The sequence below is a fragment of the Oncorhynchus masou genome, chromosome 23, assembly GCF_036934945.1.
Source record: "Oncorhynchus masou masou isolate Uvic2021 chromosome 23, UVic_Omas_1.1, whole genome shotgun sequence".
Classification (NCBI taxonomy): domain Eukaryota; kingdom Metazoa; phylum Chordata; class Actinopteri; order Salmoniformes; family Salmonidae; genus Oncorhynchus; species Oncorhynchus masou.
In genome coordinates, this window is record NC_088234.1 from 27,624,343 (window position 1) to 27,764,593 (window position 140,251).

Consider the following 140,251-nt stretch of genomic DNA (forward strand, 5'->3'; position numbering starts at 1 on the left):
AGGAACCTTTTTTTATTTTTTTAGATTGAATAGAAAATGCGATGGAAACTCATTAAACTTGTCTTTTTTATTCAGAACATGGGAAAATAATAACCGCATAAAAATGTATTTTTATGTGCACTTTGTCATCACACACAGCGTTTTATCTGAGACAAGTCAATTTGATGGAAACATCCTGGTGAGAAAATGCGCATATTGGTTTTAATGCAGATTTTAGAATATTCGCATGAAAATCTGTCCAATTGGATGGAAACCTAGCTAGTGACACTGTTTTTTGCCTCCTTCCTGCATTCAGTCAGTATAACTTCCGCACGATTCTCAAAAACAGTACATACAGTATTGTTTAGAAACTGCGCTGTCATGATGTAAATGTATCCCAGTTACGATTTGATTTGGAACATTTCGCGCAAAAATACAAAAAAAAAACACACCCCGATAGGCGCGCCACTGATTGGAGGCCTGTGAACTCTGCGTGGCCCTCCCTTCCTCTAATCTGGTTTTCTGGAAATCCCCGAAGTGCACGCTTTTCACTGGAAAACATTTTGCTTTCTCGCTGCTGTTTCTTTTACACCTTTGCATTTACAGAGAACCTTGGTGCTGCAAGAAAATATTCATCACCGGGAGGCGAGGTATACAATTAAATTATTTCTGACAGCGTAGGATAGTATTTTTTTAGTGAATAAAAGTTTGTGAATCGCCTCGGGGATTCCGAAGCAGTCTGCCAAGCTCACAGTTGAGCTAGCGAGAGTAACGTTACATTTAGCTAGTTGAAGTTGGTGGCTAAATTTTGCATCTTGTATTGGTGTATAAATATGTAACTACATATTATGTAACTACATATTGTAGATAGTTATGACATGGGATTTAGATGTCGCTTACTTTTTCGACTGATTTGAGTGGCTACTGTAACGCTAACGTCTAACTTACCCAACTAACGTTAGCTAATTTAGGGCAACATGCTAGACCGGCACTTGACATGTACAATATTTTATTTAACGTGTTAGTCCCTCGTAAAATATTTAAGACGACTAGGTAGCAGGCTGTTGATAAACTTATGTCACTTTTAATTCAGAATTGAATGTAAATCGTTCAGCAACCAACTTGCTAACGTTATCTAGGTGATGCAATGTTACACTATAAGGTTAGCTAGCGAACGTTAGCTATACAACGTCAAATTTGTTTTTGAAACCCCAACTAGTCAACATTTGTAAAGGCATCACTAGTCGAGGGTAGCGTTAGTTTGTTAAATATGCAAAACTGTCCATTACCTTTTGAGTTAGATTTTAGAGGAAGTATTTATTGATTAAACATAGGATAGGCATTGTGATCAACAAAGATTAGCCTAATACCGTGACATAATTTCTCACCTCACCTTCTCAACTACTAGCCTACACAACTCTTACTGAAATACTATATCTTATATAATTGCTAACCTTGTCAATGTCATTACCAGAGCAGTCTGATCCAATTCTTGTCTATGTGAACCAGACCCTCCCGCTGCATTCTATGTTCTGCTTTCTTCTCCACATCTTCAGGGCTGCATTTCAACGGCACATGTCTGCTTTCCTTTTAAAGCCACTGGTCCCCCTTTCACCCCACTTTCCCACTGGTCCCCCTTTTGTCTTCCCATTGACTAATTGTTTTGAAGACGCATGGCTACAACAATTAGTATTATTTGGTTTAATCACATGGGTGTTCTCTCTCCTAGATCGGATCGCCTTTCTTCATCTCCTGCCTAGAGTCCCTGTGTCCAGTCCTCTCCTCCCATCGGTCCAGTGAGCAGTCGAGAGAATCAAAAGATACAGGATGGAAGAGCAGGAGTTGAGCTTCCCCATGAGCCAGGGGTCTTTCCAGCAGCTTTGGGAGACCAAGTAAGTTTTGAACAACCTTTAAAACCCAGATATGTGTGTGTATGTATGTATGTATGTATATATATATGTGTGTTTAGGACTACCAATGTAGCTACTTAAGAATGGACAGAGATGGTTGCGTGTGAGTGGAAGCCTAGAGACTTCATATAATGTATTACAGTACCTCTTCTACTTTTAGGTAATACTTACTTGTACTGTGATTTGTATCTCCTTTCTTTAGCATGTCTACTCAGGGGTCCAATATTCCACCGTTTGGGACTGGAAACTGGTCTGACCTGGATGTCTCGGTAAGTTTGTCTACATCCTGATGTAAAGGAAATCTTTTTATGATACCACACCTTTTAGAATGGACTAGATGGTTTCTCCCCCTTAGTAGTGTAGTGATTGTTTGGCTTTGAATAGATCTTTTTGGTTGTGCTTTTGTCGGACAATTTGATATCCATACATGGTTAGCCTGGACACTCATCTTAAGTATTCAGACAGAAATCCAAAAAGCAACTGCTAACTTAATAAATGGCATGCGTATACATCCTTTACAGCTTGCTCCCGTACTTCCCGAGGCCACCTTCCACGAGGACTTTGACGAGGGGCTGTTTGAGCTGCCTGAGCCCCTGGCGGTGGAGCCCACGATGTCGCCCCTGGACAGCGTGCCTCCCCCCGCCTCCACCGTCCCCTCCACCATCGACTACCCGGGGGAGCATGGCTTCCAGCTGCGCTTCCACAAGTCTGGCACCGCCAAGTCTGTCACCTCCACTGTGAGTGTCATGCATATGGCTTACTGCACATGCCTAAATACACAGATGTAAAAACACTAATATTGTATGCTGCAAGTAGGCTACTTGTAAGCTGTAAGCAAAGTCTTGAGCTGTCAAGTGACTACTAGTAGGCCTTACAGGGGTATTGGGGCCACATTTCACCCCCCCATGCTTTTTTAGAATTCTTCTTCTTTTTGTTTGTTTTCTATGTTGCTGTTGATCTTCTGTAACCCACCTAAAGCATAAGATAATGTGTTTTCAATGTAATTTTCTTTTGACCCTCAAGATGAACAGGACCTGTTTCCTGTTACAGCTGAGTCTTAACCCTTTACACTAGTACCCATATATCGATGGAAAATCTGGGCACTAATAAACACTTGAAGTGGAGTGCTGTGGCTGTACAGTAACGGCGCTGTATGGGTTTTGACTGACATACGTTCTGAACTTGAGCGCCGCATGCAACAAGACGTTGCCCCCATCCCTCCCACTAATTGGTCAACTTTAGCACATTTTTTTTGTCTTGAGGGAAATTTTGTAAATTAAGAGGACTCGATGTGTTTTGAAAGCTGAGACGTTGAGGATTATTTTAAATGTCCCTTTGATGTCATACAAACAAGCAAAACACCTGCAAGTCCAAATGTGCACTTCACAGTTACGTGTCATAAAACTCCGGGCATATACAGTGTCAACATTTATGATCACTGTTTGATATAGTTAGAAGATGACATGGCGTCATACCCTGGGTTTTTCTCAAGTTTGTCTATTTTGAATTAAATTCACAGCGGAACGCGCTGAAATTACGATCTGTTTCTACGAATGTCCTTGTGAAAGGCTAACACTAAGATCATATTTGAACTTTTCTTCTGTAGGAAACATTTCAATGTTGCCCAATCCATTTAGAGCAGTTCCCACGAGTGTAAAGGATTAAACAGCACTGCAATAAGAATGAGACACCATACCCTTAGAAGCTCACTGTACATTCACTGATATATATATTCTCCTTCAATTTGATGAACATAACTTTTGGAATTACTTTTAAATGTTTTATGCTGCCTTTTCGCCTGGATGAAAAAAATATTTTATGAATGGCTTTATCACAACGATAATTAATAACTAAGATTGTGTAAAACCTGTTTCAATTAATGGTCTCCAATCAATTACAGTAAATTGTGGTTACCATACCTCAGACGGAGACAAGTCCATTAATTCTGATTCTCCGTGGTTGCATTCAAGTGGAATCCAGTTTGTGACAATTTGCTAAAACTTTTGTTTTGGCTGAAGTTTTTGGATAAAAACAGCCAATAGCACAATGGTTTCCATGTCGACTCACATGCCAGCGTGCTATGATAGGTCTATTAGTCTTGCGGTTAGGCTGCTCTGCCTTCAAATGAACGCCCCCTGCAACTCATTCATTGGAACCATCGACAGACAAACTGAATTGGTCCACCCACACAGACAGCATCGTGAAGAAGGCGCAGCAGTGCCTCTTCAACCTCAGGAGGCTGAAGAAATTCGGCTTGTCACCAAAAGCACTCACAAACTTCTACAGATGCACAATCGAGAGCATCCTATCTGGTTGTATCACCGCCTGGTACGGCAACTGCTCCGCCCACAACCGTAAGGCTCTCCAGAGGGTAGTGAGGTCTGCACAACGCATCACCAGTGGCAAACTACCTGCCCTCCAGGACACCTACACCACTCGATGTCACAGGAAGGCCATAAAGATCATCAAGGACATCAACCATCCGAGCCACTACCTGTTCACCCCGCTATCATCCAGAAGGCGAGGTCAGTACAGGTGTATCAAAGCAGGGACCGAGAGACTGAAAAACAGCTTCTATCTTAAGGCCATCACTGTTAAACAGCCACCACTAAAATTGAGTGGCTGCTGCCAACACACTGACTCAATTCCAGCCACTTTAATAATGGGAATGGATGGAAATTGATGTAAAATATATCACTAGCCACTTTAAACAATGCTACTTAATATAATGTTTAGATACCCTAAATTACTCATCTCATATGTATATACTGTACTCTATCATCTACTGCATCTTTATGTAATACATGTATCACTAGCCACTTTAAACTATGCCACTTTGTTTACATACCCTACATTACTCATCTCATATGTATATACTGTACTCGATACCATCTACTGCATCTTGCCTATGCCGTTCTGTACCATCACTCATTCATATATCTTGATGTACATATTCTTTATCCCTTTACACTTGTGTTTATAAGGTAGTAGTTTTGGAATTGTTAGGTTAGATTACTCGTTGGTTATTACTGCATTGTCGGAACTCGAAGCACAAGCATTTCACTACACTCGTATTAACATCTGCTAACCATGTGTATGTGACAAATAAATTAGATTTGATTTGGGTAGGCCGTCGTTGTAAATAAGAATTTATTCTTAACTCACTTGCCTAGTTAAAATGAATAAGATTCTATTTTTATTTGTCTGTCCCATTATTGTGTCTGTGAAAGCACAGACAGTGCCATTGAGGCCATCTCCATTTTTAAAGTAGTACATTTTCTTCTACTTCTATTTGGCAAACTAACTGAAAGAGTGCGCACTGCCACCTAGAGTGTGTTGTTAGGACGGGTATAAAGCCAAGGTTGGCGGTTTACTGCCACCTGCCGTTATGGAATGTTTCCTCACAAGTATACGATCCTTCCTTAACCTATAGGACAGGGGTCAACTAGATTCAGCTGCGGGCTGATTATATATATTTATTGTTTCGTCTTCGGCGGATGGTCAGTGGGCTGTGACGTTAAATTAATTTGTAGGCTGAAAATTGACTGCAAGAAGCCCAAACCAGATATTTGACTAAAACATAATTATTTCAAACCTTGCTTACATTTGTATATGATCACGTGTCTCTTATGCATGGGAATATAGTTTTCTGGCTCAGAACTTGGGGGTCAAATAAAATCATTTGACCTGTGGCCTGCCAGTTGGGGAACCCTGCCATAGGAAGTCCCACGCAGTTGTCTGTTGAAATGCTGAACATCCTCAATGGTACTGCCCATGCTAAAATGGGCTTTTGGGCACTAGAGTCCTCTCTCTATGATTGTAACTGAGGAGTTGCAGGCTGGTTGCAATAAAGCATGGGTCTGACATGACCGGGCATGTTTCAAACAAGGGTTAAAATGCATCTTTTTCCTTAAGGTATTTATGATTTATTTAGAATATAATTGTAAAGCAATATTTTGTTCCTATTAATTCCTATGGTTTTTTTCCACACTTGTATTTGTATGAGCTTTGATAGTGACTACCTGTGAAGTAATTAAGCGTCTATTTTTTTTGTCTTCATAAATACAATTCACATCTTTATTCTTTCACAAAGGGAAATTCCTCTGGGACAAAATACTGATTGTTCGATATTTCCCTCCCTCCCCAGTATTCTGTGCAGCTGATCAAGCTGTACTGCCAGCGGGCTAAGACCTGCCCGGTGGAGGTGCTGATGACCAAGGAGCCCCCGCCAGGAGCCATCCTCCGTGCCACCGCCATCTACAAGAAGTCAGAGCACGTGTCCGAAGTGGTCAGCCGCTGCCCCCACCACCAGAGCACGTCTGACGGCTATGAAGGTGTGTGTTTTAGTCTTGAGGTAAAAATTCCAAAGTGAGTTAGTAAGTAATTTGCCCATGTTGAGAGTTAAGCAGACTGATACAATTTCTCACGAGGTTCATTAGGTTGTAATGAATGAACATGCAGTATTCAGCTGGAATCTGGTAGTCACCTGATTTGTCTAACTGTATGATGAACCTTGTTTTTCCCAAACTGATTGTGAACCCAAATGTGTGCCTGATTAGAGTTTGAGATCAATACATTGAAAGATCGTTTTGGGTTAGGTGTAGGGGCAGATTTAGGCTATGTCACCTCATCTGTTTAATTAATTTTTTCTTTGACAATAGCTAATGTAAGTAATTAGAACAATTCCTATCCCCTACAATGGGCTAAAATATAGACTAATTAGTGTGCTTATCTCATCAAGAACACTACTGTTATTCCCCATACTTTTATTATTTTACTTCTTACCAATTTTTCTGGTGTAATTAGGACATTTGACATCTGATATGTCAACTTGTCTTTGATTATTAAAAAAATTGAGGGCTATGCATTTATGGACAGTGTTGATTGTAGGCTAAATCATAAAATGAGAATAGGCACTCTTGAAATGCCCCTTGCCTCAAATATTCTGTTTTGTCATTTTAGTATTGTGCAGAAATGGTAGGCATGTATTAACAGATATTGCCTTTTTAGAGTAAGATGGCAAGGTTTTGCAAATCAGTCTCAACCACCTGAAGATGGGTGTTCATTTTGATTTGTCTTGAATGTGGGATAATATGTACAAATCAAATGTCATATGAACATATTCAAACTCCCAGTATTTGGGAAACGTAGATCAGGGGTGGCCAACCATCTTGGCGAGTTACCTCTAGGTACTATTAATAAGGATAGTTCACCCAAACTGATTAAATATTTACGTTATGGACTCACGATATATCGGTGAACATATCGGAATTGGCCGATATAGCTAAAAATGCCAACCTTGGTATCGGCCGGTCTAGTTTACCGTCAATATGCAAAACTGATCTCAAAGCTGACGTGCATACATATATAATGAATGTGCATGACGTAATGACGCCACCGAAAAATTTTGCGCTGTACGTGCAACATAGCATTCCTAAACTAACCCACAATGTCTGCTGTGTGGATCGAGCAATCAAGTCAAGCAGTCATTTGAAAGGGTAACAAAATTTCAGCGAGACACCTCAAATGCAAAATCCATTAATGCTAAGATAATGGAATTCATTGCCCTTGACAGTCAACCATTCTCTGTCGTGGGTGATGTTGGCTTTCGCCGACTGGTCGAGCACCGGTTAACACTACCAAGTGAGCTATTTCTTACGTTGCCCTACCGGAGTTACACAGTAATAGTGTCACTGCTATTAGCTTCACAACATGCATACAATGGAATGCCGTTTGGGTTTTTGCGTGTCAAAAAAGATACAGTAGCACTGTCAAAGCTGTACAAAACACCAGCCACGCATGATGCAAACACCGGCCACGAATCATGTTTACACAATACCGTGTTGGTAATAAAGCATCATTTGTTAGACCGCAACTTCTGGAGTAGCTATCTTTTAGCTTGGTACCTAGCTAGCACCAATACAACCAGCCTGAAACGACGACAAGTAAAAACTACAGTCATTTTCATTATACTTAGCAATGATTTAGGAATCATTGTAAGTATTAGCTTGGTAGCCACTTGTTGTTCGCCTATTGAAATTGAACTTTAGTTCATGAAAATAAATAGCAAGCCAGCTACTTAACCCTGTTGCCCAAAGCTAATGTTATAAGCAGCCAGCTATTTTCATCTGGCTATTGAGGCTCGACCCGACAGGACTGGGTTATGTGTTTAGAAGCTAGCCACAATAGGGATTAGGCACAATAGTGGAATTTGTGGTTTGCCTTCAAAGTAAAAGTATGTCATTGACAATGATGTAAATGAATACAAATAGTAGAATTATGCCATTATGACAGAATTATGCGTATTTTGAAGGGTAACCGCAAAGTCCACTATTGTGGCTAAACCTTATTGTGGCTAGCCTCACAGAGATGGGTCCGACCACCATTTATCAAATAAGAACTGTCTTATAAATTAGGGTTATTTTAGATGGCATCTAGCTATATAGTTAGCCAGCTAACTATAGCTACTGAAACAGATTGTTATTTTGTTTTTGGGGAAGAACATTGCTTGCATCCATGAGCTAGCAAGCTTGTTTTTTTATGACCAACACTGTAGGTGTGTGAGACAACTTCACCAGCATCATAGCATACGTTTCGATGAATCGTTGTGACATGAAATAAGAGTGATAGTGTAATCAATGTGTAATAACTACGTAAAAAAATGTATCAGCGCGTTAAATTATGACATGCAGTCATATTCAGGTCCTGATTGGTCAACAAGGTTATTTGACACGTTAAATAGTATATTTCTTTCACTTACTTGCTGTTTCAATGTTAATTTGTTCAGTCATTTCATTCTCAACCAGGATTTCTATGAACAACGAAACAGCACAGCAAGTAAGTGAAGGAAATAGGTTTTGATTATGTTTTACTGGTAATGGGGACATGCATAAATGCCAACAAAATAACTTTTTTGATTGTGTGTGTGTGTGTGTGTAACCTTAACTAGGCAAGTCAGTTACGAACAAATTCTTATTTACAATGAAGGCCTACCCCAGGCCAAACCCGGACGACGCTGGGCCAATTGTGTGCCACACTATGGGACTCCCAATCACGGCCGGATGTGGTACAGCCTGGATTTGAACCAGGGACTGTAGTCACGCCTCTTGCACTGAGATGCAGTGCCTTAGACCGCTGCGTCCATGTGTGTTAACTATTTAACTGCACTAGAATGCTTAAAAGGCTGTTAAAAGTTTAAATATCGGTTATCGGGTTTTGTTGGCAAGGAAATATTGGGTATCGGTCCCCTAAGACACGCTGGCGCTAATGATATTCACAATAGGAAATCTCATTGCAAGCTTTCTCCTAAAGTTGGCAGCCCTGCAAGGCATAACTTTCCCCTTGTGTAAAATATGGTCCCAGGAAGTTATGAGAGGACTCTTTACCCCCCCTCACTTTCGGTCTACTTCCTGTTTCCTGTCAGGTGTGACCCACCGCAGTCACCTGATCAGGGTGGAGGGGAGCCAGCGGGCTCAGTACCTGGAGGATGGTAACACCAAGCGTCAGAGCGTGCTGCTGCCTTATGAGCCTCCTCAGGTATACACCCTCTTCCTCTGGTCTCCTGTATTAGTTTTAATATAAAAGATGAATCGTCAGTTTGCTTGACACTTTCATCCGTCTATAATTAATTTAAAATGTACATATATGTTTAAGTGCATCTTCATTTTGTATAGCTGGGCTCTGAGGCAACTACTGTTCTCCTGAACTTCATGTGCAACTCCAGTTGTATGGGTGGTATGAATCGACGGCCCATCCTCACCATCCTGACGCTGGAGACCCAGGAGTAAGTCTCTCTCCTTATCCCTTCTCACTGTATTTGTTCATACTGGAAAATCTTTGACTGAGTCTCGTCCTTATTTGTGGGTATATACAGTGGGGCAAAAAAGTATTTAGTCAGCCACCAATTGTGTGTGCAAGTTCTCCCACTTAAAAGTATTTAAGTGGGAGATAAGTATTATAAGTATTTGGTCACCTACAAACAAGCAAGATTTCTGTCTCTCACAGACCTTTAAGAGGCTCCTCTGTCCTCCACTCGTTACCTGTATTAATGGCACCTGTTTGAACTTTGTTTGAACTATCAGTACAAAAGACACCTGTCCACAACCTCAAATAGTCACACTCCGAACTCCACTATGGCCAAGACCAAAGAGCTGTCAAAGGACACCAGAAAAAGAATTGTAGACCAGCACCAGGCTGGGAAGACTGAATCTGCAATAGGTAAGCAGCTTGGTTTGAAGAAATCAACTGCGGGAGCAATTATTAGGAAATGGAAGACATACAAGACCACTGATAATCTCCCTCGATCTGGGGCTCCACGCAAGATCTCACCACGTGGGGTCAAAATGATCACAAGAACGGTGAGCAAAAATCCCAGAACCACACGGGGGACCTAGTGAATGACCTGCCGAGAGCTGGGACCAAAGTAACAAAGCCTACCATCAGTAACACACTATGCTGCCAGGGACTCAAATCCTACAGTGCCCCCCTGCTTAAGCCAGTACATATTCAGGCCCATCTGAAGTTTGCTAGAGAGCATTTGGATGATCCAGAAGAAGATTGGGAGAATGTCATATGGTCAGATGAAACCAAAATACAACTTTTTGGTAAAAACTCAACTCGTCATGTTTGGAGGACAAAGAATGCTGAGTTGCATCCAAATAACACCATGCCTACTGTGAAGCATGGGGGTGGAAACATCATGCTTTGGGCTGTTTTTCTGCAAAGGGATCAGGACGACTCATCCGGGTAAAGGAAAGAATGAATGGGGCCATGTATCGGGAGATTTTGAGTGAAAACCTCCTTCCATCAGCAAGGGCATTGAAGATGAAACGTGGCTGGGTCTTTCAGCATGACAATGATCCCAAACACACCGCCTGGGCAACGAAGGAATGGCTTCGTAAGAAGCATTTCAAAGTCCTGGAGTGGCCTAGCCAGTCTCCAGATCTCAACCACTTAGAAAATCTTTGGAGGGAGTAGAAAGTCCGTGTTGCCCGGCAAAAGCCCCAAAACATCACTGCTCTAGAGGAGATCTGCATGGAGGAATGGGCCAAAATACCAGCAAAAGTGTGTGAAAACCTTGTGATGACTTACAGAAAATGTTTGACCTCTGTCATTGCCAACAAAGGGTATATAACAAAGTATTGAGAAACTTTTGTTATTGACCAAATACTTATTTTCCACCATCATTTGCAAATAAATTCCTAAAAAAATCCTACAATGTGATTTTCTGGATTTTTTTTTTTCTTCTCATTTTGTCTGTCATAGTTGAAGTGTACTTATGATGAAAATTACAGGCCTCATCTTTTTAAGTGGGAGAACTTGCACAATTGGTGGCTGACTAAATACTTTTTGCCCCACTGTATGTAAAGGGCTCCCTTTTCTGTGGGAGGGAAAATCTGTGATATCTGTGATAATGTGTTTGGGTCCCCTAGTTTGTCCCCCCTAACTCTCACTTCTCTACTCCTCTCCCCTCTCTAGTGGTCAGGTTTTGGGTCGCCGTTGTTTTGAGGTCCGAGTCTGTGCCTGCCCCGGCCGGGACCGCAAGACCGAGGAAGAGAACGCTAACAAAGCTCTGAACGGGACCAAGAACACCAACGGCACCAAGAGAAGTAAGACTGGGGCCATGTTCCAATAATATTAACTGGCATCCTTTCCTTGTCTCCTATGTCACTGTTGACCTTGTCTCCTTTCCCCTTAGAGTCCCAACAGGCCCTGCCGCCTCCGGGAACCAGTAAGAAGATCAAGAGCGGCTCCAGCACTGAGGATGACGACAAGGACAATGTATTCTTGTTGCAGGTAGGGGGGGACCTCACACACATGCAGGCCAACACACTTTTGGGTGGGAGAATTTGTATATCTCTATTTCATGGTTGTGATAAGGTGTGACGTGACTACCATTAATGTGATTACTGCTATTCATTGAATAACTACCTTCTACGTTGAATTATTACTCAATTAAATGAATCATGTAATAAATGATTAATTAGTAATTGGGCCCCCAGAGGAGAAGTTTATTTGAGTTAACGTTTCCCGAATTAACTCAAGAATATATTGATATCATACCAGTCATCAGTCAATCACTTCCTCATATCACTCTCATTCTGAACTCTAGCCTAAGTGATGAATCAGTGATACACAAATTGGCTTAATTATTTATTAACTAACTAAATAATCACACAGAATTACATAAACACACGCAGTATAGCTTATATTGATTACTAACATAATGCAATGAAAAGTCCCTAGTGGACTAACCCGACATGACTGCTTGTTACACAACGGTGGGGAAAGAGAGCGGGAGAGACAGAGTGAACTTAATTATACATACATGTGGAAGCTATGCTCATGGGAATATGAATACTTTGCACATGAACGTCCACTCATTCAAAAATAATTGCAATGTATATATTTTCACGTGTTGTCTCTGTTGAACTCGATCCGTCTATGGGACGTGGTTCGATGTAAGTCTCTGGTTGTCCACCAGAAGTCACAATGTCCTTAGTTGTAGGCATCTTTGTCTGGGAGTGTTCATTAGGATAGATACCTCAGAGGTATCTATGATGGTGAGGAATTTGTCCTTCCCTCTCGTCTTGGTCAGTTGTCCTCGACTACGTTACATGCAGAGCTGCAGGCGGTGCATGTCTTAGTCTTTACCTTCGTCACTCGTCGAGAGTTAGAGGGTCTTACCATTTTCTGGTCTTGTAGTTTTAACCATTTCCAGCCGTGTAGCCACTGCTCCACGCTGTCTGGACTAATATGTTAATTATTCAGCGAGTCCTTTTTAAGTACACTGGTCTGAAAGGTAGTTCCATCTTGTTGACACAATGTCTGTGCTCACGTGGGAATGGTTATTGACTTGGCCAAGGTTTATATGAAAAGCCATTACCTCATTTAGAAGGCTAAAATCACATTTCTGATTTAAAAAAATATTCTTATACTTAAAATAAATTAAACAACATTTCGATGCAAACCTGATCACTAGGACGTGTACATTTTCAGAATTATACTTCTTGTTATAGTCTTTCTAATTATTTTAATGACATCACAAAATATACATTAATTATCCATATTACATCTGTCAAAATTCCCAACATTTGGATATTGAAATATATTCTCCTAATGTTCATTGCCAAAACATCAAACAAAGTCTTTCTGTTGTAGCAAAGGGATTTTTAACTTCTCCATACTGCAGTGCAAGAGAAAGTTAACGACCGGTCGTTACGTCATAAAACTCGGCCAACTCCCCCTCTGGGAAAGAGGGGGTTTGGGCTATCTGTCATCCTGTAATCCTCACCAAAGAGATAGTCATGACAGGTGCCCATTTTAAAAATTCCCTCACTCTCTTTCTTTCAGGTTCGTGGAAGACAGCGCTATGAGTGGCTCAAGAAGATCAATGACAGTCTGGAGCTGATGGACCGCATTCCTCCCGCTGAGCAGGAGAAATACAAGAAGAAAGGGTAAGCCACTCAACGGCAGACAATTTGATGACGGGAACTTCTCCCTAAAATGCCTCTGTCCCACTTGTCTTAATCCGTCATTTCCTCCATCTATCCTCTCAATTCTAAAACTGTCTCACCTTCGATGTTTGTCCTGTATTTTCTTTCTCAGTTTCTCAAAGAGCCGCAAGCAAGAAGCGTTGGCCCCAAAGAGCGGAAAACGGATGCTTACAAAGGAGGGGAGGAGCGACTCAGACTAAGGCCAGGACACCTCAGCCCTTCCCTCCTGTCTATTCCAGACCAACATTAAATTGTGACTCCAAAGTAAATGCCCAATACCAAACCCTAGGCAATACATGTAGTCACTTCTTACAAGTCTGAAAGGATAGGTATTAGCAAGATGGTAATAGCTCCAGCTAGGCAGCTTTACTCAACAGGCTGACCGCGGTCCGAAACCCGGACCAAAACGTTGTCAATACGGACTTCGGGTTCCGCCCCAAAAATTATAATATCCCTTGGTATCATATGAACACACAAAGGCATGGCAAAATGTATAGAATTGTGGGAAATGAGCTTTAACACTACAAAAAATGTCTGCCAAGAAGAGGGGTGTGAATAGTTTGGGGTTGCAAGTTGGGGGTTCTTTACTACACTGATAAATGACAATATCTATCCGGACCTTTACCATCTAGGAAATTTGTGTTACCAGACCTTCTCATAGTACTTGGGTACAATGGTAGAATTTTAACCATATTTCAGATGCCAGTCACTTTCAGTACAATATTAAGTGTGTAAGTGTAGGACCTAGGGTTTGGATTGGGTAAATAGGCTGACCACCATGCCAGTCACTTTCGGTACAACACAAAGTGCCTAAGTGTAGGCCCCCCGCACTGCCTTAACCATCTAGTGTGACTTCCTCCTCACCTGCCCCCCAAAGAGCACTTTAGCTTGTGCTTTTATGATTTGGACCAATTAAAACTAGTCATATCTTGACCTGCCTAGAAACTATGCTTTGTTACCAGTTAATTGGCCAATTGCCTGTTAGTATTTTTGATACATGCTAAACATAACCACTGCCTTCATTCCTCCCCCTGAACCTTTGACCTGGTTCCCTGTTAATCATGGTCCTATTGAGGCATTGGTCTTTCTTTTTCCCCCATTTTTGTACTGCTGATCTAGGAACTTTTTTGTAAGTTCTTTTAGGAACTGTTATGATTTTGTCTTCTCAGAATGTTTTTTTCTTTGTTTTCAATAAATGTTTTTTTTTATTTTGTACTAATTCCTTCGTTTTGTCCAATGTCTTTTCTCTCTCCTATGCAGAGTTCTGATACTGTGCTTATGCTATACTTGATTAAGCACATTTTATGTTGGTTTACTTTATGGTTTTCTGATGGAAACTCTTTTTGCTGATGTCATTTGGTGCTGAGACATGATGCTCTTTTGTTTAGGGAAAAAGGAAACATTTCAGGGAACTTTAAAAAAAAATGAAATAAAAGCAATTTCCTAAATAGTACTGTAATCCTCAGTCTTTTATGTTGATTAAAAAAAATGTAAACAAGCTAACATGGGTGAGTGACGAGAGACCCATTTACATCTCGGAACCAGAACCAAAACTTGCTTGTCCTGGCTAGCTACTCTATTAGTTAAGGCTCTGTATTGAGACTATTTTTTTTATATCATCATATGGACCTGAACTTTGCTGGGCCCAAATATATTATTTTTCATATTGCTTCCATCATGGTTCCAACAACTATGGTGGATGTGTAACCAGACCAGCACAGTACTGCTCGGCTTGGCTTGGATCACAAAGGCAAATTTCAAGCGTCATTAGTACTGTCGTAAACTAGCTTTGCATTTCAGATGTACCTGACACTTGTCCATTCCTTTTATCTACTGCTGTGTGTACACATCAGCCAAGAATACATTGTCCAATGCTTTGCATGTCTGGAGGAATAATGCAAAACCAAGTATCTGTCTTGCATCCATGAAACATACATCTTTGTACTTCCATTTTATTTGCTTAAGGGAGCCAGTCTTAAATGGGAGGGATATACACTGTGTCCAGAACCCCCCCCCGCCTCCCCCCCTTTGGCTCCAGAACAGCCTGAATTCTTCAGGTCATGACATTTTTGCTCAATTGGTATCAAGGGACCTAACATGTCCCAGGAACACATTCCCCACACCAGTACACCACTGCCACCAGCCTGTACCATTGATACCAGGCAGGATGGGGCCATGGACTCATGCTTAATCCAAATCATGACTACCATCAGCATGATGCAACAGGAACTGAGATTTGTTTGGACCAGGCAACGTTTTTCCACTCAATTGTCCAGTGTTGGTGATCGCGTGCCCACTGGAGCCGTTTCTTGGTTTTAGCTCCAAGGAGTGGAACCCGGTGTGGTCAACTGCAATAGCCCATTCGAGACGAGGACTGACGACTTGTGCGTTCTGAGATGCTGTTCTGCACACCCGTGTTGAACTGTGCAGTTATTTGCCTGTTTGTGGCAATGTTTGCACAATGCTTGCCATTCTCCTTTGACCTCTCATCAACGAGCTGTCTCATCATCCTCGGTAAACCCTAGGGGCTGTCGTTTGTGAAAAGCCCAGGAGGCCGGCTGTTTCTGAGATACTAGAACTGGCACACCAGGCACCGACGATCATACCACGCTCAAAGTCGCTTAGGTCACTCGTTTTGCCCTTTCTAACGTTCAATCGAACAATAACTGAATGCCTGTCTGCCTGCTTCATATAGCAAGTCACAACTATGTGACTCTGCCTGTAGGAGCGACCCATTTTTGTGAATGGGGTGGTGTACCAAATAAATTGGCAACCGAGTGTAGAATACCGGTGAAAACTATCTCGATCAGTTTTTCTTAATCCTGGTCTTTGGTACCCAAAGGTGTGCAAACATTTTTTTTGCCTGTTGCTCTACACACCTGATTCCACTAATTGGACCTTTTGATTAGTGTAATCGGGTGTGAAATGCTAGTGTGAAAAAATGTGCGGGACCAGCATTAAGAAACACTGATCTAGATGATTGACATCTGTTTTGGAGTGGTTGTTGATTCGAGAGAAGCTGTGGTGATGGCACCTTAGCTTGTTGTGACACGATTCATTTAGCCGATTCTGAGGTAAAAACTTTTTTTTTTTTTTTACGGAACGTGGAGGGACCTATCTGAATTGATTCAATGGAAACTCTTGTTTTATTTGCAAATGTTCTGTTTGGGCAACTTGTTTGGACTAATGATTACATCCCATGTTGGGACAGAAGTTTAACCTGACCAGTTTTATAGCCATAGACAATAACTAGGGCACAATGTTTTTCCAGGTTAGGTCTCTGGAAAAAAACTCCTGGCCCTAATCACCTGTCATTTGTTTCTCTTGAGCTCTTCATATGTTTTTCGATAAGTACTCCCTCTGAGTCTTCTCCCTCCACCCTCCCATTCTGAATGTAGTCTGTGTACCTTATTCAAATTCCCATTTCCCTTAAATGACCTAACCTAACCATCACAATAGGTGAATTTATGTTCAGAAATAGAGAGTGAGGAAGGAGGTGTCTGCACAGTTCAGTAGATCAAACGCTGTGCCCGCATTTGGTTTGATTTTGTTCCGCTTGAGAGGGTTTGTGATACTGATTTCAATCTGTTTATGTTGGATACATTTTGTAGATTTCAACAGCCTCTTGTCTGATTTAAATGTATTCAAGTGTGAATATCCAAATAGGAACCCAGAACGAAGAAGTCTGAATCCCATCCGTTGAAGAATGGACAGGATTCAACATCTGTTATTATGGGGTGAGCTCCTGCTTTTGACAAATGCATTCATTCTCATGTGTAAATTTAATGTTTTAAAGGTGAACCTTGTAGGGTGTAAAGAAACAAGCAGTAAGTCAATTGTAGATCAGAGTACTATCTATGAAACAAATATTGTATTTGGCAGCTTAAACCACAAAGAATGACGCAAGAATGAGAGAGTTGCTTAATCATTCAAAATGCCAAGTGACATTTATAAGAGATATTTTGTTTGGGAGTAATGTATCCAAAACTTCCTTGAGTAGCTATCCGTCATATGAAAATGTCATGTAAAGACATCCCATAAATAAAAGGCATCCAATGGCGCCCAGTTGTGTTGATATGAAATACCAGTGGCATCAATTTACTAATCTAATCAATAACCCGTATTCATAAAGCGTCTATGATCTAAAAGGCAAAAATGATCCTCGATCAGCACTCCTATTTGGAGATGTTTTATGAATACAAGCCTGCATGTTAGGAGCTAAAATAAATAACATTTTAACATGTGTTTCAACCATAGGTCCTTAAATTGGCTGAATAGGGTCATTGATCAGCATACTGAAGAGGAAAATCCCTGTTAGCTGAATATGATCTTGAGTTTTCTCTCTCTCTCTCCCTCCTCCCAGCTTTGTTGGTGGTGTGCTGTTTAGCTGAGCGGCAGTACTTCCTCCAGTCGAACTCATCCACCTGGGAACAGGCCAGACTCCACTGCCAGGTAGAACACAAAGATATAGAGAGTAGAGGTCGACCGATTATGATTCCTCAACGCCGAAACCGATTATTGGAGGACCAAAAAAAACGGATACCGATTTTATATATATATTTGCAATAATGACAATTACAACAATACTGGATGAACAATTAAAACTTTTATTTAAATGTTTTATTCTGGGGGCTCCCTAAGTGTGTGCAGGTTTTTCTCCAACCTAGCTTTAAAATGCCTGGTTAAACCAGTGACTAGATTGATGATGATATCAAATATTAGTGCTGTACTGGAACAAAAGCCTGCACCCGTTCTGGCCCTCCAGGACCCAGTAATAGCCACCCCTGATATAACTCATAATAACTTTGTCATGTTAGGTGTGCTATAAAGAGCTGGTGAGCCTCACCCCTGACAACAACCTGCAACTCGTCCAGAACCTAAACTCTAGTTACTGGATCGGCCTCCGCAAGACTCTCCGCAATGACTCCTACCCCTGGTCCAGCTGGTCCAACGGAGACCCCCTCACCTTCCAGAACTGGTACCCTGGCCACCCCGTACTCTCCAAGCCCAAGGACCATGTGATGAAAGTTAACTACGGCTCCAGCCTCCCCAATGAATGTGGGTGTTCCTGCACCAATGAGAGCAAGCCAACCAATGTTACCCCGGCACCTACTGCTACCGGTAGCTACAATGATACTGGTTACGGTAATGATACAGATGACCCTTTCCCAGAGGATGAAAACAGGACAACGTTATCAACGATGGAAGCCATGGCAAAGATGAAACTAATAGAGATAGCTGAGAGGACAACAGTGGCAACAGAGGTGACAACGATGACATCTGAAATGACTACGGAACCAACGTTCTTTACAGGAGTTACTGGTGGCATCAGTGGGACGAATGAGACGGACACAGATGAGAACCAGTGCATAGCCCTATACAGTTTTGGACTTTGGTTTGATCAAATCTGCTCAAAGCCTACCCCCTATATCTGCTATGAAGGTAGGGGGGTTTAATTTATTTATTTTTCTTCTTTAAAAAATGGAATTTAGTGTGATGTTGGCTTTCTGGGAAGTAGATTGAGATGTTGATGTTGGGGGGGGGGTGTAATACTTACTGGTAATCATATTGATATGTTTTCTATTTGACTCGCATCCTTTTCCCCCGTCTTTGTCACCTTCTCTTACCCCCTCACCCAACCCACCCCGATCAACAACCGCATCTCACCTGTGTATATAGACCGTTTCTACGGAAACGCCACCATGACCAACAAGACCCTACACAGCGGGACTCTGCACTGGACCCGCGGGCCTGGTGACATCAGCAGCTACAGGGTGGAGGTCAACTCCTCTGACTACAATCTGACCCTAAACCACAGCAACTTGAACCGGACTTACTTGAACTACGACCTTTCCAACCTCACCGCCGGCACCCAGTACAACGTCCAGGTGTTCCCCATTAAGTGTGGAAGGGACCTCAACCCACAGAACGTCTCCTTCTACACCAGTGAGTATGGGGAATAGCACTAGTATCAAATGTCACTGTTGAATAGGGCCACTACAACCACTATTACTGCTACTACTGCTACTGTACTACTACTACTAAAAATTGTAGTAGTGTAGATGCTAGATAGATAGAAATTACATGTACAGTGCCTTCAGAAAGTATTCATACCCCTTGACTAATTTCACATTTGGTTGTGTGAATGGCAGCCTGAATTCTAAATGGTTGAGAAAAATATATATTTAAACCATCTACACACAATACCCCATAATGACGAAGTGAAAACATGTTTTTAGAAATGTTTGCACATTTATTGAAAATGAAATACAGAAATATCTTATTTACATAAACATTCACACCCCTGAGTTAATACTTTGTAGAAGCACCTTTGGCAGCGATTACAGCATTGACCAGTCTTGGATAGGTCTGTATCAGCTTTGCACATCTGGATTTGGGGATTTTCTCCCATTCTTCCTTGTAGATTTTCTCAACATCTTAGATGGGGAGTGGCGGTGAACAGCAATCTTCAAGTCTTTCCACAGATTTTCAATGGGATTCAAGTCTGGGCATTGGCTGGGCCGCTCAAGGACTTTCACATTCTTGTTCTGGAGCCATTCCCACATTGCTTTGGCTGTATGCTTGGGGTCATTGCAATTTTGGCATGTAAATCGTTGCCCCCAGCCTAGGGTTGTTTGCACTCTGAAGCAGGTTATCATCAAGGATTTGTCTGTATTTGGCACCATTCATTGTTCCCTCTATCCTTACCAGTCTCCCAGGCCCTGCTGCTGAAAATCACCCTCATAGCATGATGCTGTCACCACCATGCTTCACTGTAGGGATAGTGTTAGACTGGTTTTCTCCAGACCACAGAATATTTTGCCTTAGGCTCTGAGTCTTTCAAATGTATTTTTGCAAACTCCATGCATGCTGTCATGTGCCTTTATCTAAGGCAGAGGTGGGCAACTCCAGTCCTTGAGGGCCTGATTGGTGTCATACTTTTTCTCCATCCCCAGCAAACACAGCTGATTAATCAAATTGCATTCTAAACTGAAGATCATGATTTGGTGATTATTGGAGTCAGGGGTGTTCGCTGGGGTTGGGGCAAAACTGTGACACCAATCAGGCCCTCGAGGACTGGAACTGCCCACCTCTGATCTAAGGAGTAGCTTCTGTTCTTGCCACCCAACCATAAAGCCCAGACTGGTGAAGTACTGTAGAGACTGTTGTCCTTCTGGCAGGTTCTCCCGTCTCAGCCAAGGAACTCTGTAGTTCTGTCAGAGTGGTCATTGGGTTCTAGGTCACCTCCATGACCAAGGTCCTTCTTGCCCGGTTGCTCAGTTGGGTCGGATGGCCAGCTCTAGGCAGAGTCTGGGTACTTCCATATTTCTTCCATTTCCCAATGATGGAGACCATGTGCTCTTGGAAACTTTCAACACTCTAGAAATTACAGATACAGTGCATTCGCACACCTAGACTTTTTCCAAATTTTGTTACGTTACATCCTTAAATTGTTTTTCCCCTCATCAATCTACATACAATACCCCATAATGACAAAGCAAAAATATTTTTTTTGTTTTTGTATTTAAAAAAAACTGACATCACATTTACATAAGTATTTAGATCCTTTACTCAGTACTTTGTTGAATCTCCTTTGGCAGCGATTACAGCCTTGAGTCTTCTTGGGTGTGACGTTACAAGCTTGGCACACCTGTATTTTGGGAGTTTCTCCCATTCTTCTCTGCAGATCCTCTCAAGCTCTGTCAGGTTGGACGGGGAGCGTTGCTGCACTATTTTCAGGTCTCTCCAGAGATGTTCGATTGGGTTCAAGTCCAGGCTCAGGCTAGGCCACTCAATGACATTCAGAGACTCGTCCCGAAGCCACTCCTGCGTTGTCTTGACTGTGTGCTTAGGGTCGTTGTCCTGTTGGAAGGTGAACCTTTGATCCAGTCTTGAGCGCTCTGTAGGTCCTGAGCGCTCTGGGGCAGGTTTTCATCAAGGATCTCTGCTCTGTTAATCTTTCCCTCAATCCTGACTATTCTCCCAGTCCCTGTTGCTGAAAAACATCCCCACAGCATGGTGCTGCCACCACCAGGCTTCACCGTAGGGATGGTGCCAGGTTTCCACCAGACGTGACGCCTGGCATTCTGTCCAAAGAATTCAATCTTGGTTTCATCAGACCAGAGAATCTTGTTTCTCATGGTCTGAACGTTCTTTTGGTGCCTTTTGGCGAACTCCAAGTGGGCTGTCATGTGCCTTTTACTGAGGAGTGGCTTCCATCTGGCCACTCTGCCATAAAGGCCTGATGGGTGGAGTGCTGTAGAGATGTTTGTCCTTCTGGAAGGTTCTCCCATCTCCACAGAAGAACATTAGAGCTCTGTCAGACTGACCATCGGGTTCTTGGTCATCTCCCTGACCAAGGCCCTTTGTCATTATGGGGTGTTGTGTGTAGATTGATGATTTTTTTTAATATCCATTTTAGAATAAGGCTGTAACGTAACAAAATGTGGGAAAAGGGAAGGGGTCTGAATACTTTCTGAATGCACTGTATATGCCTCATCACTGTATATGCCTCATCTACTGACAGTTCCTTGGACTTCATGGTATAGTTACTGCTCTGACATGCACTGTCAACTGTGGGACCTTATATACACTCACCGGCGAGTTTGAGGCACACCCGTCTTTCCCCCACTTGGCTTCCAGAACAGCCTGAATTCTTTAGGGCATGGATTCTACAAGGTGTCAGAAATGTTCCACAGGGATTTTGGTCCATGCTGACGCAATGGCATCCCGCAGTTGCAGCAGGTTGGACGGCGGTACATTCATGCTGCGAACAGTCCATCTCATCTCAAAGATCCTCTATTGGGTTTGGTGAGCAACAATGTTCAGATACACTGTGGCGTTCAATCGTTTCTCAATTTGTATCAAGGGACCTAACCCGTCCCAGAAAAACATTCCTCACACCAGTACACCACTGCCACCAGCCTGTACCACCAGGCAGGATGGGTCCATGGGACTCATGCTGCTTACGCCAAATCCTGAGTCTGCCATCAGCATGACGTAACAGGAACTGATATTCGTCGCACCAGGCAATATTTTTCACTCTTCAATAGTCCAGTGTTGGTGATCGTGTGCCCACCGGAGCCACTTCTTCTTGTTTTTAGCTGATCGGAGTGGAACCCGGTGTGGTTGTCTGCTGCAATAGGCCACCCGTGACAAGGATAGATTAATTGTGAACTGTTATTTGTCTGTTTGTGGCCCGCCTGTTTGCTTGCGTGATTCTCGCCCTTCTCCTTCAACCTCTCATCATCAAGCTGTTTGACACCCATAGGACTGCCGCTGACGGGATGTTTTTTCTGTGTCGCACCATTCTCGGTAAACCTTAGACAATGTCTTGCGTGAAAAGCCCAGGAGGGCGGCTGTTTCTGAGATACTAGATCCGGGGTGCTTGGCACCAAAGATCATACCACGCTCAAAGTCGCTTGGGGCACCTGTTTTGCCCATTCTAACGTTCAATCGAACAGTAACTGAATGCCTCTGCCTGCTTTATATAGCAAGCCACGGCCACACGACTCACTGTCTGTAGGAGCGATACATTTTTTTTGTGAACGGGGTGGTGTACCTAATAAACTGGCCCGATGAGTGTAGACAGGTGTTACTTTCTAAATCCTTTCCAAGCATTTGAACTGGCCACAGGTGGACTCCAATAAAGTTCTAGTGATATCTCGAGGATAAGCAAAGGAAATTGGATGCACCTAAACTCAATTTGGAGAGTCATAGCAAAGTATTGTGTATACTAATGTAAATTAGATGTCTGTATTTAATTTAATGCACTTGCTAACATTTCTAAAAACATGTTTTCACTTTGTCATTATGGGGAATTCTGTGTAGATGGGTGATAAAAATCCATTTAGTACATTTTGAGTTCCGGCTGTAACAACAAAATGTGGATTAAGTCGAGGGGTATGAATACTTTCTAATGGCACTATACGTGTAGATGGTTATTATAATGGTATAACAATGTTAAAGTATCGATATCAGTGGAGATGACGATTATGCTGACGACTGATCATTCATTCTCTCTCAGAGCCTGATGTGATCAAATACCTCAACGTCACCAAGGTCTCAGAAACCAACATCGCCCTGTCCTGGTCCGCTCCCGAGGGCAACCGTGACTTCTACTACATCCAGGTGAGGGGTCAACCTCATCTGAAAATGACCACACACACAGAGAGCGCTGTGGTGAAAGGCCTGATACCGGGGGGGTACTACACATTTGATGTCAACGCCAAAGTGGAGGACGAGTCCATCGAGGGAGACCCACTGAACATCTCCTCCTACACCAGTAAGTTACTGCAAACTGTTGTTTGTTGTTGATTTTTCCTTTGCAAATGTTTGACTGGTTTTCCTAGAGGGAAGTTTCTATAGGGGAAACAGTAAATAAGGCTTGCCACGTCAATTTCATTCCATTGAGAAAATTAATCTGACATGTAATTATAATTGAAAGGTTAGGATGCAACCGCACCCCAAATCATTTTCAGAGATTCAAATTTGTACATGACCCAGTGCAAATTACACACACACACACTGATCTCTTCTTTCCCCTTCAGAGCCAGGAAAGGTGTCAAACTTAAACGTGTCTGATCCTACTGCTGACTCTGTCCACCTCCGATGGGAGCAGCCCGCAGGGAATATCTCTGGGTTTAGAGTGGACGTCTTGCATGAAGAAAACGTCAATAACAAGTTTGTCGCCTACCATAGAACAGTAACAAGTACTGTATGTAGGCTGCTATTGTAACGGCTTTCGTCTGGTGAAGGAGAAGCGGACCAAAATGCAGCGTGGTGGTTATTCATGTTCTTTAATACAAAGGAACTAGACATGAAATAACTAACAAAATAATGAATGAACGAAAACCTAAACAGTCCTATCTGGTGTAGACACAGAGACAGGAACAATCACCCACAAACACACAGTGAAACCCAGGCTACCTAAATATGGTTCCCAATCAGAGACAATGACTAACACCTGCCTCTGATTGAGAACCATATCAGGCCAGACATAGAAATAGACAAACAAGACATCCAACATAGAATGCCCACTCAGATCACACCCTGACCAACCAAAACATAGAAACATACAAAGCAAACTATGGTCAGGGTGTGACAGTACCCCCCCAAGGTGCGGACTCCGGCCGCAAAACCTGAACCTATCGGGGAGGGTCTGGGTGGGCATCTATCCGAGGTGGCGGCTCTGGTGCTGGACGTGGCCCCCACTTCACCGTGGTCTTAGTCCCCCACCTTGTCCGCTTCCGTGGCCTCCTAGCCACGGCACCCCAACTTAATAACACTGGACAGAGGGGCAGCTCGGGACAGAGGGGCAGCTCGGGACAGAGGGGCAGCTCGGGACAGAGGGGCTCTTCAGACTCCGGCGGCAGCGCCGGACAGGCGGGAGACTCTGGCAGCGCCGGACAGGCGGGAGACTCTGGCAGCGCCGGACAGGCGGGAGACTCTGGCAGGTTCTGGCAGATCCTGGCTGGCTGGCGGATCTGGAAGAGTCTGGCAGACTGGCGGATCTGGAAGGGTCTGGCAGACTGGCGGATCTGGAAGAGTCTGGCAGACTGGCGGATCTGGAAGAGTCTGGCAGACTGGCGGATCTGGAAGAGTCTGGCAGACTGGCGGATCTGGAAGAGTCTGGCAGACTGGCGGATCTGGAAGAGTCTGGCAGACTGGCGGATCTGGAAGGGTCTGGCAGACTGGCGGATCTGGAAGGGTCTGGCAGACTGGCGGATCTGGAAGGGTCTGGCAGACTGGCGGATCTGGAAGGGTCTGGCAGACTGGCGGATCTGGAAGGGTCTGGCGGATCTGGAAGGGTCTGGCAGACTGGCGGATCTGGAAGGGTCTGGCAGACTGGCGGATCTGGAAGGGTCTGGCAGACTGGCGGATCTGGAAGGGTCTGGCAGACTGGCGGATCTGGAAGGGTCTGGCAGACTGGCGGATCTGGAAGGGTCTGGCAGACTGGCGGATCTGGAAGGGTCTGGAAGAGTCTGGCGGATCTGGAAGAGTCTGGCGGATCTGGAAGAGTCTGGCGGATCTGGAAGAGTCTGGCTGACTGGTGGATCCTGGCAGACTGATGGCTCTGGCTGCTCCATGCTGACTGGCGGCTCTGGCTGCTCCATGCTGACTGGCGGCTCTGGCTGCTCCATGCAGACTGGCGGCTCTGGCTGCTCCATGCAGACTGGCGGCTCTGGCTGCTCCATGCAGACTGGCGGCTCTGGCGGCTCCTTGCAGACTGGCGGCTCCTTGCAGACTGGCAGCTCTGGCTGCTCCATGCAGACTGGCAGCTCTGGCTGCTCCATGCAGACTGGCAGCTCTGGCTGCTCCGTGCAGACTGGCAACTCTGGCTGCTCCGTGCAGACTGGCAACTCTGGCTGCTCCGTGCAGACTGGCAGCTCTGGCTGCTCCATGCAGACTGGCAGCTCTGGCTGCTCTGAACAGGCAGGAGACTCCAGCAGCGCTGCAGAGGAGGAAGGCTCTGACAGCGCTAAACAGGCGGGAGACTCCATCAGCGCAGGAGAGGAGGAAGGCTCTGGCAGCGCTGGAGAGGTGAGGCGCACTGTAGGCTTGATGCGTGGTGCTGGCACTGGTGGTACTGGGCCGAGGACACGCACAGGAAGCCTGGTGCGGGGAGCTGCCACCGGAGGGCTGGTGTGTGGAGGTGGTACTGGGTAGACCGGACCGTGCAGGCGCACTGGAGCTCTTAAGCACCGAGCCTGCCCAACCTTACCTGGTTGAATACTCCCGGTCGCTCTGCCAGTGCGGCAAGGTGAAATAGCCCGCACTGGGCTATGCAGGCGAACCGGGGACACCGTGCGCAAGGCTGGTGCCATGTAAGCCGGCCCAAGGAGACGCACTGGGGACCAGATGCGTAGAGCCGGCCTCATGGCATTTGGCTCAACGCTCAATCTAGCCCGGCCGATACGCGGAGCTGGAATATACCGCACCGGGCTATGCACCCGCACTGGGGACACCGTGCGCCCCTCAGCATAACACGGTGCCTGCCCGGTCTCTCCAGCCCCCCGGTAACCACAGGAAGTTGGCGTAGGTCTCCTACCTAGCGTCGCCATACTCCCTGCGAGTTCCCCCCCCCCAATACATTTTTGGGGCTGACTCCCGGGCTTCATTGCCAACCGTGTTCCCTCAACGCCGGCTCCTCTCTCCGGCTGCCTCTGCTCTCCTAAGTGTCTCCACTTGTTCCCATGGGAGGCGGTCTCTTCCAGCCAGTATTTCCTCCCATGTGTAGCAACCCTTGCCATCCAAAACATCCTCCCATGTCCGTTCCTCATTGCGCCGCTGTTGCTGTTGCCTGTTGTCACGCCGCTTGGTCCTGTTGTGGTGGGTGATTCTGTAACGGCTTCCGTCTGGTGAAGGAGAAGCGGACCAAAATGCAGCGTGGTGGTTATTCATGTTCTTTAATAAAAAGGAACTAGACATGAAATGACTAACAAAATAATGAATGAACGAAAACCTAAACAGTCCTATCTGGTGTAGACACAGAGACAGGAACAATCACCCACAAACACACAGTGAAACCCAGGCTACCTAAATATGGTTCCCAATCAGAGACAATGACTAACACCTGCCTCTGATTGAGAACCATATCAGGCCAGATATAGAAATAGACAAACAAGACATCCAACATAGTATTCCCACTCAGATCACACCCTGACCAACCAAAACATAGAAACATACAAAGCAAACTATGGTCAGGGTTTGACAGCTATCAAGTATGTAGGCTATCATTGTTCACGTAGCCCAAACCAAACACATGCCATTTGACTATTTATCGCTAATGTTTTTATAAATCAAAAGACCCATATGTTCTTTTCCCCCATGGGATCATGGGAACCTTGAGAACAATCAGGAAATTGCCACTTTCAAAACAACTGGAATTATTTATTTTTCCAATTTCCCAGTCGTCTTGATAGCACCAAGAGCATTAAATGACCTGGGAATTCACATAGAAATGTAATGAATAGAACACACTCCATTCTCCAGCTATATGGAACAGAGAACAGTCTCTGATCTACAAGACAAGAGTGCGTGTGAACAGTATTGACACAAGGCTATTTCTTGTTTATTTATAGGACGCTGAACAGCATATACCTGAAAAATACAAGTCTAACGGTGCCGAACCTGCCGGCAGGCGCCAAGCTCTGGTTGAGCGTGGTAGCACTGGTGCCCGACGCATTTGTGAAAGGAGAGCCCAGCACCGTGATTGCCTTCACCAGTGAGTTTGGACAGATGATAATGGTGTTGGGAGAAGTTGCCCCTAGACAACTAATGGTTGAGGTTAGGATTTGGGGAGGGGCAGCTGATCCTAGATCTGTATCAAGGGGAAATTTTACCCAGGACAATGAGGCATTAGTTGATTGATTGGATGTTTGAGTGGTTGGTTGTTTGGGTGGTTCATTTGCTGAAGGGTTTCTTGATTGGTATGTTGGATAGTATCCTTGTGAATGATGTATAATACCTGTATATTATCGTAGGAATAGCCGATGCGCGCAATTTGTTACTGTAATGTATTTCCCCCTGTCTCACATGAATCTTTACCCCCCCCCCTCCGCTCTTCCCTCTCACCCCCATAGGTCCAGGTGACATTACTGACTTAGAGTTGGTCCCTGCTACGTACACCATCAAGGTGACCTGGACAGCTCCCAAGGGCAACTACGAGACTTTCAGCGTTCAGCTCAATCTAGCCGCCTTGGAACAGGAAGTCGAAAAAAGGAGCAAATCGCCAGTCCTCTCTCCTTCACGGGACTGAAGGCAGGAGCCGAATATACAGTGACAGTCACCACTCTGAATGGGTATCTCAAGAGCCAACCAAGGAGCAGAACAGTTTTCACTTGTGAGTTATTAGTTTAACTCCCTTTCTCTCTCTCTCTTTGAATAGATTAACACAGTCAAGTCCAAAATGATTGGCACCGTTGATAAAGATGAGCAAAAAAGACTACAAATACTGAGCTATAATTTATGCTCAACATTTTGGCGAAATTATATTATTTCCTACTATTTTTTGTTTTGTTTTACAAATAATATATATTTTTTCTTTAAAAGATGGGGGCCAAAATTATTGCCACCTGTTTTCAATACCTAATCTTGTGAGGATTATGGCACTGAGCCTTTTTCTAAAATGTTTTATGATATTGGAGAACACATTGGGAGGGATCTTAGACTATTCCTCCATACAGAAACCTTCCAGATCCTTGATATCCTTCATATGTGCCTATGGACTGCCCTCTTCAATTAAAACCACAGGTTTTCAATGGGGTTCAAGTCCGGAGACTGAGATGGTCATTGCAAAACATTGATTTTGTGGTCAATTAACAATTTCTTCGTGGATTTTAATGTGTGCATGGGGTTATTGTCTTGCTGAAAGAACCACCCGAGGCCAGGTTTCAGCCTCCTGGCAGAGGCAAACAAATTGTTGGCTAAAATGTCCTAGAACTGGGTAAAGCTAATGCCATTGACCTTAACAAGGGCCCTAGGACCTGTGGACGCAAAATATCCCCATAACATCAAAGATCCACCACCATATTAAAGTAGGAGTGTTTTTGTTATGCATATACAACTTTCTTTCACCGCGAAACCGACCACTGGTGTGCGTGGCCGAAGAGCTCTATTTCCATGTCATCCAACAAATGTAAACGCTTGGAGTTTCTTAAATGCCATGGGTACTTGGATTGGAACTGGTGCTATGGTCAGATGACGTGAAAATAGAGTTCCCTCCACCATGCACACAGTGGTGGGTTTTGCGTCGAAAGAAAGATGCATGTGCAGAAAAGAACCCCATTCCTATTTTAAAATGTGGTAGTGGATCTCTGATGTTATGGAGATATTTTGCTTCCACTGGCCTTGGGGCCCTTGTTAGCAGACACTCCTATCCAGGACCTAAGTGTATATACTGGTAGAATAAAAAAAAGACAAGGGGATAGAAATTTTGACTTTTTAATGTTGACGTCTAGTCAATATTTTTCTCACACGTGCACACAGTTCCTGTCCAACCGGAACCAGCCCAAATCGACTCGTTCAGTGAGAGTCATGTCACCCTGTCATGGGGAGCCCCAAAGGCATCCCAAGGCGTAGAACTGACATACCTGGTCAAATACACCACTGAATTCTGGAATTTGACAAAGAATGTCACTGTGAAAAATGCCACCACCTATATATTTCATGGGTTGCATGCTGGGACCAACTACGACTTCGAAGTACGAGTGAAGGCGGGAACCCAGGAAAGCAGTCCGGTCACAGTATCACAGATGACAAGTAAATGAAACAATATCTTGTTTACAAATGTAATAATAATAGTGACTATGTTTGTCTTTGTTTTTTGTTAATCATCAATCCCTTACATCTCAACTCCCTACATCTCTATATTGCCCTTTCTCTCTCCTCTCTCTACTCTCTCTCTCTCTCTCTCTCTCTCTGTCCCTCTCTGTATCTCTGCCTGCCTGCCTGTCTGTCACTGCCAGTTGCTAAGAAGAGGGTTCTGACTATTACCATGAAGTGTTCCTCCAGTGTACCCCTCCACTGTGAGGACATCCGCACACAGACAGAGGTCCTGTCAAAGGTGAGGTCATCATCATCAAATCCTCCAATCACATGGCATTCGTCACCAACCCTTTTAATCACATTACGTATGTACATTGTAGTCATTTTTATCAGACTCTCCTATCCAGAGCCACTTACAATGAATTGGTGGGACAACCGCATACTGTATCAGGGTCATAAAAAATAAATAAAATCAGCGCCAGGGATGCTAGTAACAGTAAATAGAAAAAAACTTGCTGAAGTTCAGTGTCATATGTGTTCCCCATCACATACACAATAAAAAGACTACAGAGTAAATAAAATGGAACGTTTTCCTATAACACATCGAAAACAAAACTGAGTCTGTCCTTATTTCTGTTACAGTTGCAGGAGCATTTCCGCAAGGAGTTCTACAAGAAGATAGATATTGTGTTCTGGGAACTGGACTGGAGAGAGGCATAATATCTCACACAAGCTTGACCAAATACTACTACTTTAATACACATTTAAGGGAATTTGCCGTATCACTTTTGATCCCTAAAATGGGGGTACTATATACAAAAACGCTGTAATTTCTGCACGGTTCACCCGATATAAATGAAAATACACTCAAATTAAAGAGTACAGAGTACATATCTACTTTAACCTCGTAGTCACTGTATCATTTCAAATCCAAAGTGCTGGATTACAGAGCCAAAACAAAAACAAAAAACTACTGTCCCAATACTTTGGGAGCTCACTGTATGTGTGTTGAATTCCTTGTCCTTGTTTTCAAAATGTCATGTTTTCTTTGCAAATGCATTTCAGTAACATATTGTCTCTTACCAATTGTCAAATGAATCAATGAAAATGTACTTCATCTGACTGTGGTGTGGATAAAACTACATTATGTAATCAACTTAGCTTTTCTAGTGTAAAACAAGTATTTTCTAGTAAGTCTCTGTGCATCTCAATCAAGAAGGCACCTGATGTTGTTGAAGATTGGTTTTTCGATTCAAACAATTTTTGCTTGTTTGACGCTATACTGTTTTTTGTTGTTGTTTTTTTACAACTTGGTCGGCCATGTTACGTGGGGTAGTGGATAACTATTGGACTATTTGTAGCAAATAGCAATCGATAACTACTGTATTGAACGAGGATGCAATGCCCCAAACGTGTAATTAATTGGTGCACTAACCGAAAATGTAGCAATGTAGCATTTTGCTCCATTCCAGTAGTTAAAAAACACAAGTGATAACTAAGTGCTTAGTGAGCGGAGACGATGCCTGTCCAACATTTCCATTCTCTGAAACCAACCACGAAGCACAGCAGTTGTTCAAAGTAACTAGATAGCTAGGGAGCTAAATGGCTTCTCATATCTGTGAAAACCAAGGCTATCTAATGAGTTATCTTGTTGACCTCAGAATGTAAGCACGGGTACTACTAGCTAGCTAGTTAAGGGGACATTCCACTCCAAAATCTAACGTTGTTAGATTATGTTTTAGACCTATGTCAAGATCCACATCCCATACCATCAATTCCAAATGAATGGAATTGAACATTTCCGAACAATCTCTCTTTGAAGATGCGTTGCAACTCCCCTGTTGCGAGAAGTTCTCCACTATAGCCTGCAAAAGCATATCCTTTCACCGGTAATTATGATACTCTTTTGTTTGGAGGATGAGCAATGATGAAAGACGTGTTTTTATCATCACAATTTCCTAAAACTAGAAACATTATGGGCCAGTTTCCTGGATACGTAAGCCTTTTCCTAGTCTAAAAAACATTCTCAATGGAGAATCTCCATATAAATATATTTTTTAGTCCTGATCAGGACTAATCTGTGTCCTGGGAAACTGTCCCTTAGTGTATAATCAGCATGCACAGTTATTCTCTAATTTCTTCATTGCATAGCATACTTGTCCCCTATACCAAAACCAACCCCTACCCCATGGCACTTATACCTTGTCCCCGGTGTCTTCTCCATAGGTTTCCTAGAAACACAGAGCGAAGGCTCCAGTGGTGTTCTGCCCCCATCTGACAATGTCCTGACCAGCAGTGGATCCCCAGCACCTAACGTTTGTTCTGCAGCAAACACTTCACCCACAACATGTTTGACCTCACAGGCCAGATGGTCAGACTGAGGGGCCAGATGGTCAGACTGAGGGACCACACCGTACCCTCAGTCTTCAACTTCCGCCAGAGGAGGAAGGTAGGTATACAATCCAAAAACATCCCCATGACACGAAACACTAGACGGTACAGAAACAATATAGCCTAGAGACACTTTCCTACCACAATGTAGTCCCTCGTCCATAGGGTAGAGTGGGATAAGTTGAGCCTTTTTTTAACACTCAACATCATTCCATTAATGGAATTATACTATTCTTTCTAACAAAGATATCTACATATATTTCAGGATGTTGTGCATCCCTGGATATACTCGGAATTCATGTAAACATTGCCGTTTTGAAAACATAGCTTGCTCACGGGAATGGGGTAAATTGAGCCGCAGGACATATACACATGTATATACTGAATGAAATAGTACTACTTCCTTTTTAAAACCACGTCTATCTTTATTTCCCAAACACTATTTGCGACAGGCATTTTGTCATTTAAGCTTCTTTTAAAACAGGCTTAACACCTAACAAACACTTTACTGTTTTTTTAAACACATATCCCAGCGATAATGCCTTGCATTATGCCTGGGAAGAAAACACTTTAATTTGCTCATCTTGCCATTGGCTCTATTAGCTCACACAGCCTCACGGATGCACTTTCATTCTATGTTTAGGACCTCATATTGAAGCATATATAGACCCCAACGTACCTATAGAACAATCTTAAAGCTGCAATATGTAACTTTTTGGGCAACCCGACCAAATTTACATAGAAATGTGAGTTATAGATCTGTTCTCATTAAAAGCATGTGGATCTGTTCTATGGTGTTATTTCTATGCTTTCGGTTTGGTACACCAGCTTCAGACAGCTGAAAATACAATATTTTGGGTTATGGAAAAGATATTTCACAGCGGTTTAGATGGTACAATGATTCTCTACACTATACTTGCTTGTTAGGGGAACTAATATAATTTGAGTAACTAGGAATTGGTGGAGCGATTTCAGCATAGTGCATCTTTGAAATTATCTACATTGGTTTAGAATTGTAATTGTCATTGTATTTTTACCTAACTTGCTTACCACTTTTCCATGTGGTTTCTTCCTTCACGGACTTCATGAAATGATGACCTCTTCCTAAATTCCAAATGTATACATTTTGTGTATGGTTTCCCAGAAACAAGGGTGGCTCAACTTACCCCACTCTCCCCTAATCAACCCTGAGTCCCTACCTCTAGAGCAGGGTATCTCTAACTAGGTCCTGGGCTCCCCCTTGGGTGTACGTCTTGGTGTTTGCCTAAGCACTACACAGCTGATTCAAATAAACAACTCATAATCAAGCTTTGGTTATTTGAATCAGCTCTGAAGTGCTCGGGCAAAAAACAAAATGTGCACCCAGGTGGAGCCCCAAGACCCAGTTGGGGAAACCCTGCTCTAGACAGTAGACACTTTTGGCTTAATACATATGAAAAAGACGTCAGTGCTTTAAAAATACTTTCTCATAACCGAAGTTGTTCAATAGGGTTTGTCAAATGGTAATAAAAAAAACTCTGGTGCATATATTTGTGTCTGCCCCGCCTCATAGAAGAAGAGAATGGGAGAGCAGGAGGCATTGAGTTGTAATGAATCACATTGCTGATAGTCAACCTGCTGTGTGCCTGCTGTAGCACAAAACTGCCACTAGATGTCACCCTATTTATTTACCTAGATTCACTTGTAAAGGATGGCAAAAAAAAAAAACATTTGTCGTGGTTGAAGTCAATGCAGTTTTCCATTCAGGAATCATGAAGTCCATATAGAAAGCAATGGGGAATTTTCAATGCATGAAGTGAATTTCAGTTCAGCACCTGAATTGCCTGGATTGAAAACTGAATTGACCCCATTCTGATTGTTACATCAATTGAGCACTTATTTTTGATACCCCGTTTCTCTCTCTTGTTTTCCATCCAGAACCCACCCTTCATCATCCAGGGCTTCCGCTTCAGGGTGTCAGAGTTCGTGTCCCACGTCTGGAGCACCTGGATGGAGCTTCTGCCGAGACGGATGAGACAGGGAGAGGGTTGAAAAGAGAGTATGCGGAGGGGAGAGTAGGGAGGGTAACCTCTTGGTGGAAGGAGGGGGGCATAGAGAGGTAGAGGTGTGGAGAGAGTGGGAGACAGAGTGAGACCAAAAATAAATACAAAAAAAGTTTGAATGAAACCTAGATAACGTCAGATGACATACTGTACTTGCCCCATAGCATGAACTTGACTCTTATCAGTAAATAAATATTAGAATGTCGGTAGAATCATGAGATAATGCTGGTTTTAGGTTGTACTTTGTAGTCCACCAAAACAAAGCCATTGTTTTGACTACTCAGGATCTGACTTAACGAACCACGTGATTGTTAGAGATAACCGTTATCGGTAGGAGTTTTATTTCTCCTGTGCTTTTCACCTATACTGTAATTGTAACCTATCAGCCTTGAGCACTCTGGTTCCCTCTCCCCACCAGATCCCCAGCCAGCGTTACATCACTCCTTTCCAGCCTCGCCTAGCCAACGGCCAATGGTTCCTCGGGTGTGCCGACATCCACTCCAGCCGCCGCAAGCGAGGGGACACACCCAACCCCTCCTACTAGGCCCTAACACTACCTCTGCAGCGAACGCGTTTGCTGTCTGATGGAGAAGGGGATGGCGTTCCGTTACCTGAGGGCGGTGCGCCCTACCCGGATCGGCGGTGTAGCTAGACAGGGCTTGGGAGGTGTGCTGCTTCCTGGCCTGCCTTCTTCACCTCCCTCAGGGAGTCAAATAGGTCCAAGACCAAGGGCCTCTGTTACAACTATCTCTGCGAGCAGGCCCAGACCAACTACCTCCACGAGGAGGCCCAAGCTACAACCTACATGTGAGGAGGCCCAGACTTCAACTAAAAGTTGCTTGGGCCTCCTGAAAGATGTTTTGAGTTTAAAAAAATGTTTTCTGAATTGTGTACAATTAATTGTTTATTACTACTGTTAAGACAAAATATAATTGACTTAATAACAAGACACCTTGTTCCAAAGTTCAAAATAAAACTTTTTGGGGGACAAAGACAATGTTGTTTTCATTCCTTTTCAATTTCCTAATGCCGACATAAATGAATACAATATTATTGATGAACAGTCTTCTAACAGGTAGATTTAAACAAACCTGATTTTATACCACTAATTGTATAATTAATTCTTAAATTGATTCCCTTAGAATCAGAGGAAGGGGAGGAGTGTACACTGAAAGCACTTGAGAGCTCAGACGTTTTTGAGACTATGAGTAAAAACAATGAAAAGACAGCCAGAGTTCCAATGGGTGGAATGGAAACTTCACTAAGAAGCCCAGAGAATGTCAGCATGACACACAAAATCAATCTGTAGAATACAAATATATGTTATAGCAAATATACACCCCCATAGTCTACATGTCAAACAACAGATGTATGGAGTGGGTCACAAGGTTAGAATTTGTATGAAAAATATTAATTATTCACAGCAGACAGCATCTGCTGTGAAGACTGTTTTCATTGTGTGGAAACTAGGGTCTGGCCCTCAAAAACAAGGTTCCCCTCATTATCCTTACCCAGGTCATCTCTCCCTAGTACCTCATAATACACAAACACCAACTCATGCTATGGAATGCAGTTTTTAGGTCTTTATTACCAAGCCATTCATAAATCAATTGTCAGCGTTGAGCCTCAAAGACTCCTCTCAGGGCACACAGACACAGATAAGCGTGTACTAATAGAACCCTATTCTATTGCATAAAACAATCGTTTGATGCAATAACAAGTATTATAACATAATCTTGTAATTTCTCTACCATACATGACAATGGTTTGGCTAAGCAGAAACTGCATCTAATTAAAATCCTCAACCAAACAAATGTTGTTGTTTTTGTAGTGTGGATATTAATGATGAATACTGTACTGAGATAAATTGGATGCCATAATGTTGGTCACGGTTCTTCTTGTCAAAGCATTTCTATTGGTTCTAGCCTATCTCAGTGTTCAGACAACTTACCCATGTATCTTTTACATAGCCTACCACACTACAGCCTAGACTACAACCTGTATATACACTTTAATACACTTTTAATGACTTCCCTATCTGTCATTAACTTCACTTGTTTTCATGCATCGATAATTACAACCCCAACAAAGATATTTAGTACAGTTGCTACTACGGTGCCTAAGTCAAAAAGCATTGTTTCGATGTTAAACTCCGATAATAACACAATTTCATCTTGTAATTTGTTTGTATTTCTAATATTCCCTCATTAGGTCTAAAAGCTATGGCACTCGGGACAGAGCCAGCGGAGCGACAGCATCAGCGCCAAGCGGACCTCCACAGAGTCACCACCATGCTTCCCATTGTCACTCACGGTGCCTATCACTATCGCTGACCCATTTTATGACTCTTCATGAGTAGGTCTCTTCATGTATGAGAACACTCATTATGTACTTTACAGGCCCACTCCACCCTAAACAAACAGATTCACATACACTCAATCTATTTCAGATGAGTCAGTTGACAATGTTATGATCTACTGACTCTTAAAGTCAAAGTACATTGAGAATATAGGAGTAGCCGACAGGTTTTTATGACTGCGACCTGTTGCTTCTTCTTCTAGTGATTCCTATGAACCTTTCAATCCTAAACCAACATGCTTCTGTGTGGCATCCTATGCGTTTAGCTATCTTGTCCCTGCCCTGTCTGCCTCACATACCATCCTCTCCCCCTATCGTGTGGACTCCATATGCAGGCTGTGTGCAGAGCGGTAGCTGCGGTGCTGGGGGCGTTGCTACTTCCTCTCTGTGCGCCTGGAGGAAAACAGGAAGTGGAGGGAGAGCTCCGAGTTATGTCAGCAGCACAACGCCAGCCTGGCTGCCATAGAGGAGCACACTGAGATGGTATAAAGAGGAGAGGGAGGGATGCAAAAAGAGAGTGTTTGTGTGAGAGAGCAAACGATGTAAGGTAGATTGAGGTATGTCTTTTTGTGATAACTCAATCTGAGGAGAGGAGAGTGGGAAAGAATAAGATGAGCCAACAGGGTTGTTGGACTCGGAGCGTAGGGTCTGTGCATACCCGAGGGGGGGCGGGAGTCTATTTGCTGTGGACTGTGAGGCCTATGGACCCTGGCTGTTTGTGAGAGAGACGTTGGCCTGGATGCCAGGTAATAAATAACCCCAGTATCTGTCCACCTGTGTGAAACCCATTCAAGATCATAAACCACTACTAAGGACTTCACAGTGAATAAAAATAAACATACTCTACTTATATCTCTTGTAGATATTGTAGGGTTGTATTACTGTATGCATAACAACATTAGGTTTTTGACCTCTCCTCTATATGTTATCATCTCTTTCAATCATTCGTCACATCTGATGCTTAGTGTTCTTCCTGTTCAGCATTTGTTTATTGGTATCCATGGTGTTGTTTTCAATGTTTGTCATTTCACATGAGCCTGGAGGGGTGGGTGATCACACCATCATTGCTATGGGTGGGGTTGTACAGGGATGCTGTAGGTGTCGGAGCACATCTACAACATCATAGAGCTGTTTGTGTGCAGTATTCTAACAACCACACTTGCGCTATGCAGAACTCTCACTTAGAGTTCACATATGCATAGTGATACTCGTCGAAAATGTCATGTGACCTTCATAAGCTCCTCAGACAATTATAAACTGAGTATTATTTTTGTCAAATGCAGAACTGTCAAGAAATGTGTGCTTCTTTCACAATCAGAGTTTTAGCACGTTAAAGAGGCTGCCTCTTATTTAGGAAGAATGATTCTTAATCATGAGGTTATGATGTCAATGTAATTCTATTAAATCATTTTCCCTCTTACAAGCAGTTAAATGCTGCTAATTTGATTATTTTCAAATAGATTGAAGTCAAAACTGTAACTCGACAACTCAGGAACATTCACTGTCTTCTTGCTAAGCAACTCCAGTGAAGATTTGACCTTGTGTTTTAGGTTACTGTCCTGCTAAAAGGTGAATTCATCTCCCAGTGTCTGGTGGAAAGCAGATTCAACCAGGTTTTCCTCTAGGATTTTGCCTGTGTTTAGCTCCCTTCTGTTGATGTTTTAAATCCTTTTTGTCCTTAACGATTACTAGCATACCCATACTATGATGCAGCCACAACTATGCTTGAAAATATGGAGAGTGGTACTCAGTAATGTATTGGATTTGCCCCAAACATAACACTTTGTATTCAGTGCAAAAGTTAATTGCTTTGCCACATTCCTTGCAGTATTGCTTCAGTGCCTTGTTGCAAAGAGAATGCATGTTTTGGAATATTTTTTATTCTGTACAGGCTTCCTTCTTTTTACTCTGTCAATTAAGTTACTATTATGAAGAAACTACAATGTTGTTGATCCATCCTCAGTTTTCTCCTATCACAGCAATTTAACTCTGTAACTGTTTTAAAGTAATCATTAGCCTCATGGGGAAATCCCTGAGCGGTTTCCTTCCTCTCTGGCAACTGAGTTAGGAAGGACGCCTGTATCTTTGAAGTGACTGGCTGTATTGATACACCATATAAAGTGTAATTAATAACTTCACCACGATCAAAGGGATATTCAATGTCTGCTTGTTTTTTTACCCATCTACCAATAGGTGCTCTTCATTGCTAGACATTGCAAAACCTCTCTGGTCTTTGTGGTTAAATCTGTTTGAAATTCACTGCTCGGCTGAGGGACCTGACAGATAATTGTGTGTGTGGGGTAGAGAGATGGGGTAGTCATTAAAAAAAAAACATTATTATTGCACACAGAGTCCATGCAACTTATGTGAGTTGTTAAGCAAATTCTTACTCCTGAACTTATTTAGGCTTGCCACAACAAAGGGGTTGAATACATATTGACTCAAGCGTTTAATTTTTTATTAATTTGTAAACATTTCTAAAAACATTATTCCATTTTGACATTGTGTTGTATTGTGAGTTGGCCAGTGACAAATTGAAATGTAATCATTTTAAATTCAGGCTATAACACAACAAAATGTGGAAAAAGTCAAGGGGTGTGAATACTTTCTGAAGGGACTGTATACATATTATGAAAGTGCATATATATATAAAGACATAAAGGTATAGATACTGTATATAGGTAAATAGATACACTGCAATATGTAGATATATTGTAGTTAGATTTCCTCAGTATACATTTCCCATCTTCCATTTAGCTAGCTGTTTCTGTATTATAATGCAATTTATATACAGTATTTAGATTTCTTTTAACGTATTAAAACGGGGGTGGGGGGGGGGGGGTCAGACATGTACTGTTTAAATCTAGCTTGTCAAATTTGTTTTATTTTAGGGTATGAAGTTGCCTATTTGCTTCTTCCCATATAACTCTTAAGATCCATACAGAAGTGTCTAGGCCAACTGTTGTCGAAACAGGGCAAATCCATCCTCAACCCAAGGCTTTGCGGGTCAAAGTGTCAACTGCTCAAACTCTTCTCCAATGGTTTTCTCTTATTCTTGGTACTTAATTGATCAATGAATCTTATTGATTAACCAGAGTCCACTCCACACACCTGGTTTTCCAAGTCCAAATAAGCCTGTGATTGAAAGGCGAAGGAAAACCAGATCTGGAGTCAGCTTATGTTGGGGAGAATCTCTTAACCAAAGACCCGTGATGTCTTCAAAGTGTAGAGACCTTGTGTGGCGAGATGATGGTGATGAGTGAGCGCCCGTCCAGCGGGGCAAACACCGGGTACAGCTTCTCCTTGAACTTGCCTGTGAATGTATAGATGTGGGTCTTGGTCTCTGCGTTGTAGAAGGAGATCTGTCCTTCCTCGTAGTCTAGATAGATCCCCATTCGGCGGGCCACCAGACCCAGGGGCAGGGGCGTCTCAGGCTTGGTACAGGCGTAGAACTGGTGCATACTGCGCCACAGGGTCCAATAGCCAGTCTGGGGGCTCATGGGGAAGCGGCCCTGGCGTTCGGCACTCGCCGTGGTCAGGCCGACCCGCCAGTAGCCGTTGTTGGCTATGTCGACTTCCCAGTAGTGCCGTCCAGAGGCGTATCCCTCCCAGCCCAGCACGCCAGGCCAGGCGTCGAAGCGCTGAGGACTGAAGGGCAGATTGGACTCAGATATGCCCTCCTGGACCTTGCGGTGGTCATCTGAGAGCTGGAGCCACAGGTGGTTGGTCATGGGGTCAAAGGTCACATCGGCTACAGGGCGGAGAGAGTTGACAACTTTTTGAAATGTGCTACACATGTTTTACTTTCACCATTTTAAATAATATTCTGTAATCCATGTTCCACTCTTCGTCTTTTCTATCCTAGCAGTACCAATATTTTGTTGTAAGTTTAAGGTTTGGGCAAAATGTATGAAAATGCTTTAAATGTATACTTTTATTCATTCTTCTTTTCTGTGATTCTTTTTTAAATGTATTAATAGTTCATATTAAAGCATGTGTCCAAATAGACAGATAGTTACCTGATGCACTGATCATCCAGTTCCACACTGAGTTAGGGATGTATCTTGGAGTGCCTGCCTTCCAGGTGCACTGCTTCGCTGACAGCCACAGCGGAGAAATGCCACCCTGAAAATAGGAACACAGACAAAGTGTATGAATGTAGGTAAAGAATTGTCTTTAATAGTTTCATTTCCACCATATTACTGTGAGCTGAAATGGTATACAGTGTATTCGAAAAGTATTCAGACCCCTTCCCTTTTCCCACATTTTGTTATGTTACAGCCTTATTCTAAAATAGATTAAATACATTTTTTCTCACGTTAATCTACACATACTAACCCATAATGACAAAGCGAAAACTCTTTTTTTGCTAATTAAAAAAGTATTCAGACCCTTTGCTATGAGACTTCAAATTGAGCTCCAGTGCATCGTGTTTCCATTGAACATCCTTCAGATGTTTCTACAACTTTACCTGTGGTAAATGTAATTAATTGGACATGATTTGGAAAGGCACATGCGTGTCTATATAATACCTACAGTTGACAGTGCATGTCAGAGCTAAAACCAAGCCATGAGGTCAAAGGAATTGTCCGTAGAGCTCTGAGACAGGATTGTGTCGAGGCACAGATCTGGGGAAGGGTAGCAAAACATTTCTGCAGCATTAAAGGTCCCAAAGAACACAGTGGCCTCCATCATTCTTAAATGGAAGAAATTTGAAACCACAAAGACTCTTCCTAGACATGGCCGCCCGGCCAAACTGAGCAATCAGGCAAGAAGGGCCTTGGTCAGGGATGTGACCAAGAACCCGGTGGTCACTCTGACAGAGCTCCAGAGTTTCTCTGTAGAGATGGGAGAACCTTCCAGAAGGACAACCATCTCACTCCACCAATCAGGCCTTTTATGGTAGAGTAGCCAGACAGAAGCCACTCTTCAGTAAAATGAACATGACAGCCCGATTGTCGTTTGCCAAATGGCACCAAAAGGACTCAGACCACGAGAAACAAGATTCTTTGGTCTGATGAAACCAAGATTGCACTCTTTGGCCTGAATGCCAAGTGCCACTTCTGGAGGAAACTGGGCACCATCTCTATGGTGAAGCATGGTGGTGGCAGCATCATGTTGTGGGGATGTTTTCAGCTTGCAGGCTCTTGAAGACTAATCAGGATCGAGGGAAAGATGAACGGAGTAAAGTACAGAGAGATCCTTGATGAAAACCTGCTCCTGAGCGCTCAGGACTTCAGACTGAGGCGAAGGTTCACCTTCCAACAGGACAACAACCCTAAGCACACAGCTAAGACAATGCAGGAGTGGCTTCGGGACAAGTTTCTGAATGTCCTTAAGTGTCACAGCCAGAGCCCGGACTTGAACCCGATCGAGCATCTCTGGAGAGACCTGAAAAACATTTCAAAACTTGCTTGTGTGTTTTTGTGTGTGGGCGTGTGTGTGTGTGTGTGTCGTCTCACCTTGCAGTCCTCCTTGAGCAGTGACCAAGTAATGAACTCCAGTAAGGGCAGGAGGTTGATCAGTCTCTTCTTCCTCAGACCCAGCAGACGCAGAACATTGCCTAGCTCATTGCTCTGCACCCCACAACGCTGTGTAGACAGACACATAGCCAGACAGACGTTAATACCAAGTAATCTCTATCAGTCCTATCACACTTTTTAGCCCTTATGCTAAATGGTATCTGTTTGGTAACAAATCTGCAGATAGCAGTTAACCAATGCTGTTTGAATGCTAGGTTATACAAATTGCTATCCGTTTGGAACACAGTTTTTCCCCCATTTCCATCCTCGGTAGTGTCCCCTTGTTTCTCATATACATTTGTATCCTTGACCTTGACCAGTCATCCCTGACCTCTCACCTCTGAGGCGCTCTGCAGCTCCTTGGCCCACTCCATGATCCTCTGCTGCACTTCCTCATCGGGGTCCATCTCGCCATCCTTGTTTTCTTCTTCCTCCTCCTCCTCACATCTCTCTTGCACCCAGGGCCTAGCCTTCGCCAGCTGAGGAGGCATAGAGGAATACAGTTGAAGGTTTTCAGTCACATTCAACGTCATTTATTTATGAATAAATGCTGTCTGAATTTAAGCATGCTCCCTCTTATTCTCTCTCTCTCCCTCTCTCTCCATCCCCTTCCGGAGGATCTGAGCCCTAGGACCATGCCTAAGGACTACCTGGCCTGATGACTCCTGGCTGCCTCCAGTCCACCTGGTTGTGCTGCTACTCCAATTTCAACTGTTCTGCCTGCGACTATGGAACCCTGACCTGTTCACTGGACATGCTACCTTGTCCCGGGACTGGTGATTATGACTCTCTCTCTCTCTGCTGTCTCGACCTCTGGATGACCCTGCTCGTCAGCTATGAACGTTTGGCTATGCACTATTTCCACCCGGCACAGCCAGAAGATGACTGGCCAGCCCTCAGAGCCTGGTTCCTTTTTAGGTTTCATCCTAGGATCCTACCTTTCTAGGGAGTTTCTCATAGCCACCGTGCTTCTACATCTGCATTGCTTGCTGTTTGGGGTTTTAGGCTGGGTTTCCGTACAGCACTTTGTGACATCCGCTGATGTCACAAGGGCTTTATAAATACATTTGATTAATTGATAGTTATGATACTTCAAGCGAACATTTGATAGAGTACACACAAAAAAAAAGTCAGTCTTCGTTTTTTTCTCGCCTTGTCGACGCTGTTGAGCTCATTGGCCCACAGCACAATGAGTTTCCTGCTCTCTTCCAGATTGCGTTCTGTTTTCAGCTCCACCGGGGTCTCTCCTTTACTGGTGCCCTTCCCCGCATCACTGCCACTCTGCAACAAGACAACACAGCAACCAGGTCAATACCATACTGTACATTCTCAATAGTGTGTATAGCGATCTCATCTCAATCCTCTTAATGTCAAAGCAATGTTGTAGAAATTCCTGCAAAAAGGCGAACACAACTAGGCATCAAGTAAATTACTAGATCAAATCAATTCAAAATGGGATCAAATCAATTCAAAATGGGATGGTTGAGAGTGTTTTTTGTTTACGTAACCCTGTTACTGCCTGGGAGGCCAGAAGCCAGGTCAGCACTCCCCGTCATATCTCCAACCCCATCTGGCCCCCCTTGCATTTCAACACGTTTTCATATCATATACTATGTGGGAGGCCCTCGCCGATCCCCCCCCCCTCAAAGTTTCCTAGTGACTGACAGAAGCCCCTCTAAGCCGGGCCTACTATTTTTCCTTCACCTCACATTTTGCATTAATACAAACAAAGGACAAAATAACACTCACTAATACTATCATACTAACATTGTACAAGTGTATATATCTGAACTCTCTCAGTTACTGCTTTTGTTCCCTCTTCCCTTGTTCTTTCTATAGATATATATCTTTCCCCCCCTCCCTCTCTCTCCCTTTCAGGGTCCTACTGTACCTTGCAGACTTGGGCCACCTGCTCCTTCCAATGGTTGATGAAGCGGACACATTCCTGCAGACTGCGCAGGTTCTTCATGCCATTCTGATGAGCGTGTTGCTACAAAGGACACACGCACACACATACAGTATGAACAGTGTGGTGGATGAATCAGAATAAGTTGGGTAACATAAATAAGATGTTTTATTTACATAATATGCTCATGTAAATACTTGTCATTAGAATGTTTCCCTTTGGACTATAGGGTTTGCAGTTGCACTTATCCCTTCTCAGCTAAGGCTCAGTCACTTGGGGCCCGGAGAGGTCAGGCTTGTCTTCATATGTGAATGTAATCTGTCAAACCATCTGGTGATATGCAGAATATCAGAAGGAGAGGAGGACAGAATGGAACATTGTCTTCTTATGTGAATGTGTCTTTACCTATTCCTAAACCATGTGAAGGGATGGCGTGATTAATGGGGAACCAATTAATTGTCTCCACAATGTCTGTACGCCAGTCACTCCCTCCTTATCCCGTTGGGAGGAGGAGTATGGCGGTGTCTGGAACCATTGTATGACCCCTCTGATGTTGCACTTGTCTTTCATAGTATATGACCTAGAGGCTCACTCCCCTCAGTGAGCTTGTCCAAGAGTGGGGTGTACTTGAGATGGGAGTATCTAGAGTTGACAATTGATATATGCCATTGGATGATTTGGGGTTCTTGTACTATGAAGTACCAGGAACGAGATTAGAACCTCGTCTTAGAGACCAAACTGAACGATAATTTATAGCTAATGCTATCTGGCTATGGGATACTCCTCTCTCAAGTAAAAGGCCCTGTGTGAACAGTTCCTAAGATCTGTGGTTCGTCATGTAAGTTGAGAGGGGTGTATCTTGGCTATAAAAGATCTTTGTATTCTTATGCAGGGACTCTCAGAATTCATTATAGACACTGAGCGTGCATGTGTGTAGCCTACCGATGAGCGATGTGTGGAGGGGGCACTGCTCTTGCGGAGGCTGGTAGGGGCTGAGCTGTGGGCCTGGAGGTCCTCTTCAGGAAGGTTCCAGCGCACCGCCCCAATGGATTGACTCTGGGTAGAGCTCTCCAACTTCAGCTGGGAGTTAAGCTCTGGAGGTGAAATAGTGATAAAATTAGATTAGAGTGGATGAGGGGTGGGGGACGCACATACATTTTAGAGTCAGATTTAACTAAGCGTATACATTTAACTTTACGTCAGATTTAATTAAATCAAATTAGTTATTGCTTAAAGGCCCAGTGCAGTCAAAACTTTGATTTCCTGTGATTTATATATATTTTCACACTATGAAGTTGGAATAATACTGTGAAATTGGGAAGATTGTGATAATTCCCTTTTAGTGTAAGAGCTGTTTGAAAAGACCGCCTGAAATTTCAGCCTGTTGTGGTGGGATGGAGTTTTGGCCTGCTGGCGACATCACCAGGCCGTAAATTAGTTAATAGACCAATAAGAAAGAGAGCTAGTTTTAACAGCTAGTTTTCAGTTTTCCCCTTCCCACAGACCCCTTCCAAACAGTCCTGTCAAAATTCTTGCTTGAGAAATTGCTCTTTGTTAACCCACTGAACACAGAAGTCCATTCAATGTCTATTCCATGTTGGATCAACGTAATTTCGTGAAAGGACGTGAAAAAAACATTGATTCGACTTATGTGTACCCGTTGGAAAGAAGCAATTGATACATTTTTTGGACAATTTTTAATGGAAAACAATCACAGTAATTGTTACCAGAAATTATTTTATATTGATCATTTTAAAAACCGTCTGCATTGGACATTCAAAAGATAAACAATTATAAAATAGTATCTATTTGCTCTATTGTTCATTGTTAATTATTACGAACTTCATTATTACGAACTTCATTGGAATCCACTTGTGGTAAATTCAATTGATTGGACATGATTTGGAAAGGCACACAGCTGTCTATATAAGGTCCCACAGTTGACAGTGCATGCCAGATCAAAAACCAAGCCATGAGGTTGAAGGACTCAGGATTGTGTCTAGGTACAGATCTGGGGAAGGGTACCAAAATATTTCTGCAGCATTGACAGTACCCAAGAACACAGGGACCTCCATCACTCTTAAATGGAAGAAGTTTGTAACCACCAAGACTCTTCCTAGAGCTGCCCCCCCCCCCCCCCCAGTCAAACTGAGCAATTGGGGGAGAAGGGCCTTGGTCAGGGAGGTGACCAAGTACCCGCTGGTCCTCTGGGGAGATGGGAAAACCTTCCAGAAGGCCAGCCATCTCTGAAGCACACCACCAATACGGTCTTTAAGGTAGAGTTGCCAGACGGAAGCCACTCCTCAGTAAAAGGCACATGACAGCGTGTTTGGAGTTTGCCAAAAGGTACCCAAAGACTCTCAGAACATGACAAACAAGATTCTCTGATCTGATGAAACCAATATTAAACTCTTTGGCCTGAATGCTGAGATTCACATCTTTACGAAACCTGGCACCATCCCTACAGTGAAGCATGGTGGTGGGAGCGTCATGCTGTGGGGATGTTTTTCAGGGGCAGGGACTGGAAGACTAGTCAGGATCGAGACAAAGATGAACAAAGCAAAGTACAAAGAGATCCTTGAAGAAAACCTCCAGAGCGCTCACCTCCTCAGACTGGGGGCGAACTTTCACCTATCAACAGGACAACGACCCTAAGCACACAGCCAAGACAATGCAGGAGTGGCCCAGCCAGAGCCTGGACTTAAACCTGATCGAACATCTCTGGAGAGACCTGAAAATAGCTGTGCAGCAAATCTCCAACCTGACGGAGCTTGAGAGGATCTGCAGAGAAGAATGGGAGAAACTCCCCAAATACAGGTGTGCCAAGCTTATAGCGTTATACCCAAAAAGACTCAAGGCTGTAATCGCTGCAAAATGTGCTTCAACAAAGTACTGAGTAAAGGGTCTGAATACTTGTGTAAATGTGATATATAATTAGCAGAAAAAGTCTAAAAACCTGTTTTTGCTTTGTCATTACGGGATATTGTGTGTAGATTGATGAGGGGAAAAAACTATTTAATCCATTTTAGAATAAGGCTGTAACCTAACAAAATGTGTAAAATGTCTGAAGGCTTTGTATATATGTATAAGACAATAATGTATAACATATCTAATATATCTAATATTATAATATAACACTGTTAATAGGGAACAATACTTACTAGACACCTTCAGAATGCTCTTCATCTTGAAAGTTTCCATCCTTAGTCCTGTATAGACAAGGTAGACTCCTTACAAAATATTCCATTTAACAATAGAGGCAGAGGCCACTGAGGATATTACTATGTATCCACATGTTGAATTTGACAAAATGGCACAAGCTAATTAAAAACTGAGTCCACCAGCAAGCTTAGAATATACAACACAATGGTATGAAATATCTACACAAAATCGAAACCCAGATCTAAGACCAATGCCAGATGCCGTTGTTGAAGTTATGAAAATGACTTCAGTAGAGAAATATAATCTACATCATAATGAAAACTACAGCAATGGCTATGTCCTTACATCAGACGAAATGATAAAGAATGAAACATTTGAGATAAAAATCCCCAAATTCAAAATTCTACCCTATGCATGTAGGTCAGGCTGGTGCGCGGTCGTGGTGGTGGTGGTGGTGATAAGACTGGACAGCAAACCCTGCTCATCTACTGTTTTTGTTACATGCTGAGGTGGTTTAATCTTTGGACCTTTTATGGTGCTTGGGAAAGCGAGAAGGAGGGGGGATCTTTCTGCAGGTATAATCAGCCTACCTTCCCAGAAATCCATATTGGCTATACCATGAGGAGAGCGCGTGAGATTCTAGTCTAGCGATAAGGGGTCACACGTTGATTACATAAAGTGACACAGAATTACCATCTTTGGCTCCGTTTACACAGGCAGACCAATTCTGATCTTTTTTCCACTAATTGGTCTTTTGACCAATCAGATCAGCTCTGAAAACAGGAGTGAAAGTAGATTTCTTACCTTACGGGACATCCAAGTTCGAGCACACATTTTTTTTTATAGCCAAGATGTCCAGTGGAGGATGCTGAGGGGATGTTTTTCAGGGGCAGGGACTGGAAGACTAGTCAGGATCGAGACAAAGATGAACAAAGCAAAGTACAGAGATCCTTGATGAAAACCTCCAGAGCGCTCACCTCCTCAGACTGGGGGAACGTTCACCTTCCAACAGGACAACGATCCTAAGCACACAGCCAAGACAATGTAGGAGTGACCCAGCCAGAGCCTCATAATAATGGTTGGAACAGAGCAAAAGGAATGGCATCAAACACATGTAAATCATGTTGTTTTTTTAATGTTGTTTTTTTTCAATTTTACTCCCCTTTTTCTACCCAATTTCCAATTTTCGTCCACTGATTCCGATCCATCCTTTACCACAAGCCCCCCCTCCCAAATTAAGGTGCCACCAACCTCCTGTGGTTTAATCATAGAATTACATAGGCCTACACAATCCCTATTCAGTTCATATATGATCTCTGTGTGCCTAGTAGCCTAGGCCTAGTAAAGATTTGTCATTTCACTTTAATCATGCATTCATTACCTTTTTAACGTGGCATAAACACAGCCTGTCATGATGTTAACATCTGATTGTCAAACATTCACTTCAAAAACATTAAAATCGTATTGTTGTTTTGTATTAGTTTTGTTCAGTGTTCGATCTTCCATAAAAATAAATATGTACGCTTACCACGCTGCGCCTTGGTCTCCTCCATATGACAATCGTGACACCGTGCTTACTGAGGTATGGCCTATACTGTCGCCGTGAAATGTCATTTTAGAAATGCCCATCTTTAAAACATCAAAACGTTTACATACACCTTAGCCAAATACATTTAAACTCCGTTTTTCACAAATCCTGACATTTAATCATAGTAAGATTTCCCTGGCTTAGGTCAGTTAGGATCACTTTAACAATGTGAAATGTCAGAATAATAGTAGAGAGAAGGATTTATTTCAGCTTTTCTTTCTTTCATCACATTCCCAGTGGATCACTCAATTAGTATTTGGTAGCATTGCCTTTAAATTGTTTAACTTGGGTCAAACGTTTTAGGTAGCCTTCCACAAGCTTCCCACAATAAGTTGGGGGAATTTTGGCCCATTACTCCTGACAGAGCTGGTGTAACTGAGTTGTTGTTGTCCTTAAGCCATTTTGCCACAACTTTGGAAATATGCTTGGGGTCATTGTCCATTTGGAAGACCCATTTGCGACCAAGCTTTAACTTCCTGACTGATGTCTTGAGATGTTGCTTCAATATACCCACATAATTTTCCTCCCTCATGATGCCATCTATTTTGTGAAGTGCACCAGTCCCTCCTGCAGCAAAGCACCCCCGCAATATGATGCTGCCACCCACGTGCTTCACGGTTGGGATGGTGTTCTTTGGCTTGCAAGCATCCCCCTTTTTCCTCCAAACATAACGATGGTCATTATGGCCAAATAGTTCCATTTTTGTTTCATCAGACCAGAGGACATTTCTCCAAACAGTACGGTCCTTGTCCCCATGTCCAGTTGCAAACCGTAGTCTGGCTTTGTTATGGTGGTTTTGGAGCAGTGGCTTCTTCCTTGCTGAGCGGCCTTTCAGATTAAGTCGATTTAGGAATCGTTTTACTGTGGATATAGATACTTTTGTACCCGTTTCCTCCAGCATCTTCACAAGGTCCTTTGCTGTTGTTCTGGGATTGATTTGCACTTTTCGCAACAAAGTACGTTCATCTCAACGAGACAGAACGTGTCTCCTTCATGAGTGGCATGACGGCTGAGTGGTCCCATGGTATTTATACTTGCGTACTATTGTTTGTACAGATAAACGTGGTACCTTCAGGCGTTTGGGAATTTCTCCCAAGGATGAACCAGACTTGTGGATGTTTTTTTTTCTGAGGTCTTTGCTGATTTATTTTGATTTTCCCATGATGTCTAGGAAAGAGGCACCGAGTTTGAAGGTATGCCTTTAAATACATCCACAGGTACACCTCCAATTGACTCAAATTATGTCAATTAGCCAATCAGACACTTATAAAGCCATTACATAATTTTCTGGAATTTTCCAAGATGTTTAAAGGCATAGTGTATGTAAACTTCTAACCCAATGGAATTGTGATACAGTGAATTAACAATTGTTGGAAAAATTACTTGTGTCATGCACAAAGTAAATATCCTAACCGACTTGCCAAAACTATAGTTTGTTCACAAGAAATTTGTGGAGTTGAAAAATGAGTTTTAATGACTCCAACTTAAGTGTATGTAAACTTCCGACTGTACACTGTTGCTCAAAAAGTAATACTAAGGGAATGTTGTGTAGTAAGCTGTTAGTTGCTCATGTGCCTCACCCTAATAATTTGGTCCCTTTCCCCTCATAAATGTGTCTACTGTTCAGACTTGGTGTGCACATGTAGCCTATAGCTTGTTTTAGAGAAATGTAATAATCAAATATTGTAAGAGCTTTCATTGTCTGCATATAAGCATCCTTTGTTTATCCTAGGGTTCTGACTTGCTGTACAGGGAGAATACTGTAAGAACCGCTCATCATTTGAATTTTGTCTCTGTACATTTCAAAAGTGCTGAACAAATTTTTATATTGTCTATCTGTCCTAGCTCGCTCATTAACGTCTTAATCGAAATTACGGATTTTCCCTTATCCGCTTGTCGTCCCCTTATGCCATAGTTTGTACATCTCAGTTGTCAGTAGAAACCAAATTTGTTTAAGCAAGTCAGCCATATCAGCTATATATTTTTTAAAGGCAGTAATTTAGGCTGAATGAACTGTTTCGCTGCCAGACAAGGCTCCGCTGATAGCCAGGTGTAGTGGTGGTAAGGATTCACTCCATGGTGCTGAAAAGTGCTGTTGGGACAGCTTTATGTAGGCCCTAACAGTTTGTGTATCTCTCTCCTTCTGAATAAACAACCATAAATCTGCCTGGTTGGCAAACCCAATCTGAACTTTGTTGCTGCTAAGTATTGCCCTGCTGTTGCTAAGACAAAAGGCAATAGCTATCATAAATTTGATAGATACGAATGCAAAGGTGAGAGTTTGCATGGTTCTTTGCATCATGCATCATCTTGACCAGTCATGATCACACCTGAATTACTTACTGATAGTTGGAACTGGGAATTAGTGTCTAATAGTTGGTTTGCCAGGTGAAATGTCGCAGTGAATGGCCCAGAAAGGGGTTAAGGCCTTCCCACACTGTACGTCGGATTCAGTCTTTTACGATAAAAACTGTACGTCGGATTCAGTCGTTTACGATAGAAACTGTACGTCGGATTCAGTCTTTTACGATAATTATATGTCACACTGTGCGATGTTCCCAAAATAAAACTCTTGTGATCAACCTGGACAGATTTTGCAATTTGCTTCAGTTTGGTCGTCACATTCTGCGGTTGGCTTGGGAGCCTACTTCAGCCGACTTAGGCGGCTACATCAACTGCAGGGGTGCATTTGATCTGCACATGTGCCAGCACCAGCAGCTCAAGCCTCCTCTATGCTTATGCACAAGTTCATTGAATTTGGAAAAACTAAAAGTATACATCTTACTAACCTTATATGTCAGAATCAAATATGCTTACCAAAAATAACATGGTTGCTGTGATAGAACATTTATTTGGATTAGCAATTTTTTTTGTGAATTTATCAAAATCCCATCAGGTAACTGTCACGACTTCCACCGAAGGTAGTTCCTCTCCCTGTTCCTTCCTCTCCCTGTTCAGGCGGTGCTCCTCTCCGTGTTCCTTCCTCTCCCTGTTCAGGCGGTGCTCCTCTCCCTGTTCCTTCCTCTCCCTGTTTAGGCGGTGCTCCTCTCCCTGTTCCTTCCTTTCCCTGTTCAGGCGGTGCTCCTCTCCCTGTTCCTTCCTCTCCCTGTTTAGGCGGTGCTCCTCTCCCTGTTCCTTCCTCTCCCTGTTTAGGCGGTGCTCCTCTCCCTGTTCCTTCCTCTCCCTGTTCAGGCGGTGCTCCTCTCCCTGTTCCTTCCTCTCCCTGTTTAGGCGGTGCTCCTCTCCCTGTTCCTTCCTTTCCCTGTTCAGGTGGTGCTCCTCTCCCTGTTCCTTCTTCTCCCTGTTTAGGCGGTGCTCCTCTCCCTGTTCCTTCCTCTCCCTGTTTAGGCAGTGCTCCTCTCCCTGTTCCTTCCTCTCCCTGTTCAGGCGGTGCTCCTCTCCCTGTTCCTTCCTCTCCCTGTTCAGGCGGTGATCCTCTCCCTGTTCCTTCCTCTCCCTGTTTAGGCGGTGCTCCTCTCCCTGTTCCTTCCTCTCCCTGTTTAGGCGGTGCTCTTCTCCCTGTTCCTTCCTCTCCCTGTTCAGGCGGTGCTCCTCTCCCTGTTCCTTCCTCTCCCTGTTCAGGCGGTGCTCCTCTCCCTGTTCCTTCCTCTCCCTGTTTAGGCGGTGCTCCTCTCCCTGTTCCTTCCTCTCCCTGTTTAGGCGGTGCTCCTCTCCCTGTTCCTTCCTCTCCCTGTTTAGGCGGTGCTCCTCTCCCTGTTCCTTCCTCTCCCTGTTCAGGCGGTGCTCCTCTCCCTGTTCCTTCCTCTCCCTGTTTAGGCGGTGCTCCTCTCCCTGTTCCTTCATCTCCCTGTTTAGGCGGTGCTCCTCTCCCTGTTCCTTCCTCTCCCTGTTCAGGCTGTGCTCCTCTTCCTGTTCCTTCCTCTCCCTGTTTAGGCAGTGCTCCTCTCCCTGTTCCTTCCTCTCCCTGTTCAGGCGGGGGTGCTCCTCTCCCTGTTCCTTCCTCTCCATGTTCAATCCTCTACCTGTTCCTTCCTCTCCCTGTTCAGGCGGTGCTCCTCTCCCTGTTCTTTCCTCTCCCTGTTCAGGCGGTGCTCCTCTCCCTGTTCCTTCCTCTCCCTGTTCAGGCGGTGCTCCTCTCCCTGTTCTTTCCTCTCCCTGTTCAGGCGGGGGTGCTCCTCTCCCTGTTCCTTCCTCTCCATGTTCAATCCTCTCCCTGTTCCTTCCTCTCCCTGTTCAGGCGGTGCTCCTCTCCCTGTTCTTTCCTCTCCCTGTTCAGGCGGTGCTCCTCTCCCTGTTCCTTCCTCTCCCTGTTTAGGCGGTGCTCCTCTCCCTGTTCCTTCCTCTCCCTGTTTAGGCGGTGCTCCTCTCCCTGTTCCTTCCTCTCCCTGTTCAGGCGGTGCTCCTCTCCCTGTTCTTTCCTCTCCCTGTTCAGGCGGTGCTCCTCTCCCTGTTCCTTCCTCTCCCTGTTCAGGCGGTGCTCCTCTCCCTGTTCCTTCCTCTCCCTGTTCAGGCGGTGCTCGGTGGTCGGAGTCGCCGGCCTACTAGCCATCACCGATCCCTTTTTCCTTTTCTGTTTGTTTTGTCTTTGGTTCTTTCACACCTGGTTTAATTTGCCTTAATTTCTGTGTGTATATTTACCCTGTTACCTGCCTAGGTTTGTGTGGGATTATTTTATTTGTGATGTAGGTTGGTGAGGTTGTGCCCATTTTTTATTTTCACGCATTTATTAAGACTCTGTTATCTGTTTGTTCCTCCTTGCGTGAGTAACGGGTGTCTCTGTTCTCGAGGGCGTTTGACTTTTGTATTGTGCCATACCTGTATTTGGTGGACTTGCCTATTAAAAGTACTGCATCTCAGACATCTCGGCTCTCCTGCGCCCGACTCCTTCACCTACCTCCTAACGCAACATTGTCACAGTAACCTGATTTCAGATGTGTCAAGCAAACAAGATTATTAGGAAATAGTTTTCTTGCAAAGCATGTCAATGTTTAGATCAAACTATTTTAATAATCGGACAATTCACAGCAATTGTATTATTGTGTGCATACTCAGTGCTGGAGGTGTTCCTGTTTGTTAGTCACCGGGAAAGGCTCGTAACACCAGTCACACCACATGATAAAGGCTCAACATTTCAGACACTGCCAGAATTTTGTCAGCGCCCAAAACCACAAGTAGTGGTAATTTAATCATCAGACCTAGACCCTGTCACACTGAATGAGTCAAGCTGTCCGACAATCGTTTACCACCTAAGAATTTGCCCAAGATGTGGAAATGTTGTTTGGGGATGGCAAAAATCGTACAGTCTGTGTGGGCCTTAAAAGAACCGTAATAGTGTGTGGGTGCATGTATTGGAAGGGGGTCCTTTTACAGTTGAGTGTTAATCGCACACGTCAAAGGAATGAAGGTCAATATTAGCCTAATAATCTCCAGGTTGCAACAGAAACCAACGGTCACCTCCACTTCAGGACAGACAATCAGTCCCCAGTCAAAGACAATAGACATTAGCTAGATATACACTTTAAGAACATAAACTATCTCTGACGACCCCAACAGTAGTCCATGGAGGTTATTAACGTTTATGGAAGGTTAATTGTCTCAGGTGTAGGTGGTGTTAACCCGTTAAGTGTTTATCCAGTGATGGATAAAGTGAAACAACCAAGGAACTTCTCACCATGCAGGTGAAAGGTCACAATGGATTGATTATTCCAGTGAGGAAAACAAACAGGGGAGAATAGGTTCAGGTAATAAAAACGTAGTCACTTAATGAATGGGTCCCAAATGGCACCCTATTGTAAGGGATTTCCTCCTCTTCTTCCGAAGAGGAGAGGCGAAAAGGATCAGAGGACCAATATGCGGCGTGATAAGTGTCCATGGTTCTTTTTAATACGCAAATGTACACATGAACAACTGACTACAAAAACAAGAAATGTGAAGAAAAAAATAACAGTCCTATCTGGTGCAGACACAGAGACAGGAACAATCACCCACAAACACAGTGAAACCCAGGCTACCTAAGTATGATTCTCAATCAGAGACAACTAATGACACCTGCCTCATATTGAGAACCATACTAGGCCAAAACATAGAAATACCCAAATCATAGAAAAACAAACAGACTGCCCACCCAACTCACGCCCTGACCATACTAAATAATGACAAAACAAAGGAAATAAAGGTCAGAACGTGACAGTACCCCCCCCCCCACTCCGGCCGCAAAACCTTGACCTATAGGGGAGGGTCTGGGTGGGCGTCTGTCCGTGGTGGCGGCTCTGGCGCGGGACGCGGACCCCACTTCACCATTGTCTTAGTCCGCCTTATAGTCCGCCTCCGTGGCTTTCTAACCATGGCCACCCTTCTCAATGACCCCACCGGACAGAGGGGCAGCTCGGGACAGAGGACCTCTGGCGCCTCTGGCCTCAGACTCCGGTAGCAGCGCCGGACAGGCCGGAGACCCACGGCAGCAGCGCCGGACAGGCCGGAGACCCACGGCAGCAGCGCCGGACAGGCGGGACCACCTGCAGGGAGTAGACAAAGAGACAGCCTGGTGCGTGGGGCTGCCACAGGAACCACCAGGCTGGGGAGACCTTCAGGAGGCTTGGTGTTAGGAGGAGGCACCTGAAGGACCGGGCTGTGGGGGAGCACTGGAGCTCTGGTGTGCAGCCTAGGCACCACTTCCCCAAGCTGGACAACTACTCTAGCCCGGACCCTCCAGAGTGCAGGCACAGGTTGAACCGAGCTGTGGGTAAGCACGGGAGATCTAGTGCTTACTACACGCACCTCTCCCTTAGGCTCCATTCCCACATTTGCCCGGCACGAGCGGAGCGCAGGCATAGGACGCACTGCACCCTCCCAGCGCCCCGGAGATAAAGCACGCAGAGCCGGCGCAGGATACCCTGGCCCGAAACGGCGTACCGGTGACCAGACACGCTGAGCAGGCACCATACGCCCTGGCTGGATGCCCACACTCACATGACACTCTCGGGGGGTTGCCCTATAGCGCACCGGGCTATGGGCACGTATTGGCGACACCGTGCGCTTAACCGCATAACACGGTGCCTGACCAGTAACGCGCTGCTTATAATAAGCACGAGGAGTGAGCTCAGGTCTGCTACCTGGCTTAGCCCCACACCTCGTCTGCCCCCCCCAAAAAATTTGGGGGCTGCCTCTCGTACCTGTCGCACTGCCGTGCTGCCTCCTCATATCGCCGCAGCTCAGCTTTCGCTGCCTCCAGCTCTGCTTTGGGGCGGCGATATTCCCCGGCCTGTGCCCAGGGTCCCTCTCCGTTCAGTATCTCCTCCCATGTCCAGGAGTCCTGTGATGCCTGCCGCTGTTGTTGCTGCTGCTGTTGTCGCTGTCTTTTACCACGCCGCTCGGTCCTTGGTTGGTGGGTGATTCTGTAAGCGATTTCCTCTTCTTCCGAAGAGGAGAGGCGAAAAGGATCAGAGGACCAATATGCGGCATGATAAGTGTCCATGGTTCTTTTTAATACGTAAATGTACACATGAACAACTGACTACAAAAACAAGAAATGTGTAGGGGGAAAAAAACCAGTCCTATCTGGTGCAGAGACAGGAACAATCACCCACAAACACACAGTGAAACCCAGGCTACCTAAGTATGATTCTCAGAGACAACTAATGACACCTGCCTCTGATTGAGAACCATACTAGGCCAAAACATAGAAATACCCAAATCATAGAAAAACAAACATAGACTGCCCACCCAACTCACGTCCTGACCATACTAAATAAAGACAAAACAAAGGAAATAAAGGTCAGAACGTGACACCTATTCCCTATATAGTGCACTACTTTTGACCTTATGGACCCTGGTCAAAAGTAGTGCACTATATAGGGAATAGGGTGCCATTTGGAATGCAGCATGTCATAGTGAGAGTTGACGAAGCCACCCTCTGTACGGGTTCTTTCAGTTTCCATTTATTTTCATAAACTGTAGCCTACTAAAGGTATTATTTGAATATGTCCCTGTAATTCATAAACAAATGTAAAAAACAACAACAAAAAACAACAAAAAAAGACAAAGCAAACAAATTCACTTTATAGGCTTTGTGGAAAATCATCTTGGCTTTAAATAAGACCACTAACAGAGCCCAGTAAAGCCAGTGAGCACATGTTTTCCTTCCCAGTCAGAACCAGTAGTAGTGACTTAGGGATCCATTTGGTGTGACATCATTATATATGCTCTCATTATTTTGAGATAATTTGACCTATGCATGACTTAACAGTTGTCTGTGAGTACAGTACCTTAAAAATATATACACATAAGTAAACACATATAAAAAAACAACAATATGTTCTTGAATTTGAGATGTTTTCACTCCTTATGAGAAGACTTTTAAACATTGATTGAGACCTTTTATATTCCAGGTTGTTATTTCGTTATATTTTAGGAGTGCAACAGTTAATTGAGACCCCTTTCTGAAAACCCTTGTAGTTTAGTTCCAGTTCTTGAAGAACTGCTTGAAGATGATCGTCTCCCTCCCCTGTGGTAGAATCTCCACCTGTAAGACAATGCAGAGATTTGACTACCCGGTCATAACTGTTTATCTAGTGCATCATATACACATAAACCACCCTACTATATACACACAAAGCATTTATGACACTGGGTTCATGACCGGGTGGTTACACAACACACTGTGCAGTGCAATGTTATAATGGAGGAAGACTTACATGGAATTTGACTTACTGGACTTAAATATGCAAATTATACTGTTTTCAAGTATAATAAAATCATGACGCTATCACTTGCTGACGTTATGCTGCTGGGTAGACTTAATGGGTGGACAATATGAGAATAATGTCTGGGTTTTTGTCATTTGTGAGATCATGCTTGACTCACCTGTGTTTTCATCCTGGGGTAGTTCATCTGTTGGATGAAGTCATCTGCCATTTTCAAGGCCTCCCTTTTCTCTTCTGCATTGGCTCCCATACCTGTCAATCATAACAAGTGGGATAATGTCTCACCTCAGTCTAACCCATAGAGGTCTCAGTAAGGTCTCACCATGATAATGTCAATTCACTTTACTCAATACAAACACGGATTAAATGAGTTTTTAATGAGACACTGGATATCTAGTTGGATATCGAAAAACGTATTCCAGGGATACATTTCATGGAGCAGAAATATGCTAGTTGAGGTTCACATGTTTTCCTCACCTTTCCAGACGAAGATCTTTCCATTGGCCCCGTTGTCTAGAATAAAGCAGTCGTCACGCACCAGAAGGTCCTTGGCAAATGGGCTTTTTTCAGAGACATTGGTCAGCTTCATCTTACCTGTCGCATCGGACACCTGTGGAGGACAACAACACCGGCCACAACTTTTAGTTAATTTGTGATCTAGTTCACCTTGTTTGCTCTTGGGGGGAAAAAGAGACCCAAAGTATAGCTAGCTGTGCTGTGCAGTCTACGTTCCAAAATACCTCAAATGGGATGAGCTATCCATTCACAATAGTACTGTTGTAATGCAATAGAACATTTCACGGTGACACACCACTGTTTAATAAAAGAATTGCAATGTCCAGCCACCTTGTAGAGGGAGGCGGAGTTGGAGACGTCTGCTTGACTGTCCTCTTCTGGAGTGCTCTCTGCCAGCTCTAGCATTGGTCCCAGCACCTGTCAATCACATGGCAGAGTGGAACATGGATTGTGGTGAGATTTCTAAAATTAAAAAAAGTCAGTTAGATCCTCAACATCATGTCAGCAAACTCAGTCCACAAAACAAAAGTGTTTGTGAGTAGACTAGTTTGTGACAGAATGGAAGAAATTGTAACTTGTCTGACTAACTATAGACCCATTACCTTTGTATACCTCAATATCAAAGTCTCTAAATATGCCTAGACATTAGTGGATTGACAAGTCTCTAGGTGTGTGACTTTGTTTTAATTTGCTTTGGGAGGAAAGGACTATGTCGGCCATTTTACCTTGAGCATCTCTGGCGGCTCCTCTCCCTCACTGATGTCAGTGATGCGTGCTTTACCATGTCTCTCAGTGTCGCGGATCAGGCTAGCAATCTCACGCGACTTCTGCTTCTCAAACATGTTGGCCTGCGAGCCGATCCACGAAAATATGGTCTAAAGACATAAACAGACATGTTTTTTAAAACATTTTATAAGGCCTACTTTATTGATCACTAAATGAGGGGAAATTGGACATTTGGATTTGGCAAGGCAACAATGTCATGTTCTCCCCACTCTTGCTCTCACCTCTCCCCCTGTCTCCCCTGCCCCTTCTCTCCCTTTTACCTCTCCCCCTCTCTCTCTCCCTCTCTCTCCCTCTATCTCACCTCTCCCAGGTCCAGGATGAAGCAGTCTCCCTTGTTGAAGCTCTCCCAGCTCAGCTCCACCTCCTTGGCACGGATGTTGCGCTTCCCTTTGATCTGGTACAGCCTGTGGACCGGCCCTGACCCACCCTGGGGTCGCCTGAAACCCGACTCCACACCACCGTCCTACACATTGAGAGAGAGTGAGTAAAAGTAATAGAAGAGAGGAAAAGAAAGAAGAGAAGAGAACGGTAACAATCCGAAAATGTTGTTTATGGTCGATTCCTCTTATCTGTATTTAACCAGGAAGTATTTGGGGTTTTACTGGCTAACGCTTCAACGAGAGAGATATGGAATGACATGGTAAGATATCAGCAGCATATGATGAAATTATGCAAAGTAGTGCTTCTACAGGAAAAACATTACATTTACTGGCAATACAGGACTCAATCCTAACACAAGTTAGGATAAACATGCATTACTCATGGTGGACCCAAATCTAATGTGGGAATCACACGGATTACAAGGTTCCAGATACAATAAGTCACACATTGATGTCCATGGGCAAGTTTCCACATGAAATCCCATGCACGTGCATTTCTCAAGATAGGATTGGACCTTGTGTTTGTCAGTAAACATGAACTCTGAGTATCCTCCCTCCTCCTGCCCACCTTGTAGCTGACCCCTCTGGGGAAGAGGTTCATGAACTCTGGGGCCTCGTAGCCCTGGATCTGGCGATGCTGGATGGGGTCACCACCCAGGAAGTTGTCCAGCTGGGTAGCCAGCATGGCACACGCCACCTGCTCGTCACGAGATGACTTCTCACCTGGGAGGAAGGGGGGGTGAAGGTAGGGAAAGGGAGAAAAGGGGAAGAGTTACAAAATAGAGAATAGTCAGGCGGTAAAGGGAGAGAGAGGTTGGGTGAAATGGGGTGCATAGACTAAAATGAGACACAGGTAAATAAAGGCAATATAGGGAGGGGTCATGTAAGAGGTGGAGGGAGGGGTCACGAGTGACAGAGAGGCCAGGGAGAGAGGGGAGAGGGCGCTTTTTGAGGGGAGCCCTCTTTCCATGCAATGACAATTGGCTTAGTGTCACCTAAGCACCGGATACATGCTGGAAACAACAGCCACATTTGAGTACTATAACAGCCCTACTGCATTTTTTATGAACACACACACAGAACCCAGCCCTTTCCCCTGGGGAGCTCTTCTCCTCTTTTATTTCCCCCATCCCCATTCTCTCATCATCCTTCCATCCATCCGTCTTAGTCTCCGTCCTCACATAATCAGTCGTTGGGTCAGCGTCGCGGCGTGTGTGTCATCACGAAACACATGCGGGTTATTAGCTTTTCAACCGCAAGGAGGTTAATTAGGCGTGTACACAATGGGTTGGCTAGTAGTTTGGATATACAGAGCAGTACTGGATACGAGCTTACGAGGCCCCATCCATGGAAGATAATAGAGGGCTCTTATGCCAAGAGTCTGAGGCATCCTTTTCCATCCCACTCTTACATGTATCCACTTTCTAATGTACACAGATAGTCCTCGTCCTGCCCTATGATGACCGCAACTCACCCATTCCATCACAGTTAGTTGAGTAGCACACTCAAATGCTCCTACACCTGTTTCTATTGAAGCTCTGGCAAATATCCGTATAGATCAAAGAATTGTCTTGTACTTCAATAAAGGGTATGTGTTGGAGTATTTTACTACATAGTTCTGCAGGTTTTTATGGCCAGTATCTTATTAGTGGAACCTCATGAGTTTCTCATGAACATGTGACTTGACCAGCAAAATCTCCAGACCCTCTCAGAGTAGGAGTGTTGATCTTGTATCAGTTTAGCCTTTTAGATCATAATGAATAAGACAGGGGAACCTGATCCTAGATCAGCACTTCTACTTTGACACACTGTGTGAATACAGGCCCTGGTCAGTAGAAACTCTGGACACTACCTATTTGACATACAGTGCCTTGCGAAAGTATTCGGCCCCCTTGAACTTTGCGACCTTTTGCCACATTTCAGGCTTCAAACATAAAGATATAAAACTGTATTTTTTTGTGAAGAATCAACAACAAGTGGGACACAATCATGAAGTGTAACGACATTTATTGGATATTTCAAACTTTTTTAACAAATCAAAAACAGAAAAATTGGGCGTGCAAAATTATTCAGCCCCTTTACTTTCAGTGCAGCAAACTCTCTCCAGAAGTTCAGTGAGGATCTCTGAATGATCCAATGTTGACCTAAATGACTAATGATGATAAATACAATCCACCTGTGTGTAATCAAGTCTCCGTATAAATGCACCTGCACTGTGATAGTCTCAGAGGTCCGTTAAAAGTGCAGAGAGCATCATGAAGAACAAGGAACACACCAGGCAGGTCCGAGATACTGTTGTGAAGAAGTTTAAAGCCGGATTTGGATACAAAAGGATTTCCCAAGCTTTAAACATCCCAAGGAGCACTGTGCAAGCGATAATATTGAAATGGAAGGAGTATCAGACCACTGCAAATCTACCAAGACCTGGCCGTCCCTCTAAACTTTCAGCTCATACAAGGAGAAGACTGATCAGAGATGCAGCCAAGAGGCCCATGATCACTCTGGATGAACTGCAGAGATCTACAGCTGAGGTGGGAGACTCTGTCCATAGGACAACAATCAGTCGTATATTGCACAAATCTGGCCTTTATGGAAGAGTGGCAAGAAGAAAGCCATTTCTTAAAGATATCCATAAAAAGTGTTGTTTAAAGTTTGCCACAAGCCACCTGGGAGACACACCAAACATGTGGAAGAAGGTGCTCTGGTCAGATGAAACCAAAATGTAACTTTTTGGCAACAATGCAAAACGTTATGTTTGGCGTAAAAGCAACACAGCTCATCACCCTGACCACACCATCCCCACTGTCAAACATGGTGGTGGCAGCATCATGGTTTGGGCCTGCTTTTCTTCAGCAGGGACAGGGAAGATGGTTAAAATTCATGGGAAGATGGATGGAGCCAAATACAGGACCATTCTGGAAGAAAACCTGATGGAGTCTGCAAAAGACCTGAGACTGGGATGGAGATTTGTCTTCCAACAAGACAATGATCCAAAACATAAAGCAAAATCTACAATGGAATGGTTCAAAAATAAACATATCCAGGTGTTAGAATGGCCAAGTCAAAGTCCAGACCTGAATCCAATCGAGAATCTGTGGAAAGAACTGAAAACTGCTGTTCACAAATGCTCTCCATCCAACCTCACTGAGCTCGAGCTGTTTTGCAAGGAGGAATGGGAAAAAATTTCAGTCTCTCGATGTGCAAAACTGATAGAGACATACACCAAGCGACTTACAGCTGTAATCGCAGCAAAAGGTGGCGCTACAAAGTATTAACTTAAGGGGGCTGAATAATTTTGCACGCCCAATTTTTCAGTTTTTGATTTGTTAAAAAAGTTTGAAATATCCAATAAATGTCGTTCCACTTCATGATTGTGTCCCACTTGTTGTTGATTCTTCACAAAAAAATATAAAACTGTATCTTTATGTTTGAAGTCTGAAATGTGGCAAAAGGTCGCAAAGTTCAAGGGGGCCGAATACTTTTGCAAGGCACTGTATACAGTGCATTCGGAAAGTATTCAGACCCCTTGACTTTTTCCACATTTTGTGACATTGCAGCCTTATTCTATAATTTATTAAATATTTGTTCTCCCTCATCAATACCCTATAATGACAAAGCAAAAACAGGTTTTAATACATTTTTGCTAATTTATAAAAAATAAAAAAACTGAAATATCAGATTTACACAAGTATTCAGACCCTTTACTCAGTACTTTGTTGAAGCACCTTTGGCAGCAATTACAGCATAGAGTCTTCTTGGGTATGACGCTACAAGCTTGGCACACCTGTATTTGGGGAGTTTCTCCCATTCTTCTATGCAGATTCTCTCAATCTCTGTCAGGTTGGATTGGGATCGTCACTGCACAGCTATTTTCAGGCCTCTCCATAGTTGTTCGATCAGGTGCAAGTCCGGGTTCTGGCTGGGCCACTCAAGGACATTCAGAGACTTGTCCTGAAGCAATTCCTGCATTATCTTGGATGTGTGCTTAGGGTCGTTGACCTGCTGGAAGCTGAACCTGATTGGTGGAGTGCTGCAGATATGGTTGTCCTTCTGGAACGTTCTCCCATCTCTACAGAGGAACTCTGGAGCTCTGTCAGAGTGACCATCGGGTTCTTGGTCACCTCCCTAAACAAGGTCCTTCTCCCCCAATTGCTCAGTTTGGCCTGGCGGACAGCTCTAGGAAGAGTCTTGATGTTTCCAAACTTCTTCCATTTAAGAATGATAGAGGCCACTGTTCTCTTGGGGACCTTCAATGTGGGACCTTATATAGACAGTTGTGTGCCTTTCCAAATCATGTCCAATCAATTGAATTTACCACAAGTGGACACCAATCAGGTTGTAGAAACATCTCAAGGATGATCAATGGAAACAGGATACACCTGAGCTCAATTTCAAGTCTCATAGCAAAGGGTCTGAATACTTATGTAAATAAGGTATTTCTGTTTTTTATTTTCAATAAATGTGCAAAAAAATCTAAAAACCTGTTTTCATTTTGTCATTATGGGATTTTGTGTGTAGATTGCTGAGGATGTTTTTTTTATTTAATCCATTTTAGAATAAGGCAGTAACATAACAAAATGTGGGAAAATCAATGGGTCTGAATACTTTCCGAAGGCACTGTTAACACGCACCCATTTTCCGTAACCTCACCTATCCACATGTGCAGGTCTGCCCCCTGGTCCCCCCTGTGCTCCAACACCAGGTAAGAGTCTCCGTTGAAGAAAGCCCCCACCTCAGCCGGCTCCAGCAGCACCGCCTTCATCTTCTCCACCCGCCACACCTTCAGCCCCGGCTCCCGTGTTTCTGGTCCAAACTGGCCCGGCGCTGCCTGGCAGGGGAACATTCTGCATTGGGAAGAAGCAGGGGAGAGAGTGGGTCAGTGGGTGTGATGGTGGTGGGGGATGGATGGATGGTAGGTAGGATGTAGGATTATGGGGAGGGCGGCTGCCTGGAAAGGGAGCATTCTGCACTGGGTAGAGGGAGTGGGTCAGGGGAGGTGAAGGTGGAGGATACGTTAATGGTAGAGTTGGGGAAGGGAGAGTTGGAAGAGAAAGGCTGTAAGTGGAGTCTGTTGTATTTTCTGGGTTGTGAGAAGGGGTGTATTTCTTTGCTATGAAGTGAAACAAATGGAGATGGGGAGTTGTTGCCACTGGAGGTGGCAGAAACAGTCAACTAAGGGAAATTGCTTTCACTTGGCAAGAACACCGATTTCCATATTGGAAAGCAGACAGAGAATGGAGTGGATGGGTGACAACTCATACAACCACAGCATGAAAACAATCACTATTTCTGCCGGAAGACAGAAACAGGGAGATAGAGGTGGAAATGAGTAGAAGAGAGGATGCAAAAGGAAGGGTCAAGTTGCTTGATGAAGACCATAGGGGTAGATGGGTTACATCATTGTTGTGTAATACGACAACATAGCAGGCAAACCGACCCATACAACACTTGTGGTTGTACAAAAGAGGGTGTGTCTGCAGGGCGAGTCGTATCACGTCTCACATGCACACACTGAACTAAATATCTCTCCCTCTCTCTTGCTCTCTCTCGCGTTCTCTTCTCCGTCTCTCTCTAGCCACAGTTTTCAAAGCTTTAATATGCACAGCTTTATCGACTCATAGTACCTCTGCCATTGTCATTTCCCTGTAGCAATCCGATTCAGTAAGTGATAGAGTCATACTCCAGGGTAAATGAATGTAGGATGTTGTCCAGGCTACACTCAAGTCACCTGGCCTCAGACAGTTGTTCTGACTACACTAAACGTGGCCAATGTCCTTTGGCAGACCTTTGTTTGTGTATAAAATGGAAGGCAGGTGGAATATCATGGGAGACAGGTAGTATCGATGTTTATCGTTTACAACCTATTCACCCTGAAACAGAGCTCTATGTTGATTGTTTTGTATGGTCTATCCTCATTCAATGGGATGTCCTGTTGTTGGTCTTAAAGTGGCTGCTTCACTGTCAATCCAGCAACGTTACACCTAAAAACAAATCAATCAAAGGGCTATATGGGTAATAAGCAGGTTTTAATGGTGTATTATAGCTGTAGTAAGTACACTACGTCACAGTAACACTACTCACCAAAGAGTTCACCCAACTCTCACAGAACATGTGTAGCTGCACTATAATTACACTGTAGGTAACTACCAGGTGATGTGGGAGCCAGACTGGCAAAGGCTTGGTTTCCACTCTATATTTGTAATATCAGCATGAAGGGTAATGGCCTGGATATTGGGTAACCTTGAAAGAAGCCAGTCCTTTAATGGCCAATGAAAACATTTAGGAAAAACATGTCCCAAAGAAACTAAAACGCTCTCTCACAATCCAGCGCATGCACAAAACACGTCTTCATAAAAAAATTAAAAAACAAGGTTGCTTTAACTAAAGCTGTAAAAACTCTTGGCATGGCATTGAGTTGACAGTTTTTCAGTTATACGGGCGCCACTGAAAAAACTTTGGTGCTGATAAAGTGGGATCGAACTGGCTTTGCACGGCCATTGCCCATCGTAAAAAGGTTACATGACGATGGGAGGTCATGGATAGAGTCAGCAGCTTCGAGCGCTCACAAACGTCTTGAGTCTGCGACTTTGTGAAGTTAACGCTCCACCCCTGAGACAAAGAGCATGGCTGTTTGGATCAGCATCTATGGAAACTGCAACTATGACTCACTCACTCTTTCCCTCCAAACAACCACACAGAGCCGTGGTTAACAATGTTCTTACTGAGAGAGAAAGAGAGAGGGGGGGGAGAAAGAAAGTGACGCAAACACGCTAAGTACTCGCCGGTCGCTATCCTTGATTCGTCTTTAGATCAAATACATATCCACTGCTATGGAAACAGCAGCCTTTCGCTCTTTCATAACTTGGTGTGAGCACATAGCTCAACAGGTTCATAATTGCTTACTCAATGGAAAAAGAATTGACATGTGGCTGGACAGCGTTTGAGTGTTTGTGGGCCACAAAGCAGAAGTGGTACACAACACATGCCTAAACCCAGTTAAAGGATCAGCTAAACCCTTCCCCGATGCTACTAGAGCCGAGTCACTTAATACTGTTGAGACTGTGTCACCAACACAAAAACGGCAATACATGTGAAACTAAACCTGCATCAATAACTTTCTATTACATCACAGGTAATGATTCAGGTATAAGGAAGTGCAGGCCAGGAAGTTCATGCAGGTTCCTGCTGAAAACAGCAGCATAGACCAGCATAGGGTGGTGCCCTGCTGTTTTTTTGCTGGTGCCTTGACTGTGTTTTTGCTGGTGCCCAGCAAAACCATCATACAAGTGCTTCATTATTCAAGACAGTGCATTACATAGATCACAAGGCCTTACTTTGAGGGCCTAGTCTTTCCCCAATACAGTGGCCACATCAGGCCTGCAAGTCACATCATGCTGGCTTGCAAAGTGATGTTTAATTCCTATTGGAATCCAGCCAGAGTGGGGATATCCAACAATTGTAATGTGTATTCACCCACAAGCTAAATGTAGAATGACTGCCAGGGGTAGAAAGTGGAGTGAGAGAGACGACCTAAACCATCTAAACTGGAACAACCGTTTCAGTAACGGGTGCAATAAAATCCAACTAACAGACTGGATTAGTTTAGAAACATGTATGTTATGTCTCTTTGTGTAGCATACGACTCATTAATGAATCAATCAATGTACACGCAAAAACACAACAAACAAAACATATATTGAAATAGAGCATGCTGGGAAATATGGAAATGGTGGCCATGGTTTTGACATACCAGCTTGACCATTCTGGACCAGCATAGACCAGCATGGACCAGCTTGGTCACCAGCATACCTGCATTACCAGCATACCAGCATGAGCTGGTTGACCAGCCAAACCAGTTAGACCATGCTGGTCAGACCAGCTTGACCAGCGTGGACCAGCTTGAAATGTAGGCTGGTGTATGCTTTTTTTTCAGCAGGGATTGCAGGATCCCAGTGAGGAGGATAGAAGCTAAACTCTCATGCTATCGAGCAGCAAGACTATTAGGCCCTTGTGAAAGCAGAACTGACGTATTAAATCCAGTTAGCAAAGTAGATGAAAAACTAAACCAGAGAATCAAGTCAACAAAACAAAACAAGCTACTAAAAGTAACCTGTCAGAAAATGAGTAATCGGTAAAAAGAGAGAGAGAGAGAGTAAATATAACACACATGCTAGCCTAGGTATACTGCCAAATAGCCACCACCAACCCACACACACAAGGGCTGCAGGCGGGCGACGGTAGGCGTCAGGGTTACAATGCTTAGACAGAGTCGTGAAGAGGAAAAATCCCCGGTCCACTTAACTGCATGATCCCCTCGGCTAGCTCCGGCACCGCACCTGACTCCAGCTCCATTCTGCCTGATGGCCGCTCGTGACTGTGTGTGTGAGTGGACTGAGGGGGCCTGGGTGAGGAGGAGTGTGTTGGTGCTCCTCACCTGGTTAGCTTATATGAGGAAGGTAACGTGAGCCTGGGGAGTGATCTGAGCGGCCATGGCGAGGGCGCTCTGTGGGGGAAGAGTCGGGTTCCTGACAAACGCTAAACACCACGGTGATAATCAAGACTGCTGGGCCTGCCTACTGTTGCATTCCTCCCCACTCTCTCCCTCTATTGCCTCCCCCATCTCCCCTCTCAACTGCCTAGACACTTTCCATGGTGTAAATGTAAATGAAGGAGGGAGGGAGAGACGAATGGAGAGGGAAGAGATGTGTCCTAACACTGACAGATAGCTAATTCTGATGCGACAGGCAATTTGTAGATTGCCCCTGACCATGAACAAATTAACACCCTCCTTTCCTCGTCTCTTGTCTCTCATGAGCATTGATTAGAATGGACTGGACAAGACAGGACAATTGGTCTCCATTGCATCTCCCACTCAGTCTCTTCCATCCAGATCAGTGATCAAGGAAAAGAAACAAAGGTACAAGGAAAGGAGGTAATATAAGAGAACTGGGACGTAGCCCAAGAGACAGGGAACCGAGGCCTTTGGCCTTGAGCAGCAGAGCGGCCTATGGCCTCAAGTCAGATGGAGATTGATAGGGATGGCGGGAGAGATAGAGAGATGGGGGTCAGAGATAGAATACTGGGGTCATTGAGCCAATCAGATCATTCATGCGCTTTTAATCAGAGGGAGAAATATGAGAGGGGACAAAATACAGGCAGACAGAGGGAGTGTCGGAGGGAGATATGAGAGCAATTTGCCACGTGTCTGTGTGTGCGTGCTCGTGCGTGTGCGTGCGGGAGATAAAAATGAAGTGAGAGGAGAGGAGCAGCGAAGTAGAGAGGGATGAAATGCAAGGGGAATAATTACATTGAGATAGTTGATAAAGGACTTACGTACAGAGCAGAGTCCATAAACAATCTCGAAACAGAGAGAGAGAAATAGGGAGGAGAATACAGAGATAGCAAACATTTTATGATTGATAGCGATATTGAGAGAGGGTGGAAAGAAGGAGAGTAAGAGGGAGGGATGGAAAGAGGGAGGCAAGCGAAGTGTGACTAGTTTTATTGTTCCGTCTCAGATTCCTCAGCTAATTTGAGGGGGAAAAAATCCAGATGGAGAGATAAAAAAAATGGAGTGCCTAGGAAAATATGTCCCTGCTAGGCATCCCAGATAAGGAAAAATTGTGGAGAAAATAAAGACGATGAAAATAAGGGAAATAGGGAAAAAGTAGTTAGAAGTTATTTTGTAGAGCACTTACCTTGCAACTTTAGGTGAGGAGGAAATGGATCAGGACACGTCTGTGCAGACAAAGAGAGGAAATGCACTCATGCAAAGAAAACATGTCCATATATATACACACACACACACACACACACACACACACACACACACACACACACACACACACACACACACACACACACACACACACACACACACACACACACACACACACACACACAGACACACACACACACACACACACACACACACACACACACACACACACACACACACACACACACACACACACACACACACACACACACACACACACACACACACACACACACACAGACAGACTCTCAGACACAAGCTCTTCCTGTCTCTGTCTCGTGCAATCATAGCCCAGCCCTGTGGTTTACAGAACAATGGAACTGCAGAAAACGACTTTTTCTTTAAGTAAAAAGAGAGAAACTAGGGAAACAGATAGACCGTGAGAGTAGGGCTGAACAGAGAATGAATAAGTTGTGTGAGAGTGCGAGGGTGTGGCATGAAGGAGACAACATTTGCAGAAAAGATGAAGAAAGAGTTGTGCACCAGCAAAAGCACAGCGAAGGCACCAGCAGAAGCACAGCGAAGGCACCAGCAGAAGCACAGCGAAGGCACCAGCAGAAGCACAGCGAAGGCACCAGCAGAAGCACAGCGAAGGCACCAGCAGAAGCACAGCGAAGGCACCAGCAAAAACACAGCGAAGGCACCAGCAAAAGCACAGCGAAGGCACCAGCAAAAACAGAGCGAAGGCACCAGCAAAAACAGAGTGAAGGCACCAGCAAAAACAAACCAGGGAACCAGCAAAAACACACCAGGGCAACCAAATCATAGCAACATAACCAAACCATCCAGTGTTACTCATCTATGGCCTCTCACATAGACACACTTTGTATGGGGAACACTCTCCTGGCTGACTGCTCAACCAGACCACTGTATAATGACATGGCCTTCTTCACAGTGACATCAGCCTGGTAATGATTAGATCTCTATTTGACCCTTGTGGATTCCCTAAGTATAGGGTAGGCTGGACCAATGCACATATTTCTTGAAACTGATGTTTCTGTTTTTTATTTGGGGAACTGATTTACAGGAGCAGTGTCCAGCCAACCCCATCATTTAAACCTTCTTTCCCATATTATGTTTGCTTGTAGTCAGTCTGGACAACGGTGTCTCGTCTTTAATGGCCTTATCAGGATACCCATACTTGGGTCCTAAATTGTTGAACGTTTGAGTATGCGAAAATATTACGTTTAATAGTAACGAGACATTTCGAAAGTCGAGTATAGGCATACTTTAAATTCCTGCATGTCATACTCTTTTCGGCTTTGACAACAGATGATGAATTAGATATGGGGATGCGCTACCGAAATCAACGAATAGTGGGAAACAACGCAAATACGCATTGAGTGTGGTTTAAATGCCAGGATGTTATAGGCCTACTCATTTCGGCTCTTCATCTACTAGAATATGATGCACACTTTTCCACAATGCATTGGAAGAGGTGAGCTGCGAGTGATAGGACCTAGTTCTTTTCAAGTAGCCAAACAACAAAATTAGGCTACTTAATTGGGAAGATATCCGAAGCTTCTGCGACGTTCAAATGTATACTAAGTAGTTTTTTTAAATCCTTAAAATGATGACGAGTAGGCCTATTGCATCGTAGGCAACATCTATGAAAACAAAAGCCGTTCTTTATTTTTTACCCAAAGCAAATTGCTGTATTCTCACAGAGAAAAGTCTTTATTGTTCTCTTGATCTTCACCTGAGATTTTAAACCAAATACTAAACTATCTTTTGATTTCAGAATGTGTCCGCACTGGGGTCTCCAGCCTGGTCTCATAGACTAGACATAACATAGTAAATATCAATCCTGGGCACTCAAATTAGTATGTTATGTTACGTTTGGGTACTTGGATGTAGCTGCGTTATTTATGTCATATCACATATCAGGCCTTTTGATTTTAATTGTTTTGGATTGTTTTAGTTTTGTAGGCTAACTATTAAATTATTTAAAGATGCACTATGGCGAAATCACTCCGACATTTCCTGGTTGCTCAAATTCTGATAGTTTGCCTAATTTCAGTTTATGTGATAAAACAAGCAAGTATAGTGTAGAGAATTATTGTACCATCTAAACCGCTGTGAAATATCTTTCCCGTAACCCAAAATATTTTATTTTCAGCTGTTTGAAGCTGGTAAATCTTACAGAACAGATATACCGCTTCTTAGACTTACTTTCAATGAGAATGACAGATCAATACTGAACAAAAGTATGAATGCAACATGCAACAATTTCAAAGATTTTACTGAGTTACAGTTCATATAAAGAAATCAGTCAATTTAAATAAAGTCATTAGACCCTAATCTATGGATTTCACATGACTGGGCAGGAGCACCCCACCTCAGACGATCCGCATGTGAAGAAGCCAGAAGTGGAGGTCCTGGGCTGGCGTTGTTACACGTGGTCTGTGGTTGTGAGGCCGGTTGGATGTATTGCCAAATTCTCTAAAATGACGTTAGAGGCTTATTACAGAGAAATTAACATTACATTCTCTGACAACAGCTCTTGTGGACATTCCAGCAGTCAGCATGCCAATTGCACGCTCCCTCAAAACTTTAGATGTGTGGCATTGTGTTGTGTGACAAAGCTGCACGTTTTAAAGTGGCCTTTTGTTGTCCCCAGCACAAGATGCAACTGTGTAATGATCATGCTGTTTAATCAGCTTCTTGATATGCCACACCTGTGAGTCAGGTGGATGGATTATCTTGGCAAAGGAGAAATGCTCGCTCACAGTGATGTAAACACATTTGTGCACAAAAATGGAGAGAAATACATTTTTGGGTGTGTATGGAACATTTTTATATTATTTTATTTCAGCTCATTTTATTTACATGTTGCATTTATATTTTTGTTCAGTGTATAACACACATTTCTATGTGAATTAGGTGGGGTCATCCGAAAAGTTACACATTGCAGCTTTAATTTATGGATCAAGCCTTAGCAGTCATTCTGATCTCGTTCCCAATAATCGGCGCTTTAGTTTATTATTTTGCTGTCCAGCGGTTCTGAATTCGCGATGCACCCGACTGTTCACATTTTTCTGTGCAATAGGCTTTTGATTCGAACATTTGAAAAGTTTTGGTGTGTGTGGGCTATTTGATTGAATTTATGCACATTACAGCACTTTGGTTTCAATAATAAATATGTATGTTGAAATGGAACCAAATGATCTGTTTCTGTCTTAAGTCCTTATAAAATAGGATTGATGGGCTAGGCAATAGGATCTACTACGGTATAGGTCGATTGTGATCGTCTGTCTATAACCAGCCTGAGCAGGCCTATAACTCCATTCCTATTCTATTCAGAGTAAAGGAATTAATCAAATTGGAAATCATCTATTATCGGGCTGGTTAATGAGATGCATTAACCGCCCCACCTACTCAGCCAATCAGGAGCCACTACTGTAGTACTCTAGAATGGCTATTTGGAGGCGGCCAGCGTGTAAATCGGTAATTTCACTAATTTGGTCAATTTTGCTGACTGTTATAGCCTATTGATAGTCGTGGCTTGGCACATTTTGAGGTCTGTCTACATCCTCAAAACATCCCTGGAACATCCTCTTCTGGTTTCTATAGGGAAGCAGTGTATTTGATCAGGCCTACCAAATACACCAACCACATTGGAAAAAGAGAAGTCAAATGTCTAAATAGGCTAACTTTGTGACTAATTCAGAAGATCAAGTGACTAGCAAATAAAACAATGTTTTTTGTTCAATCAGTATTAGGGCCCAATTCCATTTTGACCTCTTCCCTAAGCACCTACACTTTGTATTCACAGATCTCAAATAAATTGATAGTTATTTGAACCTTCATTTTTAGTATTGCAACTTTCCCACCAAGCACTCTCATAGGCTTAATGGGGTGTCTACCATGTTGCTCTCACTTATCCATTATTTTCAGATCTGTTGACACAGAACTTTTAGTTGCTAGGGTTAGCGGATAATGTTTGAAATGGGACAAGGCCCTAACGACATCTGCAGCTATGCTGACAGCTGGCTCTATGTAACTAAACCAGTTGGGATGTGTAAGGAAATGAAGCCGAGTCTCCTGTCATGCAAGTTTGTTTACAAACAAATGTGATTCATATTATTGCAGTAGTCATGAATCAGTGTAGCGATAACTAATTGCCCTTACAGGGATGGAAAATGTTTTATTGTATAGTAATATGGGGACGATTGTTCGTCAAGGTAAAGCCTCATATCTAGAATCTGTTTACCCGTATCCTTGTCTTACCCATTAGAGTGGAATACTTCATCATATATCCAATTATGAAGGGATTCATTCAGTTTATTGGTAGGTGACAGCAACTCATACAAATAAGACACAACCTATAGTAAAACTTTTATTTTTTTCTCAAGTCAAAAAAAAAAAGATAAAGAGAATGAGATATTGGATTGATATCTATACAGTGGCAATTTATTTTTTTAATTTAAACATTCCTACTCCCAAGACACCCTGCCCAGTCTTTCAACTCAAGAAAACCCTGTCTTTTGACACACACATGGGAGTCCTGGTATGTTGAATTGACTGGACCACACAGGTAAATCAATGGGATATGGTGGTAGTGGACAAAGTCACCATGTCATGAGGCGATAATGGAAGAGACCAACTGCATGAATTTCAATAGTGTATTGCCAACACTTCTATTCATTGCAGGTGGTACAGTCAATTCAAAATCACTTCTGTTGAAAACACATTTGGTAGACAGAACAAGTTGTAGCAAACACGTTCCCGACCACGAACCGGATAAAAATCGTGACAAATTCAGAACACATCCAAGTTCCAGTCCCATCATGGAATTCTACAGGCATAGAATCCCCCCAACCCAGGTACGAACATTAGTAGAAAAAGGACAAACATCGATTTCAAAAACAACCAGATACCTTGTGGATGAACAAGGGGAGGGAGGAGACCCAGCTAGTCCAATCAAAAGTAGGGGAGGGGGGGAGAACTTGTCGTATTGCTTGGATGGAGTATCCATGTTCCATAGTCAAACAGGCACGAGAATCAAACACTCATCACCTTTATCAAACTAGGCCTAGTAAAGTGTAAGAGCACCTGGAAGCAAATGCGAAGTGTATCTATGCTTGGTGGTTTCCATAATCTTCAAGGATTCACTGTCACACTAATGTAGTGGGTAGAGGGTTATAGAGGCCAAAAGTGCTCTGAAATGTCTGGTCTCATAAAAATCACTGAACTGAAACTTTGAGAGGTTTGTTAACCCAAACGAGGGCTTATGTCGCCCTCCAGTGTCCAAGAGTGTAACTGACAAACACTAAACATGAACCTGTCTGTCAACCTAAACTTCCCATTTTCTGCCTGAACCATAGTATAGCCACTTAGCTGTAACATTTACAGTAGGCTATGAAGCGTCACAAATGGACTGCATGCAACATTTTCCTTTTTATATCTTAAAGCAGCAATCAGCAGTTGAAACAAAGCGTCCTGCCCACCACCGTTTCGGTAAAAAGCTGGGGCTGGAGAAATGTAACCACTCAAATTCAAAGACAGAAATGGATGCAAGGACTGACCATCCATGATATCAAAATTAGTTCTAATCATGTTAAGGCTATAGAGTGCTTGTTTACAATGTTAAGCTACATATTTTGGGTTCTGGCAGGGTACGACAGTTGAACTTAGCTCACACAGCATTTATTTCTAAGTTATATTCTTCAAAAATCAATGGTTATATATCAATTTTATGTATCCAAAAATGGGAGGTAGCAACTGCTGATTTGCCCTTTAAATGAGAATGCGGTGGCCATCTTGGCCCAACTTCGAGCCGGAGTGGCAGAAACTGAACAAAGCCATTGGGAAACAGAATGGAAAAGAGATAACGGGGAAACTTAACTTACTCCCCTCCGTCCCCTGCCCCTTCATCCAAAGTACCTGAACACAGACCCTCTTTGCAAACAGCTCTTACAAAGTCACCAGAAGCAACAAAAAAAACAGGAAATAGAAAAACAAAACAATTGAATCTGTATATCTCCATTCTTATTCACACAGACGAATAATAGTCATTTTCCCTCTTAAATACATTTTATGAGCGAGTCCAAACAAAGTAAAGTAGAGAACTCATTTACATTTCCTAATTAGAATTGTGGAACAAGGTGGGAGGGATTTCAAATAAGAGATCTTCAACTTAAAACGGGTAGATTAAAATGTATTGACAGGTTGCTACTCATGCAGAAACAATGACAAAAGCAGCGACGCCAACCAACTAGTATCCCTCGTCCACCCATAAACCCTCCATTCTCTCTTAAAAAAACAGAATTGACAATTGTCAGATATTATTACTAAGTCTTCCATAAACCCAAATTTGACCAGTGTTTTAAAAAAGTGGTTTGCTGAAAAAAAACAACTGCTTTTTGCTGTTGAACACAACTCATCTAACGGTGAAGGGTACAGGGATGCTGGTGGGTGTTTTGACATCTTTCAGGTTCGACTTTAGGTGGGGGAGGGTTGAGGGGAGAAAGGGTTTACTTGGAACGTCGTGGAGAGGAGGTTACAAAAATGGCAGTAACATCTCCACGGAAAGCATATTTTGCCCAGTACACCAGTCTCTCTCAGCATCTGTCGCCTGACCCTCTCCCGTCCTTGGCGATCTTCATCTGCAGCCCTGTACTTAGTGCTGCAAGGAATACAACTACTCTTTTCACCTGCAGTATTCAAGCAACCCCATTCCAGTACTACTTGAACTCCACTGTTCTGAACTGCAGATTAGTAATAGTGTTTCAATTCTGTTCAATCCAATTCCGGTCAACTCATCTCCAACTCTGGCCTGTCTTCTGACATAAAAATGAAAAAAAAAAAATCTGCTCAACTTTTTTCTTCCAACCAAAACTGGCTTTACATTTAGAAAAAAAAACTAAAGATTATGTACGTTTTAGTAAAATATGCAATAAAGAATCAGCTCAAGTCCTCTAGTTTCTTTTTTTGGGGGAAGCTTAAAAGCTTTTTAAGGAGATAAATACAATCCACTGGTAGCTTTTCAAAGGCTTTTGGCAATACTCGAGCTCCCCCGTACAACTACACATCAACACTGAAGAGTTCAGAGAAAGACTGGGTACAGGTAAACAGGGGGGTTGAAAAGAGGGACGTTTTTGTCAATGTGGTAACCACATCGCTCTCCCTCTGCTTTCTCCTAGGTTCTTAACTTTGCTTCAACACCCGCGTGAACATTAAAAACAAAATGTGTAGTTCAAAAGGCAGCCTTATTCCCCTTGCTAAACAGTTCAAGTCTATCAAATACATAGTAGTAAATATTTTAGGGGGCCCTCCCCCGAGATGGAAGAGGCTGGGGTACAGTGGTCCGAGGGAGGGTCCCCAAAATAAAATAAATTCACAAGTGGGACCCCCAGGGTTTTTTTTTTGTCATGACTCTCCAAGGCCAAACCACCAGCACTACCAGCAGAGGGGCTATCCTTCAGTATTACAGCCCCAGTCCAGGGGCTTTGAGTAGGGCAGTGAGGCTCCTCAGCCCCCCCTCTTCCTCCTGGCTCCCTCAGTTGTTCTCCTCGTCACTGTCATCTGGGCTGATGGCCGGGCTGGTGAGGGTGAAGCTGGGCGAGGGGTTGCTGTAGCCCGGAGACAGGGGGCTGTAGGTGGACCCTTTGGGGCTAGTGGGCGAGTAGGTGGGGGAGGTGGGAGAGTATTTAGGTGAGGTTGGGGAATAGGTTGGGGAGGTGGGGGAGTACTTGGGGCTGGTGGGGGTGTAGGTGGGCGAGGTGGGGGAGTAGGTGGGCGACGTGGGGCTGTACTTGGGGGTCGTCGGGGAGTAAGTCGGGGAGGTGGGTGAGTATTTGGGAGAGGTCGGGGAGTACTTGGGCGAGGTGGGGGAGTATTTGGGGGAGGTGGGGGTGTACTCTGGAGAGCTGGGGGAGTAAGAGGGGGACGTAGGTGTGTATTTGGGGGAGGTGGGTGAGTAGGAAGGAGAACTGGGGCTGTAGGAGGGAGAGCTGGGTGTGTAGGTGGGCGACTGGGGGGTGAAGCGCGGGCTAGAGGGAGAGTAGGACGGAGAGGTGGGAGAATAAGAGGGGGAGGTGGGGGAGTAGTTGGGGCTGGTGGGGGTGTAATTGGGGGAGGTGGGGGAGTAGGAGGGAGAGGTGGGGGAGTAAGAGGGGGAGGTGGGGGAGTAACTGGGCGAGGTGGGGGTGTAGTTGGGTGAAGAGGGGCTGTAGCTTGGAGAGGTAGGTGAGTAGGAGGGTGAAGTGGGTGAATAGGAGGGGGAGGTAGGTGAGTAAGAGGGTGAGGTAGGGGAGTAGCTAGGCGATGTGGGGCTGTAGCTTGGAGACGTGGGGCTGTAGCTGGGGGAGGTAGGGGAGTAGGAGGGAGATGTGGGGGAGTAAGAGGGGGAGGTGGGGGAGTAAGAGGGGGAGGTGGGGGAGTAACTGGGGGACGTAGGGGAGTATGAGGGGGAGGTCGGGGAGTAGCTGGGGGACGTAGGGGAGTATGAGGGGGAGGTCGGGGAGTAGCTGGGGGAGGTGGGTGAATAGGAGGGTGAGGTGGGGCTGTAGTTGGGGCTGGTGGGAGAGTAAGAAGGGGAGGTTGGGGAGTACGAGGGGGATGTTGGGGAGTAGCCCGGGCTTTGCGGGGTGTATCCCCCAGGAGAGCGGGGCTCGTAGGCCGGGGAGGTGGGGGAGTAGTTTGGAGACATGGCACCTCCTGGAAAAGTAAACAAGGAATTCATTCCAAAAAAGTCCTGTGTCAAGTTGATATTTCAAACCAAACTGGGTGTTTTGTATGGTGACTAACCTGGAGAGGGGATATAGGGGCTGGCTGGCCCCGGGGACCCAGGAGATCCAGGGGTAGGGGACCAGGCTGGGGAGTAGCCCGGAGAGAAGCCACTGGCGTCGGACGCTGCGCTAGGAGAAAAGCCTGCAGCTCCAGGGGTCATCCCGCTGCCTAGAGGTCAAAAAGTCAGAGTATGAGTTAATGGAACAGTACAGTAGGTGGTATGGAATACGTCAGGATATTGTCAAAGTCAACCCAGTTTGGGGCTTACCGATGCTGGGGGACCAGGCACCGTAGGCGGGGGTGGCTCCAGTGTTCCAGGGGGTCATGGCTGGAGACATGCCACTCATGGGGCTGGGCGCAGAGCCAAAGAACATTCCGGTGGCTAACAAGAGGAAATAGAGAAGGAGAGACGTACCGACATTTCATTATCTAAATACTGAATACTTTGTGTATCTATTTTGCTTAGAATGTCGGCTTTTTCCAACATAGTTACACTCAGAACTTAATCAAATCTTAGACAAATTGGTCTGCACCAGTCCATTTCTGACCTCACATCTGTCTAAATTCAAACCTTGGGAGTTGATCTGGTGATGGGAACAGCCACATCGCGTGAACAATTACGTTTAAAGTCACACTGCGCGGAAAATAACTTCTCCATTATACTCTTGGCCACTCACGTCCAGCCACGCTGATCCCGGGGATGTTGGTGGGGATCTCCATGCCGTATTTGCACTTCTCAGCGTCCAGCAGCAGGTCGAAGCAGCCCGTCCCGCAGGGGGCCAGCTGGCCCAGCATGATGTTCTCAGACACACCCTTCATGGGGTCACTCTCCCCGTGGGACGACGCCTCCATCAGCACATCCACCTGGGACAGGGAGGATGTTGACGGTGAGTGGTGAAGTACACAGGGTGCTGACACAATCATTTGAATTTCATTGTTTAACCTTTGTTTATACCGATTCCTTTCATTGAGATACATTTTTCTTTCAAGTTCTCAAAGGAAGTAGCTTTATGGATACTGTAGCTAGTGGAAGAGCCAACTGACGACTGTCGTAAAATGGTAAGTACGGCCTACTAACTACTGGACCACAAAACAACCATGTCCCATCGCCCCCCCCCTTCCCTCCCTCCACCTTCCCCCATCCGAAACACTCACAGTCTCCTCAAAGGAGCACTTCATGAGGGGTCCAGTGTCCTGTCTGTTGATGCCGTGACGCGTGATGGCCATCAGGTGACCGCGGCAGGTCATGGTGTCGCAAAGCAACGACAAGTGGCGGTAGTTGACGTAGGAACCGTCAAAGGAGATGACGTGGTTCAACTCCCTCTCCAGAGCCTTGCGCACAGCCTCGATACCCAGTACCTAGAAAGGAGGGGAGGGGGGGATGAGAATGATATCCCAATTATTTTTGGGGGGGGACTATGCTGTTATTCATGTACTTCTCAGGTTTAGCAGTTAGTAGCGATAAATAGGTTTAACAATGTCGAGTTGGAATTTTTTGTTTAACTCCAAAAGAGTGCTTTGGTGAATATAAACTTGAAAGTATAGCCAAAATTGTAACGGACATTTAAACTGGTCACTTACGACAGACAATACAAATGAGAAATCATATTTTTTTTTAAAGTCTGTCGTAACCGTCGGTAACTACAATAGTTACCTAAACTACTGTAGCGAGCTATTGTAATTATCACAGCCATTTGTAACGATGGTATCTATCTGTTATCATCGGTGACCGTAGTCTAATCGGTACTATTATAATCGATCGGTTACTATCATAACTTGCGTGGCTATCCAACTGTAGTACCTAACCGTACCGTGAAGATCTCTACGATGTCGTTGGAAGTGGTTCTGACGGGGTCCACGTCCTTCTCGCTGAGGACCCTCATCAGTCCCACGCCATCTGTCTCCAGGATCCACTCCTGAAGAGCCTTGAACTCTCCCTCCTCCGTAATGATGATCTTCTTCTTGTTGTCCGTCTGGGGCAAGTGCATGTACACCTAGGGGAGACAGGGGAAGTACTATAGATCAATAGAATTATAGTAATATTAATGATCTGGGTAGGTTACTGCCATGTTGTTTAGGTCAATTAGTTTGTATGAGATATCGAAGACTATTGGGTGAAGAGATGTTAAAACGCTGCCACGGCGCAGTTAAAAAAAAAGGGAACAAAGTACGTATTTGTGTGACCCCCTCCGTTACCTTGCTGATCTGCTCGATGCCCTGCAGCGTCATGTCCGTCAGCATGTTGGATTCGATGCACCTCAGGAACACGTCGTCGTCCATCTTGTCCACCACCTCCTCGTCCTCGTGGAATTTGTTCTCGTCGCTGTTCATGATGCGGATTCGTAGAACCAGCTTCTCGGCGTTGTCGTCATTGAAGATACAGTTCAAGTCGTCTCCGAAACCTTCGGGGAGAGAGGTCGCATATAGCAATAAGGTGCGTGGGGGTCCTTTTAACTGGAATGCTTCATTATATACTCAAATAAAGTATTGGTAGTGTGTGTGTGTGTCCCCACCTGCATTGATCTTCTCAGCGATCTGCTCCATGGTCAGCTTGCGGTCAGTCATGTGTTTGCGGTCGAGCTCAATGCGGAGCAGCCAGGGGGAGATGCGGGTCACGTCGAAGTCGGGCATCTCATAGTAGACGTTGACCCACTCCTGGTCCTCCGTCACCACCGTACTCTGGGGGTTAGGGTCGTAGTAGATGGCCGTGTTGGCCGTCACCTGGCAGGAGGGAGGGAGGATGGTTGGTTAATTATCGTAAAAATCAGTAAGCAACCTGTAAAAGCAGATATTGTAGTAACTTAAAATGTATTAATAACATTTAATAATTTCTTAAAGTAAAACGAGGCGTGAGAAATAAATGTCGGTCTGACAAATCACCTTTCTGAGGGTGGTGTGTTCCAGGCGACAGAGGATATCCTTGGCCCTCTCGGCGTCACGGGCAGCCTGGCCCAGCAGGAACACGGTGAGGGACGGGGTCTTGGGCCGCTTGGAGATGTTAATCAACTCCTTGAGACGCGGCACGCCCAGGGTGACGTTCTTCGCCGACACGCCGGCATAGTGGAAGGTGTTCAAGGTCATCTGGGTGGCGGGCTCTCCCAACGACTGAGCAGCTAACGCCCCCACCATCTCACCCGGATGGGCCTAGAGGGAGAAGAAGTTTTCAGAATAAAATGATGGAATTAGATTATTGTAATGACAGAAAACAGAAAAGCCAAGCATGGATTAATTCCTAAATTATGCTGTAAATAAAGATCCTACATCACGCTCTAGGCTTGGTTTTCTACACTGTCCATATACATCTAATCCCATCTCTTTAGTTCATAGCAATCAGTTTAGGTGTTGACCCTCGATCTCCCCCTTTCAACCTCTCCCAGCACACTGTGTGAGTGAGTGTGAGAGAGAGAAAGAGAGATTCAACTCACAATGGATTGGTTGAACTTGGACTCAATTTCCCCCAGCAGCCAGTCGTAGGCCTCGGTGCTCAGTCTGAACTCGTCTGTCATGCGTCGGGAGCTCAACGTGGAGCGCAGGTGGATGTTGAAGAGCAGCGTGGCGTTCTGCTGGGCCTGTCTGCTCAGGTGGTCCTCGCCATTCACAATCACCAATTTCTTACTCAGCTCCTGGACACCTGAGGCATGCAGACAAGAGCAGGGAAAAGTTTAAGAAGGTCATACGGGTCATTCTAGATCTTATTTATTCTGGCTAGTGGTCCAGAGAAAATTGCTTCAAGAGATTTTGATTTGGAACCAAGACTGCAGAAATGTCAACGCGATTTATTTGGTTACTGAACAAAATGTGTTGCAAATTCTTGTCTTTCGTAGCTAGAGCTGCGGTTTACACCAAAAAGTGTAATCGACCTTTTAAAACTTAAGACGATATGGCACATCTTTAGGGGGTTTCTTCAAATATGATGGTGGCTGCAAAGTGTACGAGTGTGGTAGATACCTACCCTGCACGACTCGTAGGGGGTTGAGGTCTGTGGGGGTGCGGGGGTTGATCCTGAAGATCTTCTGGGCGTTCCAGATCATCCTGGCCAGGTTGCAGGGCAGCACCACCTAGTGGAGAGCAGGGACATGTCGCCTTGAGTGTTGGACAGCCCTGTTGCGTTGGTCTGAATCAGTGGGATATGCTAGCAGTGGTGACGTGTGTGAGAGTACATGGAAGTGAATGAGTTATGCATGTGTGCGCGTGGAGAACCTGGAGATGTACGCCAGGTGTATGCACAGATGTGCCTGTGTGCGAATGAGCCAGGATGTGAACACATACGCTACTGTAGCGTGTCCTGAACTGTGTTAATTCATTTTTCCTGTTTTATCCCCCCCACATCACAATATTACAATGAAACGTTGAGAGATAAAAATAGATGTCCTGTCCATGTCAATGCTTAAAGGCCCAGTGTAGTCAAAAATGTGACCGCTGATTGAAATCAACCATAGTTATTTGATGAGAAGAATAAAGGCTGCACTGTGCCTTTAAGGCTTGCGATTTGCCTGTTGGAGACCCCTGTGCCTCTCTCTCCCTCACCTTGCTGTCCCCAGTGGGGAAGATGGCCCTCAGAATCTCTCTGTCCTCCTTCATCTTCTCATACTCCCTCTCCAGGGCACTTTGCACCTGGGCGTTGGTCATCACATCCTTCACCACGTCCTCCTGCAGGGTGCGCCTCAGAGCCCGCTCGTTGGTGCAGTCAAATCTGAACCTAGTGGCCCCGAGGGTGGATTAGGGAAGGATGAGATAAGACAGACAGTAGAGAGTTCAGGCAATTGACCGTGGACAGTGAGCTGCTGTTTTTAAGACCGTCCTATAGTAGTGATTAGACAGAGGGTTTAGCATTAGGGCATGGGTGATTAAGGTCGTGGAGAGGAAGTCTATGATATCCAATGTCACACGGTCAACCAATAGGAGAGGAAATCTTGTACTTGTTTTTTTTAAACGAGTACAATCAATCGTCGAATGACTAAGATGGAATACAGCATTAAACACATTCATAGGTTTCAGATCAGTTTTCCCTGTATAGCCAACTCATATGGTCGTTGGCACGACAGTGACCAGCTTTGGGAATTGGCCTGACAGCTCCAACGAATCTAGTACCCTTATCCACCATTGTACTTCCCTGTCCCTCTCTCTCGCCACTCACTTCTTCTCGAAGGCCTTGTTGGAGGGTTTGAGCGTGGCCATGTTCTGGAACTCCACAGCCTCCCCGGCCAGGCCGTCCTCTCCGTAGCGAAGCTGCACCACCTGGTTGATGGAGTTCCTCACCGTGGCGTCGTACTTCACCATCACAGACTCCATGGACTTGATCAGACGACGCTGGATGTAACCTGAAAGACATCAGATGAGGACCGAGGTTAGAAGAGGCATTTAAACCTGAGGGGAAAATCCACCTACCTACTGAACTATCATTGCGGTCATGCGTCTCCTCTCCCTAATCGTGCAGGGATCGTAACAGTCACCCCTTCATTAACAAGCGCTTCTAATCAGCTTATAGCCTGACCCTAACCTCTACCCCTGCTTTCGCAACAGCTAATGGGGACCCTTAATAAAAAATAAACTCTTGCTTCCCCCCTTCACTCACCAGTCTCGGCGGTCTTCACAGCCGTGTCGATAAGCCCCTCCCTGCCACCCATGGCGTGGAAGAAGAACTCTGTGGGCGTGAGGCCGGCTAGGTACGAGTTCTCCACGAAGCCTCTGCTCTCGGGGCCGTAATCATCCTTGATGAAGTGGGGGAGAGTTCGGTGCTTGAAGCCGAAGGGGATACGCTTACCCTCCACGTTCTGCTGCCCCACCACCGCAATAACCTGAGGGCCAGAGAGATGGAGATGAGGGACAGACGGTAGAGAAAGAAAAAGTGTGCGAGGTTACGGGGTGTAAATCGAAGCCCGTTGTCCACTGTCATCCCTAGAGGAACACTGTGTGCCATTTGAAAAGCCACCGACGTCTGAAACAATCCTGGGCCGTGTTCAGTAGGGCACACCGTAGTGTAGCGTTTCAAAACACTTGTAACGGGGGGGGGGTTTATTTCACTTTTTTTTTTTTGATCCCTGGACGTACCTGAGAGATGTTAATCTTGGAGCCTTTGGAGCCAGCCACCACCATAGACTTGAAGTTGTTGTACTCAGACAGGGACTTCTGGGCGGAGGAACCCGTTTTGTCACGGGCGTCGTTTAGGATGCGATTCACCTGGTTCTCAAAGGTCTGCCTCAGCGTGTTGCCAGGGGTGGGCTCCAACTCGTTGTTGTGGGCCTTCTCAATGACCTGGAGAGGAATACAGGAAGAAAATGAAGGGAGTTCGAGACAGAGGGGCTCACATCTTTTATTCCATTCTATATTATCTCAAAAGGAATTTCCAGAGGATGTCCCCACCATGAATACAAGAGGATTTATTTTTGAAGGAATATTCTGGAAGTTTGAAGGCATATTTCAGAGTCACCGTGAGAGAAGGGACCTACCTCTATTACATCCTGTTTGGCCTTCTTGATGGTGTTCTGGATGTCCAGGTACGTCTTCGCATCAGCAATGGAGTCACCAATACCGATAGAGGCACCTACAGAGCGAAAATATAAATATGAAGAAAAGCAGGGTAACAGTGACTAAAACATCTGCAATTAGAGGAATTTAACCCCTAACCCCAAAAATAGAACAGATTCATTTATGACTTCGAGTGGATTTCAAAGGAGTTGCCTTTCTACCCACTGATGCCCTCTTCCCAGTGCCCACTCAGCCCAGGTCCTTACCCTCAATGAGCAGCCAGTTGTTGACCACCGTCTGGATGTTGGAGTAGAAGAGGCGGGTGACGTCGTGGCCCATCTCCAGGAAACAGATGTGGACCAGGGAGCCAGCAGAGGTACCCAGTGACTTCTTACACAGGATGCCCATGATCAACTCCCCGTTCTCCACTATCACCTGGGGAAACAGACGTGACATTAGATCATAGTATTTTACACACATTGGGTTAGGATCCATTCATGGTTCTGTGTTAGGTGTGGCTAGCGTTCTGGCACAAAATTGCTGCCTTTTTACACATTTGTGGTAAAGTGCTAGCATTCTAAGATGGGAACCTATAAACCACAATGGAACTAAAAAGAAAGTACACAATAAAAGCCTGTATGCCACACACACCATCACTACAACATTTGTTCTACAAATCCTCATTGTCACGAGAATCTCAGGGTGTTTCTCCAGTTTAGTGTTCCTACCTTGGTGTCCCCGGGAGAGATGTGCTTGTAGGGCCCACTGTCCTCCTCGTCTGGGTGGGTGCTGTGTGTTCGGATGGCGTTGATGTGGCCCGGGATGATAAGGCTGAAGATCTGCTTGCCCGTCCAGAGTGGCCTGGGCTTCAGGATGGCTGGCTGGGGCACCTTGCCGTCCCACGTGGACAGGAACATCAGGAGGTTCATCACATCGCCCTGAGGGACAGATCATATTAGTGAATAAGTGGAGGAAAGACGTGTGTGTTTGGGGCTGATCTATCCCTTTAAAAACATTGCCCTCCTTACCCTCTCTAGGAAGACGTCCCTTTTGGTGAACTTGCGCACGGCGGTGAGGGTGTCCTGCACGATGCCCATGACAGGCCTGTTGGACTGGGGGGTGACGATCATACGAGGCACCATGGCAAGCTCCTGGATCTCAGCTCTCGTTTCCAGGGACTGAGGGAGATGCAGGTTCATCTCATCCCCGTCAAAGTCAGCATTGTACGGAGTGGTTACACTGTGGAACAGAGCAGAGTAGTTAATGTCACCGTCCAGGATCCGTTTTATGTCATATGGTCAATGTGTTCTCGTTTGCTTTTAATTTTCAGGAGGGGGGGGATTGAGCAGAGAAAAATCATCCGATACTACATGAGCACTAGTCCCAATCCTGAAATAATATTTGTTCTGTATCAACTACCCACCCAACATTCTTGTCAGTGTTTACGCCAACAAACACCCACTCTGGTATCTGGGTGTAGTCTGAAACAGGGATAATTCTAGACTTGATAGATGTACCTGAGGTTCATTCGGAAGGTGGACCAGGGAAGGATTCGGACTCTGTGCCCCATCATAGACATTTTATGTAAAGTGGGCTGTCTGTTGAAGATGATGATGTCACCGTCGCACATATGTCTTTCCACCTGATGGGAACAAAAATGAGTTCATATAAGTGACATTGCATTACATCAAGTCCAAGTCACTCTGAAAACATTCCACAAATGACGACCATCTCGTCTTTTGAGGGTCACCTTGTAGCCGATCTGGAGGTGAAGGTCACTTGGTTTGGGGTGGAACCGCAGGTCGATTCTATCCCCGTTGTCTCGGATGATATATTTGGCTCCAGGATACTGGCTGTTGCCTCTGCGCACCAACTCCTGTAACCTGGTGACATATAGGACTGTCAACATTAGAACCAACACACGGTCAGTTTAAACACTAAACAATTGGTTTAGTCTCTCTGCCGTACCTGTCAATGTTAAAGGGTGTGACGATTTCTGGGAAAGTCATGTTGGCGGCGATGGAGCGCGGGACGCCCACTTGGTCGATCTGAAGGTTGGGGTCGGGGGTGATGACGGTTCGGGCGGAGAAGTCCACACGTTTCCCCATCAGGTTACCTCGGACTCGCCCCTCTTTCCCCTTCAGACGCTGTTTTAAGGATTTGAGCGGGCGCCCCGATTTTTGCATTGCCTGGGAGTTAAGAGAAAGTTCAATATCAACACAAGCAGATTCAGAACAGAGCTGACGATCCTTCACAACTATCAGCAATCACTGAAAATGAAATAAACCCAGTTATTATGGGTTGAATAGGTGGTCTTATGGGTCTAACAAAAGAGCACTTTTAATCGTATTCTTTCGTCTTACTTCTAATGTATGTTGACAGTGTTCAATTCAAACAAAGACAGTAAGAGTACATATCTATAGTAACAATCCACATTGGCATGGGTAAGTAGTACAGTAATGTTGTGCCAATTGGTGCCCTCAAGCGTCACTGCTACTGTGCGTACCCTGGGCAGGCCTGGCAGCTCGTTGTCCACCATGGTGGCCACGTGGAACTGCAGCAGCTTCACGTCCTCGGCGATGACGTGGGCCGCCGCGCCGCTCTGCTCGTTCCGCCGCAGCTGGTTGTTGATCTTGACTATGTCGGCCAGCTTGTGTGTCAAGTCGTCCTGGGTGACAGGGAAATGGACGCGGTTAAACGACGATGGTAAAACAAACGAGTTGAACAATCTCAACAGCGGCAGGCAAAATGACCCGAAAGTCACCAAACCCTTCAATTCTTGATATTTTGCTGAAAACTCTTCAACGGCTAGTCATTCTTCCTCACCTGGTTACGGGCGGAGCCCTGCATGACGACGGCGGGCCGGACAGCTAGCGGCGGCACAGGGAGTACCGTGACAATCATCCACTCGGGGCGGGAGAACTTGGGATCAAGGCCCAGGATGACGTCCTCCTCGTCCGAGATGCGTTTGAAGATCTCGTAGACACGCTCGGGGCTCAGCAGGATCTTCTTCTCCTGCGAGTCCTCGTTCACGTGCTTCCACTCGGCATACAGCTCCAGGCCCGACCGGCGGATACGCGGCTGGTAGCGCCCGCAGCCACCATGGCCCTGGGAGAGGGAAGGAGAGTGTGTGTTACAAGAGGACCATGAGGAAATAAAAGATCTTACTACGTGAGATGAGAGCACAAAAAGAAAAGAAAAATATGCGTTTAAGTATTGATGGCCCACAAATGACAAGCGTCCCCGCTGACAGTACCTTTTCCTTAGTGATGTCCTCACTGTCGTGCTCCACTCCAAACTTGTTATCCATCTCCTCTCCGCCCTCGCAGATGTTCTTGCCTTTACACAAGTCATACACGTGGGTCAGACGCTTCCTGGGCTGCCCCTTGGACTTCTGCAGGATGTCTTTGATCTTTGGATTATTCTAGAAGGAAGGAGACACCAGGGCCTTTAACGTTGCAGATAGAAATACCACAAATAGAGCCTGACGTGATTCCTTATTCTACATGTGAGAGATGCATGTTCGTTCAACATAGCATATTCATATCTGAACGTTTCAAAGCGGTACTTCCTGCTGAACACGCCCCATCGCATCAACAAGTCAATGGAATATGTGTAATATAATTCCATGTAAGGACCAACATGTAATCATTAGTATGCCTTGATCCATAATTCATATACCCATCAAATAAAAATCAATTAGATATATCAGGAGTATATGTCGTGTTAAATATTCTGTGTATGCTGTGCGGCGTAGAAGTAGGGGTATTGGTTTTTGTCTGGAGTGTGCCATGTTGTGAGCATCACAAGTACTGAATACGGGAGCAGATTGGAACATGTTACATATAGGTTGTGTAGCGGTAGTGTGAGGAAGGAATGGAGGGTTACGGACCGTGTCGACCAGCAGCTTGGAACAGGAGTAGCAGACACACCGGAGGACCTTCATGATCTTGTTGACGAAGCCCACGTGGAACACCGGCTTCGCCAGCTCTATGTGGCCGAAGTGGCCCGGGCATTCTGTCATGTTACCTGAACAGCAAAAACAACGTTTTTAAAAAACATCCCAGCAGAGTAGTGGTGGCCTTAACCACAAAATTACAACAACATCCTGGTAACTTCCTGTACCTGCACATGTTTGACACCTTCCGGATCGTTCGATGACCCCCTGTCTGGGGTCCATCAACCCACCGAGTTTGGGACGCCCTCCTTCTGTGGTCTCGGGGTACTTGATTCCCCCTTCTGTGACAGACATCCGTTTCTAGAGGGAGAACCATGGTCAACATCAAATCCGGTACCAAAAAATAAATAGCCTAAGTAAATACACAGAACAGTAAAGCAGTCACAAGTTTACAGACATTGGAAAAAGGCTTACATATTTCTCAAACCAACTTTTAAGGTCATGTGAAACTCCTTCAAAACAAATAACCGCTGCGAAATCAGTGATTGAAGCAAGATATGACAGCCGTACCTACTCCTCTATAAGAACATTGGTACACTTTGATCAAAGTTGCATTTCTAAACAAGCATTGATACTCGGACAAATAAATTGAGGTCCAACTAATTGGATAAAATCAATTGAGGTGAGCAAATTGACTAGAGGATTATGTAAACAATGTATTCTATTGCCAAGACACCATTATTCAAAAACTAATAATAAAACAATAACGTAAAGAAAACATGCATAGCTTTGACTTTAATGACGTTACCTTTTATTAGGATATACCACATATAGATTACAACAAGAGGGAACATCTAGTGTTTGTGAATGTAACTTTCTGGGAACAGAACAAAATATCCAAGTTCAGTAAAGTAGCTAAATGTATTTGTTTACATGTATTTTAAAAATAAAAAGGGAGTTTGATTCATGACATATATGGTTTAGCTCAGATGGAAAATACTGTGTGTGCTGAAAGTTTGTCGAACTTCCTACAACATGCTGTTGCTAGCTAGCTAGCTAGCTCAAGCTCCAACATGGCTTAGCTAGCTAACGTTAGCTAGGCTAGCTGTAAGCTACTTCCTTTGTAGCACATCCATTGTCATCAATGATACATTCTAGGTATAGTCATGTAAAAGTAAGATCAATGTGAGAACGTTCAGAAAGTAAACGAATCCCCCCACCCCAAAGCAAAACCTACAAGCTCATCTGGGCTGATGATGCCGAATTGCACTCTCTTGATGAGGCGCAATGGGCATGCGCTGTCGCCGGAGGGCGGTCCGTGCATCCTGTCTATTCAAAGAGACGCGTCCTCCCTCCGCACGCCGCTTTTGTAAGAAGGAATAGCTTTAAATTGTCACCAGGACTCTGGCCAGACCGCCAAAGGTGACCGGAATGTCTCCGAAAGCGATATCCTGAGAACCCACGTTGTTTACTGCCTTAGGAGTCTATTTATTTACGCTTTACTCCTATCTACTATGACTATCAGCTGTCCCCCTTTCTTTTCCTGATCTACACTCCTGCGCGCTCTAAGCGCATCTGAGCTTGAAAACGGCCAACGTGTGTTTATATAGACAGGAGACTTTGGTACAGGTTGACACACTCAACGAAGCAGGGGCTGAACAGTCAGGAGGCGGGTTATGGATCTGTGTAGTAAAACGTTAATTGGCTACACAGGATCACAACATGAATAATGCATTTCATAAGACGCATGACCAATGGCAGCTTACGTTTTCTTCATTAACCAATTGAACCATAAGGCGGGCACTAAATTGGCTGACATGTTCACCATTGGTCAGATCAGAGCAGAGGAGGGGCTACAATGTACATTTGGTTGTAGTTCTATTAATATTCAATAAGATGCCGTGTGGTTGGTCAATTATAATATTAATGTACATTAGTACATAAAGATTGACCAATGGCTATAGAGATATGACGGCGTTGGGATAACTTTCGTTAAACCCGCCTTGTTCCCGATCTTTGCCGAATTTTACCGATTCGTAATTTTTCCCTCTAAGCAAAACTAAAAAAAATCTGTCTTGTCTCGTTCGTCTCGCTCTGGATCAGCTACGACTCTGGAAAAAGAAGCTTGCGCATGAGGCCTACCTCGACCTTTCGTAAATCAAAGGCATATTTAACTAGTTTGTTCTTTGTTTTGTATTTAAAACCAGTTTATTGTAGTTCGTTTTCGACCTTTTTTAAGAATATGTCGAAATTACTGTTATTTTATGACAACATTTTGGTTTTTACGGGACTATGCAAGAATCCTCGGTCTCCAGTATCAAGCGATCAGTGTTCTTTTCAGTACTTCAACTGGGAAAGTCTGGGGAAAGCCTGCGGTGTTAAATTACAATACCCGTGAAATACTTTACCATAATTCAAACGGAAAAGCTTTAAATACACGTTTTCAGAGCAAACTTCGCTATAATTTGTAATGTAAATGGAAGATTTTTCTGAATTAGGGACGAGATTGGAAGGCCACGTTTAACGCAGTGACACAGCCTGGCTTTGGCGGTAAGAAGTGTCTTGTTAGCTAACAAAAGTCCATGCAAAATTAAAAATGTATAGTCATGAACTAGTAACATCAACTAGTAAACTAACATTTGGTTGGTGTTAAGTCAAGTATTAATGTTTTATTATCCTCGAGTTAGATAATCGCCTAAGAATACTTAGTAGGTAACGTTGGCTTGTTGGAGATGCGGCCAGCTAGCAGCGTTACCCCTTTGTGGGAGCAAGCGAGCTAAACAGTGAAACCCGCCAGTTGGATACTGTAATTACTTAAGGATGGTAAATTAGCAACTTGTTTTAGATATTATTTTAGCGCTGATTTATTTGTTACAATGTGACCGATGCCAATATAGACGCATCTGATGGCTTTAATATGTTGTTTAGTTGGCAAACAAAAATGGCCACCGGGACTCCTGGGAGACCGGGTCGCTAACTCGCAAGCCAACCTCAAACACTATGTGCCATGTTGTTCAAAGGCATAACTTGGCGTGTAAATCCATAGGAAATACAGGGTGGCATTTAATGTTCGTTTTTTATCATTTAGTTAACTACCTGACTTAAAGTTATTTATCCACATGTTGCGTGGTCTGTTAGCTGGCTGGCTAGTTAACCGAGTTGTAGACATGGTCAGAACACTACGGTCATGGTTTTGTCTGGCACTGTCAGAGCAGATAAGAACTCATGACATTTCCTGTTAATATCTTCAATATATGTTCAAATATTTAATATGATACTTGACTATTTACACGAATATTTGTTCCCCTGTCTGTATTGCTTGCTAGTAACAATAGTTACCAAATTGCTAACTTTGTACATTCGTTGGAACCTCGTCTCAACATGGCGGTGTTGTGACTGGTGCTTTTGCTTCTTGTTGGCAAGAAAAATGGAGTCTTGTTAGGTACCAGCTAACTTGAAAGTTTGCCTTCACCAGAATGGATTGAGCATGCCTCGAAAAGAGTTGAAAATCGATTGTGTAACGTTCGATTGCTTCATGTTGGCTAGCCAGGTAATGTATACATTGAGTTTAATCAAGTAAAGTGCTTGATTTTCTCAGTTTCACAAACTGCCTGTTTCCACAGTGCATATAGTTAGCTTCTTGTTATCCTGTCTTGTCAACTGGCTTGAATGCCAATTTTGTTTGTCCTGGATGTTGCAAATGTTAGGCTATATATTTCAACTATAAGTTCCAGACTAATCAACAAGCAGCCTACTTCACTAGGCACCAGAGGTGTTTTCACTTTAGCCTGTTACATAATATAATAATCTTGTTAGATCTGGAGTTGGACCAAGGACGGCTACTGTAGACATTGTTCACACAACTCTAGCTACAGTACATTTCCCCAATGCCAACAGGTCTTTAACAAAAAATACACTGTTTATATCCTAAAGCGCCTAAATATATTTTAGAATGTTCTCCCTTTGCTTTAACCAGTTTTTGGTGTGTTCTTGATTAAATATGTAGCCTGGATGTAGCAGGGTTTTTAGAGAAGAGAAAGCATGTTTAAAAGGAAAGTACTACAGATATGATAACATTGCGCTATGGTTATTTACAATGACGGCCAAACCCTCCCCTAACCCGGACGACACTGGGCCAATTGTGCACCGCCCTATGGGACTCCCAATCACAGCCGGTTGTGATACAGCCCGGGATCGAACACCGGGTCTGTAGTGATGCCTCTTGCACTGCGATGCAGTGCTTTAGACTGCTGCGCCACTTGGGAGGCCCGGAAACTGTAAACTGCATGTCAATTCGCAAATACAATTCTAAGTGACTTAGCTCTTCTCTGTTAACTACAGCTCCTTAAGTGTTAATGGTGGTTGCTAATATGTACCACTCATAGTTATTGTTTAGATGACATTAACTGATTGAAGCTATTTTCTTGTTTAACGTAATAAAGAAATTGAAGTTACTTCTTGACTCTGTTTATGTATTTGGGGAACTGAATGGGTTTTGCCGTTATCAACACGCCTCTTTGCCCTCATCTTTTCTTTGGCAGATTCTAGCCATGACAGAGGAACACAGTTCTCAAGTTCCCACTGGGAAGCTGTTGTAGATCAGCTGTATCCTTATTACTCCCAAGCACTTGGGTTAAGATGTTGCTTTTGGTTTTGTCTATGTTATCCACATATTAGAGATTCCTGTTGGCCATATCATTGTGGTCTGTTTAATTACAAGTCAACGTTTGTTAAACAAAGGCTTCTACATGGTGCTGTCATACAAAAGCACCATCAGCTTTTTGGCTCCCTCTTGTGGTCTACAATGCAAATTGCATGTTTTTTTTTTGCTCAGCAGTTCAAGTGCACAAATGTCCCCTACCTGCTCTCAGCACCCTCTACTGGCAACAAGACAAGTGACATGGTGGGAAATGGCAGCAATAACAGCTGTATGTCAGCAGTTTAGCATATGTGTCATTTGATGTGTAGTTTGCCTACATTCAAAACCGTTTACCTGGTCAATATACTGTACATTAATGTTGATTCAACAGCACAATCCCTCATGAATGGAGGTTACAAAGCATTTCTGTGTCAATGGATTTTAATGCCTTTGGTTGTCATTGGATATAGGCCTATCTTAGTTCAAATTTGATGTTTAGCCATATAGGAGGGCCCACACCACATCTTCTACCATGTGAAGACTGATCTGTGAGTATGGGCGATAACATGTTTAATACCTCTCCCGTCACATGTTATTTGTGTGTCTAACACTTTACATTTGAGTGGGGCATAGTGTTCTCAGTGGGATGGGTGACATACATGAGGGTACCTGTTTTGTCCTTGTGAGTTTGGTTTATGTGGAGAAAGATGCCCTTATTCAGAGGGAGCTCTTGTTTTGTGATGGCAGTGTTTCCCTGGCAGTGCATATTTTGTGTGAGCAAGTATTTTTTTTAAACACCTTTAACTTCCATTTCTTGCAAACAAATATAGCCTTCTATGATGACACAAGTAAAAATAAAACAATGGCATAGCCAGTCCACAAGATGGCGTAACGCCTCTTACGTTGTTTACATTTTAGTGGGGCCATTCTTTACATTTGGTCCGTCCAAGTGGCGCAGCGGTCTAGGGCACTGCATCGATTCCGGGCTGTAATCACAACCGATCGGGAGTATCCATTGGGCGACGCACAATTGGCCAAGTGTCGTCCGGGTTAGGGGAGGGCTTGACCGGGGTAGACCGTCAGTGTAAATAATAATTTGTTCTTAACTGACTTGCCTAGTTAAATAAAAAATGTGCGAGGGAGAACCCTGGAGCTTAGCGTGTCCTCCATAGCACAGTAAAAGCCTATTTATGCTTGATCCAAAACGTGGTCGGGGGCACGTTATGGATGGTGTGACGCAATTGCGAAGCTTCTGGAGGCAGGCAGAGGCCAAAATGAGCTCTCATGCTCGCCGTACGCTTCTCAAATGTAACAAAGCGGAGGGCTTCTATACAGCAACGCATTAACATGATTGGTTAACGGTAAGTGGGGGCGGGAGGTCCTGTATCAACACAAACTCACTTCCTTGACAACTTCTTTCTCAACAGCTCAACAAAAACAAAAAAACAGCTCTGCGTTGTTCCGCGAAGTGCAAGAATTATAAATGCCCAGACTTCTGCAGAGACCATATCACGGTAAATGCTGCACGACCAATGCATACGTTAGAATGACCACGCAGTCCCTTAAATGAGAGGGAGAAGAGAGAGAACCAGGGAGAGGGAGCCGTTACTCCACTTTGACACGAGATTCTGGACCCGTATTTAAACATCCTTCCTGTCTGCGACGGAAGGTAAGAGACATATGAGATGCGCTAGATTATGTGGCTTTTCTCACCGCCTTGGCCACTGATGTCCCAGCTACAAATGCACCTGCAGTGCAGGCCTATAAATTCATGGATCTGGTTAGTTGTGTGTTTATCAGGTTAGTTGTGTGTTTATCAGGTCACCGAGTAAAATCTGGATAAACACATAACATATCAGTCCTGTTGCGTGTGCCTGATTTCTCAGCCAGGTTTTCTGTTAGTAGGCCGACTGACTGGGTCACAACATGGGACTGCGGGTTCTAAATCAAGCGTGAATTCCCTCCATTCACGACCAAGCAGTATCTGCAATGATTCAATTGCGACTACATGATCCAAAAAAATCATCCCACTCTGATAATATCAGTACCTAACAGACCAAGTGGTCAAGCATAAATGTTTAGCTTCCAACTCAATTAAAAAAGACCCTACAATTTAAGTGTATACACACTGGCCCTGCTGTTTCGTAATAAAATGTATCATGACGTTGGCTAAGAGGCACGCTCTCGCTTGTTAAAAAAAAAAATCAACGGAACAAAGTGAGCACTTTTCTTGAAAGGCATTCCAGTGGGAGCGCAGGGAATGTCCTGTTCCTTTTACTGTTTGTTTTGATGATGTTGCCAAGTGGCTCCATCTTTTATGCGTCCCTTATTATCATCCATCTATCCCTCCAGATTCAACCTCTGTCTCATGTGGGCATATTTTTCTAGGGATGTTTGCGTTCTTTGGCAAACTAATCTAATAATCTAAGACGCTTCGATATTTACGGGTCCAAGTCTGAGATACTTTTCAGAGGACGCACAGATAGCTTTTGGAGGAGATTCACACACATTATCCAACTTTGTGTGAAGGCTTTGGGAGCCTCTTCCTCTCCCAGAACTGAGGTGCTAAATTAATTACACTTGATCCCACCTCCCTTCGCAATCGGTTTAGTGTTAATCTGGGTTCCGCTCGGCGCTGGCCAGGTCTGGCCTCAGCAGCGCCACCGAGTCCTACTATCCTCCCCCAGGGGACTGGCTTTGGCCATCTCTCCCTCTCTCGGGTCTGTCTATCCTTCACGCCCTTTCCCTAATTCTCTTTACCTCCCTTTTATTTGTTTTGCTTCCTCACTCCCTTACCTCCTCCCCTCTGCCTAATTCTCCCTCCCTCGTTGCCTCTTTCTCTTATGTCCTCTGCTCTCCCCCTTACCACCTCCACTGACCACTATTCTCCCCCTCTCTTCTCTGCCCCCTCTCTCATACTGCGCTGTAGAGACTACCACATGCTGGCCGCAGGCTCTCCCCTTGCCCCACCACTGTTAATGTTTTCTTCTCTTTTAGTTTCTTTGCTCTGCCTCTAGTGTTTTCCCTGGCACGGCGCCGAAGCCTCTGACCATCTGCCTGTCTTTCTTTCTCACTTTTCCTTTATCGCTCCCTTTCTTTTCCCTCTCTCCCGACGTCAACGGTATTATCATAGTGCTTTTTGTCTTGTTTTTTGTCACTGGGGAATGATTTGATTTTGTCTCCCCCCTCACCCTCCATGTCCCCCCCCCCTCACACGCTCCCTCTTTTTTCCCCCGCTGTCCCTTACGGCCATTCTTGCTCTCTCTGCCATAGCTCTCTTAAAGAGACATGGTGGAAGGGCAGGGATGTTGACACCAGTCAGAAAAACAATGCCATCTTAGGAACAGGAAGTATCATACGCCCGGAGTGCAGCGCTACCGGCACGCCTGATACACAGTCACCATAGAGCCACTTCCTACTCACCACTGGACTCCAGTAAAACAACCCTCTCTGGGAAATATGACCTCCTCACTCACCACTAACCCTCCTCCCAGCTATCCTGAACCTACACAACAGGCTAGTCACCCCTTCACCAAATTCTCTTTTGTGTACACTCTCTTTCTCCCTACTTCCTCCTCCCTCCCACTCTCTTTGCCATTACAGCATGCCTGAGTAGCTGCCTGGAGATGAAGAAGCTAATTAATTTGATTTAGCAGTTCTTTCCCTGGCAGTGGAAAAACCAACTCCCTCCTCCCCCTCCCCAACACCAACCCAAACCATATCAGGCACCCCTCCCAGATGATTTTCCACCCATCCTATCCAGTCTCTTTTGGCAGCATTTCCTTTCCTTTTTCCCTCGACGCGAGCGTGCGTGCATTTTAGGTCTGCTCTCGGTTGCATATGAAACTAAACCTAGTCACTATCCTCTAGTAACCTCCATTCAGTGTTGTTCAGCTCTAATTTTCCAGATTTCACTGGCGCAGGTTGTGTGACTCAACACGGGCTGTGTTGGCCCAGACACAAGGCCTGCTCAGCGATCACACAAGCGTGCTGGCTCTGGCCATATTCATTCACCGTGGGGATATGAATCACTTAGTAGCCATTTAGTGCTAAAACCCCATTTCCGTCATCTGATATTCTAATGTATCCACCCGCCACAGTCACCCGCTGTGACACGCTGCTGCTTTTGGGGCATCTGCCGAGCGTACGCAGTCAATCATGTGACGGACATGATGTGCGCAGTAAATCATGTGCATTTGTACAAGAGTATGTATTTGTGTGTTTAATAGTTCCAATATGTGTCTGCATGTGGCACACAGGAGTGTGTCTGCAAGTTTGCTTGTATGCAATTCTGCGTGTGTGTGTGTGGATGTGCAAGTCTCGCAATTTAATTTTTTTAATCACCTTTTCCTGTCTGCAGGCCAGAGCGAATGGCCGCCCACCTGACCCCTTTGTGGAGCGACTCCACTTCCTGTTCCCCTTTTTAAGATGACTCCTGACCTTTAAACCTGAGGTCAACACCTCCGGACTTACCACTTAAGCAGGTCAGTCTCTCTAGGGTTTGTTTTGATTATAGTCCTTCTCTAGGCTTCAGTAAACTTGAATTCAAGGCTGCAAGTTAAATGATTGTATATGCAGCAGCACCCGCTTAGGTATCTGTATCTGGACCAGTGGTGGTTGTGGTGGTTTCAAGCAGGACTCTGATGAGACCAAATTCTATTTAATACATTGTCAAGCGCTGGTGAATGAATGAGGCCCACTCACTGTTGAAATCAATTACACTGTTGAAAGTATTCAATAGTTTTCAGGTCCCTATTTTTCAGTCTCACTGTCAAACTCGACAACCATTTAACAATTCAGAGCAAATATATTTTTGTTGTTTATCGATTGCAAACCAAAATACCCAACATTTCTTTGTTCTCACGCTGTTTTCAATACATTTACTTTCAAGACTTGTGTGTGGGTGAAGTTTGTCAAGTGTTTCTAAAACAATGCTTTCCCCTATTAACAGTAAATGGTTTTGAATGTAGCACTCCATAATGGCTCTGATTTCCCAGCAAGATGGTTCCCTTGGCGCTTCCATCGTTGCGCATTCAGATGCGTGTGTCGCTTGGTAGCACAGCATGAAAAGCTATGATCACGTTTGGGCAAACGCCCATGAATAGGGACGTCTGGACAACGGGACTCCCTCTGAATACAGAGTTAAGGGGGGGTTCTGGCCGCCTCTGCCACGGGACACTGCACACGTGTGGGACTGGTTGGCCATACTCCAGTTACGTATGCGTGCGCGCACACACCCCTCGCTGTTATGACCGCCAACTGACAATATTTTACCCCCCATCTCTCATACACACATACACTTTATGTGCCACATGCTTTATGTGCCACATGCTTTATGTGCCACATGCTTTATGTGCCACATGCTTTATGTGCCACATGCTTTATGTGCCACATGCTTTATGTGCCCTGTCACAAGCACACTCAAACTCTGTCCCCCACACACTCACTCTCTTTTTCTCTCGCGCCATTGGTGAAAAAGTGCATTGGAGGGGAGGGGGATAAAAAGCACCAAAGTTCCTTCTGAGCCAGAGAGGTCACAGCAACAACACCCAATCCCAGCTTCGTTCCCATGGAGACAAGTGTGCTAGTATACAATGGGGGAGGAGCAGGAGGGAGTGGTGGCAAGGGGGGAGGGGTTGCTGCGGTGTATGTGTCAGCAGTGTAAGAGGATGAGGAAGTAGGATATGTGTGATGGCTGTAAAGTCCTGAACATTCTTCTCTCTCCCCCCACCTCCTCTCTCCTGCCCTTCTCTCTTTCTACTGACCCCCCCCCCCTTGTTGAGAAGCAGAGCAGTCTGGGGTAGATAGAGATGTGGGGTATGTGGAATGCCATTGATTTTTGTCTCGTGTGGAATTGTAAGAAGTTAGTCAGGGCCAAGATGGCGGTGGTATCCTGTCTAACAAGTAACGTTTCCAGAACATAAGATACCCATTGTTTTTGACTGGTTCTCATTTGGTTGTGAGATAACATTTGTTAAGTCAGGGGTGTATTCAATATGTCTTGCAATGGAAACCATTTACCGTTTAAGAACCAAATGGATGCAAGCGTAATGAAACTGGGAGGGACCTCTCTGAATTTGTCAAATAGGAACTTGTTTTTGTTGCAGAACGTTTTGCAGCAGAATCAGCGTAATGAATACACCCCTGGGTTGTATTCACTAATGAACACTAGCAAAACATTTGCAATGGAAATGATAGGTTCTTGTTGGACAATTAGCTTTTGAAAGTATCCCAAAGTGAATTTAATTGTAATTTTTTTTGTCAACAATCTTTGTCCACTAATGCCAAAGTGGAAGACACTTTTTTACAAAATGTTAGAATTTAGGAAAAATAAAATACATATTGATTAGATAAGTATTCACACCGCTGAGTCAATACATGTCACCTTTGGCAGCGATTACAGCTGTGTCTTTCTGGGTAAGTCTCTAAAGAGCTTTCCACACCTGGATGTGCAGCCCATTTATTCTTAAATTCTGCAGGCTCTGTCAAATTGGTTGTTGATCATTGCTAGACAAACATTTTCACGTCTTGCCATATATTTTCAAGCAGATTTAAGTCATAACTGTTATTCGGCCACTCAGAAACATTCACTGTCTTCTTGGTAAGCAACTACAGTGTAGATTTGGCCTCGTTTTAGGTTATTGTCTGGTGGAAAGCAGACAACCAAGTTTTCTTTTAGGATTTTGCCTGTACTTAGCTCCATTCCGTTTTCTTTTTTATCCTGAAAAACTTCACAGTCCTTTACGATTACAAGCATACCCATAACATTATGCAGCCACCACTATGCTTGAAAATATGGAGAGTGGTACTCAGTAATGTATTGTGTATTTGCCCCAAATATAACACTGTTTTCAGGACAGAAAATTAATTGCTTTGCCACATTCTTTTGCGGTATTTACTTTAGTGCCTTGTTATAAACAGGATGCATGTTTTGGAATATTTTTTATTCTGTACAGGCTTCCTTTTCACTCCACCAAATAGGTTAGTACTGTGGAGTAACTACAATGTTGTTGATCCATCCTCAGTTTTCTCCTTATCAGAGCCATTCAACTATAACAATTTTAAAGTCACCATTGGCCTCATGATTTCCTTCCTCTCCGGCAACTGAGTTAGGAAGGATGCCTGCATCTTTGTAGTGACTGGGTGTATTGATACGACATCCAAAGTGCAATTAATAACTTCACCATGCTCAAAGGGATATTATTATAAAAAAATGTTTTTTACCCATCTACCAATAGGTACCCTTCTTTGCTAGCCATTGGAAACCTCCCTGGTCTTTGTGGTCGAATCTGTGTTTGAAATTCACTGCTCAACTGAGGGACCTTACAGATAATTGTAAGCTTTTAACTAACAATGTTTTAAGAAAAGTAAATAAAATAAGTGTTAAGTAGAAAATTAAAAGTAACAAATAATTAAACAGCCGTAGTAAAATAACAGTATCGAGGCTGTATACAGGGGGTACCGGTACAGAGTCGATGTGTGGGGGCACCGGATAGTTGAGGTAATATGTACATGTAGGTAGAGTTAAAGTGACATAGATAATAGACATAGATATGCATAGATAATAGACAGATAATAAACAGAGTAGCAGCAGAGTAAAATAGGGGTCTGGGTAGCCCTTTGATTAGCTGTTCAGGAGTCTTGGGGGTAGAAGCTGTTAAGAAGCCTTTTGGACCTAGGCTTGGTGCTCCGGTACCACATGCCGTGCGGTAGAAGAGAGAACAGTCTATGACTAGGGTGCTGTAGTCATTTAGAAATCATGTTAAACTATTATTGCACACAGTGAGTCCATGCAACTTATGTGACTTGTTAAGCAAATATTTACTCCTGAACTTATTTAGGCTTTCCATAACAAAGGGGTTGAATACTTATTGACTCAAGACATTTCAGCTTTGCATTTTTGATTCATTTGTAAAAAAATATATATATTTATATATACAATGACATCATAATTCTCTGGGCCTCTGTCGTTTAATTGGTAGAGCACTATGCTTGCAACGCCAAGATAGTGGGGCGGCAGGTAGCCTAGTGTTTAGAGCATTGGACTAGTAACCGAAAGGTTGCAAGATCGAATCCCCATGCTGACAGGGTAAAGATCTTGTTGTTCTGCCCCTGAACAAGGCAGTTTAACCCACTGTTCCTAGGCTGTCATTGAAAATAAGAATTTGTTCTTAACTGACTTGCCTAGTTAAATAAAGGTAAAAAAAATAATAATTGTGGGTTCAATCCCCGGGACTACCCTTACTTTAAAAAAAAAATGTATGCAAGCATGGCGCTTTGGATAAAGGGGAATGATCATATATTATTATATATATTATTATATATGATCATTCCCCTTTGGAATTATGAGGTATTGTTTTGGCCAGTCTCCCAAAAATCTGAATTAAACTATTTTAAAATTCAGGATGAAACACAGCAAAATGTGGAAGAAGTCAAGGAAGTCTCTGCTTCAGTCTGTTTTCTTCCATTTGGTTCCTAGTAAATTATTTATTTATTTTGCCTGGTAAGTTAACAGATCTTTTTGACATAAACAAACACGGCAAGGCCACGCAGGTTTCTGTTGGCTGTCAATCAATCAATCAGTCGTACAGCAGGGTAGAGTTGGCCTTAGGGTCAATGTAGCCTAGTGGTTAGAGCATTGGACTAGTAACCGAAAGGTTGCAAGTTCAAATCCCCGAGCTGACAAGGTACAAAATCTGTCGTTCTGCCCCTGAACAGGCAGTTAACCCACTGTTCCTAGGCCGTCATTGAAAATAAGAATTTGTTCTTAACTGACTTGCCTAGTAAAATAAAGGTAAAATTAAAAAAAATTAAATACACACACACTCGCAGAGAACCCGAAACGCAAACCTGATTTTTGTCGCCATCGCTCACTCCCCATAAACTTGAAACCTTTTAAGAGGCAATAAAAATAGAGGGCAGTGTGTCCCTGCCCTAATCTCTCTTTCTCTTTCTTTGATCTTTGCCTTCTTCCTTTCTTCAGTTAAGAGTACTTCCATCGGCCATCAGACTGTTGCCTCTCCCCCCCCCCCCCCCCATTCTCTATCTATCCTAGTTTTTTTGTTGGCATTGGCCCTGTTTGTTTTCAGCCATTTTGGGGACTGGCAGTGCTCGTAACTAACTGCTTAAATGGCGTCCTCTGCCTTGCTCTCCCTCTCTCCCTATCTCGCCAGGCTTTGTGTATATAAAGTAGGGTGCGTGTTTGTGTGTGCACGTGTGTGTGTGGCTGGAGAACAACAGTTCCAAATAAAAAGAGGATTGGATTCAGAGGGGGTGGGGGAGGAGGTGGAGAGAGAATAGAAGAGATGGGGGGGTGAAAAAATTCACTTGCTGAAAAAAAAAATAGGCAAAAACACTGAGAATCATGTGTCAGAGGCAAAACTGAAGTGAGCGAGCGAGCGGAGCAGGCGAGGGAGAGGGAGAGAGAGAGAAGGCGAGGGAGAGCGGGAGCCAGAGTGCGAGAGTCGCTCCTGCCCTCTTTTCTTTACACACTGCTGCCTGTGTGTGCCCCGTCTCTCGCAGATGCGCGCACACACACAGCGGCGCGCTCACACAGACCGAGGGAGAGAGAGCCCGAGAGAGCGAGCGAGCAAGAGAGAGAGGGGAGAGGGAGAACACATCACAGCAGAGGTGCAGCAGGAGGTTTCCCGAGGTACGTTGTCTCGTTGTGTGCTTGCCGAGCAGTGAGAGGCTGACATGTTGCTCTCTTCTCTTTTTTTTTTCTCTCTCTGCCTGTTTTTCTCAGTCTCTCCATCGCAGGGGTTGTTGTTGTTTTTGTATGTCAGGAGAAATGGAAGATTTTATTAAGTGTGTGTGCACTGTGTGCCTGTGCACTGTGTGCCTGTATGTGTGTACTGTGTGGCGCCAATAAGAGGCCTCGTCTCCCTCATCCTCCCCTGTCTCGCTGGCGCACCACGCAGTTCTTTTTCAGGAGCGATGACTCGTTCAGGGATTGTGATGAAACTTCACATTTCTCGGTGTCTTTTGCATCCGCGTGAATCAGTCCAGATCAACGGGTCTAAGCTGACGCTCGTCTGATCAAGGCGATGGACATTGACATGACATTGTCCTTTGTATTTTAGGGGAACCCTTTCTCACTGTGACCGGTCGGACGATCTTCCTCCATGAACTTAACTCCCAAAAGGACACAGAGAGTTGGGGAATCAACTTGAACATGCATGTCCCTGATATCTAATCTAGTGCCGAGATTATGCTGTTCTCGTCTCTCTTGTTCCCTGGCTCTTCGGTGTGTCATAATATCCTCCTTATTGCCAGGTTATTTTGGAAGCGGAAGGCGGTTCATGCTAAACCTTGGAGGGCATTTTGACATCACAGCCCTATTGCTGTTTCCTTAACTAACCAAACCCCCCTTTTTTGTTTAAACAAACAATAAAAGGGTCCCTCTGTCAAATATTTCCTCATATGGGTCACCATGTCTGCCATGCCAAGCCTCTGGCTTCACTGTATGGGAAATGTGACTTACAATACCACCAGGCTTTAGGGGTCGTGAGTTATCAGGGCCTTGTTGCTTCGTTGCAGCTGTTGGTTTTCAGGTGCAGGTTTTCTTGTTTGTATATTGTCTAGGCTCTATGCCACTGGTATCCACTGGAAGACTTGACTAACCTGCCAATGCTGTATTTACGTGCATTTCCCGCTTAAGCCATTCCAATTGTCCAATTTTTGATGAAACTGCGATTGCGACATTTTGGCATAAATCTTTTGTTGATAGGAGCGATTTTTAAGCAGAAAGCGAGTGTCTATGAAGTCATGATTTGGCCTCTTGCCGGGTGATGCACTCTGGGTCGGCCGGTGTTGTACTGTGTTGTAGCAACGGTGCTACGGCCACAGCAGCAGCCCTCTGGGGACGTTGGAGCAGCGTCCATGTTATCAAGAGTTGTCCCCTCATTCACGTGGCCTTGTGCTATCAATGGCGATTTAGTGTCTGGTAGCTGCTTATGTCTCCACAACAATCCTGAGCCTTTTTACGCTGTACATGACGAACAGACCTGCGTTGTGTGTGTGTGTGTACGTGGTGTCTTAAGAGGGACTGTGTGCAAAATTGAAAAATTATTTGGGGGAAATTACCTCAAAAAGGTAATTGGTGTAGTGTTTCCACTCTTACGACTCAAGGTACTTTTTCTGGGGGGGGGGGGGCCTTCTCCTCAATGGTTCCCATGATTCAATTACGGGGCAGAATTCCAGGAATTACGTGCTGGGTTGGGAGCTAACAGGCCATGGCGGGGGTGGTGTTTTAACCTGGGGCAGGTTAGCTGGTGTGTGGAGTGGCATGCAAAATCGTTGAGATACTACAGTTTACGCTGAGTGATTTTGGGGGGGGGGGGGGTGTTGACACGTCCTCCCTCTGCTCCTCTTCTCCGCCTCCTTCTACTCCCTCTGCCCCATCTGGCTGGCTCCACCATGTTTTCTGGGTTGGGGGGGTTTGTGGAGAGTTCAGTCTCTGTCTCCAGCGACAGCCCCCTTTTCACAGCCCAACTGGTGCCCCCCTGACTGGCCGTTCCACACTAGGGAGAGCCCAACCTTCCTATTTCCACAACCCCACTCCGCTCGCTCACGGTGCGGAACGGGCAAACTAACTCCCACTCCAGCGTGAACCCCCCCCCCCCCCGCCCCACACACATTTCTCCTCTGCATGCTAGCTGAAAGCCACCCAACAGTCTCTTGCAGTAACTCATCTATGGCTTGGCTCTACACATGAATGAGATGGGGTCGGAGCCATGGCGTACTAACTAATTAGGACTCTAGTTACTTTAATAGTGGTCATTGTGCAGCATTGAAGGTTTTCTTTTACCAACTTCCTGTCGCTGATGTGATTCTGGCTAATGTTCTTCTACCTATTGTAAGTGAGTCGTTTGTCCCACAACAAGTGTACCTGCACGTTCATTTTTTTCTCTTTTTTTCCCGTATTTTTATCACGGCACCGCGAAAGCAGACAGACACATTCCTTCAGCGAATGTGTTTGTTTGAGTGGATCACCATCCTTCAGAAAGGGCACGTTATTTTTTAGGGGGCGAGGCTGGGTCCTTGGCACTCTGGGGGTCAGATGCTTGCTTGCGTGTGTGTGTGTGTGGGGGGGGGAGGGTGTGTACTCCTGTGTGTGGTGCCTGTGTGTGCGAAGCCCCCCCCCCCCCCATGTCACGCATGGCCAGTTTGTTGTTCAAGGCCCTGGTTGTGGCGATGCAGTTGTGTGCGTCACAGCGAGATGAAGAAAGAGAGCGAGAGCGAGGGGGGCGGCAGATTAATTTTCCCTTCGCGGCGCACCAGATGACACCGTGACGTCTTTAGTCCTCATGTCGTTTCACGCTGTGTTGGTCTGTGAGTAGCTGGTGTCTAATATCAGGGGTTTCCTGCATGACAATGCTTTATCACAGCACACTGCACAGTAAACATCCAGGTATCTCCGTTTAGCTATGTGCACACTTCCTGCTAATCCACGTAGCCACCGTGCTCGTCTGTGTCGCTGGGTAAATAGAGAGCAATGGTGTGTAGCTGTGCGACTTCACCTGTCTGTGTTTCGTTGCGTATCATGTGAACCGATTTTAGTGTGCGCGTGGTGTGACCCTCTCCAGCATTTTTTTTTCTTTTAATCCACTTTCAAAGCTCTGCTTATTCTGTCCTGTAATTCAGTTCATTCCACCTATACAGACTCTCTGTGGCGGGGTTCTCCTCTGCTTCACACCATTGTTTTGCATGCGTTTTTATAAGCAAGGCCATCCGCGACCATCAGTCGTTTGTTTTTGTGGCCGTGAGTGTGCTTGCCGGTGCCTGTATGTATGGTTGCGTGCATTTGTGCCCATGGGGGTGTGTCTGTGTTTGTCTGCCTGTCTGTACTGCTGTGTATGTGCTGTGCATTTCTGTGTTTCTGTTTCCAGCCTGGCCCTTTTTTCTCTCTCCCCTTCGCACTCTCTCTCTCTCTCCCTCCTCTTCCCTCTGCAATAACAGTGCTGACCTAGTTCCTGCCTGTTCAGGGCTGCCTGTGGAATTTTACAGAGGCCTGCCTGCCCTGCTGCTTGAAAACGCAGGCAGAAAAGCATGACTGAGGGTTTTTCTTCTTGCCGCACCATTAGGCCTCAACAACCGTCTTCCCCAATCTGTAGAGTCCATAGAACGGCCCGTGCTAAATATGTAATGACAAAATAATTGCCTGTTGCGAATCTGCTAGCTGAATATGAATAGATAGCAGACAAGTGGATCCTCCGCAATCAGCATTCAGATGAGAATTGAAATGGGAAGCGCCCCGTCGACCGTTGCTCGTCTTCTCGAGCTTAACTGCGACAGAACCGGATGCAGTGGGCGGAAGAAAAAAAACTTCACAACCCCCCCCCACCCCCCACCCTCCCTGGCTCCCGCTTTCCTCTCCCTCTGCCTTCACAAATAATGGTTAGAGTCATGGCCAGCAAATTCTGACCACTGCCAGGAATGGGCCAGCAGGCTGTGATGGGAATCACCCCCCCCCCCCTTTACCCCCACCAAATGGGAACCTATTTTAAGTTAGCAGGGCTATGGGATGTAAGTCAACACTCTATTTCGGGGATTCTTGATTAAATCTGAATGCCTTCCAATTAGGCGACGGGAATGTTGTGGTACAGCCGAGATGGATCCTTGGAATGCTTTTCCCGTCTCTGCGTGCTGAAATCTAAACCTGCACTGCCACAGTCCTCCCTCTAGTTCTCTTTCCCTCCTCTCGCCATTCCCTTTTTTTAAACATGTATTTGTATTTATTATGGATCCCCATTAGCTGCTGCTAAGGCAGCATCTACTCTTCCCAGGGTCCAGCAAAATTAAGTGTAGCTTATACAATTTTAAAATTAATAAATTCACAGATTTCACAACACACTGTGTGCCCTCAGGCCCCTACTCCACCACTACCACATATCTTCAGTACTGAATCCATGTGTGTGTGTGTGTGTGTGCGCATGTGTCTGTGCCTGTGTGTGTTGCTTCACAGTCCCCACAGTTCCATAAAGTGTTTCTATCTGTTTTTAAATCTAATTTTACTGCTTGCATCAGTTACTTGATGTGGAATAGAGTTCCATGTAGGTAGTCATGGCTCTATGTAGTACCGTGCGCCTCCCATAGTCTGTTCCGGACTTGGGGCCTGTGAAGAGACCTCTGGTGGCATGTCTTGTGGGATATGCATGGGTGTCCGAGCTGTTTGCTAAGTAGTTCAAACAGACAGCTCGGCGCATTCAACATTTGTGTTTATGTTTTATTGCGTTTCTCATGCAACTTCTAGTATATATTTTTTTTTAGCGTGGCGGAATATTTGAAGGAGAATCTAGTTTTTCTGTTGTTATACATTCAAATGTAGCGGTTATCTACAGCGTTTTACAAAAAAAAACAAATGCCTGCAGGGATCCATTCTCGCTGTAACACTCATCTCTTGTCGTTTGTCAGGTTTTGAGGGCTGGTCATGGTGCCTCAGCCGGAGGTGTGCGATCCTCTCCACGCGAGCCTCTTCCTGCTGCGCCTGAACAAGCAGCACCTGGCCGCCGGGCCCACCCTCTTCTGTGACGTCAACCTCGTCGCCGCCAGCACCGCCTGCAGCCAGTACTTCCGCCAGCTACTGCTGTCGACGTCTTCCCCACCGCCTTCGGATCCGGTATTGGACACCCGTCATCAACCCCCTCTTCTGGGGGGCTGAGCGAGTCCTGGAGCTGCCTCACCTCCAGTCCAGAGTGCTGTCCAACCTGCTCGACTTCATCTACACCTCCCACGTCCTCCGCCGGGACGACAAGGGGAAAAGGCTTCTCTCAGAGGCGGGCCTCAGCCTCGGGGTGCCCTTCTGGACCCAGCTGGTTAAAGAAGAGGAGGACGAACCAGGGGAGATGAAGGGTAAAAGCAGGCAGGGCCGAGGAGGGGAGGCCATGATGGAGGACGGGGCATGCAGCCCAGAGAAGGCTAAGATCACCCTCAGCTTCCCCCTCAGTGCCGCCCTGCCCGCCGCCCTCACTGTTCACAACCACCGCCCCTCCTCGGCCATGTCGTCCCCTCGCTGCCGACACTCCTCCTCGGGCTCCAAGGGGTCCAATGAGGGGTCGTCATGGACACTGGCCGCCGCCGCCACCACGGACAAACGGCGGCCATTTAAACAGCCCCGACATGACAGCTCTCCATGCTCTTCCTCCTCCTCCCATTCCTCTTCTTCCTCTCCCATGGATCTTACCGCACTGGTCAAAAAGGACACCAAATCCCCCCCACCTCTTTTCAAAGCTGGTCTGGACTCCCAGTTCCACAGGTTCACCCCTAGGTCCTCCAATGGGCCTATAGTGGGTTACCCAGGGGAGGGTCACAGACTGACCAATGGCACAGCCTCCCCCTCAGACACTGCACAGATCCTGTTCAACCTGAGCGCCGTGGCCTATCAGAGCCAGGGGAGGCAGGGCACAGACAGAAAGGAGAAAACAGGAAAACAAGGAGGGAGGGTGGGCAGCCCACAAGTTGGACCAAACCTCCACCCGCCCACCCTCCACCTTCCTCCTCTTCCTCACCCTTCCTCCTCTTTCATCCCACCCCCTCTTCCTCCTCACTCCTCCTCCACCCCCAGATGGCCCCAAGGCGGAGCTGATATGTGGGGTGTGCCACCGCCTCTTCAGCTCCGCCTCGTCTCTCACGGCCCACATGCGGCTGCACCGTGGAGGCCGGGCCCTCAGCTGCCAGCACTGTGGCAAAGCCTTCATCCACAACAAGAGACTGCAGTCCCACGAGGCCTCCTGCAGGCACGCTCTGACCCCGGCTATCCCCTCTAACCTCCCCCTTCTCCCCATCCAGCCAAAAGAGGAGCCCCTGGAGGAAGGGGAGGTTAGGGTGGAGGGTGGACAGATTCTGGGGGCAGGCGAGGAAGATATGAAGCCTGGAAAAGGGAAGAAAGGGCGAGGTCTCCTAGTTCGACACGAAGGCGACGTGTCCGAGCTGGTGGGGGACGAGGACCACTTCGTCAAGGTGGTGGACGGCCACGTCATCTACTTCTGCTCGGTGTGCGAGCGCTCCTACATGACCCTGTCCAGCCTCAAGCGCCACTCCAACGTGCACTCATGGCGCCGCAAGTACCCCTGCCACTTCTGCGACAAGGTGTTCGCCCTGGCCGAGTACCGCACCAAGCACGAGGTGTGGCACACGGGCGAGCGACGCTACCAGTGCATCTTCTGCTGGGAGGCCTTCGCCACGTACTACAACCTGAAGACCCACCAGAAGGCTTTCCACGGCATCAGCCCGGGCCTCATCTCCAGCGAGAAGACGGCTAATGGCGGCTACAAGCAGAAGGTCAACGCCCTCAAGTTCTACCGCCTGCTCCCCATGCGTTCCCAGAAGAGACCCTACAAGACTTACAGTGACTCCCTGGCCAATGGCCTGCAGCTGCCCCCTTCCGACCCCTCTTCCGTCCCTCTGCCCCTGGACTGCAGCCTGTCTGACTCCCTGGACCCCGGTGACCTGCGCAGCCTCATCAGTGGCTCTCTACCCAAGGGTGTGAAGCCAGACCCTGAAGAGTTCCCTGCCAGCTTCCCCCTCACAGTAGCCCTAGAGCAGGGAGAGATCCGGCTCCCTTCCCTAACAGGCATGGCCCTAGGGAGAGTAGCAGACAGAGAGCCAGCATCCGAGAAGGTAGGTAGTCGTAGCAGCAGCTCCAAGGTATCCGTTGGCAACAGAGTTAAAACTCCCAAGGTCAGCGGTAGCCCAGAGTTGGGTTTGTCCTCGGTGATCACGTACGGACACCCCAAGCCATCAGTCATAGTGCACGGCACAGCAGTGTCATCCGTCATTGTCCATAGCAACCAGGTCACCTCCGGGGGTGGGAAAAGCCCCCTGAGCAGTCCCTCCCCTGAATCTAGCAACAGCCAGACACTCCTCCCCAAGAGCAGTGCAAAGCCTGTTAAAAAGCATAGGGAAAGTACGGAGAGCCATAGGAAGAGAGCTAAATTAGTGGACAGTTCAGATGCCACAGAGGAGTCGGAGAGGAGATCAGAGACAGGTCGGTCCCATCATAAGTCCAGCAAGAGTGACGGCTCCTCAGCCAAACAGTCGTCAGAGGGCAAAGGAGCCGGGCCGCTGTGTCAGATCACGGTGCGGATAGGCGAGGAGGCCATGGTCAAGCGCAGTATCTCCGAGACGGACCTCAAGAGGGACAGGAGCCCCCCTCCTTCCAAAGCCAAAAGGACACACTCCTCCCCACTGGAGACCAAGGAACCTCGACACTCTCACCACCACCACCACCATCACCACAAACACCGCTCCCATCGCAGCTCGAGCACCGGAGCCGAGGGGGAGAGAGGAGGAGATGGGGAGAGCAGGAAGAAAAGTCCCATAGCCCCGGGCAAGGTCAGAGAGTATTACTTCCGCCAGGAGGTGCGCAAGCAGGGGGAGAGTGAGGACGATGAGGACAACCTCTGGAGGCCCTACTACTCTTACAAACCCAAGAGGAAGGCCCCGCACATCCACAAAGCAAAGAACTGGCAGGCCAAACTGCACTACAAACGCTCCCTCCGGCTTATGAAGCGGGCCGAGGGAATCATGGACCATGTAAATAAGGATGGAACGGTGGAGGTGGAAGGGGAGGTGGAAGGTCACATAGAGCAAGAGAAGGGAGAGGTACCTGAATCCCTCAGTATTTCCCCTATACCTTCGAAAGACAAAGAGGTGGAGGAAGAAATCCAGGAGGCCCACCTTAAGACCACTGATCCTCCCCTGGCTTCCCCCCAAACCCCTCTGGCTACCTCAGTCTCCCCTATGGACACAAAACGCCGGCCCTGGTCCGATGGGAGCGCATCGGAGTGCGATACGTGTGGCCGCTGGTTCTCCAGCTCCAGGAAGCGGGATAAACACGAGCTCAGCCACCTGCTGGAGTTTGTGTGCCTCCGTTGTAGGGCCCCTTTCCCTTCCAGGGACCAGCTGGAGGATCACCAGAGAACTCGGCACCCCAAAGCCACCGACCACCTGTCCGTGCCACCCCGAGCGGGACCTCAGTCCAGAGATGAGGGCGTGGAGAGGGAGACGAAGCTGGCAGAGGTAGACCGGGTGAGAGAGAGGGTTATACTAGGGAAGGGAAGTCCAAGTCGCCTAAGCAGGAGGTCGTTGGCGAGACACACCTGTTCGCAGTGCCATAAGGTGTGCAAGACATCCTCGGCGCTAAACCGCCACATGAGGCGCCACGAGTTAAGCAGCTCCCCGGAGAGAGAAGGGGAGAAGACCCAGCCAGAGACAAAAGCAGCAGCAGAGACTACAGTTAGCACTGCTAGCAAAGACCTCGACACCATGAGTGGCCATGTTCCCGTTGTTCAGTCTGTCCCAGCTATCAGCTACCCTGTCCCAGAACCACAGCATAGCAGCGAGGGCATAGAGGCACAGCAGTGCGCGAGCCAGCCTAGCAAAGTGAAAGCAGAGCACCATATTCCAACACTGTGCAGCAGCCCTGAACTCAATGAACTCGCCACTCCTGTTCCTGACCGAGAGCCCAGTCCACTGATTATTCAGCCCCCTTCAGAGATCCCCACGGCCGATATCCCCGATTCTAACAGGCCCACACCCTCTCCCTCCTCCTGCACCTCGCCCCTCCAGGGTGTGCTGGTCATGAGCAGTGGAGCTGAATGTCTGGACTACCGGACCCCCAGGAAGAGGAGTCTGGAGGGGCAGAGTCACAGGAGGACCAGCCCTGCACCTGTCACGGGACCACCCACCGCTTTTCTGAACATGCACCTGACCTCGCAGATGAGAATCAACCACACTGCTGCTCCTCCGTCCGTTGCTATGACAACAGTGCCCCTCCGAGGGGTCTGTGGCGTGAAGCGGGAGGGAGATATTGTGGAGAAAGGACTGAGGCAGGGATGTGGGATGGGCCTCCTCCATCATGCTGGTTTTAAGGACTCACCAGTGGCCCAAGATGTCAGGGTCCTGCCCTTGTCCAGGAGCCCCAGTCCCAACCAAGCACAAGACCTGACCATGTCCTCAATCCTAGCCAGGGAGGTGGAGAGGGAAAGGCAGAGAGAATGGGAGAGGGATATGGAGAGAGAGCTAGAAAGGGGGAGGCAGAGAGAAAGGGAAAGGGATATGGACAGAGAGCTGGAAAGGGGGAGGCAGAGGGAGAGGAATATGGACAGAGTGCTAGAAAGGGAGAGGCGGAGAGAAAGGGAGATGGAGAGGGTTCAGCAGACTAGGGGGGCATCTCACCCCCCACAGGAGCAGCTCAGAGACAAGGAGGTGATCCTCCTGGTACCCAAAGAGGAGCCAATTAGTCCCACACCGTCCCCTATACACACACCCATTCAAACCACTATTAACAACCGTCCCTTGCAGAGGCGGCCCACCGTGTCCCCATGCCTCTCCCCCACTGCCATGGACCTGCTGATGCAGGCCAACCGCCAAGTTTCCCAGTCCATGTGTGGCACACGGGGCCCCGAGAGGCTTCAGTTGCCCACTGGGTCAGTCGGTGGCATCGACCGCCCCTCGGCCCACGCCCTACTGCTCCCACGGGTCCCCCCACCGTCCGAGGCAGAGCCCCAGGACCACTCCCCAGCGCCTTCCAGAGACCCTCACAGAGGGGAAGTCACTGCCAGGGGATACCCCATGCAGGACTACCCCCTGCCCCTCATCGTCCAGAGCGGCTACTGCTCTGGCAAGAAGCAGGAGGACAACCTGCTCATGTCTTACCCAACCGGGCCTCTTGCCTTCGGGCCGTTGGGGAAGATGATGCCTACCGGGGACCTAGCCAAACTGCCCTTCTACCCTGACCCGTACCATCTGCTCTACGGGCCGCAGCTGCTGGCCTACCCCTACAACCTGGCCTCCCTGCCCATGGCTCTGAACATGATGGCCCCTGGGGACGACAAGGTGGCGCCGCTGCCCTTCCTCCCTGCCCTCTTCAACTACGCTGCTGCAGCTGGTCCCTACACTGGCATGTTGCCACACCACCTAGTGGCCAACCCCAGCCTCTACAACAGCGGTGGCGGCAGCAGTAGAAAGCAGCGGGACAGCAGCGGCAGTGGCGGCAAGCCGTAGAGGTTGTAGAGAGAAGTGACCCTTTTATTGTATTTTAAAAGTGGATGACCAGGCCTGTGGTTGGAGGAAGGGGTGGAGTCATCTCCTTATGGTTACTGAGTCCACTTGCACAGTCCCCGGCCTCTCTTTTGTGAAGTAGCAGTCAGAGCCTCGGCGTTGAATCGGCAGAGAGGATGAATGGGAGGAGGATGAGTGAGGAAAGAAGGGACACATTTCATCATTACAGGCAAATATCCTCCTCTCCTTTCCTCTGGCTTCTGTTCTCATGTCTTTCTGTCGTACTAGTTCTGCACTAGCGCTTGGATAATTGTCTTCTCCGACTCGTTATGATATCTATAATAATAATAATAATAATAATAACAGGGTGTGAAAATGTTTCCCTCTGCTTTCCTTTACAGTGACTCTGCATAATGCTGATCACGAATACACCTCTCTAGGGGGACGCTTTTTAGGGAAGGAAAGGGATCAGCTTGAGATGGCATCAAATGGGCGTGTGATCGCTCATGTGAACGTGTGCTCCGGGTGTTTGTGGGAGCTGTGCGTGACCTGTATGTAGGAGTTATTCAGTTGGGCACGCTGGGGTTGGCCTGGTGTGTCTGATTGCGAGCGGCTGCAGTCTGCCATCTGAGCACTGATCATTCCACGGGGGTTCTGTGGTGTTAACAGCATTCCAACACTAGACTAGCCCTTTTATAGGTCCGTGCATAGTTCAGTAGAATGAATTATTCTGTTTCCAGTTCCCAAAGTAGCAATGCTAGCTAACCGTATGGATGGAGTAGAGTCTGTACTTGAGACAAATGGCAGATCTTGTGGGCTTATGTTACTATAGTGGCCAGATGAGTCTGCTTAGGGGTTCATGTTAGCGTTTACCTTGCGCAAAACAACTGCAAAATGTTCCTATAAAAGGGGTGGAAGACTTGACAAGTCTTGTAGCTGATCTGTAAATGTACTTTAGCTGTAGCTGACCACTGGGCGAGAAACACAGGTTAGTGTAGACCACGCACTTCCTGTTCTCCTTGTACTCATCTCATCTCTTCCAAAGTTTGAAAAAAAACAACAACATAAGAAATAGGTTGATCTTTTAATCTTCGGTGGCCCTTTTCCTCCCCCTGATGCCTCCTGGTGTCCAACAAAGACACTGTCCGTTTACTAGGCCGGTTCGAAGAGCGGGGAGTGTAGAAGGGAAAACACAGAGGGGTGGAATCAGGGCAGGGCAATTCCTGTAATATCTGGAAAGAGCGAACGAGGGAGATTTTAAAAGAGAACCACAGAGGCCAGGCGCACCTAGGTCAGTACCCTCGACGGAGCTTCCGGGGTCAAATCAAAATGACCCCTCTTACTGAAAGGGCATAGAAAAGGACAACGGAAATGGAGTCTGATGGCGCCACAGTGGGGCCCGCTTGTGTAAAACAGCTTTTCGTGTCCCAATAGCTCCTCTCTTCTGGGACAGAGAAGAGAAGGGTGACGTCACCGGGTTGTAGGGCCGGGCTTAGCAGCATCCGTTGTGCGGCTCGGAGTTTCCCCAGATGTCGTGTGGGACTTATTCTGTAATGTCTTTCTCTTGTACGTTACATTTACATTTGTCTGTTTTGTTTGACTTTTATATCACCTTTTGCTAGACAGAAGTGGCTTCAGCAAATGAAAGGGGTTTTGAGTACACTTATGAATATGAATGTCATTTTAGTCAAGAGGTTAGGTGCATAAAGTTCGATGGGGTTCAGTTTTTTCCGACTTGAAAAATAACGCGCGGAGAGCCGTTATGAAGTCCGGTATGTGTATTTACAGTAGTCCTAGGAACATGTCAAGAAACGTAGGTTCTGTATCCACAAAAGCATGAGCAACACTCGCTTCATAACCGTTTTGTATTATTCTCGATATCCAAAATCTCTCACGTTTTCCTTCCCGTGGCTCCTCATCCTCTGTCGCCCCCCCCCCCCACTATCTCAGCTCACCATCTCTGTTTTGTCTTGGTTTTGTATTTGTTCTGCAGTATAACCCCCTAACAACAGTGCAGCTACCACGTTTATTTCTCACAATCCGTATGGGAGCTGTCCAATTATCCCCGTTCCTCCCCAAACGCGCACACTTTACAGCCTCTTTCTGGAGTGTGTGTGGCGTCTGTGTGCGACGAAACCGCTGCACTGTTCGTTTCGGACAGGAGGACGGAAACACTGAGTGACCAACTGCAGGGGCTCACGGCCTCGACTTGGTTGTGGTTACAAGCCTTCTGTGTGTATTTCTGTGTGTGTGTGTGTGTGTGTGTCTCTCTAAGCGTGTGTCTGTATGTAGCGCAGGAGGTTGGTGGCACCTTAATTGGGGAGGACAGGCTCGTGGAAACGGCCGGTGCGGAAGAAATGGAATGGTATCAAATACATCGAGCACGTGGGCTCCATGTGTTTAAAGCCATGCCAATAGCTCCTTTCCAGCCATTGTTATGAGCCGTCCTGTCCTCAGCAGCCTCCACTGGTATGTGTGTCTGTATTGGGGGGGGGAGCAGCATCTGCCTCTTAGCAGCATATCCCTCGAGGTACTGTATATGGACAGCCTGTGTTTTTTTTCAGTGGTTTTCTTCGAGCCCACCCTCTTCCCTACCCAGCTTTAGAGACTCACCATACTGTACCCATCGAGGCCATTTCACTAGATAGACATGTTTTTGTGTTTCGTTTAAAAAAAAAAAACATTTCTTCTCACACATTTTTGCCATCGTGGTGATTAATCACTGACCCAAACGCCTGCAAATAGACAGTGAATTCTGGTGGCGATATACATATTTACATTATGTTGAGTAAGTTCAAATGAATTGTGCCTCCGCTTCAGTATATTTAAACGTAGCTGTATTCAAATGGTTTGGATCTTTCAGATTTCAGACAAGGTGCCTTTTTTATGGCTTAAGAAATGAAATGATACATGGGTGAATTTATCTAAAAAAGGCAAATGACCGAGAGAAAAGTTGTGGCTTAATGTGCTATGAAGCTGGTCATAGTTCTAGGGGTGTGGCTAAACTGTTTGGTATTGTGTATGTTTAGGTAAATACTGTGCCATAGTTTTTAGAATCCACAAATACGTTATTGTTTTGTTTCTTCTTCAAATATATGAAATGTTTTAATGTTGCCTGAAAACTTTGTCTGGATTTGACACAAAGGCTTGTAGCCACAGCTCTCCCAACAGTCCCTTGTTTGTTTCTTTCTTTCACACTTTCCTCTTGTTCACCTCTTTCCCGCTCTTTCTCCTCGCTACAATCAAACAAATAAAGTATTAACCTGATGACCTAACAGGAAGTCTCATGTCTGATTTGAATATCTGCTCTGAGACAAAAAACAATACGCGCTATTATTTGTTTCAATAATTGTGTAACTTTGTTCCTCTACAAGAAATGAAAGATCTGTAAGGTGAAGTTTTGGTTGGTTGTACATGTGATTGTTGAATGTACATAACATAAGAATAGCTGGTGTTTGTACTACCCCACCAAGCAATACAGCTGTTCCACTTGTAGGGGGGGGGGTGTTGATTTAGGTATAATAAATCAACATATGCACAGTGGTGGAAAAAGTACCTAATTGTCATACTTGAGTAAAAGTAAAGATACCTTAATAGAAAATGGCTCGAGTGAAAGTCACCCAGTAAACAACTACTTGAGTAAAAGATGTATTTGGTATTAAATATACAAGTTTAAATCATTGAATATTGCTTATATTAAGCAAACCAGACGGCACAATTTTCTTGTTTGTTATTTATTTATTGATAGCCAGAGGCACACTCCAACATGCAGACATCATTTACAAATGAAGCATGTGTTTAGTGAGTTCTCCAGATCAGAGGCAGTAGGGATGGCCAGGGATGTTGTCAAAAATATTTCATTGGTAAAGTGACGATACCCCAGAAAACTACTCAAGTACTTTACACCACTGCATATGCATGACTTCTCCCCCTACATCAGGGCTGCCCAACCCTCTTCCTGGAGATCTACTGTCCTGTAGGTTTTCAGTCCAACCCCCTTCCTGGAGATATACGGTCTTGTAGGTTCAGTCCAACCCTCTTCCTGGAGATCTACTGTCCTGTAGGTTTTCAGTCCAACCCTAATTTAACACACCTGATTCTACTAATTAGCTGCTCAAGACCACTATCAGATACGCTAAATTAGGGTTGGACTGAAAACCTACTGTCCTGTAAGTTCTCAGTCCAACCCTAATTTAACTGAACCTACAAGACAGATCTCCAGGAGGAGGGTTAGACTGAACCTACAAGACAGATCTCCAGGAGGAGGGTTAGACTGAACCTACAAGACAGTAGATCTCCAGGAAGAGGGTTAGACTGAACCTACAAGACAGTAGATCTCCAGGAAGAGGGTTGGACTGAACCTACAAGACAGTAGATCTCCAGGAAGCATGTTGGACAGCCATGCCCTAAAAGCTCATCATAATTATGCATAGTTTTCTACTAGAGGGAGATATTTAGTTAAATCTGCGAAAGGAAAGGGTTTCTCGGAGGTGGTTTTGCTTGAGGTCAGAAGTGAATTTCCAATAACATTTTCTTGTTTGAATCCTCTCTGACGAGTGACACTCGGTGGCACAAGAAGGAACTGCTACAAATGATATCCCTGTAGTGTAAAACCATTGGACTCTTCTCCAGTAAACTATGGAATCCAGGTTGTCTGTCTGGGTACAGGACACAAGCTGACTGGCGCAAAATGTTAATCAGAGCATTTGATTTGCACTTCAGGAGTAAAACTGTGCTGATCTGGAAGTGGTCTCACCCGCTAATCACCTAAAGAAACTTCAATCAATCAAATGTATTTTATAAAGCCATTTTTACATCAGCAGTTGTCACAAAGTGCTATACAGAAACTCAGTATAAAACCCCAAAGGGTATACAATAAAATAAACTCCATAGAAAGGCAGGGACCTAGGAAGAAACCCTAAGGTGGCTAGTCTTCTTTTGGCCGGGTGGAGATTATAAGGCCAGATCGTTCTGCTGGGTGGAGATTATAAGGCCAGATTGTTCTTCAAAACATTCAAACATTCATAGATGACCAGCAGAGTCAACAGTTCAACACCTCAGTGAATGTCAGTTGGCTTTTCATAGCCGAGCATTCAGAGGGTGAGACAGCAGGTCTGGGAGAGAGAGAGAGAGAGAGTTGAAACAGCAGGTCCGGGAGAGAGGGTTGAAACAGCAGGTCCGGGAAAGAGAGTTGAAACAGCAGGTCCGGCAAAGAGAGAGTTGAAACAGCAGGTCCGGGAAAGAGAGATTTGAAACAACAGGTCCGAGAGAGAGTGTTGAAACAGCAGGTCTGAGAGAGAGAGAGAGTTGAAACAGCAGGCCCGGGAGAGAGAGAGTTGAAACAGCAGGCCCGGGAGAGAGAGAGTTGAAACGGCAGGTCCGGGACAGAGAGAGAGTTGAAACGGCAGGTCCGGGACAGAGAGAGATTTGAAACGGCAGGTCCGGGACAGAGAGAGATTTGAAACAGCAGGTCCGGGACAGAGAGAGAGTTGAAACGGCAGGTCCGGGACAGAGAGAGAGTTGAAACAGCAGGTCTAGGAGAGAGAGAGAGAGTTGAAACGGCAGGTCCGGGACAGAGAGAGAGTTGAAACAGCAGGTCTAGGAGAGAGAGAGAGAGAGAGTTGAAACAGCAGGTCCGGGAAAGAGAGAGTTGAAACAGCAGGTCCGGGAGAGCGAGAGAGTTTAAACAGCAGTTCTGGGACAGAGAGAGAGTTGAAACAGCAGGTCCGGGACAGAGAGAGAGTTGAAACGGCAGGTCCGGGACAGAGAGAGAGAGTTGAAACAGCAGGTATCACATACATGTACAGTTAATAACAATGTATTGTTTTGAGTATTAAAGAAATCCTCTCAGATTTGGTGAAAACTTGGGTGGTGATGTCAGAGCAGGAAGTCAGGACATAGTGTGACATAAGACCAATAAGATAAAATATTTTGACACCTTTGTCCAGTGATAGCTTTCCTGTTGTTGCAGGGTGTAAAGGGAGGGGCACTCTGTACCGTTCCTAAAAGCACAGTGCAGCCTCAGATGGCCATACAGGAATGCTGCCATTCCAACACGCCAAAGCTAAGGCATACACACTTAGTCACTGCTCTCCCAGCAAATAGTCAAGGTCTCTGTTGAGCTGGTAAACAACCATCGGTCGACTAAGGTCACTCACCGAGCATACACTGCTGTCTGTTTCCCCATCGCTAGAGAGATAGTTGTGGAGCACATCGGCCAGAGGGGACTCATCAGTTGCGATCTCAATATCAGTTGATAAAAATCATGCCTGGATCTCTTGTACTGTATTCTCTTTATAGTCACTGTTAATCACTTTAGTCTACATATTGACAAGTTGGTCTTGGGTAGCATATGAGCGCCGCAATATTTTGTCCTGCACCCTGTTGGCTTGCTCTGTTACTGTTACTATTGCCCTCTTCTCCTCACTTTTATTCATCTCGCTTTCTTTTGCCTCCTCGCCTCTATTTCTCCTTTTCTGCATTGCACTCTGCCTCGCCTCTTATTTCTCCCAAACAGTTTGACACAAACGAGCAACAACTTTCCAGGAAATCAATAGCCGCTGACGATGTCGACATGTTTGCCCTCTGGTCTCTGGCGGGCCCACGTAGCTCTGGCTCGCTCCAAAACAGGCGTCAGAGTGTCGAAGTAGACCATTAGCCCCCCCACTAGTACCTCAGGGCTAGTTCAGAGTGAGTGGACAAACCGCTGTGAGGTTCTGGACACTGGTAAGCCTACTGAGGGTCAGGGGTCTGAAGAATGGGCTCGTTAAAGACCCTGTCAGGTGGACTGCTGCTGGGTTTATGCCTCACCTTGCTGGGATGGGGAGCTGAGGGACAATGGAACGGACGCCCCAAGGTACGTCAGAATTCTCTCACCACTGACAATGTACAGGTTTAATATGTAACCAAGTTAGTTTTTCTCATTAAATGGATTTTCGTGGTTCATTTAGGGGCGACAGGTCACCTAGTGGTTAAAGTGTTGGGCCAGTAACCGAAAGGTTGCTAGATCAAATCCCCGAGCTGACGAGGTACAAATCTGTCGCTCTGCCCCTGAACAAGGCAGTTGTTCCCCGGTAGGCCGTCATTGTAAATAAGCATTTGTTCTTTACTGACTTGCCTAGTGAAGTAAAGGTTACATAAAATAATTAAATGGTCATTGGATTGGCCCAAGGAAAAATATACAATACTGGTCATAGTCTGTCCTTGAGAGATTACGGCAATACTATGTAAACATCTGACCAAGAGTACCTTGACAGTAACACAGAGAACATGAATTGCGCAGTGAAAGAGAGGGGACTTTGCTCAGTAGTCTGTGGGCGGAAAACAATATGTCAGGTCACCCTAAATCTATTCCACTGATTTGAGCTCACCCACTTTTTGCTGTATCACTTTACTAACATATTTATGACTCATTGTACAAAGGAAAATACCATATGTTCAAATGTCTATTTCTCCGTACATTTGGCATCATGTTCAATAGATGCACAAGCATAAGAGTGGCGGTGTGCTGTGCATATTCCCTGCCTGTAAGAAGACAATATTGAAACTTAGGGGTGTGTATGTGAATGAATGAGCAGTACATTGAGCATACTGTAACATATGTGTTGTACTGTACATACTGTAACATGTGTTGTATTGTACATACTGTAACATAAGTCATGTTTTGACACACAGAAGGAGATATCGGGCAGTGGCCCTATCAACCTCGGCCAACAACAACGAGGCACCTGGTGGCCCCTGATGCAGACCAGAGAGAACCTGACAGAGGTCAAAAGGTCAGTCTGCTTTACATGACCATGAGGGGAAAAAACAGCACTAGGCCACATTCCAATACTTTTAACACGCACCCTTCCTTCCTTTCTTAAAGTTGAAAGACGATTGGATAGGTGTAAGCATGGGTTACATGCATACAAAACAGTTTCATAAAGTCTGAATGTTTTACTTACTCAAAGAGAGCCCAACTTTCCTTTCCTTAAATTATACTTCCAACATCTCTGTGCTCTATCATACAAACCATCCATTTTACTAACCATCCATTTTTACTAACCATCTATTTGGCTAACCATTCATTTTGGCAAGGAGAAACGACCAAAACAGTCACTCTAAGCAACGGTCAGTCAAAGTAGCAACTAGGAAGACACATGAATGACTAGTGATAGACTTCTTTCCCATGTCTTTGGTCTACAGCATCAAGTCCATGTTCCAGTTCCGGACGTTTGACCCCGAGGGGGTGGTGTTCTATGGGGACACCAGGGAGGGAGAGGACTGGTTTGTCCTGATCCTCAGGAACGGCCTCCCTGAGATGCAGATCGGGAAAGCAGACATCCTCGTCAGTGTGCAAGGGGGACCCAAACTCAACGACGGCAAGTGGCATCTGGTAAGCCAGGTGACATTCACTCTGCATTATGGGTAACCTATAGAAGCCTGGCACGCAAGTCTAGGTGTCAAATCAGGTGTGTACCAGTCATTTCTAATAGGCCTGTGTGTAATGCATTATAAATTCATTTATAGAGGCATTTATGAGGAGCAATGAGCTGTGATGAAGGCCTATAGCAATGTGAAAGAAAGAACTTTCAATTCGTGACACACTAGTGTATCAAATGTATTTGAGGCTTTATTCACGGCTGACATGGTACATTTCTATTCTGTGATACACATGTACGGTGCTGTTTCTGATTCTTTATGCGTACCGTAGGTGGAGATCAGTAGCCAGGAGGATTTTGTGGTGCTGGAGGTGGACGGCCAGAAGGCGTTGGTGGTGGGACTGAAGTCCAAAGAGACCATGGAGGTTCTGACAGGCCAGATCCGCCTCGCCCTCGGGGGGATCCTGGTCAACCTGGACAAGCTGTTCCTCCCGGTATGCTGGAGCGATCTGTCTGTCGTTTGGTGTCGACAGGGATTTATTAGCTGAACTTGGAAATGGACTGGTCTTGTTTACAAATTGGTGTGTGTGAGAGCATGCGTGTGTGTGTGTGACAGCATGCGTGTGTGTGTGTGTGTGTGTGGAGTGGGGTAAGTGTGTAAGTGTGTGTGTATAAACAGTCCTAATACTGTACTTGTGTGTCTGGGTGGTCTCCAGTTCCAGCCAGAGATGGATGGATGTATCCAGAAGGGGAATTGGCTAAACCTGAGCACCCCCTGGGAGACAGAGTTGATTGGGGAGCCCTGGCCCTGCTACCAGAACATCCAACCAGGGAGCTATTTCCCCGGCACAGGACTGGCTGCATTCAACACCACAGGTCCATATATATTGAAACGAATGTGGGGCACACGCAATAAAGACTGGTGACTGTCTAAGAACAAATTAGCAAACAAAACCAGCCAACAACAAAACGCTACTCGCCTTGGATCCAATCAGCATCCTTTTGTAGTTTTAACTGAAGCGAAGCAGCTGATTCCTATTCTATCTTCTGTAAAGACAGGCACTACATTCCAAAGAAGGTCTGATGGTGTAGTGAACAGGTTGTGAAGCCACACATAGCCTGAACAGTGCCAGGTCTACCCAATTTACCTGTATATGTCCCTATTTTTATTTGATCTTTATTTAACCAGGTCGGCCAGTTGAGAACAAGTTCTCATTTACAACTGCAACCTGGCCAAGATAAAGCAAAGCAGTGAGACACAAACAACAACAGAGTTACACATGGAATAAACAAACGTACAGTCAATTGCACAATTGAAAAAGTTTATATTAAGTGTGTGCAAATGGCGTAAGGAGGAAAGGCAATAAATAGGCCATAGTAGCGAAGTAATTGCAATTTAGCAAATTAACACTGGAGTGATAGATGTGCAAGTAGAAATACTGGTGTGCAAAAAAGTAAATAAAAACAATATGGGGATGAGGTAGTTAGTAGGGTTGAGATAGGTATATACAGATGTAGGATCTTAATTTGATCACCCTGTTGCAGGAAATGTTAAACTTCTAGTCTTTTTGAGGTTGTAAAAAGCCTCTGAAGTTTGTAATTTCCGCTTTGAAATTTCATTTGATTTTCCCTTGCAAAAAAATATATGAACCCCTACAACATGTCTATTAATTATAATCCACATGATAATTTATATTTCATGTTGCTGCAGGATTATTTTCCTGCTGTACCAAACTGGCTCAAATTAAGATCCTACATTATCCCCTTACACTGTGTATAAGACAGTAGATTAGGAATTGTTAGTTAGATTACTTGTTGGTTATTACTGCATTGTCGGAACTAGAAGCACAAGCATTTCGCTACACTCGCATTAACATCTGCTAACCATGTGTATGTGACAAATAAAATTTGATTTGATTTTTACATCTGTATATTGAAATATTGGGATTGATTTATTCATATCTGTCCCCCTGTAGACCTCCCTGGCCACCAGACAGAGGAGGGTGGGATTACTATTGACATCCATGGAGACTCCACTAAAATGGAAGGAACAGTTCTGAGCTTGAACACCCCTGGGCAGGAATTGCCCACAGTAACAGTGAAAATCAACAATAACCCAAAGGTACCAATCCCACCATTCTAATTTCATGACAATATGAATGTTGGATTTCAGCATGTAAACTGTCACGATCACAGTTCGTAATCATGGTTCTTTGACCAGTGCAATACAAATTTGATACAGATGTATATCCATGCTTTCCAACTTTTGTACGACAGAAAGTCATACTGACCATCCTCAAGCATGACACCATCACCGAACAGAGTTTCAGCAGACTGTCCCTAACCCTGTTGAAGAATCAAGTGAACATGGACATCGATGACACGCACCTAACATTTGAGATCGACAGTATACCTGACTTTTCTAGAAGCTGGAAAGAGGGGATGATCCTTGCATTTGGGGGGCTTCCAGGTGAATTTGTGAGGAGATACTTGAAGTGTTTTGAGGAGACATGTGTACCAGAGGAGGACAGGTTCATTGTAATGGCTGGAATGGAATAAATGGAATGGTATCAAAGACATCAAACACATGGAAACCACATGTTTGACTCCGTTCCATTGATTCCATTCACAGCCATTACAATGAGCCCATCCTCCTATCGCTCCTCCCACCAGCCTCCTCTGACAGGTACCAGATTTTTCCTAAGTTACAGCTAACAGCTACCAGTCGTCTACACACATATTGATGCTGTAGAATCTTGAAATGTTGTTTATTTTTCCCCTCTCTCCATCCCCCCCGTCCTCCTTTCTGTGGTTCCTCCCGCTCTCAGGTGATGGAGTGTCCTACAGTAGCATCCAGTACCTGAAGGGCTGTCTGGAGAAGATCCAGGTCCAGGGACAGGATGTGGATCTAGACCGGGCGCTGTACAAGGACCTCTCCGTTTCCTCCCATAGTTGCCCCTCAGAAGTCTGAACCAAGGCTATCCTGACAGATCAGATCTGTGATGACTGTAGAGATGTCATTTATCTCCATCAATCGCCCTTCCCTGGTCGCATAAACCTAATTACAAATTCCCCCCCCCCCCATCTGCATTTTAACTGGCCCAGTCAGTATTCCTGTACACACAGTCCTAATTTTAACCATGGCTAAGAGAGGTTTGACCATAGAATTAGGAATTAGAATACTAGAATGTAAAATAACCTTCTTATGATGTTCCAAAGGTCAGCCGTGTTGGTGAGGGAGTTGGTCAACCATGGTTTACCAGTGCTGTGATAATATGTATAATAATGAATGTGATAAATTTATCTGCACAGTATGTGTGTTAGCTAGCAAGCCAGCCAGTTTTAGAGGAATGATTCCATAAAGTGCTCTTATTAACTGCCAATATGGCAACATTCCATTCAAACAATACAGTCAATACACAGTCATACACTGGCTGAAGTCAGTTGATGATAGACAAGTTGTAAATGCAACAAGTACTGTTATTGTATGACTATATTATATGACAATAATTGTAGGTTGACTATAATTTTATTACACAATTTCTGACACATCACATGCCTTACTTTTATGTTCCTACTTAAGTAAAAGCAGGAAATGGATCACCTTTGACTCTACTGCCATTCATTCCAATTAGATTGGTTTTGGATTTATTCCTGACCAAGATCGCTGCCATTTTGCCCCATTCTTGAACTTTGAGGGTTTATGACATAAACCCATAGAGATCTTATTAAATTACTAGAGGGGCTGACAGTCTTTGTTTGCTTTTGACCAGGTTATGGGGTGTAAAATGAGCAGATGAGATGGGCCATTGCTTTCTGAATTTTCTGTCAATAAAGATACATTGAGCTTGTGGTAGATGATCCTGTTGGCGCATCAGTCTCATTATTGTGTGATATAGAATAGGACTAAATCTAATAAAATGTATTTAAAGTGTAGTTTGATTTTATTGTATTTAGTTCTATTCTTTAACTTAGATTTTTGGTTGAGATGGAGATGTGTCTACTAATGAATAATTGATATGTTGGCTTCATACCTCCGTCTCAACCAAACATCTAAGTTAAAGAATAGAACAAAATCAAATCAAACTTGAAAATGTACTTTAAATAAAGTCTGATTTGATTTAGTTATATTCTTTAAATGTTGATATCTGGTTGAGTTGTCAACCAAATACCATTCATTACTTTTCTGATACAGTAAATAGTCTATAAAGTTAAGGCTATATTGCAAACTAGTCTGGACTAGTCTGATTTATTCAACCTCAAAATGATTAACACATCCATGGTCACTTTGAGGTTACTATAATTTACGGCTAGCCAGGGTTCAACAGTTCAACACACAGACACCATTTTGGGTGTCAGGGAAAACGTGAGTAAATAGTACATTGTTTCTTTAGGAATGTAGTGGAGTAAAAGTAAAAGTTGTAGAAAATATAAATAGTCAAGTAAATAGTAAAGTACAGATACCCCCCCCCCCAAAAAAAAAAATTAATTAGTACTTAAAAGTATTTTTACTTAAGTACTTTACACCATTGGTTACTATGACTATAAATGTCTTCTTATGTAATCATAGAAAGTGTGCTTGTTCAAAGATACCATGGAAAGGTCACATAATAATCTGTGCAAAATCTCAAACAGCATTGATCACTTGCACCATGTACTTTTAATGAAACCTCAGGTAATTTAGTTGTGCTATTAGACGAAGCACACATTACAGGGGCACAACTTCGGTTTTAGAAATGGGGGGGACATCAAAAAAAAAAAAAATTGGGGGTAGATCAGCTTTAATATTGCAGAGATATTGTGGCTTCCATCAATGTAATTGTATATATATACACTGCCGTTCAAAAGTTTTGGGTCACCTAGAAATGTCCTTGTTTTTGAAAGAACATTTTAAAAATTGTCCATTAAAATAACATCAAATTGATCAGAAATACACCATAGACATTGTTAATGTTGTAAATGACTATTGTAGCTGGAAACTGCAGCATTTTTATGGACTATCTACATAGGCGTACAGAGGTCCATTATAATGAACCTACATTCCTGTGTTTCAATGACACGTTGTGTTAGTTAATCCAAGTTTATAATTTTAGCATACTAATTGATCATTAGAAAACCCTTTTTCAATTATGTTAGCACAGCTGAAAACTGTTTTTCCTGGTTAAAGAAGCAATAAAACTGTCCTTCTTTAGACTAGTTGAGTATCTGGAGGCTCAGCAATTGTGGGTTCGATTACAGGCTCAAAATGGCCAGAAACAAATAACTTCCTTCTGAAACTCATCAGTCTATTCTTGTTCTGAGAAATGAAGGCTATTCCATGTGAGAAATTGACCGGAAACTGAAGATCTCGTACAACGCTGTGTACTACTCCCTTCTCAGAACAGCGCAAACTGGCTCTAACCAGAATAGAAAGAGTAGTGGGAGGCCCCGGTGCACAATTGAGCAAGAGGACAAGTACATTAGAGTGTCTAGTTTGAGAAACAGATGCCTCACAAGTCCTCAATGGGCAGCTTCATTAAATAGTACCCGCAAAACACCAGTCTCAACATCAACAGTGAAGATGCGACACCGAAATGCTGATCTTCTAAGCAGAGTTGCAAAGAAAAAGCCATATCTAATACTGGCCAATAAAAAGAAAAGATTAAGATGGGCAAAAGAACACAGACACTGGAAAGACAGCCTACCGGACTGCTCAAAGGCGTTCACATGGTCCTAAAGCACACCGTTTCCTCATTTTGAATCACATTACAATAATAAAACTGGGAGGGACAAAAATTCTATTTCAGACATGTCCCCCCCGCTCCCCAGTGAAAGTTGTGCCCCTGACACATTAAGTTGTTGTATATGTAGAAAATATCTGAAGTTTTAGCTGTACTTTTAGATGGTTGAAAGGATAGTGATAACACAATGGGAATGCAACAAACTTCTGGCTGTCTTTTTAAGTGGGTGAATAAAGGTTGAAATTTCAATGATCAACATCTCAACCAAATATTACCCACATTTCCACGTTGAAATTATATGGTGTACCCAGTGGGTAGTTACTTTGTGTTGTAACATACAGATCACATTTTTCACTTTTTACAGTGTTTTTTTTTTGTGTGTGCAAAAATGACATGAAACTCCAAATCAAAACTGCACTGGGCTTTTAAGCAGTCATGAAGTAGAGAGAATATGCATTTGGAATTGAGAAAGAGTCATTGCTGTACTGAAAATCTGCAAGAACAATGCTCTGAAACCATAGCAACCCACACGGCTAAAGTGTAAAACTGCAATAAACTACAATTGCGCACCGGTGGGAGTGACCATGCTGAACCAATTTGATTCATACATAGGCATTACCAGACAGTTTCACAATGTGCCTACTGAAAAACAAAACATGATTTCACCATGAAATGTGTATTTAAAAAAAATAAAAAATAAAAATAAAGTTGAGGGATATATTTTGTTGTGTTTATTGTGCAGTTGAAAATGAGTGTTCTTCACTCTTCCCCCTATTTGGGCTACCAAATGGTGCAGCGGTCTAAGGCACTACATCTCAGTGCTAGATGCTTCACTTACAGACCCTGGCTGTATCACAACCAGCCGTGATTGGGAGCCTCATAGGACAGCGCACAATTGCCCCGGCGTTGTCCAGGTTAGGGTTTGGCCGGTGTAGTCATTGTAAATAAGTATTTGTTCTTAACTGACTTGCCTAGTTAAATAAAGGTTAAATACATTTTTTTTAAACACTTAGCAATTTCCCTTTCTCAGTTTTCACCCCACACAGTAGGTGGCGACAATGTAACATTATAGGATATAGTCCGCTGCAGAACCTCACCAAAGAATAAGGAGGAGGAGTATAGTCGTGGCCAAAAGTTTTGAGAATGACACAAATATTAATTTCCAGTTTTTTGCTTCAGTGTCTTTAGATATTTTTGTCAGATGTAATTATATGTCAGTATTCCATGGTAACAAGTATTTCATAAGTGTCAATAGGCTTTTATTGACAATTACATGAAGTTGATGCAAAGAGTCAGTATTTGCAGTGTTGACCCTTCTATTTCAAGACCTCTGCAATCCCCCCTGGCATGCTGTCAATTAACTTCTGGGCCACATGACTGATGGCAGCCCATTCTTGCATAATCAATGCTTGCAGTTTGTCAGAATTTGTGGGTTTTTGGTTGTCCACCCACCTCTTGAGGATTGACCACAAGTTCTCAATGGGATTAAGGTCTGGGGAGTTTCCTGGCCATGGACCCAAAATATTGATGTTTTGTTCCCTGAGCCACTTAGTCATCACTTTTGCCTTATGGCAAGGTGCTCCATCATGCTGGAAAAGGCATTGTTCGTCACCTAAATGTTCCTGGATGGTTGGGAGAAGTTGCTCTCGGAGGATGTGTTGGTACCATTCTTTATTCATGGCTGTGTTCTTAGGCAAAATTGTAAGTGAGCCCACTCCCTTGGCTGAGAAGCAACCCCACACATGAATGGTCTCGGGATGCTTTACTGTTGGCATGACACAGGACTGATGGTAGCGCTCACCTTGTCTTCTCCGGACCAGCTTTTTTCCGGATGCCCCAAACAATGGTAAAGGGGATTCATCAGAGAAAATGACTTCACCCCAGTCCTCAGCAGTCGAATCCCTGTACCTTTTGCAGAATATCAGTCTGTCCCTGATGTTTTTGCTGGAGAGAAGTGGTTTCTTTGCTGCCCTTCTTGAAACCAGGCCATCCTCCAAAAGTATTCTCTTCACTGTGCGTGCAGATGCACTCACACCTGCCTGCTGCCATTCCTAAACAAGCTCTGTACTGGTGGTGCCCTGATCCCTCAGCTGAATCAACTTTAGGAGACGGTCCTGGCGCTTGCTGGACTTTCTTGGGCACCATGAAGCCTTCTTCACAACAATTGTACCGTTCTCCTTGAAGTTCTTGATGATCTGATTAATGGTTGATTTAGGTGCAATCTCACTGGCAGCAATATCCTTGCCTGTGAAGCCCTTTTTGTTCAAAGCAATGATGACGGCATGTGTTTCCTTGGGAGGTAACCATGGTTGACAGAGGAAGAACAATGATTCCAAGCACCACCCTTTTGAAGCTTCCAGTCTGTTATTCAAACTCAATCAGCATGACAGAGTGATCTCCAGCCTTGTCCTCGTCAACACTTACACCTGTGTTAACGAGAAAATCAGTGTCAGCTGGTCCTTTTGTGGCAGGGCTGAAAAGCAGTGTAAATGTTTTTTGGGGGATTCAGTCATTTGCATGGCAAATAGGGACATTGCAATTCATTTAATCACTCTTCATAACATTCTGGAGTATATACAAATTGCCATCATATAAACTGAAGCAGCAGACTTTGTGAAAATTTATATTTGTGTCATTCTCTAAACTTTTGGCCAAGACTGTACAGGGTCACAGAGTTTCTTAACCCATAGGCGCTACATCGCAAGATTTTCGGGAACGCTGCTGAAACGGACCAGGCCAGGGTTTGGTGTTTGAAAAGTCAATGAAAGTGTAAAATGATTGCTGATTTTCTCGAAATCTAAAGGCACAACCAAGATTCGAGACAATGTCTTAAGTAGTTGGAGCGAGCGGTCGCATCTACACTTCGGTCCGCAGGTAGTATAACTTTTCATTACATTTCGTTATAGTACAACGGTTTGATTTGTCTAATCTTAGCAATTTCTTCTTAGCCAGCTACATAGCCGTCTTTGTATCAACGACAATTGCATAATTATCGTATTTCGTCCATCCTAACGTATCTGCCCAGCAGCTAGCTAAGCAGCTAGCTAACATCCACTGTCCACTAGCACTGTAGAAACTATTACACTCAACTGAACGACTCGATTAGCGTAGTGTCAGCTAGCTACATAGTTGTCTTCGTATCCAAGATAATTGTGCAGTTTAGAGTGTGTAGACTTAGAGTGATTATCTTAATTTACCGAGGTTAGCTAGCCAGCTATTTGTCATCCTTAACGTAGGAAATGCTGCTAGCTAGCTAGCCAACAGCTAGCCAACCTCTACCGAATTGAACTCCAACTACCCGGTCATCATTCCGTCGCTCCACAGGTAGTATCACATTTTCATTTCACTTCATTACAGTACAACGGTTTGATTTGTTTGATCGTAGCTAGCCAGCTACATAGCCGTCTTTGTATCTAAGACAATTGTGTAGTCTAGAGCGATTTTCTAGGTTAGCTGGCCAGCTATTGTCGTTCTTCTAACGTAGCTAGCCAGCTAGCCCCGAATAGCAGCACTGTAGTAACTATTACAGTACAACGGTTTGTTTTGTTTGATCGTAGCTAGCTAGCTACATAGCCGTCTTTGTATCTAAGACAATTGTGTAGCCTAGAGCGATTTTCTAGGTTAGCTGGCCAGCTATTGTCGTTCTTCTAACGTAGCTAGCCAGCTAGCCCCCGAATAGCAGCACTGTAGTAACTATTACAGTACAACGGTTTGTTTTGTTTGATCGTAGCTAGCTAGCTACATAGCCGTCTTTGTATCTAAGACAATTGTGTAGCCTAGAGCGATTTTCTAGGTTAGCTGGCCAGCTATTGTCGTTCTTCTAACGTAGCTAGCCAGCTAGCCCCCGAATAGCAGCACTGTAGTAACTATTACAGTACAACGGTTTGTTTTGTTTGATCGTAGCTAGCTAGCTACATAGCCGTCTTTGTATCTAAGACAATTGTGTAGCCTAGAGCGATTTTCTAGGTTAGCCAGCCAGCTATTGTCGTTCTTTTAAAGTAACGGAACGCAATCAACCTTGCTAGCTAGCCAGCTAGCCCCCGAATAGCAGCACTGTAGAAACTATTACACTCGACGGAACGACTTGATTAGTGTAGTGTCAACATCGCAGCCACTACCAGCTAGCCTACTCCAGCAGTACTGTATCATTTCAATCATTTTAGTCAATAAGATTCTTGCTACGTAAGCTTAACTTTCTGAACATTCGAGACGTGTAGTCCACTTGTCATTCCAATCTCCTTTGCATTAGCGTAGCCTCTTCTGTACCCTGTTAACTATGTGTCTATCTATCCCTGTTCTCTCCTCTCTGCACAGACCATACAAACGCTCCACACCGCGTGGCCGCGGCCACCCTAATCTGGTGGTCCCAGCGCGCACGACCCACGTGGAGTTCCTGGTCTCCGGTAGCCTCTGGAACTGCCGATCTGCCAAGGCAGAGTTCATCTCAGCCTATGCCTCCCTCCAGTCCCTCGACTTCCTGGCACTGACGGAAACATGGATCACCACAGATAACACTGCTACTCCTACTGCTCTCTTCGTCCGCCCACGTGTTCTCGCACACCCCGAGAGCTTCTGGTCAGCGGGGTGGTGGCACCGGGATCCTCATCTCTCCCAAGTGGTCATTCTCTCTCTCCCCTTACCCATCTATCTATCGCCTTTTGAATTCCATGCTGTCACAGTTACCAGCCCTTTCAAGCTTAACATTCTTATCATTTATCGCCCTCCAGGTTCCCTCGGAGAGTTCATCAATGAGCTTGATGCCTTGATGAGCTCCTTTCCTGAGGACGGCTCACCTCTCACAGTCCTGGGCGACTTTAACCTCCCCACGTCTACCTTTGACTCATTCCTCTCTGCCTCCTTCTTTCCACTCCTCTCCTCTTTTGACCTCACCCTCTCACCTTCCCCCTACTCACAAGGCAGGCAATACGCTCGACCTCATCTTTACTAGATGCTGTTCTTCCACTAACCTCACTGCAACTCCCCTCCAAGTCTCCGACCACTACCTTGTATCCTTTTCCCTCTCGCTCTCATCCAACACTTCCCACACTGCCCCTACTCGGATGGTATCGCGCCGTCCCAACCTTCGCTCTCTCTCCCCGCTACTCTTTCCTCTTCCATCCTATCATCTCTTCCTCTGCTCATACCTTCTCCAACCTTTCTCCTGACTCTGCCTCCTCAACCCTCCTCTCTTCCCTTTCTGCATCCTTTGACTCTCTATGTCCCCTATCCTCCAGACCGGCTCGGTCCTCCCCTCCCGCTCCGTGGCTCGATGACTCATTGCGAGCTCACAGAACAGAGCTCCGGGCAGCCGAGCGGAAATGGAGGAAAACTCGCCTCCCTGCGGACCTGGCATCCTTTCACTCCCTCCTCTCTACATTTTCCTCCTCTGTCTCTGCTGCTAAAGCCACTTTCTACCACTCTAAATTCCAAGCATCTGCCTCTAACCCTAGGAAGCTCTTTGCCACCTTCTCCTCCCTCCTGAATCCTCCTCCCCTCCCCCCCTCCTCCCTCTCTGCAGATGACTTCGTCAACCATTTTGAAAAGAAGGTCGACGACATCCGATCCTCGTTTGCTAAGTCAAACGACACCGCTGGTTCTGCTCACACTGCCCTACCCTGTGCTCTGACCTCTTTCTCCCCTCTCTCTCCAGATGAAATCTCGCTTCTTGTGACGGCCGGCCGCCCAACAACCTGCCCGCTCGACCCTATCCCCTCCTCTCTCCTCCAGACCATTTCCGGGGACCTTCTCCCTTACCTCACCTCGCTCATCAACTCATCCCTGACCGCTGGCTACGTCCCTTCCGTCTTCAAGAGAGCGAGAGTTGCACCCCTTCTGAAAAACCTACACTCGATCCCTCCGATGTCAACAACTACAGACCAGTATCCCTTCTTTCTTTTCTCTCCAAAACTCTTGAACGTGCCAGCTCTCCCGCTATCTCTCTCAGAATGACCTTCTTGATCCAAATCAGTCAGGTTTCAAGACTAGTCATTCAACTGAGACTGCTCTTCTCTGCATCACGGAGGCGCTCCGCACTGCTAAAGCTAACTCTCTCTCCTCTGCTCTCATCCTTCTAGACCTATCGGCTGCCTTCGATACTGTGAACCATCAGATCCTCCTCTCCACCCTCTCCGAGTTGGGCATCTCCGGCGCGGCCCACGCTTGGATTGCGTCCTACCTGACAGGTCGCTCCTACCAGGTGGCGTGGCGAGAATCTGTCTCCTCGCCACGCGCTCTCACCACTGGTGTCCCCCAGGGCTCTGTTCTAGGCCCTCTCCTATTCTCGCTATACACCAAGTCACTTGGCTCTGTCATAACCTCACATGGTCTCTCCTATCATTGCTATGCAGACGACACACAATTAATCTTCTCCTTTCCCCCTTCTGATGACCAGGTGGCGAATCGCATCTCTGCATGTCTGGCAGACATATCAGTGTGGATGACGGATCACCACCTCAAGCTGAACCTCGGCAAGACGGAGCTGCTCTTCCTCCCGGGGAAGGACTGCCCGTTCCATGATCTCGCCATCACGGTTGACAACTCCATTGTGTCCTCCTCCCAGAGCGCTAAGAACCTTGGCGTGATCCTGGACAACACCCTGTCGTTCTCAACCAACATCATGGCGGTGGCCCGTTCCTGTAGGTTCATGCTCTAAACATCCGCAGAGTACGTGGAAGCGGCGCAGGTCCTAATCCAGGCACTTGTCATCTCCCGTCTGGATTACTGCAACTCGCTGTTGGCTGGGCTCCCTGCCTGTGCCATTAAACCCCTACAACTCATCCAGAACGCCGCAGCCCGTCTGGTGTTCAACCTTCCCAAGTTCTCTCACGTCACCCAACTCCTCCGCTCTCTCCACTGGCTTCCAGTTGAAGCTCGCATCCGCTACAAGACCATGGTGCTTGCCTACGGAGCTGTGAGGGAACGGCACCGCAGTACCTCCAGGCTCTGATCAGGCCCTACACCCAAACAAGGACACTGCGTTCATCCACCTCTGGCCTGCTCGCCTCCCTACCACTGAGGAAGTACAGTTCCTGCTCAGCCCAGTCAAAACTGTTCGCTGCTCTGGCCCCCCAATGGTGGAACAAACTCCCTCACGACGCCAGGACAGCGGAGTCAATCACCACCTTCCGGAGACACCTGAAACCCCACCTCTTCAAGGAATACCTAGGATAGGATAAGTAATCCTTCTCACCACCCCCCCTTAATGATTTAGATGCACTATTGTAAAGTGGCTGTTCCACTGGATGTCAGAAGGTGAATTCACCAATTTGTATCGCTCTGGATAAGAGCGTCTGCTAAATGACTTAAATGTAAATGTAAACATGTTACTAAAACCTCGTGAAAGTTACAAACTGACACGTTATAACTTTCGTCAAATCAACTTTATATGGGGCGGCAGGGTAGCCGAGTGGTTGGAGCATTGGACTAGTAACCAAAAGGTTGCAAGTTCAAACCCCCGAGCTGACAAGGTACAAATCTGTCGTTCTGCCCCTGAACAGGCAGCTAACCCACTGTTCCTAGGCCGTCATTGAAAATAATAATTTGTTCTTAACTGACTTGCCTAGTAAAATAAAGGTAAAATATAGGAGTGTCTTTGATTTGACTGCCAGCACATGGGCAGTTCGGCGTTAGACACGACGACGTGTTTTTACGCATGGGCTTTGCTTGCCAACGTCGCCATGATATCGCCTACGAGTGTGATCGGGGATTTCTATTGGAGAAGCAGTTTTGGTCTGTAATGTTTGACAGGGTCGTCCCTAATTACCACAGCCACAAAGACGTAATTATGGCTTAATCCCGCTAATATATCTTCCTAAAATCAGATTGTAAACCTACCCCTAAACACACTGTTATCCTTATGCATAATCCTAACTTTAAATAAACCAAAAGCATTTTTTGTTGTCATGAATTTGTACGATATAGCCACTTTGTGGCTGGGGTAACTATCGACATCCTAAGGACAGTAGCTAGCTAGACCTATGTGAGGCTAGCCACAAGAATGGAATTTGCGGTTCCCCTTCAAAATAAAAGTAATTGAAAGTAATGCAAATGGATACAAACAAGTGGAATCATGACATATATTTGGACCAGACAATGCTAAACAAGATTGGAATGTTGTTATATAAATTCAACAAATACAATAATTAGTTACTTTGACAGAAAAAGTCACATCAGTTGAAATTGCACTGTGGATGTATTATACTTCAGAATTGGGGTCATACTTATATTTCACTGTACAGCCTTACCTATTGAATGTGGATCAATCAATCAAAAATTGAGTATCAGTCTACTCAGTGACACCCACAGCAGACAACTGTGAAGAGGTTACACAAATATGAGTGCCGTAGCTCTGTGACCAAGGTGGGTTTAAGAAAATCGTTTGAAGACAATGCATACTTGGGGTAATATAAACCTATAACAACATGATTTTACTAAGATACTGGCCGTAACAAATATTTTACTTGTCAGGCCAAGAGATTGACCTGATTTATTTTTTGTCATGGCTGACCAATCTTGGGCTGATTTTAATGTTGTTCTATGGGGTTCCATATGTGCCAATACTGTATTGTATTGCTGATTTCTATTGGTTTGTCGTTTGCTATTCACCATGCACAGGTTGATGTCATTTGCTATTATGCACAGGTTGATGTCATTTGCTATTATGCACAGATTGATCACATTGTCTATTGCTTCATTTCATGCTCTAGCTTCCTGACTTGTCCCATTGTCGATCGCTTGTTCAAGACCCCAGTGACGTGTATTGATGGAAGCCAGGCTTCCCCAAAAATGTAGTAAGAAAAAAATGAAATAATTTCTTTCATCTCTCTGTTTCATAATTTTTCTTCAATTCACAAGAGGCTGAATGCATCTCACCAGAGAAAGCATCCGAGTGAGTGAAACAGCGCCCCTCTGTCTCAGTATGTGTTGCCCATTTATCTGATGCTGTCTTGTCAAAAAGAGTATGACATTTTTTGCCGCCAGTAGCATTGAATGCAAAGGAAGCCAGTAAGCATTTGGCCTCCCTTGATAATTAAAACCAATTTAATAATAATAGCCAACCAGCGTTGAGCTAAACTGAGCGAGCTCAACTGTGAATGGTCCTGGTTCATCAACAACAACAAAAAGTGTCAAGGGAAGACAGTTTGGATTTGGCTTCACACCAATCATATAACATCAAAAGCCAAACGTCATTGATTGAAAAACTTGAATTGTTGCATCTTGTTGTGTTGCTGTCCTCTGGTGCCTAGCTAGCAAAAATTGACCCTTTCCTAAATCAGCCATGGATGAAGATATGAATTTGGACTTATAATGGTGATTCTGATCCAACCATCATTTCATACATTGTGCCCCTGGCCTGAGAGGATGGAAGTTCAATATATAGCAAGTAAGCTAAATGTTAACTAGCTAGCTCATCGTTGCCCATGAAAGGAAGTTAGGCTACCTGGATAAAGCTGGTTGCTCTCCAGCCTAGGACAACAAAAACGAATAGTGTATATTGTATGACAGAGTCGTCATAGACTGTTTCGGCAACATGAAAGAGAGGAGGATGGCATTGGCATTTGTGCATGCATTTCTCTACAAGTAGGGTGAGTCAACATGTTTTTTCTACTTGCACATAAATCAGTACCATGGACAGCCACATCTCATTTAGCTTACGTTGATTGGACTAAATCGTTTTTGGTATCTTTTAGTTTTCACTGTATTAGACTAAGCGTAGGTGATTTGATGACGTTGAAATGGAGCTGGAATAGTGAACGGAGCTCCTATTTTCTTTGCTGGTTGTGGTAACTCTCCGTGGTTCTAAATCAATAGTTAATCAAACATTAATTATTATCTCTTAGATGTAAAGTACCCTGTTTAGGGGTCCTGTGAGTTTCTGATACCGGTTCTGACTTCGATTTATAAGCGAAAATGTATCTGTGGACACTGTATTGAGCCCTGGTTTCCACACAGAGTATATTTTCTGAGCCAGTGTGATGTAGGATGTGAAATCTGAAACACTTGAAGCTGGAATGTCCCCTCTTCCCATTTCATTTGCTCATCCAATTGTCCGTCAACTTCTGGCTGAACCCTACATCACAGCCACTGACAAAGCACATGCCTGCAATCGTTAAATCGTAGCGCATCAGGAAAGAGTGGTTTCATCATGGTAGCACATTCAGGGAACAATTTATAGCCATTCATCTAAAATAATTAATAGATTTTAAACAAAAAACACTGTCATACATGGACAAACTCAAAGAAATGTACTTTTTCAGGACACTGTCTTTCAAAGATAATTTGTAAAAATCAAAATAACTTCACAGATCTTCATTGTAAAGGGTTTAAATACTGTTTCCCATGTTTGTTCAATGAACCATAAAGAATTAATGAACATGCACCTGTGGAACAATCATTAAGACACTAACAGCTTACAGACGGTAGGCAATTAAGGTCACAGTTATGAAAACTTAGGACACCAGAGGCCTTTCTACTGACTCTGAAAAACACCAAAAGAAAGATGCCCAGGGTCCCTGCTCATCTGCATGAACGTGCCTTAGGCATGCTGCAAGGAGGCATGAGGACTGCAGATGCAGACAGCTGATCATCCTCGCAGTGGCAGACCACGTGTAACAACACCTGCACAGGATCGGTACATCTGAACATCACACCTGCGGGACAGGTACAGGATGACAACAACTGCCCGAGTTTCATCAGGAACGCACAATCCCTCCATCAGTGCTCAGACTGTCCGCAATAGGCCGAGAGAGGCTGGACTGAGGGTTTGTAGGCCTGTTGTAAGGCAGGTCCTCACCAGACATCACCGGCAAAAAAACATTGCCTATGGGCACAAACCCACCGTCGCTGCACCAGACAGGACTGGCAAAAAGTGCTCTTCACTGATGAGTCGCGGTTTTGTCTCACCAGGGATGATGGTCGGATTCGCGTTTATCGTTGAAAAAATTACCGTTACACCGAAGCCTGTACTCTGGAGCGGGGTCGATTTGGAGGTGGAGGGTCCGTCATGGTCTGGGGCGTAGTGTCACAGCATCATCGGACTGAGCTTGTTGTCATTGCAGGCAATCTCAATGCTATATGTTATGGGAAAGAAAATCCTCCTCCCTCATGTGGTACCCTTCTTGCAGGCTCATCCTGACATGACCCTCCAACATGACAATGACACCAGCCATAATGCTCGTTCTGTGCGTGATTTCCTGCAACAAAGGAATGTCAGTGTTCTGCCATGGCCAGCGAAGAGCCCGGGACTCAATCCCATTGAGCACATCTGGGACCTGTTGGATCGGAGGGTGAGGGCTAGGGCCATTCCCCCCAGAAATGTCCGGGAACTTGGTGCCTTGGTGAAAGAGTAGGGTAACATCTCACAGTAAGAACTGCCAAATCTGGTGCAGTCCATGAGGAGATGCACTGAGGTACTTAATGCAGCTGGCGGCCACACACCCCCCACCCCTCCCCCCTTTGTTCAGCGACATATTATTACATTTCTGTTAGTCACATGTCTGTGGAACTTGTTCAGTTTATGTCTCAGTTGTTGAATCTTGTTATGTTCATACAAATATTTACACATGTTAAGTTTACTGAAAATAAACACAGTTGACAGTGAGAGGACTTTCTTTTTTTGTTGAGTTTATTAATATGAGACGAAAGGTGAGTTCCTAATGAGTTCCGGAAGCCAAGCTAGATCTGTGAGACATTCACAGTGATGGGGGCAGACATTTTCCTTAAATTAGACCTTTAGAAAATATGCAGTCTCCAACACTAATCATACAAATATGAATTTTACAGTCATAAGGAGGGTGAAATCTTATAGTTAGTCGTATTATAATTTGATTATACTATATTTCGAAAGCATAGAAGTAATTTCAAGCCTTATTCATACAGTTTTGTTGAATAGGAAATACATACAAAATTATTATTGTTTAGGGCCCTCTCATGATAAATAATTTATTTTGGAGATGACATTACATTTAGTTACATTTAACTTGCTTGACCATGCTGTAGGCCATGTCACTGTTACATGCAATATGCTTTGTAGACTTCACCGGACAGATTTTGCTCAGGTTTTGTGGTGAAACAAAGATGTGGTTGAAGTTATTCTGTCACTGTTTCTTCTTATTTGCTTGGCCTATCACAGTGACAAGGCATATGGATAAGAGCGTCTGCTAAATGACTTAAATGTAAATGTAAATAAAGCAAACAACAAAATTATAACAACACATAGGTTGTAATGTGGCTTTTTTTTAGGTTGTAAAATGGAATTTTTTCCCAGTGACCTTACCCTTCTAATTTACTTAATTTTGTGGTTAGAGTCAAATACTTTCTGTGGCACACACTGCTGGTCAACATGAGCTACCAAAATGATTCTGAAGTGTGCCAGGCCTTGCAGTCCCAAGATAGAAGGGAGGAATGGAAATATTTAACACAAATAAAAAGTAACAGAATCGATCTTCTCAGTACCTGTTAGTGTATTAAGTTGACACAGACCAGAATAATTATTTTATGTGGGATCCTTTACTTGACTATTGGTTGGCCTCCTGCTACATTGTTGTGAACGTATGACAGGTATTGCTTGCAGTTGCATGCATGTTACAGAGGCTGAAGCTAAACATTTAACAAATAGATAAGCTATTTTGCTTACTGTTGAAGAATGATAAATAGCCAGACTTGTCGTGTTTTACTGTAAAGCTAATATTGCATGCATTAGGACTGCTGGTGTATAATTTCTAATGATCAGGCTTGCATTGCATACAATCATACTACTATAACACCCATTCATATTATTAAATGACTCTGATGGTCAAGATAGCTTGGTTTATATTCAACTCATGCATTGATAACTTATATTGCTAGGCGATATGATGCAATATAACTCGATTAGAAGGCCTAGGCTACTTCATCCTAATGTATGCTAAATGCATTGGATACAAAACAATCACTGGCATATTGTAAAGGATAACATGTCCAATTTAATTATTTGCATGCATATAAAACAATCATATATTACATTAAATGAATACACTATTGTACTATTATTGTCTTTCTCTCCTTGAAGGGTATTAGAAAGATTAACTACAGCCCCCTGATGCCCAAGCTTCAAAACCAGAACTTTGGAGAAAGGCGAGACATCAACACTTGTCATTTTTTAATAAATATTACCACTTATTGGTTTTCCTGTACCTGTGCATGAATCCTTTGAACACAGTCCATTGTACAGAATAAGTCATCCCCAAGTGGGGGACAAATGAAGGAGATGAACCTCCAACATCGTTTGTGCTGGGCAGGAATAAAAACTTGCACACACACCCTGGGACACAAATCGCCCACATCTTTATTTTAGAATGAGCTGACAATTCTGTATGACAGAAGTAGATCCACACTTTATTCTCTATCTAACATAGGGATGTTGCGCACTGCTGAAAAAAACTCCTGACGAAACTCACTGCTCAGATTCGAGTGCTGGTTCAAGTTGTGAGAACCACAACTACCTTTATTCGTGTGCAATGGTTCTGTAAACAGTTTTGCATATTCATAGGCTTGATCAAGTTGTCACCAATTTATTTTTAATTGATAATTTTAAAAAATCGTCTTCATATGCAATGGTGCAACACGAGCTGGGAGGGGAAAATGACAAGAAAGTTAGCAAACAGACACTGCATGCATGTACTTACCGATCACATAAGAATGC

At 44.9% G+C, this 140,251-nt stretch overlaps 7 protein-coding genes across 10 annotated transcripts; 4 read left to right on the top strand and 3 right to left on the bottom strand.

Moving 5' to 3' along the window:
• Nucleotides 1–479: 479 nt before the first annotated feature.
• On the top strand, nucleotides 480–14,834 carry LOC135510682 (cellular tumor antigen p53-like). Its single transcript, XM_064931789.1, has 11 exons — nucleotides 480–629; nucleotides 1,709–1,871; nucleotides 2,092–2,158; nucleotides 2,411–2,626; nucleotides 6,037–6,223; nucleotides 9,313–9,425; nucleotides 9,563–9,672; nucleotides 11,367–11,497; nucleotides 11,587–11,684; nucleotides 13,242–13,345; nucleotides 13,497–14,834. The coding sequence occupies exons 2-11, from the start codon at nucleotides 1,807–1,809 to the stop codon at nucleotides 13,582–13,584; spliced, it is 1,179 nt and encodes a 392-aa protein (XP_064787861.1). The 5' UTR covers nucleotides 480–629; nucleotides 1,709–1,806; the 3' UTR covers nucleotides 13,585–14,834.
• Nucleotides 14,835–16,545: 1,711 nt separating this feature from the next.
• Nucleotides 16,546–35,003, top strand: LOC135510683 (receptor-type tyrosine-protein phosphatase eta-like). 2 transcript variants are annotated; one of them, XM_064931790.1, is made up of 13 exons: nucleotides 16,546–16,948; nucleotides 17,051–17,121; nucleotides 17,748–17,836; nucleotides 18,202–18,826; nucleotides 19,064–19,330; nucleotides 23,412–23,669; nucleotides 23,935–24,067; nucleotides 27,469–27,611; nucleotides 27,970–28,229; nucleotides 29,375–29,647; nucleotides 29,854–29,951; nucleotides 30,296–32,102; nucleotides 33,962–35,003. In XM_064931790.1, the coding sequence occupies exons 2-9, from the start codon at nucleotides 17,091–17,093 to the stop codon at nucleotides 28,143–28,145; spliced, it is 1,722 nt and encodes a 573-aa protein (XP_064787862.1). In that variant the 5' UTR covers nucleotides 16,546–16,948; nucleotides 17,051–17,090; the 3' UTR covers nucleotides 28,146–28,229; nucleotides 29,375–29,647; nucleotides 29,854–29,951; nucleotides 30,296–32,102; nucleotides 33,962–35,003. The 2 variants fall into 2 exon arrangements, with proteins under 2 accessions (XP_064787862.1, XP_064787863.1); XM_064931791.1 differs by having other exon boundaries at nucleotides 16,546–17,121.
• A 3,877-nt stretch (nucleotides 35,004–38,880) lies between these two features.
• Nucleotides 38,881–47,531, bottom strand: LOC135510684 (nuclear factor 7, brain-like). Its single transcript, XM_064931793.1, has 9 exons — nucleotides 47,442–47,531; nucleotides 47,034–47,081; nucleotides 44,815–44,966; nucleotides 43,858–43,956; nucleotides 43,119–43,247; nucleotides 42,305–42,445; nucleotides 41,907–42,035; nucleotides 40,464–40,569; nucleotides 38,881–40,195 (listed from the first exon to the last, which is right to left on the bottom strand). Exons 2-9 carry the CDS (start codon nucleotides 47,071–47,073, stop codon nucleotides 39,663–39,665), a joined length of 1,329 nt encoding a protein of 442 aa, XP_064787865.1. The 5' UTR covers nucleotides 47,074–47,081; nucleotides 47,442–47,531; the 3' UTR covers nucleotides 38,881–39,662.
• Nucleotides 47,532–56,046: 8,515 nt separating this feature from the next.
• On the bottom strand, nucleotides 56,047–68,774 carry LOC135510685 (macrophage-capping protein-like). 2 transcript variants are annotated; one of them, XM_064931795.1, is made up of 9 exons: nucleotides 68,666–68,774; nucleotides 63,613–63,811; nucleotides 59,536–59,685; nucleotides 58,889–59,050; nucleotides 58,527–58,676; nucleotides 58,132–58,218; nucleotides 57,763–57,895; nucleotides 57,446–57,537; nucleotides 56,047–57,104 (listed from the first exon to the last, which is right to left on the bottom strand). In XM_064931795.1, the coding sequence occupies exons 2-9, from the start codon at nucleotides 63,808–63,810 to the stop codon at nucleotides 57,039–57,041; spliced, it is 1,038 nt and encodes a 345-aa protein (XP_064787867.1). In that variant the 5' UTR covers nucleotide 63,811; nucleotides 68,666–68,774; the 3' UTR covers nucleotides 56,047–57,038. The 2 variants fall into 2 exon arrangements, with proteins under 2 accessions (XP_064787867.1, XP_064787866.1); XM_064931794.1 differs by lacking the exon at nucleotides 68,666–68,774 and adding an exon at nucleotides 67,270–67,339.
• A 4,297-nt stretch (nucleotides 68,775–73,071) lies between these two features.
• Nucleotides 73,072–89,415, bottom strand: LOC135510686 (DNA-directed RNA polymerase II subunit RPB1). The gene is made up of 28 exons (XM_064931796.1): nucleotides 89,082–89,415; nucleotides 88,072–88,204; nucleotides 87,839–87,975; nucleotides 87,203–87,370; nucleotides 86,773–87,054; nucleotides 86,453–86,614; nucleotides 85,915–86,135; nucleotides 85,697–85,829; nucleotides 85,464–85,588; nucleotides 84,975–85,185; nucleotides 84,675–84,884; nucleotides 84,213–84,381; nucleotides 83,928–84,022; nucleotides 83,530–83,733; nucleotides 83,054–83,276; nucleotides 82,616–82,799; nucleotides 82,006–82,177; nucleotides 81,431–81,536; nucleotides 80,904–81,109; nucleotides 80,359–80,622; nucleotides 79,992–80,199; nucleotides 79,675–79,880; nucleotides 79,290–79,472; nucleotides 78,634–78,837; nucleotides 78,156–78,342; nucleotides 77,747–77,860; nucleotides 77,497–77,646; nucleotides 73,072–77,406 (listed from the first exon to the last, which is right to left on the bottom strand). The coding sequence occupies exons 1-28, from the start codon at nucleotides 89,166–89,168 to the stop codon at nucleotides 76,247–76,249; spliced, it is 5,904 nt and encodes a 1,967-aa protein (XP_064787868.1). The 5' UTR covers nucleotides 89,169–89,415; the 3' UTR covers nucleotides 73,072–76,246.
• A 17,560-nt stretch (nucleotides 89,416–106,975) lies between these two features.
• LOC135510089 (zinc finger and BTB domain-containing protein 38-like) lies at nucleotides 106,976–115,762 on the top strand (the record flags this gene model as incomplete). The annotated part of the gene is given in 2 exon segments (XM_064930883.1): nucleotides 106,976–107,953; nucleotides 107,955–115,762. Coding segments are annotated over 2 exon segments (5,514 nt in total), but the record flags the coding sequence as incomplete, so codon positions are not given.
• A 3,329-nt stretch (nucleotides 115,763–119,091) lies between these two features.
• Nucleotides 119,092–124,711, top strand: shbg (sex hormone-binding globulin). 2 transcript variants are annotated; one of them, XM_064931797.1, is made up of 9 exons: nucleotides 119,092–119,343; nucleotides 120,162–120,262; nucleotides 120,675–120,864; nucleotides 121,183–121,344; nucleotides 121,567–121,726; nucleotides 122,827–122,972; nucleotides 123,128–123,320; nucleotides 123,483–123,536; nucleotides 123,679–124,711. In XM_064931797.1, exons 1-9 carry the CDS (start codon nucleotides 119,245–119,247, stop codon nucleotides 123,819–123,821), a joined length of 1,248 nt encoding a protein of 415 aa, XP_064787869.1. In that variant the 5' UTR covers nucleotides 119,092–119,244; the 3' UTR covers nucleotides 123,822–124,711. The 2 variants fall into 2 exon arrangements, with proteins under 2 accessions (XP_064787869.1, XP_064787870.1); XM_064931798.1 differs by lacking the exon at nucleotides 123,483–123,536 and having other exon boundaries at nucleotides 119,102–119,343.
• Nucleotides 124,712–140,251: the final 15,540 nt, after the last annotated feature.

What these genes read in the sequence shown, in the direction of transcription:
- LOC135510682 (XM_064931789.1), top strand. Translation starts at nt 1,807, where the DNA reads ATGGAAGAGCAGGAGTTGAGCTTCCCCATGAGCCAGGGGTCTTTCCAG. An exon ending in CAGCAGCTTTGGGAGACCAA is followed by an intron (nt 1,872 to 2,091) that starts GTAAGTTTTGAA and finishes TCCTTTCTTTAG; the next exon opens with CATGTCTACTCAGGGGTCCA. An exon ending in CACCAACGGCACCAAGAGAA is followed by an intron (nt 11,498 to 11,586) that starts GTAAGACTGGGG and finishes CTTTCCCCTTAG; the next exon opens with AGTCCCAACAGGCCCTGCCG.
- LOC135510683 (XM_064931791.1), top strand. Translation starts at nt 17,091, where the DNA reads ATGGACAGGATTCAACATCTGTTATTATGGG. An exon ending in CCCCTATATCTGCTATGAAG is followed by an intron (nt 18,827 to 19,063) that starts GTAGGGGGGTTT and finishes CTGTGTATATAG; the next exon opens with ACCGTTTCTACGGAAACGCC. An exon ending in GAACGTCTCCTTCTACACCA is followed by an intron (nt 19,331 to 23,411) that starts GTGAGTATGGGG and finishes ATTCTCTCTCAG; the next exon opens with AGCCTGATGTGATCAAATAC.
- LOC135510684 (XM_064931793.1), bottom strand. Translation starts at nt 47,073, where the DNA reads ATGGAAACTTTCAAGATGAAGAGCATTCTGAAGGTGTCTA. An exon ending in TGCTCAAGGAGGACTGCAAG is followed by an intron (nt 40,570 to 41,906) that starts GTGAGACGACAC and finishes TCCTATTTTCAG; the next exon opens with GGTGGCATTTCTCCGCTGTG. An exon ending in CTGGATGATCAGTGCATCAG is followed by an intron (nt 40,196 to 40,463) that starts GTAACTATCTGT and finishes TCCGCCCTGTAG; the next exon opens with CCGATGTGACCTTTGACCCC.
- LOC135510685 (XM_064931794.1), bottom strand. Translation starts at nt 67,319, where the DNA reads ATGGAGCTGGAGTCAGGTGCGGTGCCGGAGCTAGCCGAGGGGATCATG. An exon ending in CTAGCCGAGGGGATCATGCA is followed by an intron (nt 63,812 to 67,269) that starts GTTAAGTGGACC and finishes TTCCCAATGCAG; the next exon opens with AATGTTCCCCTGCCAGGCAG. An exon ending in TGCACATGTGGATAGGTGAG is followed by an intron (nt 59,686 to 63,612) that starts GTTACGGAAAAT and finishes CTCCCAGGTGAG; the next exon opens with AAGTCATCTCGTGACGAGCA.
- LOC135510686 (XM_064931796.1), bottom strand. Translation starts at nt 89,168, where the DNA reads ATGCACGGACCGCCCTCCGGCGACAGCGCATGCCCATTGCGCCTCATC. An exon ending in AAGGTGTCAAACATGTGCAG is followed by an intron (nt 87,976 to 88,071) that starts GTACAGGAAGTT and finishes TTTGCTGTTCAG; the next exon opens with GTAACATGACAGAATGCCCG. An exon ending in CCCCCTACGAGTCGTGCAGG is followed by an intron (nt 81,110 to 81,430) that starts GTAGGTATCTAC and finishes TGCATGCCTCAG; the next exon opens with GTGTCCAGGAGCTGAGTAAG.
- shbg (XM_064931797.1), top strand. Translation starts at nt 119,245, where the DNA reads ATGGGCTCGTTAAAGACCCTGTCAGGTGGACTGCTGCTGGGTTTATGC. An exon ending in AATGGAACGGACGCCCCAAG is followed by an intron (nt 119,344 to 120,161) that starts GTACGTCAGAAT and finishes TTTGACACACAG; the next exon opens with AAGGAGATATCGGGCAGTGG. An exon ending in AACCTGACAGAGGTCAAAAG is followed by an intron (nt 120,263 to 120,674) that starts GTCAGTCTGCTT and finishes TTTGGTCTACAG; the next exon opens with CATCAAGTCCATGTTCCAGT.